At 39.3% G+C, this 144,179-nt stretch overlaps 6 protein-coding genes and 2 non-coding genes across 8 annotated transcripts; 1 reads left to right on the top strand and 7 right to left on the bottom strand.

Annotated features, from left to right (window-relative positions):
• Positions 1–18,695: 18,695 nt before the first annotated feature.
• LOC134671070 (uncharacterized) lies at positions 18,696–20,192 on the bottom strand. Its single transcript, XM_063528853.1, has 2 exons — positions 19,719–20,192; positions 18,696–19,191 (listed from the first exon to the last, which is right to left on the bottom strand). Exons 1-2 carry the CDS (start codon positions 20,151–20,153, stop codon positions 18,748–18,750), a joined length of 879 nt encoding a protein of 292 aa, XP_063384923.1. The 5' UTR covers positions 20,154–20,192; the 3' UTR covers positions 18,696–18,747.
• A 65,833-nt stretch (positions 20,193–86,025) lies between these two features.
• On the bottom strand, positions 86,026–86,097 carry Trnat-cgu (transfer RNA threonine (anticodon CGU)). The gene has a single exon. It is a non-coding gene; the product is annotated as a tRNA-Thr (tRNA).
• A 332-nt stretch (positions 86,098–86,429) lies between these two features.
• LOC134671527 (uncharacterized) lies at positions 86,430–89,117 on the bottom strand. Its single transcript, XM_063529385.1, has 3 exons — positions 88,587–89,117; positions 87,948–88,083; positions 86,430–86,455 (listed from the first exon to the last, which is right to left on the bottom strand). The coding sequence occupies exons 1-3, from the start codon at positions 89,115–89,117 to the stop codon at positions 86,430–86,432; spliced, it is 693 nt and encodes a 230-aa protein (XP_063385455.1).
• On the bottom strand, positions 86,546–86,618 carry Trnaf-gaa (transfer RNA phenylalanine (anticodon GAA)). Its single transcript has one exon. It is a non-coding gene; the product is annotated as a tRNA-Phe (tRNA).
• Positions 89,118–89,997: 880 nt separating the features above from the next.
• On the bottom strand, positions 89,998–93,181 carry LOC134671526 (uncharacterized). Its single transcript, XM_063529384.1, has 3 exons — positions 92,944–93,181; positions 91,526–92,023; positions 89,998–90,032 (listed from the first exon to the last, which is right to left on the bottom strand). The coding sequence occupies exons 1-3, from the start codon at positions 93,113–93,115 to the stop codon at positions 89,998–90,000; spliced, it is 705 nt and encodes a 234-aa protein (XP_063385454.1). The 5' UTR covers positions 93,116–93,181.
• A 2,063-nt stretch (positions 93,182–95,244) lies between these two features.
• On the bottom strand, positions 95,245–96,180 carry LOC134671069 (ribosome-recycling factor, mitochondrial). Its single transcript, XM_063528852.1, has one exon. The coding sequence runs from the start codon at positions 96,094–96,096 to the stop codon at positions 95,341–95,343; it is 756 nt and encodes a 251-aa protein (XP_063384922.1). The 5' UTR covers positions 96,097–96,180; the 3' UTR covers positions 95,245–95,340.
• A 457-nt stretch (positions 96,181–96,637) lies between these two features.
• Positions 96,638–101,924, top strand: LOC134671196 (poly(A) RNA polymerase, mitochondrial-like). The gene is made up of 8 exons (XM_063528985.1): positions 96,638–96,804; positions 96,875–97,050; positions 97,165–97,485; positions 98,090–98,218; positions 98,755–98,957; positions 99,831–100,051; positions 100,500–100,738; positions 101,503–101,924. Exons 1-8 carry the CDS (start codon positions 96,696–96,698, stop codon positions 101,896–101,898), a joined length of 1,794 nt encoding a protein of 597 aa, XP_063385055.1. The 5' UTR covers positions 96,638–96,695; the 3' UTR covers positions 101,899–101,924.
• A 2,546-nt stretch (positions 101,925–104,470) lies between these two features.
• On the bottom strand, positions 104,471–143,870 carry LOC134671568 (tRNA (32-2'-O)-methyltransferase regulator THADA). The gene is made up of 30 exons (XM_063529427.1): positions 143,689–143,870; positions 143,089–143,269; positions 141,798–142,067; positions 140,713–140,980; positions 139,792–139,952; positions 139,151–139,356; positions 138,557–138,738; positions 136,941–137,128; positions 135,283–135,433; positions 132,515–132,670; positions 127,366–127,574; positions 126,661–126,775; positions 126,224–126,363; positions 125,672–125,833; positions 123,703–123,849; positions 123,428–123,641; positions 123,105–123,379; positions 122,242–122,317; positions 121,753–121,934; positions 120,245–120,386; positions 119,497–119,727; positions 116,978–117,127; positions 116,428–116,544; positions 114,819–114,922; positions 109,256–109,340; positions 108,636–108,808; positions 106,876–107,573; positions 105,761–105,871; positions 105,296–105,444; positions 104,471–104,757 (listed from the first exon to the last, which is right to left on the bottom strand). The coding sequence occupies exons 1-30, from the start codon at positions 143,777–143,779 to the stop codon at positions 104,488–104,490; spliced, it is 5,604 nt and encodes a 1,867-aa protein (XP_063385497.1). The 5' UTR covers positions 143,780–143,870; the 3' UTR covers positions 104,471–104,487.
• Positions 143,871–144,179: the final 309 nt, after the last annotated feature.

The raw sequence follows: 144,179 nt of genomic DNA, 5'->3' as shown, positions 1-144,179 counted from the left end.
GTGACACTGCTTACCTCACTAAATGTAAATACATTGTACAATTGCCGATCAAATATCAGAAGTGCAACCTTAATCGGGATGATGGCAGTACAGGTTTGCGTATTTTGCAAGTCGCTAAACTTACGTTTTGTTACCTACATTGGAGCGATCCCCATGAAGCTCAAAAGTGGTAAAGTTTTTTCATTTGTAGTCTGTATGGTATTAGGAACCTTATGAATAGAATTTGAACTTAGTACATTAAAATAAATCTGTCTACATTTGAATTTGTAATCCAAGTAGGTACGAGAGTTGATTAACTTTCCTAAAATGAAATGTTCAATTTATTAGAAAACGCCTACGGTTTATTTATTTGTATAAAAAAACTGACTGGTGTCGCATTTATAGGCTTAAAAATTAAAAAAAGTTGTACAACTTTCAAAGGCTTCCCAAAAAAATAGCTATTGTGTTAGACAAAGTTTTAAAACAAAATTCAAGAACTCGGCACGTTTTTTCTTCAGCTTGGGCACCGATCAAAAATACCTATTTAAGTAGGAATACCAATGTCTAGGTTTTAGTGATGGAAAATAATTTACTTTGATAAGTACTTAAAAAAACCGGGCAAGTGCGAGTCGGACTCGCGCACGAAGGGTTCCGTACCACAATGCAAAAAAAAAACAAAAAAACAAAAAAAAATGGTCACCCATCCAAGTACTGACCACTCCCGACGTTGCTTAACTTTGGTCAAAAATCACGTTTGTTGTATGGGAGCCCCATTTAAATCTTTATTTTATTCTGTTTTTAGTATTTGTTGTTATAGCGGCAACAGAAATACATCATCTGTGAAAATTTCAACTGTCTAGCTATCACGGTTCGTGAGATACAGCCTGGTGACAGACGGACGGACGGACGGACGGACAGCGAAGTCTTAGTAATAGGGTCCCGTTTCACCCTTTGGGTACGGAACCCTAAAAACAACTTAAGAGAAAGAAAGGTAATTTAACATTTTAAACTTTTGCGATTGGAATACATAAAATCGCGAATTTATTTTGTCTAACTTACATTAGACATGTGTAAGTAATGCTCGTAATATCACAAATGAGATATCTCTCGAACGCGTAATATGGCATTACGTATCTCTCCGCGAAATCAACCAGTACTTCAAACATCACGCATCACGCGAGCCGCACGGAGCGCGCGAGCGCCAACGACCGGCCGAAGCGCGCGAAATGGATTCAATTCCAAATACATTGACTCGCCGATGTGACCGGTCAGTTCAAGTCTACGCACGGAGCGCGTAATGTGTAATGTCACTTGTGATAGTGTCATGTTTGTTCGCCATGCCATGCCATCATTGCTTTGTTATCTCCGCTCGCTCGCACTCGCACTCAGTGCTCGCTCGCTCTTGCTCTGCGATGCTTTCGGCTATCTTCGGAACCATTCGGATAGGTCCGCTCGGCCGATCGCCGCGGTTTAAGTTGTCACTCACTAATATTTTTACGAATATGATTTTCTGCAATAGATTTAAAACTCTAATGCGTCCGCGTAGAGCTTAAAATGTTTTCTTATAATACAAGAAGGACGCGGTCAAATGGAGTAATTTATTTGCGATTTTGAATTTGACGAAAACCGTTTATTATTATTGTTGTGAAATGTTTGATAGTTTGCTTGACTTTCGCGGTTCGCGGCAAACTAAGTACGAGTTAATACTTGTTTATCCTTTAATTTATTTGTAATTAGTGCATATTGAGACTGACTGTAGAAATTCGAGTTGTTTACATTATAAAGACTGATTGAACTTAATTGCAAATACGAGTATAGTTAAATTAAATTGTGTAAAGTGTAAATAATAGTTTCGTTATGGCAATATTCTGATAATGTATTAGTGCTGGTGAGTAATCGCTTTTTTACGGACTATTGGTGACTTTAACTTGATTGACCTATTTAAAAAAAATGGCTGTAAACGAACTACTTTACGGAGACAGAACCAAAGCGAGCAATATGTACGCATTGTTATAGAATACTCGCCATATCGGGAAGCTCCATAGGCAATTATCTACCTCCGAAACTTACATACATATTACATAATTATATACATTATTTTATAATTTATAAGAACTAACAAAAAATCTTTCACATAAAGGCGACAAAACGCAACGCGTAATAAATAGATCGATCGCCGATACGGATCCGAGACGCCCTAGAATCACTAGAGTGCTGTATGCGCTGTACGAGATAGCTGTAATGTGGCCGTCTCGCGCGCGCCCGAGCGCTGTTTCACGTTCGGGTCATGTTTCGAGTGATGAGTGATGTGATATCTCAGTGTACCATTACGTGTTCGGAAAAGTGATGTGATATAGCATCACTTTTCGAAGCACTGTTTCGCGCATGTCTAACTTACATTTCGACGCAGGTTACCGCCACCGGTTTTGTTCTCAGATAAAGTTAACTGATATTAATATCCCAGCAAATAGTCAAAACACAAATTTGTTTTGTGTAACTACAAGACGAAAATAAAATACGTCGGAATAAAGGTCAACAAAATAAATTCGCGATAGATCCACTAAAATTATTATTTAGATAGAAAATTATTCACACGCCGAAAAATCCACTGAAATAAGATTTACTCTAAAGGGGTCATCCATTAATTACGTCACACGAATGTCTAGGTTTTTTGACCCCTCCCCCCCTCCTTGTCACACTTGGTCACATTTGGCAAACCCCTCCCCCCGAGTGTGACGTCACATTTTTTCTACGAAATCGCCAAATCGTTTAAGTAAGTACCTAAGTATTATTAATATTTTCTCAAACATGCAATGAAATACTGATGTTATGTTCCTTATAATAGGCTGCGAAGTATGACGTTTCAGGTGCGGCTAGGACAAAAGGTCGTTAATGGAATTTCATACACATCTTGCAGGCCTAGGCCGGCAAAGTCCTCTTTTTTAATTTTCATTTCACAGATATTTGTGACACAGCATCGTGGCATTCATCCATTAAAAAAAACTAGAGGTAGTATTTGCTTTATGGTTCGTAATGACACTCTGCCACTACGCCTATAAAAAAAAACTAAAAACAATGTTTGCTATAATTTGCAGTTTTTTTTGTATAAAATCAACATGAACTTAATAAATAATACATTCTATAATTTTATAATTTTAAATTATAAATTTAACTAACTACACAAATTTCATTTAAACGTTAGCGGTAAAAAGGTCTACTCAAACACGCGTAGTTATATTTTTTTAATTGTTATGGAGGTAAAGTTGAAAAATATTCATTCTGTTTTATTGGATTTATGGTGCGTTGTTGATTTTTTGACTTTAATATGAGTTCCGACGAAATAATGAAATTAATATTAATTGTAATCGTAGGTAGTAGGTAGGAATTGGCAGCGGAAGCAGAATTGATTTTAAATAACTTGCTGCCTCTGCCGCCAAATCAAAGACGAAGTATGTATATGGTAGCTTATGGCAATTTTATTATTTGAGAAACTAAGAAAAATGGCTTACAGTTTATTAGAAACAGTATTGTGGCATATTTTAAATGAATGTAACTACAAATTCGTCAACACCGTGGAAATTATACTTATTTACTCCATGCATAAAGCGACGATGTATGTGAAACATGATATCAACATGAAAGACTATGTAAACTTATGTGACGAAAACGACAATCAGACGGATACAAGGCGAAAAAATCAAAGATACATGAAAATATACGGGTAGTAAAAATACACGACTCGTGAAAAACATACGCGTGATAATGATATAGGTACGTGTTGGTTATATTTTGGGTGTAAATAGTTTACTTTTAGTTTTTTCTATAAATAAAACTTGGGTTTCGTGGATTTTTTATTTTATTTATTTCATTGCATGTTTGAGAAAAGCACTATACATACCTCGGCGGGAAATGGGGTTGCCCGCGCTAAGACCTATCCGGCCTCGCTTCGCTCGGCCGTCTATATGTCTTCGGCCGGCAACCCCTTTCGTCCCGGCCTCTGTAGTAATGTACTATTTATCAAAATATTTTTGACGATATAAATATTAGTAATTTTATAACCCAAAACTGCTTAGGAAAGAAAATTAAACGATTAAAAACGATTATCGTTTTAAAAACTTGTTATTTAAATGTACAGTGAATAAAATAATTTAAATAAATTTTCGGTTATTGATGAAGTTAAAGTGACGTCACAAAGTTTGTGTCTCCCCCCTCCCCCATGTCACAATATGTCACATTTTCTTGACCCCCTCCCTCCCCCTAAACGTGTGATGTAATTAATGGATGACCCCAAAGACATATGCTGGCCTCTTACTCCTCTGAGGTACAAGATCCCCTCGTTTTTCATTTCCAAGCATTCATAAAGAACAATGGATGTTGAAACACTACGCAAGCTATTACCACCTCCGAATTAATGGGTTCCTCTAACACTAATGCCTTTTGGCACGAAGCCTCAAGCTGCTCAGCTCTTCCGTGCTTCGTGGCCATCAGCGAGCTTCCTGGGGAGTCGTTCTTGTCGCATGTTAAGCGCATAGCCTTAGAAGGACCAATATACGTTTAGACCAAGACTACTTAATTCCTTAGTTTAGTGATTTTTCCAATCATGAGATTTTATTTACTAATCTATGTAACAGACAGGAATTCTCTTGGTACTACGCAACTGCCACCTTACCTTTCAACTAATATAAGAAAGTATCTACTGAACGTAGGCCTTGTTAGGATTAACAAGGTTTCATCGCAGTGTTTTCATCACAGCAGTTAAGTACCTACGTATGACGCAAGTAATTGTCTAATTGATGTTGACCCACCTACCTGAAAGTCTGATGATAAATATAATTATACATCACATACAATCCAGAAACTCATTTCTTTTAGAAATTGAGCCACAAAGCTATAACAAAGATAGGTACCTACTTCTAGACTATGATTTGTAACTTTAACTACTATGTGAAACCGGTTGGCCTGAGGCCATATATTCGGTATGCAACGGGAATAGTCCAGGTTCGCATGTCCATGGGCGTTCCCAAGGGATTCAAGGATCATGCCATGAACTGAAGTTAGGTCGGCGCTGAAAGGACAGTGGAGACTTTATTGAACATTTGACATGCAAGTTTCAGGATTCGCTTTTAGGTAAAGTTGATTTATTTAGCTTAGAATAAAAAGTCACTGCCTCTGGATCGATACCCCAGCGCTCTGCCATCTGAGCCACCAAAACCTCATCCCATAGCCAGCAAAGCTTAATAGCATCGTTCGCAGACGTTTCTGCTAGTTAAAAATTAAAAGGTTGGTTTATATTTTGAAAAGTGAGCAATTTTTTTTATGATATAGGAGAATTAGGAGGCAAAAGAGCAGGCGAATCGGACTTTTCGATGATTTTATTAGTTATTTAAACCGAGAAAAGAGAGGTAACTAGGTAAATAGTTGTAATCTAAAGAGCATTTTTTGGATATTTTGTTACTTAAATTGAGAAAAGAGAGCTTACGAAAAATGTGACAGATTCACTAATTGACGGTAAACACGATCGTACCTAACTTTGAGACGCAAAAGCTATATTTTAAAGCCTCGTTGGTCAAGTATATAATTGAACAAGTATCTATGTATTAGCACTTTACTGTGGCTTCAGAGCTTGACATTTAGAAAAACACGTGCCCACATCTGATTTCAGTGACAAAGACCACACGTTTTCCCCTTTAACCTTTAAGTTAAATTAAAACCCAAAAATGTCAGGAAAGTTGAAGTTTGTGAAGAAAAGTCCCGTGCGAAGCGTGACAGCCGGCCACGTTTCAGCGTATCGCGTGGACCCTGAACACAGCTTACTGAAAGCAGCCCAGCCTTTGTTCCCATATAAGAACGGAAATATATGTTTTCCGTGGTATTTTTTTGAAAGTACATTTCCATTAAGCTAGGGCTGAGAGGAACCCGGCATAAATGTGTCAAAAACGCTGCTGGCGTTGCCTCGCTGTATGACAAGCGATATGTGCTACACTACATATACATACTCGTATACGCGGACCTATATGTGTTGTTTGGAGGAGGAAGAGAGATAGAGTTAGACCAAGGAAAGTCTGCAGCGATTTTGATATACAGATAGTTCACGAAGTGCGAGTCTCATTTTAAACGGCAAAGGCGTCAAACATCTATGAATCATCACGTATAAATAACACTTGCACTGCGTGGGCTATCAAAATCGCTGCAGACTTTTTTTGTCTAACGGTACTCTATATGCCGAAGTGTAGGGTACGGCAGTTTGATGGACTAAAAAAAACGTAATATATAGGTACCTATGTGTTCAGGGTTATAGTCACGGATAAGTGGCTATTCATAAATTACGTCATTTCAAATTAGAGGGAGGGGGGTCTGGACATCGGATGATGGTAGCATGACGTAGGAGGAAACGGGGTCATTCGAAACATGATTTTTGGATGATTTTAGGGGGGGGGGTCCAAAATCGTCAAAAAACGATGACGTAATTTATGGACAGCCCCTAAGTGGCAATTTATTTATTTATTTAAACTTTCTTGCACAATAAAAATATGTACAAATGGTATGGACTTAATGCCGGCATTCTCTACCATTCAACCATAATAATACAGTAAAATTATACATTTTGCATTTGCGTCAAATCCGGTAGTTCTGATGTTTTGCAGGCTTGTTTATGATGTTGGCCCAATGAATAATCCAAGTTTGTGACCTCGAGCGCCGAACGCAACTTTGTCAAAAAACCGGGCAAGTGCGAGTCGGACTCGCGCACGAAGGGTTCCGTACCATAATGCAAAAAAAAAAAACAAAAAAAAAGAAAGAAAAAAAAACGGTCACCCACACCCATCCAAGTACTGACCCCTCCCGACATTGCTTAACTTTGAACAAAAATCACGTTTGTTGTATGGGAGCCCCATTTAATTCTTTATTTTATTCTGTTTTTAGTATTTGTTGTTATAGCGGCAACAGAAATACATCATCTGTGAAAATTTCAACTGTCTAGCTATCACGGTTCGTGAGATACAGCCTGGTGACAGACGGACGGACGGACAGACGGACGGACAGCGAAGTCTTAGTAATAGGGTCCCGTTTTACCCTTTGGGTACGGAACCCTAAAAATCGAATAAACCGCAATTTTTTTAGATTTGGGCGATTATAACCCTAAAGTACTAGTTTTTGATAGTAACTTCCTAGGGCGTTTTTAAAGAAGACTAAATTTGCTACCATAAGACACTAGAATTGTCTCTATACATCTAATATTTTCCGAGATAAAGCCTTTCAAAATTTTATAATTTTACATTCCATATTTATATTCCATAAAAAAAATGTATGAGTGCCTATATTGAAATAGTACATTTCGATGCTAGTGCGGAAGGTATGTCATCACTTCACGAGTATCGAGATATCTTGCCACGAGCCGCAGGCGAGTGGCAAGACTCGGGACGAGTGAAGAATGACATATCCGCACGTGTATCGAACGACGTTTTTTAATACAGTTGCGAAAAAATAAGAAAAACATTGTTAATCGTACACTAAACAAAAGTGGTAACAGTGACAGCTCGGTTAGACGTCGTCTTTAAGTATATTATATCTATGGGCGTTTGGCAGCTATTCCGTTCCATTCAGTCAACTTATTAAGAACGGAATTTTCAATATTGAATATTAAAAAATAAACGTGTTATAATGATGAAGAGGTAAGTAATTAAATATGAAATATGTAATATATTTCGTATTCTTACATTAACGGTAGGTTTTTATGCTGATTACGACGTTTAAAGGAAGCTAATATTAACACTCATCAATAATTAGTCGTGAATTGGAACAAGTATAAATTTAAAAAAATTGGAAAAGTAAAAAGCACTAGTTCGAGATAACCAACTTTCCGCACGCTAAACAGCTACGTAAAGTAGCACTTTTTGAGCAACTGTATTAAAAAAAATTTTTTATTGAAAATAAATATTTTTTAATACAGTTGCTCAAAAAGTGCTACTTTACGTAGCTGTTTAGCGTGCGGAAAGTTGGTTATCTCGAACTAGTGCTTTTTACTTTTCCAATTTTTTTAAATTTATACTTGTTCCAATTCACGACTACTTATTGATGAGTGTTAATATTAGTTTCCTTTAAACGTCGTTGTCTACGTCACAAGGCGGTTAGCCCGGACTCCCGTGGTCGCGTTCCGATACTTCTCTTTCCTTTGGTGCTCGTTGCTGGTGAGGAGCGCCTCCACCGCTCCGGTGTGACGCCTCGCGTGGTCCGGTAGGAGCTAGGCCTTCCAAAGCCTGCTGTGATGCCGCTGAGGACCCTGGCCGCTCCGGCCTGGGTGGTTCGGGTAGGTGTGGCGATGAAAAGAAACTCAATGTTTCACATGCACGTATATTTTACGTTAATCTACACTTATTCGTTCGTACACTGACGCCTGATGCGTGACAATCGTGACACGACAACTACTATTCTTAGAAAATAACTATACTGAAAACACACGCGGCGTGGTCAATGGCTGCGGCCAAGTCTAGCTTCAAACCCGGCAGGAATGCAACCTACGTGCGTTCGCTACAACGCTCCGAATCGTCCTGGTGCGGAAATAGAATCCATCGATATGAAGTTTTACCATAATGAATGTAGTGACATACCATTTAAGTTACGCTTGAGCCTCTAGGAAATTGGCCTACGATTATTGCACACGGCACATGTGAAAGGTGCTTGCACTTGGCGTAAACATTCCTGCGGGGGGGAGGCCAGAGTTGAGCTGATACCTTGAAGCACAATGGATTAGCTAGTCTAACTTACAGCACTATCAAACATTGACCACAGCAAAGTGGTGACATGAAAGAACAAGTAACCAACTAAATACTTATAAAGAAACAGTACCTAGTACAGTTGCAATTAGAAATCAGTGAGTCATCTTGATATAAATAAATTCAATTTAAACAGTAGGTACCATAAGTTGTTAACATGTGACAATACCAAAACATAACTTATAAATTAATACAGTTAAGTACACTCTACTGGTAATTTACACAATTTGACAACGGGCCGGATTAAGTCGCCGCCCTGAGTTTTTAATTTAACTGATCGTACAATATCATCTGCACCTTTAAATAATTGAATCACTCTACCTCTACGCCAGTGGAGAGGGGGTGCAGTTTCATCCTTGATTAATACTAAATCATTTAAAGCCATGTTAGGAACATGATTGTACCATTTGAGTCTGGTTTGCAAATTATTAAGGTAAGTAATATGCCATTTAGCCCAAAAGTTTTGTGAAATCTTTTGTAAAGACTGGAAATGTGATAAACATGCTACATTAGTGTCTTTCCACGGGTACTCAGGTACCGATAGCAATGGTTGCCCTATAAGAAAGTGGCCCGGAGTGAGTACTTCCAAGTCACATGGGTCCTCGGATAAAGGAACCAGAGGCCGTGAGTTAAGCACCGACTCTACTTTGGTAAATACGGTTGAGAGACCCTCGAAGGTCAGTATGCGGTCCCCTAACTCACGCTTGAGTAGGTTCTTACTACTCTTGACTGCGGCTTCTACCAAGCCTGACATGTGAGGGGCACCAGGAGGATTGAACTCCCAGCGGACACCTTGGCGACGAAATTCCTCCTGGAGGACAATTTCGTTGTCAAGTAAGAACTGACTAACCTCCTTGAGGTATGAGCTAGCACCTTTGAAATTTGTACCTTGATCGCTCCTGACTAAGGCGGGCAGCCCTCGTCGACTGACAAACCGTGTGAACGCCGCAATGAAGGCCTCGGTGCTCAGCGACGAGACGAGTTCAAGATGTACGGCTTTCGTTCCTAAACATACGAAAACACACAGATAAGCTTTGAGTGATTTAGCATTTCTGAGGTGACTACTTTTGACCCAGTAGGGACCGGCAAAATCGGTTGCTACTCCTGAAAAGGCACGAGCCGCCGTGACTCGGTCCGCTGGCAAATCTGCCATAAACGGGGCCTGCGTTGAAGCGTTGAATCTGAAACACGACATACAGCTATTGATTACGCGGGATACCACACGTCGCGCCGACGGGATCCAGTAACGTTGCCGGAGTATATTGATGAGTGCGCTCGTTGAAGCGTGACAATAGGTACGGTGATAATGCTGCATCAACATTTGAGTCCATTTATGGTCTTTAGGTAGAAGGTATGGGTGCTTAGCATCGTAACGTAAGCATGAATGCCGCAGTCGCCCTCCGACGCGAATGAAGTGATTCTCATCTACGAAAACGCTGAGTTTTTGAAGTGACTTGCAAACAATCTTGCCTCCTTTCAATAACACGATTTCATCTCTGTAAGCATCCAGTTGAACGTACTTCATCCAGTGGTTCATTGCCTCACGATTTTCGTCGATCGTTAGCGTAGGGCGAACGTTCCGTTGCGCTTTCGGCAAACGAACGTTCTTACAAAATCGCAATACGTATGACGTCACATTGATAAGCTTGTTGAACGAACTGACTCGTGATAACAGAAACTCCTCCCATGACTTCTCGGCCGGCGTAATGTGATGTAACTGTTTGAATCCGGGTAAATCTGGTGACATGGTGACCGGCATCGTCGGCCACTGTGACTCATTCGTCATTAACCATTCTGGGTTCCACCAAAGATGAAACCCGATGAGGTCCTTCGCCGTAGCCCCCCGCGATGCGACATCGGCAGGGTTCGACTCCGATCTGACATACCTCCATGTCATAGGTCGGGTTGACTGTTGAATATCTTGAACACGGTTACCTTCAAAAGTCTGTAGCACATGAGGCTTTGTGTTCAACCAACATAGCACAATTCTGGAATCTGACCAAGCATTTATGCTGTCAATCTGAACTGATTCCTCGTATGCCGCTGCGACGTGGTTTAATAACTTATAAACCAGGTGAGCTGCATTTAACTCGCTCTTCGGAATGGTTTGTTTGACTCTCCTTGACGCTACGCGAGTCTTAGCTATCACTAACCGTACTAGTACATTCCCTGACGCGTCCTCAGTCCGGAGGTACACGCAGGCTCCGTAGCCGAGCTCCGACGCATCTCCAAAGCCGTGGAGGGAGTGTGACACCGCACCGGGCAGAGTGACGCACCGCGGAATCTGTAGCTGACTCAAGTGATGTAGATCTTGAATGAGTTCATTCCATTGAAGGTCTTGAGTATGGGACAGTGGCTCATCCCACTGTAATCCATCTGTGAACAGTGATTGTAAAAACAGTTTGAATCTAAATATGATTGGTGCGCAATAGCCACACGGGTCATACAGTCTAGCTATGGTACTCAATATGCTACGTTTCGTCGTTGGTTGGCCCAACGGTATGTTGAGTTGATACGACATGGAATCTGACATGGGGTTCCACTGTATCCCTAATACCTTTATGAAACTCTTGTCGTCAGTGTCAAACTGACGAGGCATCTCACAATGCTCCTGCGGAAGATCCTGTAATAATTCTCTGCGGTTAGACGACCATTTGCGTAACTCATATCCAGCGCTCCGCATGAGTTCTATGAGTTCTGATTTGAGTTCTTGGGCCTCGGTGAGTGAATCAGCCCCAGTGAGGATGTCGTCAACATATACATCTCTGCGCATGATATGAGCAGCCGGTGAGTCTGGATGCTGGGCTTCCCAGTCATCAGCTAATCGAAGTAAGGTCCTTATCGCGATGAAAGGACTGGAGCGTAGTCCGTATGTATTGGTATTTAACTCATATACCTGTACATCCTGCGACGGATCCTCGCGCCACAGAATCAGCTGATAGCGCCTATCGCTGGGGTGTATCCACGTTTGCCGGAACATCATTCTGATGTCGGTCGTGAAGACAACTTGATGACGTCTGAAATTTAACAATATTTGAGTGATATCATTTTGAAGCGGTTTGCCTGAGTGAAGGCATTGATTGAGCGATACTCCGGTGCTTGAGTTAGCTGCAGCGTTATATACGACGCGGATCTTTTCGGATCCCCTTTTGAAAATTCCGTGGTGGGGTATTACATAGTGTTCGCTCTCGAAATTAAAGTCTGATTTGGACATATGACCAAGTGCCTCATAGTCCCTCATGAATTCCTTATATTTTTCAGCAAATACTGGATTTTTGGCCAGCCTGGCCTCCAACGAAATCAGTCTACGCATGGCTAGAGCCCTAGACTCGCCCAGCTTGGGTCGGTCTGCCCGCAGCGGCAACCGCACCATGAATTGGCCATTATCTAAACGTTGAGTAGTGGAGGTATACAACCTTTCACATTCGAGGTGTTCTGGGTGTTGCGGCCGCTCCTCGGGGGGCTGCTCCACTCTCCAAAACCTTTCTAGGACGTCCTCGAGCCGAGTAGCATGGATGCCGTAGTCCTCTACTGATGTCCCGGCGGTCGGTGTTGTTAATGATGATGGGTAATTCCAAGTTGCCCCCATCAGCACGTGACCGAAGCAGGTGCCGTACGCCTCAACACCTGGAATGTTAGTGAGTATCTTTGAACCAGTGTATATATAATTGAGCACATCCGTTCCTAGAATGATGTCCACATCCTGCGATTTATCCAAGGCAGGGTCAGCTAATTCAAGTTTTGATGAATCCAAATGAGTCCTGATCTCAGTATCATAATAAGGTATGTTTCCCGTAACCCTGTACATGACTGTAGCTACTACACTGATGATAGGCACTGTTTTCCCGCGTGGTTTGAATACAAGCTTAGCAATCGTGCCTGGCACATTTACCTTTATGTCACCTACTCCAAAAATATTATTCCCAGTAAACTGTTGGTGTACTTTGAATCTTTCTACAAATGATTTCTTCACTACGGAGCACCCCGCTCCCGAGTCAAGCAAAGCCCTAGCTTTAACATAAGACCCATTGCCTGATCTGACCATGATCACAGCTGTAGGAGAGACACGAATTGGCGCCATTCGTAGTCTTTCCTCCGGTGCACCAACAGTGGCCTGATCTCATTGTTCAGGCTCAGGACTGCTCCGAGTCCCGAAGCGCAATGAGTGGAATGACTGCTGCGCCGCTTGAACACGCGCGCCTACCTTAGCCCTCGGTATATGACCGGTGGGAATCAGCTGAGCTGGCTGAAGCGCACTATGAGGTGACCCTGTCTCCCTCCTTTGGGGTTGGTCTGGTACTGACGGCTTGGGAGACTGCGGCTTCGCAGCCCTCGGCGGAGATGTAGTCGGTCGCTGGGGAGACGGCCACCGCTCCGGCAGCGTGACTGCTCTCGACGTGCTTGGCGTGGCAAGCGGCATGACCCTTACCCGATGGACAGCTGCTTCAACTGCCATGGGTGGGGCTCTCCCCGCTGCACCACCATCGCACAGCAGTGAGTTGTGTGCGGACGACTCACACTGTGCGCACCAGTTGCGCTGCATGCACTCGCGTGCATAGTGACTGCGCAGGCATCTGAAGCATGCGCCTGACTTCCTAGCCCAGGTCTTCCGCTCCGAAATCGCCAGGTTAAGGAACTTCGGGCATTTGTACAAGCTGTGCTGGTCCCTCGAGCAGTATGAGCAAAGAACAGGGGGTGAATTCACCTGATTGGTCTCTTGTTCGATGGCGAAGACCCTCGCTGGCGGTCCCGGTTTCCTGGTAGCTTGACCCGACGGCCCCGCTCTTCCTCGTGCAGGTGCGGAACCATGCTGCGCAGTTGGTTGCTCCACCGCTGCTGGCGAGACCGCTTGCTGAACCCGGCACTGCTCCTCCAACAGCGCCAGTAGCTGCGTGAGAGTGGGCAACACCTCCGGATTGCCACCGTACCTCTCCTCGTATAAGGTCTTGATTCTGTTCGGTAGTTTCTGCAAAATTATAAAAACCAATAAGTATGACCACTCCGTGATTGGCTGCTTGAGCTTCTCAAGCGCCTGGACTGACTCCCGGAGCGGGTCATAGAAAGCTGAGCGTGACCCTGCACTCCAGTGCGCCACTGAAGGCAGGTTCATGATTCGGCTAATGAATGTATCCAACAGCAGCCTGTTATTCTGATACCGAGCCCGCAATAACTGTAAAGCTACCGCGTAGTTGGGTCCGTCCATCGGAAGGTGCTGTATAATGGACAGCGCCTCCCCTTGCAACGACGACCGAAGATAGTAATGTTTCTCCGCGTCGGAGATGTCCCTACTATTGACTAACGACATAAAGAGATCATAGAAGGAGAGCCACTCTGGCAGGTTGCCACTGAAGGTGGGCAGCTGCACAGAGGGCAATTTGACTTTACCTGCCTGTCCACGGGGTGTGTGTGACTGGCCAGCCTCTCCAGCCGACGCCTCGTCTAGCTGGATCAGCAGCCGGTTAACCTCGCTGAAGCACTCCTGGTATTGAAGTCGTTCCTCCTCCTCGAGCTCACCTTCGTAGGCCAGCAGTGACTCGTGGGCCTTGACGTACTCAGTATAAATAAGATCAAAGTGCCGCTTCGCCACCGACGCGGCCATGCTGTCAGGTCGTGATGTGACCGTGCCAGCATAGTCGGTCAACATTTGGTACTTGGTGCGCAGCTGCACCTTGATTGACTTTAACGACATGACGTGAATTTACTTTACGATTAATGAAAGACACTAATTTGTGACACTATTCGACTAACAGTTTACAAGTTAGGTGGCTTTGGCTTTACCTTAAAGTTGGATTTTATATTGACGATAACCTAATTAATCTATTGGCGACACTTGACGTTGACAGATAATTCTAACCTAAATGTCCCAAACTGACGTTTGCCGCGAACCGGAAATGTCCTTATGCTAAAGATGGCCGCACTCCGCACTGTACGGTCCCCGTCCGTTGCCTACGCAAGAAAATGGCGGCCGACGCCTTCCCTTTTATTACGATTTGATTTGATTTTTTCGCACTATGCCCAACCGCACCGGGCTCCGTTTCCACTGAATTTAACGGCAAAAATGAATAATGCTGACACGATGAGTACTTGAAGCGATGATTACGCTACCAATGCGATGTACCGCTGCGGTGCTCGCGTTGATGACGATGGCTTTCAATAATATCGTGCTGTAATTCCTCCCCTCATGGGCCACCAAAAAATGTCTACGTCACAAGGCGGTTAGCCCGGACTCCCGTGGTCGCGTTCCGATACTTCTCTTTCCTTTGGTGCTCGTTGCTGGTGAGGAGCGCCTCCACCGCTCCGGTGTGACGCCTCGCGTGGTCCGGTAGGAGCTAGGCCTTCCAAAGCCTGCTGTGATGCCGCTGAGGACCCTGGCCGCTCCGGCCTGGGTGGTTCGGGTAGGTGTGGCGATGAAAAGAAACTCAATGTTTCACATGCACGTATATTTTACGTTAATCTACACTTATTCGTTCGTACACTGACGCCTGATGCGTGACAATCGTGACACGACAACTACTATTCTTAGAAAATAACTATACTGAAAACACACGCGGCGTGGTCAATGGCTGCGGCCAAGTCTAGCTTCAAACCCGGCAGGAATGCAACCTACGTGCGTTCGCTACAACGCTCCGAATCGTCCTGGTGCGGAAATAGAATCCATCGATATGAAGTTTTACCATAATGAATGTAGTGACATACCATTTAAGTTACGCTTGAGCCTCTAGGAAATTGGCCTACGATTATTGCACACGGCACATGTGAAAGGTGCTTGCACTTGGCGTAAACAGTCGTAATCAGCATAAAAACCTACCGTATAATGTAAGAATACGAAAAATATTACATATTTCATATTTAACTACTTACCTTTTCATCATTATAACACGTTTATTTTTTAATATTCAATATTGAAAATTCCGTTCTTAATAAGTTAACTGAATGGAACGGAATAGCTGCCAAACGCCCATAGATATAATATACTTAAAGACGACGTCTAACCGAGCTGTCACTGTTACCACTTTTGTTTAGTGTACGATTAACAATGTTTTTCTTATTTTTTCGCAACTGTATTAAAAAACGTCGTTCGATACACGTGCGGAAATGTCATTCTTCACTCGTCCCGAGTCTTGCCACTCGCCTGCGGCTCGTGGCAAGATATCTCGGAACTCGTGAAGTAATGACATACCTTCCGCACTAGCATCGAAATGTACTATTGTAGAACGTGGCGGTGAAGAATTCCATATAAATTACCTACCTAACCCTTATATTATAGCTAAGAACTGATGTAAATTATAAAATTTTGAAAGGCTTTATTTCGGAAAATATTAGATGTACAGAGACAATTCTAGTGTCTTATTGTAGCAAATTTAGTCTACTTTAAAAACGCCCTAGGAAGTTACTATCAAAAACTAGTACTTTAGGGTTATAATCGCCCAAATCTAAAAAAAATTGCGGTTTATTCGATTTTTTACAAAGTTGCGTTCGGCGCTCGAGGTCACAAACTTGGATTATTCATTGGGCCAACATCATAAATAAGCCTGCAAAAATCAGAACTACCGGATTTGACGCAAAATAGTCAGGTTACAAAATTCGACAAAGTTACTGGATTATAAAGCGAAACGGAGATTCTCGAACGTGGGTGCAGTAGGATACTTAATAACAGGATCGTCGATGCCCGCCGCGATTATAAGTAATTATTATAAAAGTTTATTTTAGTTTCCTTGTGAAGTGGCTTGTCTGTTATATAATCTGCGCCCTGAGGCCTTATCGGGCCGACCTTTGCGCGCCCTTTCGATGACACTGACCACGCATCCTTGACTGATGGCATTACATACGGACGCCACTGCCAGCTTGTATCTCTGCAACTGCATAGTTGTGCTATGAATTTACTTAAAACGAAGAGTGTGTGTGTGTGAATTTATTATCAATATTAAAATTTCAACAGCTGCTGAAAAAACAACAGTTTAATGACACGAATGAAATGTTATTTTCAAGACAATATATATACGGCACGGAAACATTTCGTGTTGCCAATAGTCGGATCCTTACCTTAGCTCATTATACAGAGGCGCCATTCCACATCCTTTCTTGACACAACTTTACATTGGAGATAATGAGATGTGGCAGTTCTTTCAACGGTAAAATAAAACAGGTCAAAATTAAATGGAGTCAAGACCATCATTTACTTAAACTTACCGTTATGGAAAACATATTTCAGTCGTTTTCAGAAACAAAGGAATGAGTTTTTATAAACAAATTGTTATCACTCGATCGATACCCACCGAACTGCCTGATTTCAGACGCTGCAGCTTCGGTTTGTAATAGATATGATGCACCGCCACTTATATAAATACCAACACAACAAATAGGTAATAAAACTCAGGTCACAAAAAGGCGTGGTTGTATTGTGCGATCTGCTCCGTTATACTTCGAAAGGTTGCCCCTGAACCAATGAAACACCATTAATGAGACCACACACTAGCGTCTCCCAAACGTCAGCGTCTAGTCAACTCGGCTATCGCTGCTGCTCGATACTCGACGCTATGTTAGCGCATCTACGCAGCAACACCATTTTCCACGGCGCTGTCTAGACGCTGACGCCGCTAGTATAGGGTCTCTCTTACACCACACCCTTCAAGCATAACACACACGATGACAACTGCGCACAAACATGTCACGAGTACCATTCATACTGGTCGAAATCCTCCTGACATTTCATGTCTCGATAGCGTGATAGAAACGCTTCAGACGGCGTAACTTTTAGAGCCATAATCGATCCCGTGCCACGATTGGGGTTACACTTAAAAATTAATTAATTTGAGCTATTGTAGGAAACAAGGCCAGGTTGTTGTCATGATTAACGAACTATCGGCTCTGACGAAGGGTTGTTTTTGTAAAAAAAATTCTGGTAAATTATTTAGTGCCGAATCGAATATCGTACAAATGAAACACTTGGCTACCAACGATTCGTAACTACGCATGAATCAAAGATCGTATTGATTTGACCGCCAAGGAGATAATACCCTTGACAAAAATTATCGAGGGGAATGTGGACGACGTGGAAGTCAATAGGAAATGGGGTAAATCTGAGAATACATTAGCAGGTTTTATGACATTGAAGAAAAAGATAGGTGCCGTCTTCGGGCATGAAGGAGTGGCTACAAGTAACTGGTTTTCAAGATGCAAATGCTCGGGAAGCAGTTGATAACAATAATAGGCAGACGTTTGCAGTCGCCCCTCATGACCCTCATTAGGGTAAAGAATACTTTCCAAGTTTTCGGATGAAAAGAGTAAAGCCGTATTCAAACGAGTACATTAAAAGAAAAAAATAATCTAATAAGTCCACTATTCGACCAAATGGTATTTTAGACTTGCGTTCCCCGAGTAACCCTGTTGCTTCTCCGACTTAGAGCCTAGAACACGCTTTCCTCTCCCATTTCACAACTGCGAGTAACTGGTGTATTTGGTTTCGCGATTGGATTCATCTTTTGTGACGCCATGAACGAACGTCATCTCTAGTGACGTAATTATGCTTACATTTCTACGGTTTCCCTTTGCACAAGTCCCGTCAAACCAGACACTTGTTTCCCGCATAAATTACCTATTGTTGTGTCCTCAATGTCCTCATAAGCTATGTTTAGGTAAGTGACCCACCGGCGAGTTGTTTACTTCGCATAATCCTTGTTACATAAAGGTCGTAAGTCAACATAATATTGTGTAGAGATACGACGTTTGGTCAATATTGTCTGATTACAATTAGTCAGGCGTGTCACTAACGTGACGCACTATATTTAACCGAGTTACAGAGTTACGTGGCAGGGTTGTTAGTTTGCTACGAATAGAAAAGTATAGTTCCTACATATTAATGATGGGAAATTAAACACAATGCGATGGTTTATTTATTTATTAATATTATTGTAGACATAGTTAGCTAATGACGTATTTACGTCAATATTTACTAGTTACGCCCAAAGTCAACATTAAGTCTTTTATTACGATAATTTTAATTCAGTCCAGGGAAGTGCTCGACCTTAACTAAAGAGTCATCATATAAATTAGTACTTGGTGGGTCCACGTGTGGTGGTCCAGTATCCTCGTTTTGAACATCATGATACGTAGCTTCAGGGAGTTCTGATGACGTCGATGGTGCAGGTGTCAGCCTTGACGAAAAATAAACGTTTTTATTGCATTGTTTATCGCAAATATCCGTTTCTTCGGTTAAACGATTCAATAGACCTTTTCGTAAAACGGATTGTATCAAGCTTTCGGCGTACAGTGCCTGTATGCTATTCATTTTTTCTAACTTTTTGGCAACTGATATACCAACGCCTTCGAACTCTGTAATTTCTTTCCTTTTCAATGCCTCTGTACACACTTTCATTAACTTTATTTGAGTATCGGTGACAGATGCATGCCTCTTTAATGCTTTTCGTGGTTGAATAGGTTCCTGAAACAAACACAATTTGATTATTTCTTACCTTGACACTTTTATCCCAACTCTAATACTTTTACGTAAAGGGGGGGAGGGGGGACAACTACGACGACACTAGTGTGCGTAAAATATCATACTCAAAGGTGTTATACTACATTCATTTAATGCTGGCTACAATTTGTCTTCCCCCATACATTAGAACATAACTTGACCGAATGAAATGGGAGAAACGCGATCATGCCAATTCAAAATGTCAATCAACCCATACAATGTATTTATCAGGCCCCTATTTCACCACAGTGACAGGTGTGACAATTTGTCGACATCACTGTTACTGACGTCACAGGCCTCCATAGGCTACGGTAACCGCTTACCATCGGACGGGCGGTGTGCTTGTTTGCCACCAACATTATAATTAAAAAAAAACTCCATTATATCGCCAATAAACAAGTTCATATTTGGCGAAGCTAATGACAACTTTATTGGTAACCGTGCCCGTGGTGATATAGGGCCAGGTGTAAAATATGAGTTTTATAACTTACATTGCTTTCCTCTGCAAACTGGTACTCGTGAATGGGCGACGAGGAGTTGTCAGCAGGAGATGGCGGTGATGCAATTCTCGGAGGCGGGTCAGTTTCCTCCTCTTTGCTATCATCCTCTTGGCCTTTAGTAAAATAAAGTAGGTCATAGTACCAAAGATTCGTTTTATATACTATGCTGCCTCCACTATTCCGCGCTTCTGTAACTTTTTTAAGCTCTTTCCGGAACGATCCTCTCAAGTTTTGAATCTTCTTCGTGACAAATTCCCGATTCGCCGATAAAAATCCTATTTTCTTGCAATAATCCACCAATTCATCATACGCCATGTTTCTGATAGTGCGATTGCCATATTCTTTGCATTTAACTTTCCATAGGCATGGATGTTGCCGGAATAAGCGGATGAATTCCGTAACGGCTTCTGTGCTCCAAACGGCCATGTTTTTAGTGGAGTGCGACGCGCGTGTCTAACTGACGGGTCGGCGTCGCAGACTGGACTGCCGATGCCGGCGCCAGCCAGCCGCGCCCCACGCCGCGTTTGTCTAGACGACGCTTCAGTGTGCGAGCGGAACAACGCTATATGTATACGTGCATAGTGCTATCTCGCTTACATTACCGGAGAATGCGTGCGGAGACGCGTTGTCTGTGTGATAACCACGTACAGGACAAAGGCACACACGGATAAGACGAAACATTTGGGGGACCTTATCACATTGTAATAATTTGTTCTATTCTTAAACTTTATTACTTATAAAGTTTAAGAATAGAACGTTTGTACCTACGGTTCGCAACAAGGGCAAGAACTCAAGAACAAGAAAGTTTGGGAGTTTTTCCCATTGACGTATATCTCAGGACGGGCCTTACAGGCACTAAAAATGGTACTAGTTCAGCGGTGTCACTCACGAATTCGAGCCAATAGTGCAGTCTATCTATTAAATACTATAGTTACTTAGGTATAATAAATATAATAATACCTCCGTGAATATTTTTAGATTTTCTATCAAGCATGTTATTTCAGCAACTTTGCGGTACTGTTTACAATACAGTTATTTGTGACGTTTTCTATGAAAAGGGACCTTATTGTCGATGGCGCTTACGCGAATATTAACGATGCTCCGATATAAATACAATGCCGTGCACCGCTGTGCGGCGTAAGCGCCATCCACAATAAGGTCCCTTTTCATAGATAATGCCCCATTTATGAACATTCACTATCTATTTCGTGCTTCCAGTTAGGTTTGCATTAGATACACCAACAGGCACAACGATAAAGCACGTGACAGTAGTAGAAATGATGTAATTACAGTGAGACAGTGACCACGTATCATGACGTATTGATCTGATGAAAGCGCATTTTACATTAGCATTCGATTAGTATTCCATAGTTCAGGTCTGCCAGTCACTTTCGTAAATAGTACATTACTACAGAGGCCGGGACGAAAGGGGTTGCCGGCCGAAGACATATAGACGGCCGAGCGAAGCGAGGCCGGATAGGTCTGAGCGCGGGCAACCCCATTTCCCGCCGAGGTATGTATAGTGCTTTTCTCAAACATGCAATGAAATAAATAAAATAAAAAATCCACGAAACCCAAGTTTTATTTATAGAAAAAACTAAAAGTAAACTACACCCAAAATATGTATAACCAACACGTACCTATATCATTATCATTATCACGCGTATGTTTTACACGAGTCGTGTATTTTTACTAGGTACCCGTATATTTTCATGTATCTTTGATTTTTTCGCCTTGTAGTATCCGTCTGACTATCGTTTTCGTCACATAAGTTTACATAGCCTTTCATGTTGATATCATGTTTCACATACATCGTTGCTTTATGCATGGAGTAAATAAGTATAATTTCCACAGTGTTGACGAATTTGTAGTTACATTCATTTAAAATATGCCACAAAACTGTTTCTAATAAACTGTAAGCCATTTTTCTTAGTTTCTCAAATAATAAAATTGCCATAAGCAACCATATACATACTTCGTCTTTGACTTGGCGGCAGAGGCAGCAAGTTATTTAAAATCAGTTCTGCTTACGCTGCCAATTCCAACACCTACGATTACAATTAATTTCATTATTTCGTCGGAACTCATATTAAAGTAAAAAAATCAACAACGCACCATAAATCCAATAAAACAGAATGAAAATTTTTCAACTTTACCTCCATAACAATTAAAAAAAATAACTACGCGTGTTTGAGTAGACCTTTTTACGGCTAACGTTTAGATGAAATATTTTAAATGTTTTTATTTGTGTAGTTAAATTTATAATTAAAAATTATAAAATTTGGTTAATAATGTATTATTTATTAAGTTCATGTTGATTTTATACAAATAAAACTGCAAATTATAACAAACATTGTTTTTTGTTTTTTTTTATAGGCGTAGTGGCAGTGTCATTACGAACCATAAAGCCAATACTGCCTCTAGTTTTTTTTAATGGATGAATGCCACGATGCTGTGTCACAAATATCTGTGAAATGAAAATTAAAAAAGAGGACTTTGCCGGCCTAGGCCTGCAAGTTTTGTATGAAATTCCATTAAATACCTTTTGTCCTAGCCTCACCTGAAACGTCATACTTCGCAGCCTATTATAAGGAACATATCATCAATATTTCATTGCATGTTTGAGAAAAAAATGTTTCAACGCAAGTTTTTTTTTAATTAAAATTAAAACTGGATTGTGATCGAGACGGAAACAAAAAGCTCTATGTAGTCTGTGATGTGATCAATTGATCATCTATTCAATAATAACTACCTATTTTAAGTTCCTTCAATACACATTCAGCAAAATTGTGCAGTAATAAGAATTTAAAGCCAGTTTTAATGTACCTAAGTATTTATACTCTAACCCGCCATGAAAACAGATTGCAACTAAAAACTTTTTGACAATTTGACATGGTGAGTCAATTTACCAGAAACCATTACGTATCTAAGATGGCATCGCCGACAACTAGCCCTGTCTCAAGCCTTCCTTAATCCGCTCCTAGTAATAGCTATGTCGCTTATCTTTTGGCATGTTGCCATTCCAAATCTACGTAAAGAGCTTGGTATTTATAATAAAATAGGATCGGGCCATCCATCTTCACTCAGTCCATGATCACAGATAACTAAATCGAGGATATTAGCGGTTTTTAAGGGACAACATAAAGTATGCGTTCATCAAAAAAGGGATCTTGGTGGAAGGGTCTACGAGTTTTTGAAGAGCAATGCTCAAGCTCTAAATTATTTTTAAATCATATACAGCAACTGTAATGCCATACGATAAATAAACAAGAAAGGCGTGTACAGGTTTTTAAATAAACTCTGCAAGAACCTACTTTAACTTACCATCGGTTCGGCACGCCCATTTGCAACCGATGTGGTCTTATTTATTGAACCTTTATTGCACAAAAGAAAAAACCTTACAGTACAAAAGATGAACTTAATGCCATTAAGGCAATAAACTAGAACACAGACAAAATCGTGCTAATTATCAAGTCTGCCAACGTCACACACTCGTAGTCGCGTGATTTCGTCGCGTGTCGCGGGACATTCTGTTCCCCTAATGGCTTCCGACATAAACACAATACGACGTAAGGTGGCAGACGGCCCTAGCCTATCGGTCCCGATAGGCGTGACTTCGGGTCACTGGGAATATTCCGCAGTTGACAATTGACAGGTGACGTTTACGGTATAATGACCTCTATTAGGTAACGGTACCGTCGGTACCCACTGCAGCGTACGATGCACAGGAATGGTAATCCGTTGTGTTTTGCCGGTGACTTTCCTCGCAGTTAATTTCTGAGAAAGTTTTCATTACATGGGAATCGAATTGGTAATATTATGTACTTAAGGTTCTCTGTCATTAACCTTCGTTAGCTCCGTAATGAAAGCTTCACCTTATACAAACAGTGCATACCTATGTTCGTTTTTTAGGGTTCCGTGCCCAAAGGGTAAAACGGGACCCTATTACTAAGACTTCGCTGTCCGTCCGTCCGTCCGTCCGTCCGTCCGTCCGTCCGTCTGTCACCAGGCTGTATCTCACGAACCGTGATAGCTAGACAGTTGAAATTTTCACAGATTATGTATTTCTGTTGCCGCTATAACAACAAATACTAAAAACAGAATAAAATAAAGATTTAAATGGGGCTCCCATACAACAAACGTGATTTTTGACCAAAGTTAAGCAACGTCGGGAGGGGTCAGTACTTGGATGGGTGACCGTTTATTTTTTCCTTTTTCTTTGTTTTTTTTTTTTGCATTGTGGTACGGAACCCTTCGTGCGCGAGTCCGACTCGCACTTGCCCGGTTTTTTAGCATTAGAAATAAGGACAAACAATCTTGATGTGTCTTTTAATTGAAAAACACATTTTAAAAGAAGTTACGGCAAATATGTAACAATAATGAATCTAATACGATCATTTATATTCTTCTGCTTTCATAATTAATAGTTTTTGATTTTTAAAAAGCGTTTTTCAATTAAAAGACATGTCAAGATCGCTTACCTTCTTGCAAGTTCTTTCTAATGCTAAAAAAATGAACTATATATGTGGAAAGAAATGCAGAAAACGTTTATAAACTAGCAGATTCAGATAGTTACATGTTACATGACATGTGGCGGTACTCCCAACTGTGTGGTTATAGTATACCTACTAGTAAACTATAGTTTAATCACAATCAGAGTTTGTTCAATACGGGTTAATGTAAGCACGAGTATATAGCTGTCCTTGACAGCAAGCCCTTCGAGGCATTGGCCGACCAGCCGTGCCCGTAGCCGACAGACAATGGAGTGACGAATGGCGTCCGGCACGAAAATAGTTCTCGGAGAACGCTCGGCTTACCGTGGACGACAATCCCACACTTAAGTCTTAAGTATAATATGCAAAACGTGAAAACATATTCGGGGTTGCAAAAGACGCGCCGGATAAGCGGTCACATTTACAGTAATCTTATAGAAGCCTGCTGTTATAGGTGTAATGAGATAGGCTAGTTTCCAAATCTATAAAACCTCCACAGATGATGATGCAATCGTGGGGTAGGTAGTTACATGTATATTCCAGAAATACAGACAGGGTTTGACTTCTTATAGGCATGTGGATGCCGACTCAGCATATTTTTTTAATTAGCTCGTTATAGTGTCCCACTTAAGACGCCTTCATCAGTAACTGGCCGGAAAAAGCACTACAACAGGAGTTGTGGAAATCAAGGAGAGAGGCCTAGCTTTGTCCAGCAGTGGGATTCAGCATTGCATTTAAAATATAATTATTTGACAGATTAAGCGTAAAAGATGTCTAGGTGCATAATTGTGAACTTAATATCCCTATCTACCTATATTTAACTGCCTATAGCTAACTGGACAAAATGCGCCTTTGGTAAAAGTGTATCTACTACTCTACTAGCTCTATCCTTACTTTAATCAAATTTTAGAATTTTAATTAAGTATAAATATGGTCTCACAAATGCTGATGCCCTGATTGACCTTACTTGCTAGATATTATATGGTTGTGTTTATAAATAGTCATAATATTCCACTATTTACGTAGTCCAGTATTTAATGACGGATACCAGTGGATTCAGGTTATCATTGACATTTGACGTCATCTCGTTATACAAGCCAATAAAATTATATCCCAGCCATTATGTTTATCTAATGTTTACGAGCCGTTATGATATTGCACAGATCGACGCATCAGACATTTATAGGTGATAATAATATGATAACATAAATCCAGCTATATTTGTCACGGTGCTCGGTTTATGTCCCTTGTATAAATTTCTAAACGCATTGCACACTACATATATTTCATATACATTTGGCTGTTCACAGCATCATCTATAAATATAGTGATAAAGTGACCAAATATGTCGCAACATAACTTTATTAAAGAAAGGTGTATTGCAATATTTGGCTACTTTGCATCCAACATCCTGCGTTGGAATTTTGAAGTTGTTTAAAAAGGTAAGATTAAATAAAACGTCACATGCTTTCAAAAGATGTGTTTAATTTTGAGCCAAGAACCGTTTAATTTTGATCCAAAATGCAAAATAACGTAACATAATATTTAATAACAAGTTATGTCATTAGTTTATTACTTTACGACAAGTTTGCTTCTCTACATACAAAAAGAATATCGCTATGCCGGCATTCAATTATTATTTTTTTCTATGCTTATAATAGTTCCGATATCAGTAACACATATAAGCCTAACAGGAAAACTGTTTATCATTATTTCAACATACCTACCTACTTGCCTAATATTATTCTATCTGCAAATCTATATTAAAATAATTGTAGGCACAATACCACGCACGAAATTACGCAGCTTTTGTAATAATCACTTTGAAATTGTGGAATTTAGGCATGAATGTACTTAAGTAGTGTACCGAAATAGAAATATTTGGGTTATGTGACCTCTCCAGTAAAAAGTAGGTACCTACTCGTACTTATCATATTTTATGATTTATCTGTACGTACCCAAGTTGCTTGTCATATTATTACATATTTAATTTACCTATACCTATCAAGTTACTAACTTATACGCAGTCAGATTATTAATTTTATCTTTATACCAGTAGAGCTTTTTAAACATAAAAGACACATTTTAATTACGCAACAGCTCAATGACACTAAAATTATCACATTAATAGTATTTAAATAACTGTATCGTGATAACTTCTGGTGAATTAAAGTTAGATAACAGAATCATTAAAGACGGCTACGTCATCAAATTAGCGCATATTTCAATAATGGCTATAGTCATTAAGTTGTGATCTAAAGAGGTCAATAGCTATCGTAGATTGACAAATATTGTCAGAACATTAATGACGATATTATGTTGTAAAACTTGTAAAGCCTGACCAATAATATATGATCACGCGCCATGTTGCGGAATTTCATTGGAACTATTTTTTTTCATACTACTGTCAGCCCATACATGAGAATAACGCCCTCTTGACAATGCTCATATATTACTGGTCAGGCTTTAACATGTTTTAGGTATATAACTATCTATTTATATAGAATACTTTACCTTGTGCGCACAGAATTATACACTACTCTTTATTGCATAACTCAAAACAGGTAATGTTAAAAATGTTAAGGGTTTCAAAGACAACATTTTCGTATCCGATTTCAAGCAAACATGATCATTTACAATATACCTAACTACTATGATAAAACAATTCCGGAATGTCGTCATGACTAAAAAACAAATATACATGGTAAATTAAATACAACTCCGAACTAATCATTTTGATTTCGGCGTTCAAGATTAAACTATTCGTCTTGGGCCATTGGACAAGCCGACTGATTTAAAAGATGTTGTTTACTCGTCAAAAATCTGCAGGGATTATAAATTAAATATTTCATTCCATTGCAACAAAGGCAGCCATAGACAAAAAAAAAACAAAATTTCAAATGTCAATCAACTGAAAAATTACTATGTACTCTAGTACATAGTAATAACAAGCAAGGCAAGGTTCTAACCTTGCCGACAAAAAACGAAACACAAAGTAAAGTAACCTGTACGGATATGATGGTCGTTCTTGTCTTACGTGATAGCGTGATAAAACGGTGTCCGTCAGTTTCTATCCTACGGTGTTAAAAAGTGACAGTTATTTTATCACGTGGATAAAGATGGATATAAAGCCATCCATAATACGCCGGCTGTACGGAGCACTAAAATCCAACGCAGGATATCGTAAAATTAGTCCATTCTATAAATATCGCAGGCTATCCAAGTATTACAAAGTCTGTCGCGAATTAAAGTAATTGGCCGCAGGTAATTACAGTGATTCGTGTTCCACCTGCCGTGCCGTCGTGAGTCATTGTGGATAAACATTGGAGTCGCAGTACATAAATTAGCTAAAACAGTACAACGAATACACAAGACGTTAAAGGATTTAAAAATACTTTTAAGTAGTAAATACATGTGCACTAATCATAGTTAATGTACTGATAGATAATTTGAAACTCATTTTCGTAATTAATACGTATATTTCAAAAGTCTTGAGTTCTTGTAGCCTAATAAGATTATGACTTCATCCTATTATTAATTTAGAATTTTAATTAATAATTCAATGCTTGAGTAACAGTTCATCGATGCTATCGAAGATTTCAAGGTGGGAACATATATTGCAAATATTAGGTTTATGTTGAACCAACAAATTTTAGACAGTGTACGGTAAATAAACGAATATAATATGTAGGTAAGTACTTCAAAACGAAAAATTATGGCATATAGAGTCCCAGCTAGAAAAGGTTAGAGGTAGAGAACACCAATACAATAATAAAAAAGAAGATATACATAATTAGCAAGTATGATAAAACTTGGACCCCGCCAAGGTGGCGGCGGGAGTTTCATTTTCATTTTAATCTGTAGGGCTATGATGGTCGACTGGATAAATGATATGGCTGTATAAATGATGATAAAACTGACATTTTATCCAGTTTTTATTGATTTGTCGTCTTTTCCACTTTTGACAGCGATAGTCGTTAAATGATTAACTGCATAACATGGTCGTTGGATAATATGTCATTTGTCTACATTTCCAACTTAAACTTAGTGGATAAGTTAAATGATATAAATGCCACTTGTCTAGATTTATACAGTTTTATAACATTCATACCGTTTTGTCCACTTAGACAACAATACACGGTAAATGGCTACGATTGTTGGATAATTAGACATATAGTCGATTTTTGACGGCTAGCCTTTGATTAATTTGTCGTAGTGCTCACTGGGTCACGATAAGCGCCGTTAAGAAGCTGTGATTAGTCTTAACTTAATTGATTCATTTGTGTTACGAAAATTAACTATGTAAATTGTATTGTTTGTATTTTATTGTACTTAAATCGTACACATATAAGTCTATAGCATTCGCTAACACACTTTCATGCATCTAACTTAATTAGAAATGGCTTAACTGTGGTAACACAATGGAATCAATTAACTTTGGACTAATTACAGGTGCTTAACTATGTACAAATTGTTTGCACTTCACTCATAAGTCATAAATGTTCTTGTGGTATATAAGTGGTAAAAAATGCAATTTCTTGAAGTTAAAATATCAGTAGGTAAGTATCTGTTTTTTTTTCTTAAATTTGAATTTACATATTAACATTATCAATACGTACATTATTTGTAGGGATGGCAAGATAATAATATCATTTCTTCTTGGCAGCTGCTGCTATCGAAGAAAAATAGCATAAATAGATAACTCCAACGACGGGCCATTAAGGACTACATGCAATCCATTTGATATGCCCAGCGAGGTGTTTCGGCACATATATAGAGTGCGCAAAGAATTGGCACTCTATTTGTGTGCCAAACTCGACGCTGACCTCAAGCACAGAATAAGTAATAGTATTATCATACAGAACGGACACAAACCGCCCCGCCCCGACTCGGATTACCTCGCCCCGCGACTGAGTTCTGACGGACTCCTGACATACGCTCAGTTCGGCTAGCGACGCCGCGACGCGATGACGCAACGTTCAAAATGCCGGTGTGTTGTGCGATGTAGGGGCACCTACTTATTGTAGAAATGAATAATAATATAGTTTTCCAAAGAGACGAAATATGTATCAGTAAATAAGGCTATACTTTTGCGTAAAAATAATAATATCATATGAATTAAAACCCGTTCGTTGAATTTGTGAATGTTAAGCCAACATTTAATATTTAAAGTACCTAAGGTAACTAGACCTTCTACACAGATATTCCTCGTAAATGTTTTATTTTTAGTTTAACACTCTTTTCACAAAAAAGAATTTGTTGGTCGCGGGACATTCGCGTTTGATTTTTAATTTAATTTTAAGAATTTAAGAATTAATTATGTATGTTATATAAAATAATCAATAGGCATCAACAATAAGGTACATTTAATAATGGCGTGTTGAAAGTCAAAGTACGTGCATGCAGGACTATAAACTGACAAAGCCAATTCAACAATTGGAGCGAAATAAAACATAAACCTTTATTTTGTTTTTTTACGTACTTCGGTCGAATTATGCAACGCAGCGGGCCGCTCGTCGTGTCCTTCGGCCGGCCTCGGCAAACCTCGGCTTCGCCTTCCCCGCGCGCCGCACGAGTCAGCCCTAAGCCACTTACTCACACAATAACGCGTGTACAGACGTGCCGTGCACACATATAAACGCAAATGATTTTCGATGTATGGCGTGTCCGCCCTGTGCCTCAAGCCTCAACATGGCGATGGATTGCCGGCACATTTTAAAGTAAAGATACTCGTATTATGTTGCACTATTCCTCAAATCATTCTTGTCACCTTATCTAATAACGACATACCAACTTACAACTCTTTGTTTTAGGTTCTAACATCACTATCACTGCATATACTGGCTGACGGTAGTTACTAAAGAGGAACTGGAAAAGACCATGGAGAAGAAGTAGGAATAGTTGAAGTTGAAGAAGTTAGAGAAGTTGAAGTTGAAGAAGTTGGAGAAGTCGAAGTTGAAAAACTTGAAGAAGTTGGAGAATTTGAAGTTGAAGAAGTTAAATAAGTTGGAGAATTTGAAGTTGAAGAAGTTAAATAAGTTGGAAAAGTTTAAGTTGAAGAAGTTGAAGTTCAACAAGATGAAGATGTTGGAGAAGTTGAAGAAGGTTAGGAAGATAAAGTTGGAGAAGTTAAAATTTGCTTTTTATTTATTCTCCATACAAACTCCCACCCCCATGTCATCTCTTTTTCACCCTTAGGTATGGCTAATAAAATTGGTCACAAATACATAAACATTCTTTATCTCTTACGAACTTTTAAATGATAAAAGGCAAGTCCCATTTCAAGAAATTATGGTAGAACGCTTGGAAGCACCCCATTCACGCAGCTCGGCCTTCAGCCTCGCGTTTTGAGAGTCGGGGTGGAAGCTCCGGGCCTTCGGCATTCCGCTGGGGTCGGCCTTCGGTCTCCCGGCCTGAAACTCGCCCTTCGGGTTCGCTTTACCTACTTGGAAATTCGTGTCCGCCGCCATTTTAGATTTTTTCAAAATTTTTTTTTGACATGGTAATCTTGGGCCTTTAGGCTCGCCGCATGCCAAATCTCAGTGCGCTCGGACTAACTTAAAAAATTAAAAAAAAAGTCGGCCATTTTGATTTTTTTTAATGTAGTTTGTTTTGTCTCGGGGCTCTCTATGATATTTGGTCGAGCACCCCCCACCTATCACGCGTCTTTTAAAAGTTGCCATACAAACAAACAACAAGAATATTGACCAATGTTCGAATCCCGGTTATGTATGATAGATTAAAAAAAAATTGAATGCCATTATTATTAAATCTAAAATCGAAGCCATGGTTCCTAAGAACAGATTTCGCTATCTCTCATAGTTTCTGACTTCCCCATACTGACCCATTTGGATTGATCACCCTGTATATCCTTCCCCGGGAGTCAAACTATCTCTATACCAAATTTACTAAATCGATTCAGCGGCTTAAGCGTGAAGAGGTAACAGACAGACTGACACACACACTTTCGCCTTTATAATACTAGCTTTTGCCCGCGACTTCGTCAGCGTGGAATTATTAATTTAGGTACGTAGCTATTAAATATTTTATTCAACCTGCGTTTTGTTGATTCCCCATACAAACATGAACCCCCCTTTTCACCCCCTTAAAGGGTGATTTCTTGAATGAAAACTACCCTTTGTCCTTCCCCGGGACTCAAACTATCTCCATACCAAATTTCGACTAAATTCTGCACCAGCGCCGGTCCTGCACCGCGCGGGCGGGACAGTTCCTATTGACAATGTTTGTTGTGCAGTTGTTGTTAAGTCCCCATACAAAATTCCACCCCTTTAAGGCATGAAATGGTAGGCCCGTATATTTACATGTTTATGCAAGTAACTGACGGTCTTTCCACCGCTATACATATACAACCGGCTGACCGTTTTTAGGGTTCCGTACCCAAAGGGTAAAACGGGACCCTATTACTAAGACTCTGCTGTCCGTCCGTCCGTCCGTCCGTCTGTCACCAGCCTGTTTCTCACGAACCGTGACAGCTAGACAGTTGAAATTTTCACAGATGATGTATTTCCGTTGCCGCTATAACAACAAATACTAATAAAAACAGAATAAAATAAAGATTTAAGTGGGGCTCCCATAAACGTGATTTTTGACCGAAGTTAAGCAACGTCGGGCGGGGTCAGTACTTGGATGGGTGACCGTTTTTTTTTGCATTATGGTACGGATCCCTTCGTGCGCGAGTCCGACTCGCACTTGCCCGGTTTTTTTTATTTATAATAGCATCTAAACTATTATCTGGCAAAGTATCAGGAGGCGATGATTGAAAAAAAAATTACAATTTCATGTGATCAACTGACGGTCTTTCCACAGCGATACAACCGGCTGACAATTTTTTAATTCACGATAACATCTAAGAAACTACCATCTCAGTCAAAGTATTAAGCGGGAGGCGATGACTGACGATATTTGCTTCTGACGCAACATATAGGGCTAGTATAAGGTGACGCTTACGGGAAAGGGGCTGTGACCCTCGCTCTGGTTCATTCCTTGTCCAACAAATATCACTGGCCATTTAGCGAGGTAATGCCGCCAGTATTTTTGGCACATTACGTCCGGGGTATAATCAGAGTGGGGGGTAATATTGTATTTGTTAAGTCATTTAGTTTTACTTATTACTAGAAGAGGTACAGTCATCAGCAATAGTATCTTACACAACTAGGGCCGCAAAAATATGTGACACGTTCTTATTTGGAGCGCAATAAGAGCGCGTCATATATTTTTGCGGCCCTAGTTGTGTAAGATACTATTGCTGATGACTGTACATATTATTCGCTGGGTCGGAGAACCACGAATCGATCACAACGCGCACCGTGGCCCAAAAAGAAACTTTCGGCAGACCAACTGTCACTTTTTACTAGCGAGGTTTACCTACGTATCTGTGTATTTAAAGTAATAATAATAAATAAAGCACCAGGACCAGCTTCCATTATTAACTTTAATGCTGACTCTCCCTTCAATTCCAACATGTAACGGCAAAGGATTACACCTAATTTTCTTTGCAGGTGCATACATTTCTTCGAATTATTTTCTTTGGCGAACTGTCTGGCACTAGGTCTGCCCAATTGCTGCTCTTTACTGGTTTTTGGGAAGTTTTCTTAGTAGTAGATGTAGTATATCAGAGCCGCGATATGTTTACTGCTAACGTACACACAATCACATTTTCCACTCGTAACATAACGACTAGAATCAATCTGTAAAAAATAAATTATTTCTTTACTTTCTATTACATTAATGGATCATAATATTATGTATGTACTACGTCAAAGATTGAAAAAACAGCTTACATTCAAAGACTTTTGTCACTGAAGTTTGACGAATTAGGTACAAGAGCTTCAATGGTGTGGCTCTTATGAATCTTATGATCTTCACATTTGATTTCTTTTAGGTACATCTTGCACATGTTAAGCCAAAACTTATTATTATCCTTTTGGAAAAACACGAAGTCTGCATTATTAACGACACTACAGTCATATCTAATACCTTTAAACGAGCAATTCTTGGATATGTATTTATTTATATGTAAGTATATATATTTCGGGGATCTCGGAAACGGCTCTAACGATTTCGATGAAATTTGTTATATGGGGGTTTTCGGGGGCGAAAAATTGATCTAGCTAGGTTTTTATATGTTTTCCGAGCATAGCTCGGTCTTCCAGATATTTAGTTACCTATATGAAATGCGTTATTCGATTTTTATTTCTTTACTTCTCGTAAAGTCGGCCATGAGGAAGTCCGTGTGAGTGTACTACCTGAAATTTATTGATTGTGCCATTTATGCCATTTTAGAGGGGAAATGTTAGATTTACCTGTTCGAATAGAATATATGTAAATTACAATATCTCATTGAAATTATTTATTCTCTTCGTTGACAGCCAGCCATGTGATATTTCAAAGTCCGCTGTCATATCGCACCCAGCGAATAGGTTATGTTTTATTTTCAAATTAAACGATTTCTTTTTCTAAACTGCAACATTTCTAACTGTAGGTACATCGGTAGACCTTATTTCAAAAGGCATAAAGTCCACCGATGTGCTGTTAACAGTATGGATGACAACAATACAACCTACAATTCGGCCGTGCTTATAATAAGAGCAGTAGAGTCAGACCAAGAAAAGTCTGCAGCGGATTTGATAGCCCACGCAGTGCAAGTGTTATTTTAAACGTCAAACTTCTATGAAATTATGATTATGACGTATAATTAACACTTGCACTGCGTGGGCTATCAAATCCGCTGCAGACTTTTCTTGGTCCGACTCTAACTCATTTTGAAGTGTCATTCAATTGGATACTTTGTACTTGTACAATATGTTCTACAACTGAAAGAGATTTCAAAATGAGTTACTGCTCTTTTAATAAGCACGGCAGAATTATTTATTTCATTTTGACAGATCACCGTATTTTAGGTTAATAAGGTCGACTACTGTCCTTAAAATTTTGTATGACATTACAAGCAAATAACAGCAATCGTGAATTAAGTATTGTAGCCGAGTCTACTTTAGTCCGATAATGTATAAGCTTATTTCAAAGACTGTGAATTCTAAGTACTAGAAATAAAGTAGATTTTGCGACATGATAAAGACGGTTAAATTTGAGGCGATGGAATAAAAGATTCACTTTAAAAAAAACCTTATATAAACTCAATTAGAATCTATATTTCAAAATCTTAAACCATCCAATAACTTTTAACTATCAATGCCACATGTGCATAAGTGGTGTGTGCGGCATGTCATTTAGCCAACTATTCATTAAAATACGCTTTAAGTAAACTTGTTTAGAATTGATTTTTCAAAAGCTCAAACTATAGATAAATTTAACCGTCAATGACATATCTAGATAAGCGGTAGAATGAGGTTTAACCACCTTTTCTTTAAAATACACCTTAAGTCATCGAGTATAAATATGATTTTTCAAAACCTCACAACATGTTACGCTATCATTAGTCACATATACGTTATCCTCGCGAACTATTAATTAAAATACGCTTTATGTAAACTTGTTCAGAATTGATTTTTCAAAAGCTCAAATCATGGATAAGTTTTAACTCTCAATGACATATGTGGATAAGTGGTAGAATGTGATTTAACCATCTTTTCTTTAATATACACCTTAAGTCATCGAGTTTAAAATTGATTTTTATAAACCTCAAAACATATCACGCTATCATTAGCCACTTATACGTTATCCTCGCGACTTTTTACCGAATTATATCATTTATCAGATAGTCGTCATATCATGCATTAAATGATTAATGATACGGTGACATAACCATCATAGCCCTCCTGTTGACTATTCAAATTACAAAGTTAACCTTGTTTTCGACGCGCCTCTAGTAGTATAGATACTACTAGTAGTATCAGTTACATAACAAGCCATAAACCCGCAGTTAGATAACTGGTTAAGCTAATATTGGTACATATATACTGTGTTTGGTCAGAGACGTCAGAGTCAAGGTGGCTGGCTACACGTGTACACTTTGTTTACCGCCGAATCGGAGGCAATTTGGCCGGTTCGATCAAATCACCTGCAACCTGGTTCAAACAAGTTCGTTAGGCGTGCAATCGCCGGTTTTGGAACTTGATGTTGCTTTTTGCTATGTCGTCTGCTTAAAAATTACCAAGAAATAAGTGACATTTACATATGTACAATGTACGTACATCATTCTTTACCTATTAACTGATTTAATTGCTATTCATAATATCACAATGATCGCAATGATCTTTAATTTCTAATTATGTAGATACTTACTAAAAGAGAGAAAAGTAATTTCATTAAACTTTTTACAAAGGGAATAAAACAAAGAAGCTACCCATCGGTATAACTGCGTCAGTAGAGTTGGAGACAAATAATCCGCAATTTACTTTATCTACTCCTATTTATTTCGTAAGTTTAACGATATAGGTAGACAGCACATAATCATCACAGAAATAAATACGAAACATTCGATTTCGAATTATCTACGATTTGTCGGTGGCACGCATCCAACTAGATAACTGATGGTTTCTCCAGTTGGCCAGCCTCTGAGGAAGCCCATTGAAGAACTGTTTGACGTCATTTCGCAGACCTAAAAATTTACAGTGAACTTCGAAAATGGAACGTATGTCTGGAGCAGAAAGGCTTAATTACTATAATATATTTATGTGACTTAGGCTAATATTATCTACATATACGTAATATTCACGTCAGTTTTATCGCGAAGTTTGAAATGTGTTATTTGTTTTTGTTACTACGTGTTATTATAACGCTGTGCAGAACTGACACGGCTCGTTTTTTAAGAGATACAGCTAGGTCCGTGTTGGATCAACGAATTTTTAATTCCATATTGCGATGCCTTGCGCAATAGAAGCATCATTGACATGATAAAATTATACAATAAACCTGATATTTTTTGCAATATCACTTCTGTAAAGTTGCTGCTAAATGTGGCAAGGATAGCGACCTGCTTCCTTGTGTTCTGCTTACTGTTTTTGGAAATACAACCACCTAGTTTTTCTTCTATTTATCAATTAAGATTAACTCTCATGTTTGTAGTACACAACCGGAGTTAAGTTTTACATTCTTATCAATTATGTGAAAAGAAATAATTTAACGTAACAAGATAGATAGAAGGAACAAAGAACCAGAACGAGACTTTCCCTAACTCACAAGGCTACAGGCACGGCCACTCGCAAAAAAGTCGTTCGCAGTTCCGAATATCTACCAAGCACGAGTTTTTAAACACGCATAATATGCGGTCCAATATCGGTTCAGATGTCCTTGAGCAGGAAATGAAAGGCTCCGGCTCCTGAGAGCAAAAACTAGTTCTAAAGGGGCTCGTAAAAAACTGGGGACAGGTTAGAGACGTGTTCTGTTGGTTTGGCAAGTCATGTTCGTTAGAAGGGGATTGAACGAGTTTATAGACAGACGATGGGTATGATCGTCTGGAAGTTGTTGGTGTCCGTTGGAAAACTTTGAAAACAAATACTATAAACTGTACCTAAACCACCAAGCACATTAAACATCCAAGCGGCGGCTGAATGAATGACGTCAGATCGCACAGGATAGGAACGAATGGCGAAATCTAGTGTCGGAGGCCAAGATCCACTTCGGGTCGCTGAGCCAGCGAAGTGTGAGTGTGTGTACCTAAACCTTGAGAAGGACCCGTTTAAGTTTAAATACAGAAACTTTGGAAAGGTTTACAGTTTAAAAGAAAGAAAATACATACTTACACACAACAGTATCTACATCAAAAACACATATAAAACAAAAACATTGGAATAAGCGCTAAAAAAGGATAATGTACCGTGGCCATAAGTTTCTTGTTAGGTCTGGTGGTAAATGTGATAATGCTAAGAAACCTTAACGTATGCTGCGTTATGCGTTGCCGACTCTTGAGAATTCTGAAGAGCTCCATGTTGTTGCACGCGTAAAGGAAATACATCTGAAAATATTTATACATTGAAACGGTAAATTCTACCTACGTTAAGTGTTTCTAATATCCGAAGGATGTTTAAAGATCTAACGTAGAAGCGGTAGAAGAAGCGAATACTAGTTTTCCGCAACTTGAAGTATTCTCAAGTTATAGAGATGGCGTCACTATGGCCTTATGTTGGATGACTAAACCGAGTGGAAATAATTGGCGTCTATTTTAATACTGTTCTGTGTTTTTTTAATATCATAAATGGCAGCACGAGGTCACGCTAGAAGTATGCTCCAAATGGGATTTAAAAACGGCAATTTGTTATTTTATTGCCGCTGTAGCTGATTTAGTTGAAGCCGTATTCAAATGTTTTTGACAGCTCATTTTTTATTTATTGATTTAATTTAACTATGATAGAACCATGATGTTATTAATGAGTCGGACCAAGCTAACTCTGCATGGCATTTGCAATGACAAAGTGAGAATCATCTTCATCATCATCTTATCTTTTGCGGCATCTTGAGGGCGTTCGCAGAGAGGTTTGACTGCCAGTACCTGAATCACTGTCATATGATTCACGTGCTGGTGTCCAAGCCTCTCTAAGGCTCTTATTGTTTGGTGTTTTAGTATAAGTTAGAATATAATGATTTAATTTAATTTATTTTTAATGTAAATAATTTATTTTAATTTTAATCTTAATTTTAATATAATAAGTCAATGTAATATGATCCTAAGTTGGTCGAAATAAACGATTTTATTATTATAATGCCACTGCCTCACTTTGTTATATTCCAGTCAATGCAAATCTAACCTAGACGGACTCTATCATGTCTATATTTTTTCATAATTTACACGTTGAACTTATTATGTACTTGTACATATACAACATAACATATATAACATATATTTTCCGTTGCCGGACGTCAGACCGTCAACAGCTCCTGAGGATGCCTCGTAGAAAGGCGAAACACGTGTCGAGTATTATTCTTTTGGTGGTGGTTTGTTATATTTATTTGCGTATTTATTTTTGCGGTGGGACGGTGGGAAAATTAATTGCATGCAAAAAATACGCAAGTAAGTATAACGGGTTAGCACTGATTCACTAGCACGTTATCTTTTTACGCGGATTAGCAAAGTAATATTTTGGTTTTAATATAAATATAATGCATTATTAGCAAAACTTCCCAATTCAAAATCGCACATTTTCTCAACACTATGGTCCGCAGCGTTTGTCATGAGTTAAACAGTCATGAAATATCAATAAGACACAAATACCACCTATATGTAGCTGATTTAAATATGTAAATCTTTAGTTTGTTTGATGTTGATTGATTCATCGAGGGAATTTTTCATTCAGCTATTTTTAATTGCCAAAATAATGTTGTTATTTAAAATTTAATAACAACATTATTTTGGTCGTGATAGTACCGATAATTGTAGGCGTTTAATCACTGACAAGGCTCAAGGGTCAAGAGGTCAATCAACAATTAGCATTTATTTAAATTTACACGCTTACAGTTACGATTCACACGTGAACAGAGCACGCGTGACACTGACCGGATATGGGAATTTCATTCATTAGGTACCTAGGAATCATCGTACAGTCACCTGCAATAATATGTTACACAACCAAGGCCGCAAAAATATCTGACACGATCTTATTTGTAGAGCCATAAGAGCGTGTCACATATTTTTGCGCCCTCCAAGAGTAACATATTATTGCAGGTGACTGTACGTTGCTATTAAAAAAAACGGGCAAGTGCGAGTCGGACTCGCGCACGAAGGGTTCCGTACCAAAAAGCAAAAAAAAAAAACAAAAAAAAACGGTCACCCATCCAAGTACTGACCCCGCCCGACGTTGCTTAACTTTGGTCAAAAATCACGTTTGTTGTATGGGAGCCCCATTTAAATCTTTATTTTATTCTGTTTTTAGTATTTGTTGTTATAGCGGCAACAGAAATACATCATCTGTGAACATTTCAACTGTCTAGCTATCACGGTTCGTGAGATACAGCCTGGTGACAGACGGACGGACGGACGGACGGACGGACGGACGGACGGACGGACGGACGGACGGACGGACGGACGGACGGACGGACGGACAGCGAAGTCTTAGTAATAGGGTCCCGTTTTACCCTATGGGTACGGAACCCTAAAAATACTCTTTAGTGTGGAACATTAATTTAGCCAAAATTACTCGGTTTCGCACACCGAAGGTTCCGTCCATGCCATCATACATATTTTTAGACCGTTTTAAGGAGTGTTAAATCAAGGTAATAAAAACCCAAAAATAAAATAACTTAATATATACTACGACCTTGAGGAGCTTATCAAAAATACTGTACAGTTTTAAGAAGAAACAACCGGTTCAATGTTTTTCCTGGTAACCTCAAAATTGCGAATTCGCCTTCCTTTCGACAAAGACAAAACACTAATAAAGACTATGAATGTATTCGACATCAGACAAAGCCTCTTTCCTCGTCAGTGTTGTACAGTCAGTACCTATCAAAAGAAGCGTATCTGAAAATGCGTCAAAACTATCTACCCTATCATTCTCTAACAGCTTAATAATAAGATATAAATATTTCATCCGCTACTAAAGTTTGTAATAATTGTAATTATGTGTTACTAAATCTCAAACATAAACAGAGGACGGATGTGGATGGGGTAAGTACTAAGTAATGAAGTACACAAATAGGAAGCTTATAACCTAGGTTTGTAATTAGGATACTTTTGGTCCCAAAAATCCTGTAAACACGGAGTAGAACAATATTTTCTGCTCTATTACACGGCGCGACCGAGGTTTGATCTATATCACACATACTTACTAAAGATTTAGGATATATTATAGTATGTATATGCATAGTTCTTAAGTAAATTAGACTTCAGTTCTATACCAATATAAAATTGACAACTTGCTAATATTTCCATCTATCTACGACATGGACGAGGTACTTTGTATACATATTATTATATAGTCTATTATATTATAGTCTTTGTTATTTGTGTGTCTCTCTCTACAACTATTAATAAATCACATAGATAAGCTGGTAGCAAACAAAACACCGGAAAGACTTTAGAGGTTATTTTGAATAAAAAAAAAGATAAAAGATAAAGATAAAAAATAGTTTATTCAAGTAGGCATATTACAATGCGCTTATGAACGTCAAATAAATTTACCGGCTCCAACCGTACACCTCTGCCCCGAGAAGATTTAAATCCCCCCTCAATTGGAGGAGGGTATCCCAATATGGCACCGGCAACAAACTCGGCGGGACACATCTTTTCAAAACATTATTACATCTTATAATTAACATGCATTACGAGTAATTAATACAATTTAAATTACTATAGAATTCATGCAATTATACTCAGTGAGTACATAACTTTATAGAATTTGATATAAAAAAATAAAAATATATGCACATGAAATCACAAATACGTAGCTCTTTCAGAAAACAAATCAAATCTTACAAAAGGAAAAGAAAATAAAATCAATAAAAGAAATGAGAATACATATTATATGAATCTAACTGATTGTTATGAGATGCTTTCATACAATTTGATGTGCTTTCTTACCTGAGCTGAGTCACCTTTAACTCTACACATAATACAATGTTTTTAATTGCTACTTGTCGTTATTACAGTTTCTGGTTTGGACCATGCATGTTTGTCTGTCAAGTAGTCCTCGACTCTGTAATAAGCCTTCAACATCAATGACTTTTTTAAGTAATTCTTAAAAGCTGGAAAGGGTAATCTTAAAGCATCCTCAGGTAACTTGTTATAAAAATGAATGCATTGCCCAACGAATGACTTCTGTACTTTACGAACACGAAACTTTCTGATAGCAAGCTTATTTTTATTTCTAGTATTATAGTTATGGACATCAGAATTCTTAGTGAAGGAGTCTAGATTCTTAACAACATAAATAATACTATCATATATGTATTGGGAAGCTACAGTTAAAATATTAATTTCTTTAAAAAGTTCTCTTAATGATTCACGCACCCTTAAATTATATATAGAACGAATGGCTCTCTTTTGTAAGACAAATATAGTCTGTATGTCAGCTGCTTTGCCCCAAACCAGAATACCATATGACATTACACTATGAAAATAACTATAATAAACAAGGCGAGCTGTCTCAACATTAGTCAATTGTCTAATTCTCCTCACAGCGTAAGCGGCCGAACTTAATTTGTTTGCTAGTGTTCTTATATGAGGACTCCATTGTAGATTTTTGTCCAATGTTAAACCAAGAAACAGTGCTTTATCTACCATTTCTAAGCATTCATTATTCAAAAGTATCTTAGTATCGACTGGTTTAACATTCGGCAAAGAAAATCGAATGCATTTAGTTTTCTTAGCATTAAGAAGCAAATTGTTCATAGTAAACCAGTTTAGTACATTAACGAGTGTGCTGTTAATTACACTGTAATCGGTAGATTTACGATCAACCTTAAAAAGTTATGATGTGTCATCAGCAAAAAGAACAATTTCACAAAGATTTTCTACTACACATGGCAAATCATTTATATAAACCAAAAACAGGAATGGACCCAAAATAGAACCTTGTGGCACTCCTAATTGGACTACAGTACCGCTAGACCGGGTTTTGTTTACAACAACTGTTTGTGTTCTGTTGCTAAGGTAAGAAGACATAAAGTTTAGGGCATTTACTGACAGACCATAGTGTTCTAATTTCAAAATGAGCGTTCCATGATCCACACAATCAAATGCTTTAGAAAGATCACAAAATATGCCAATTGCATCACAAGAATTTTCCCAAATATCATAAATATGTTTAATAAGTACCGAAGCAGCATCGGTCGTGGAACGGCCCTTTGTGAAACCAAACTGATTGCTTGTGAGTAAAGTATGTCTGTTGAAGTGACCCAGTAGATCATTTAACATTAACTTTTCAAAAACTTTACTTAGTACAGGAAGTATTGATATTGGACGGTAAATGTGAATGTTTGTTATATTGGCCTTTTAACTCGTATTGGTATTTCTAATGTTTATAATATTTATATTATAACACGTGTTTGCATATCAAGTTTGAAATACACTAATAACAAATAAAGCTATAATATTTTATGTATTAGGTAAGATATGCAAAATATGCTTAAGTAATAAATTATTATATGGACATGAGTTTAAACTAAATTTATTGAACTGTTTATGGCTGTGAGTGACACCTTGGAACTTTATCAGTATTAGAGGTGATTTAGAAGGCGCGTGAACTCACATGCGATTTTAGCTACATTGCGGACTGTTGGTTACGTGCAATTCAACCGACCGATCAAAACCCGCAATGTAATAAAAATCGCATTGCGAGTTCTCGCATCGTCTAAAATTCTAAATGATCCCTTAAAGTAGTAGGTACTCGTACGTAATCTAAACTCGGTCCAACTACGTATATGCCTATTTAGTACAGCTAAAACTGTTCATAAAAATACAAATCTAATATAGTTATATGCGCTCATCGTCGCTCATGGATAATATAATAAGCAACATCAAAATCATACCAGCCACTTTGTCGACACTTAAGAACCCTTAATATTCGCTTCCTGAAGTACCCCAACGTAAAGCAAAGTAACCTACCGTCAATTTGGCACTATTGTGATTAAAATAGAATACATATTACCATCATGACGTTCATGGACTGTTGATATAATCTTTCACGATGTTTCAATACAAGTGTGCCAGAAATAGCACGGGCGTCACACTGCCAAGGGCAGATCGATTCTTATCGCCACACCAGGGCGGGTACTGATAACCTAGACCGATATGATGCGATACGGGATCGTACAGTCGAGTTCACAAAGAGCTTTATAAGCCTTCGTCCCCAAAGTACATAGACACAGGGGATCGATGAGTCGACCGGGTGACCGGCGACTAACGGCCCGGCCAGGACATTGCGCGACCGGCGGCGGCGGCAACCATAGGTGGGAACGAAAGATCTGATCCCTGTGTCTCGCTCCAACTTATGGTTGCCGCCGCCGCCGCTGGTCGCACAATGTCGTGGCCGAGCCGTAAGAGACTGTGCTGTGCATAAACGCCTACACAAACCATAGAAAGTCACAGTCGCCGTCAACTAAGTCGCTAGTGCATACCGGCTCTAAGGAACTGACAATAAGATCGTGTAAATATATTTTTGGAACGTTGGCTTGTAAGGATGTTTGTGAACGCTACCGTAAGTACACACGGAGGGATCCATATTGGCTCATATACAATTCATTATTCGAATATTTCTAATAATACCGCTTTGTAGTCATAATCATCAGCATATGGTGGTGGGGTATGCAGATGACCTGGCTCTATTGGGTAGTTGTAGAGAAGGGGTCCAGGTGGCGACTAAGACCCTTGAGACTGAAGCTCTGAAAGTAGGCCTACGTATTAACCACGATAAAACTGAGTATCTCCACATGCGACGTTATAAAACCGGTCGAGGCAAACCTGCAGATCTACATGTCGGAGATACTGTGTTCAAAGGGGTGGCCAAATTCAAATACCTAGGTTGTACAATCAACGACAACAATACCCGTGACGAAGAAATCGACATTCGCATTCAGAATGCCTTGCGATGCGGCGCAGCTCTGCATAAAGTCTTGGTGTCCAGGCTTCTCAGCAGAAAAACTAAGATCCGAATTTACAAGACCGTGATACGACCTATTTTAACATACGGATGTGAAGCCTGGACACTAACTCTGAAGGAGGAAAATAAGCTGTTGGTGGCCGAAAGGAAGATTCTCCGCAAAATCCTCGGCCCAACGCAGAGACCCGATGGCAGCTGGAGAATCCGAAAGAACGCCGAAGTTGAAGAACTAGCTGCTGAACCAAACATCATTGGTGTGACAAAGGCGCAAAGGCTTCGGTGGCTCGGCCATCTTCAGCGAATGGAAGGTGATCGGGCGGTGAAAAGAGCGTTTGAGGGAAAACCGATAGGACGCCGCCCGGTTGGTCGACCTAGGTATCGATGGGCGGATGTGGTGGACGCTGATCTGCGCGAGCTCCGGGTTGAGAACTGGCGAGACACGGCACAGGACCGGGATCAGTGGCGAGCAGTCGTGTTGGAGGCCAAGACACACTTTGGGTCGCTGCGCCAGAGGAGTAAGTAAGTAAGTAAGTAAGTCATAATCATCGTTTCTCCGAAACTTGTTACTCATATATTTTTTTAATAGTTTTTTGTGCTACTACCTACATTATTCATAACGATACATAATCCGTTTTTTTTACTCATAATATTGTCACTGAGAATGTATCTGTGCCCATAACGTTATTTGTAAGAATTTCTCGAAGCGAGCATTTGCTCTCGCTACGCTCGCTCACTGTGAGGGTCACAGGATTTCGGTTCTGTGAGGTTCTTACCTAACCTAACCCACCATTCTGACAGCATTTCGGTTCTGTGAGGGTCGCAGTTCTAACCTAACCTAACCCACCTTTCCGGCAGCATTTCGGTTCTGTGAGGGTCGCAGTTCTAACCTAACCTAACCCACCATTCTGGCAGCATTTCGGTTCTGTGAGGGTCGCAGTTCTAACCTAACCTAACCCACCTTTCTGGCAGCATTTCGGTTCTGTGGGGGTCGCAGTTCTAACCTAACCTAACCCACCATTCTGGCAGCATTTCGATTCTGTGAGGGTCGCAGTTCTAACCTAACCCACCTGTCTGGCAGCATTTCGGTTCTGTGGGGGTCACAGTTCTAACCTAACCTAACCCACCTTTCTGGCAGCATTTCGGTTCTGTGAGGGTCGCAGTTCTAACCTAACCCACCTGTCTGGCAGCATTTCGGTTCTGTGAGGGTTACAGTTCTAACCTAACCTAACCCACCCTTCTGGCAGCATTTCGGTTCTGTGAGGGTCGCAGTTTTAACCTAACCTAACCCACCTTTCTGGCAGCATTTCGATTCTGTGAGGGTCGCAGTTCTAACCTAACCTAACCCACTTTTCTGGGAGCATTTCGGTTCTGTGAGGGTCGCAGTTCTAACCTAACCCACCTTTCTGGCAGGATTTTAACCTGACTTGACCTACAGGTGCATTCTGTTATAAATAAAATCAAATATGTCAAAATCGACATGTCGAGTAATAATATATGCATAAATTTTAGTAATAGAGATATTTATGTAGAATGACATTATGAATATAATAAATTCGAAGTTCCAATGAGTATTGTTTAAAATGAAAATGTACAATGATCATTAGGATGTAAAATTATATGAGATACATTTTCGGAGTTTCAATAATCGAATTTGCAATTTTATATGAACTTTGGCGCACCCCACACGGAGTGTTATCTAAATCAATTTTGCGAGGTGAGTGGTGAGTGTTCCATGCCATACAGCTGTGTCACAAATCATCACACACAGCACATCACACTGCCAAGGGCGGATCCTTATCGCAAGGGCACCAGGGTGGGTACAGATAACTTGTGACCTAGGTCATTCCGATGCGATACGGGGATAGTAAATTGCTACTGCCTCGACTAAAGGAAGGCCGGCTTAAGGCACCTGACTTACGTAGGTCTGACCCTAATGTGCCTTTAATCATCATACCCATTGGTTGTACAAATGTACAAGAGGCCAATTGGGCATTTCACGAACACTTTTTCCTCCCAGATATACATCTGATTTTACACATACAATTTCCAGCATAATCGGCCATTTTAAATTGGCTTCAGTATCTTCTTAAGCGGGTTTTACTGTACTTGCCTCCACCTTTGAAACTTTCTTATTGGTTCGAAAACACATTGACGTATAAGGTGTTTTATTACATGCGGGCTAATTAACATAATGAATTAGTGTGAACACATCAGGGGTTGTATCACTTAACGAAATTAGACTGGTGTTTAGGTTTAAGTAATTTACTAATGGTATTACAATGCTATTTATTATGTATAAGTTTGACCTTTGTTTGTCATTTGATTACGTTCATTACAATTGGATTAGCTTATATTCGTAAGTAATATAAGTGTTCCGTGAACTTGTGGCCCACGAATTTTTATCTTAATTTCTAAGGAGCTAATTTTAACTTGTATTTGTTGTCTGTTCTTTGCCAGTATGTATTTTTAGAGTTTTCTGAATACATGATCCGACCAACGTGGTTCAAGCATATACAATTATATGTATACACGACTCGTATATGAGCCGGAGCTGGCTATATGCGTATTCTGGATCCTTTAAAAGATTTTTAAACATAAAAAGCGAATTTAATCGATTTTCAAGACCGAAGTGATCCTGTAAGGGTTCCGTGGAAAAGTTTAGTCCGTCGCACTTAAAAACAGAAATACCTCAATTAGACGTAAGACAAAATATGACACAAGTCCACAACGACGCTTTCATGAATTAACCTGTGGCGTAAACTCAAGCCCCAAGGTATAAATATCCGGTATTATCGCACTCCGGAGCGTTCACTGGGCCTTGGCACTGGTCGGGGCCGTGTACGTCATGCGCACGCGCCTGTGTGAATGATCGTGTGGGTACCGTTCGGATTCCGACTGCACCAGCGTCACTGCTGTATTGCGGCGCGATGTTGCTGCCGCAAATGTCAAAAATCCGAGTATACACACTGATTTTCAGCAGGTCATGTCTATGGACACATTCAAATCAAATAATTTATTATCATAAAGGTTATATACATCAGCAGAGATATATCTATCAGACTCCAAACTAGGCTGAGAAGTATCTTGGAGGTCTATTACAAGAGCGATTGATCAACTATTTTTACCATTAGTAGATAAAGAACTACATTTAACTAAGTATATTAAATTTGACGTTTCTTGCAGTAATGCAACCGGCAGCATAACTGTTGTAGTATTGCGGAGCAGCTTCATACTGCATTGCTGCCGCAAATATCAAAATCAATGTTGACGTTGATGCCCGGATATTTGACATTTACTGCAGCAAGGACGCGCCGTAACAAATACTGCAGCAAATGCAGCAATATCGCTTGTGCAGTCTGAATTCGACTGGTACGTTATGGAAGCCGCTTTCAGACATACATGCGACGTTTTCGTGGCTTTTCTTTAAATATCTTTTAAATTTTACCGTCAATTGACTGTTGAAATACAACGTAATGTGATGAATAGTTTCCGGACAATAAAACGGCTGATAATTTGCCGTGAATGATCGTATGGGAGCCACATTCAGACATACTTGCGACGTTTTGTGTGGATTTATTAAAGATTTTACTGTTCAATTTACTGCTGAAATACAGCGTGATGATACAAATGATGAATAAATTCGGAACAATAAAATGACTGGATTGTACAATCCAGCTAAAACTCATTCATGTCATGCCTACTCATTGAACGTCCTATTAGATTTCGCATGATCCCAAAGAAACAACCTATCAATTTTTCAAAGTTACACAATAACTATAAATGAGAAAGAGATGGAAGAAATGTCACGTGACAAAATTGTGATTATAACTTGGCTGCCAATGTTTCTAGACATTTGGTTGTAAAACCAGACTTTCCAACAAAATGCTTTCTGTGTACCATGTTATTTACGACAGGGTAGTAACTGTCGTTGTGTATTGTTTTCTTGAAAGGAACTCTAATAAAAATAACGAAAGCGTGTCAATGCTAACAGTTACAGAATACGATCGTAAAACAAATCTGGATTGTGTCTTTCTTGGATCGTCCTTTCCCTTTTAAATCTCGCATAAAACAATGTTCAAGAGCAAAGGACAAGCGAAAGTTTCACGTTTTATGGCTTCTAGAAATAGGAGAAATGGTTACTACTGTTTTGTTCTATTATAACAATGAAACTTTAGAAAAAACAAAGGCTTTGTCAGTAGCGTCAATTGTAGCGGGTAACGTAAGTACAGTGGGAATTTAGGTAATGTACATATGTATTTAGAAAAAAAAATTACTGACCCACAAACAACATCATAAAAAAAAGTGATGAAAAGACATTCGTACACTTTTTTTAAATATGAGTATTAACAATGACATCAGTAACAGTACATTAGATAAACGCAACTTAACCGTTGAAGACGGCAGTAAGATGAATTCTGTGAGGGTTATGTAGGTATTTTTAATAGTTTTAACTGCGTTGCAGCGTCTTGTTATTTAGTCATTGCAGTAGCCAGTGGATACTCTTAAATATCTCATACATAGCCCTTTCACATGAGGCCACCAAGACATTCCGTTGAACCATACTGAATTAATCCATAAAATAAATATGAACAAGTAATACATTAAATTGTACATGGTTCTATTTCAAAGGACTGACTTATAAATTGGAATGTTTTATTTAGAGTATTTAGACCATGCCAATGTTAGATTAGTTTTAGTGGATTGTCTCGGTGATAGGCCTCGTTTAAACTGTGTATACATATGTAATTGCTTACTGAAGAGACCAGAATTATGGATTCCATACAAATTCAAATAAAAACTCTTCCGCTCCCAGGACTTGAGACTGCTTGAGACTTAGATCGCCAAACAATGATAACTTCTAATGGCTGCCGAAACCTTACATTCATCCCTCGTTTGACATTCCGAGTGAACCTCGCACGCCCGTACCATAACTCATTTAGCCGACAAAGTGACCCAAGGATAACGGTTAATAAACGGTTCAAATTTACATTTTACGATACCAACTTTTACTTTTAGTTAACTTTATTGTTCCTGGAATTCGGGCGGTGTTATGGCGGAAGAGTTATGGGTTATGGACTTCGATGGGGATGCAATGTTAGATTGTAGATTGTAAAATAAATGAGTTGAGTAACCGTTACAAGGGTATTTTTTTAGCTGCCAATATTCTTGTGACATCGACAGACTGCGATATATTGGAATTGAAATAACATGACGAATCTAATTTCGGGAAATCCGAATTAAACAATGATGAATCTGAATTAAATAAAGAAAACATATAACATTTGATTGAAAACGGCGAGGAATCCAATGATTAAGCTACCCTACATGCGTAGAACAAAGTAAACACCGCACCAGGCACTTGCGTTGACTCAAAACGTTGCATCAACTCAGTGTTTTCGTTTCAGAAGCGTTTCCAAACGGTCACTACTCACGGTGCTGAGTCACCTGCTCTACAATAAACTACTGTGGTGTGTTCTCTTGTTGACATAGCGGCATACAGACACGTAGTACAGCAGGCCGGCTCTTAAGATTGACTAGATTGATAGAGTTGACAAGGGCGAAAACACTTGGCTGTCTGCAGAATCACCTCTTCTGCAATAAACTACCTTTTGACAGTGGAATGGTTCGCCAACTACTGCTACAGTAGGTAGGTTTCAACGGAAGATATGTAACATGGGATTGACAGACAGATAATGACATAATTCAAATACAAGACAGGAGGCAGACTCTTTTGGCGATCATTAGTTAGAAAACATATAACCTAAAGTTTTTTATTTCTCTCTCTTTGAAACATTTTGTATAGCGAAAACGAAATATACTTACTAGACCCCAAGATAATTGACTTACTAATCCCTATAAGTATTGAAGATCTTGCTCAAATCATTTATCATGAGGCTCCAGCCACGCTACATTTTTTAAATTCTGTTTTGTTGTATGACTAATACATCAATTGTCGCTATGTAACGTGAACGTGGCACCCTGAGTAATCCCACTATACTTCTGTTTACTACAACATACTTAATTTCCATGTAAAAGGAAAGAGTGCACCTACTGTATAGTGGCAGATATGGAGGTACATTGCGTAAACCGCACCTGAGCCAACATCCTTGTTTGAGTTGTTTGCGCGAAACCGTGTCACGTGGTCGCCGGCCGTATGTCAGGCTAACGGCTCTGTACAGCCTATAGCTATACCATCAAACTATGTATGTACTTACAATGTTCGTATATGGACAATTAACATGGAAGGAGTTTATCTCGTACATGTCATACTGTCGCTATTTAGACGAACTAGAGAGGAAGGATCGAATTGTAATGATTGTAATGAATCCTTCAAAATACATTGAAATTACAAGAGAATCTGGAAGCCTCAGGCAACCATGACAGTTTCTGATCAGAAAATGATTAATTCGAAATTGGTGTAGATAATGAAAATATGCCACGTAACGTATATTTATATGATGAATATGATGATGAGTAAGCCGAAACATACAAAGAGTAGGTAAGCTTGGTTTAAGGTAAATTACCAAATCAAATGTAAGAATAACACGGACCGAAAACATCGAAAAGGAATGTATTATATTTTATAAACAAAACAAAGCAGAATGTTTACTAAGAATTTGTCGAGGTTTCCAAGAACTGATCGACGATTTCAAAGAAACGTTACGAAGATAACGTCAAGAATTGGTTACGCTTACACATGACTTCATAAGAATATTTAAAAACGTAAACAGACAATACAATAACAACATACTCTTTTCATCTTCTTTGGTTTACTACAAACATAGCTCTTATACATATTGTGTCTGTTTGAATTGCAATCAGAAGTCACCATAACCTTGATTGTTGATATTGATGTCGTTTTAAATGGCTGTCGTGCTCGTGATCGTGACTAAGTTGATGTCATCATGAGAGAGCATGCTGGGCTCTTCACGTCGAGGCTATCACACTATCGCTCACCTGTCAAATAAGCGTACGCACCTTCATTTGTCCACGAAAATATGCGCTTCATACGTATAGGCCAACGTACTGTAATCTTTAATGTATTGCTGTTGGAATGTAAATTTGTAAAGGTTTCATCACAGCCACATAGACAAGATATTATTTTATTGATTTTGTAATGTACAAAGTGCATATCTATTTTATGAATGCATTCCATATAATAGTATGTCTAATAGGCATGTTATTATTTATTATAAATGTTTCGGTTTCAATGGTATTTTGCCTTAGAACATCTGAACAAAGATACTGGAGTTAATTTAGGACCATAGTTGGGAGCTTTTGGGGGCACTGGCATGTTGACTGATGAATTTACAGAGGAATCATGCTAACTATAGTTCGTTTTTTTAGCATTAGAAAGAACTTCAAAGAAGGTATGCGATCTTGACACGTCTTTTAATTGAAAAACGCTTTTTAAAAATCAGTAACTATTACTTATGAAAGCAGAAGAATATAAAGGATCGTATTAGATTCATAATTGTTACATATTTGCCGTAACTTATTTTTAAAATGTGTTTTTCAATTAAAAGGCACATCAAGATTGTTTACCTTATTTCTAATGCTAAAAAAACGAACTATACGTTGTATGCCACTTTATTTTTGTTAACTTATCTGTCTACCTACGCATTTAAGTAAGTACTTTGTTAATGTAGCGTTCGTCGCTCCGTCAGGACAGCATTAATAATCACTGTCAAGATCCGATAACACCTCACCACTCACACGATGACACAGTGACATGTTACAAAACCTTATACTGATGTAATTAAGGCTCACTTTGTTGATTACGTTACGCTTACATCACTGCACGCGTCACAGATAAAATGCAAGATGCATAAACAATGTTTGCGTCAGGTGGAAATTATTTAGCATAGCAGCATACTCAGCATAGGTGTGAGAAAGCAGTGAATAAACAGTTTGTATTTTCACTAAAATACAGGTGGTCCAACGTAAGAATGTATCCCTATAAGCTCTATACTCGACGTAGCACTTGGCATGAAAACTCTACTGGTCCAACTCTATAATTATACTCAGTCACTCCTCAACAGGTACTCAGCAGTGGCATTTGATAGTCAAGTGTCAACTCATTATAATGCAGTTAAATAACGTTTAATTTAAAGTTCAATGACTAAACATGTATCTGAGAATCGATATGACAGAAATAAATTATATTTTACACGCAAAAACACTCCTTTTTGTCAAAACACTGTAGCTTATAACGGCATGAAGTCTCAGTTGTACTTCAATCAGTATAAAACGGGGCACAACGCAGAGAATTATTAATAAAAGGGTTATTAAGTCATACAGAAACCGTAAACTTTGAGTCAAAGGTTATAGGTATATTATTAATACTTACACCAAGGTTGATAGTAAGAGTCCCTTCTATTTGAGTAAGTATTTACATAGTTGAGGGCTTATGAAGGGCACGAAGTATCGTGATCTTCCTTTTGTGAGACCAAAAGAATAAATCAGACAAACAGAACAATTTTTAATTATACAATGTTATATTTAGCATCTTATAACACTTCAAATATAAAAGAACACTGACTGATAATTTAAAGATAATATGCCATTCGTGGGTACCTACTTAATAGGAATTAGAAATAGGTTATAAAATTTTAAGACCAACAATTTATCTTTCAAGGACAACAAGTTTAACAAGCCTCCTCTTACGACCCCTTCTGTTTTAAGCCCTTTCCGGTACAACCCCAAAGACTGTCATCTGCCGCCAGTTGTCCCCAAGGTCAGGAAGGCATTAGTGGGGTGGCATTGGCATTGTCAGGTAAATTTTTTGCTTACCGTGGGAATAGGGTCAATGTGGAAGATTTCACCTGCCTATATAACTGTTCTTTGTCAAGGGTTTTTTGTTAAACGTTTGGGGTTGGTTTTTATTGGAGTTTTAAATTTAATAACAACGTGATAGCAGCCTTTTTGTGTTGGTACCTATAGTAGATACACATACAACACGTAGAGACTGGCAGGCACGCACAAGCGAATGGGACATAGCGTAGCAGTAAGTATTTGAGAAATATGAGACCTTTGTTCCTAGTTTTTAAACGAGTTTAAATTTAATTATGAAATAAGCAAGTTAACGTTAACAAGTATCATGATACTCTCCAGTACGGCTACCATCAGTTTGGCATTGACATAAACGCTATCGTGAACGTAATTTACTTTCTATATATCTCTTTCGCACTAATAATATGTCAGTACGAGTGAGATGCATATAAAGTAAATTACGTTCACGACCCTGAGTAATTCTTAAGACAGTTTAACTGTTTTCAATAATTCCATTATCATTTCAATCTGAAAGCATTTCAGAGCCTGACAAAACTTAACTATTAAATGTGTCAACTTTTCAGATTAGCTTTTGTTTGTCTGCTGATAAACATTTGGCTGATAACCGAAATTGTGTTTATCAGATTTACGATATTAAGCAACGGTGTTGCCATGTAGCAATTATCCGTACGATTAGATAAGATGGTTAGAACTTTGCCGATAATTAAAGTGTTTTATTTTGTTTTGCGTCACATCACATGGTTTAATTAGCATATGTTACTGGCAGCGCTATCTTTCTGTTCTGCTGCGGGGCAATTCTCTATGACCGATGTAAGAAAATGTGAACGTTTTTATTTTCATGAGAATAAACCAGGTGCAGAAGTGCAATTATTCTTTATTAGGTTTAAAGCAGTTCATTTTAGAGCTCGCAAAAGTCACAAAGAGTTCAAAATTTAAAGATGCCGAAGACCATACTATAAGGCCTATAATATTTGAGACAACTGAAAAGGAGGGATATCTCTTGATGTGAGTCCTAGTCGATCATACCTAAGGTTGTTCCTGACTGACTGGTGGGTATTGGGTAATCGGTGCAGTATAGTGCGGTACACTGATACTGATGTTACACCGATTAACCGGTAAATCAGCTCTCCAAACAAAGCTTCCATAAGCATTCCATAACCGAAATCAAAAGTCACAAATCCTAATCAATTGTGAATCTCTCAAGTCCGGTAGGCCGTTGATCACCGCTCATCGGTATGCGGCGCACGGCGCGCACGTACGGCGCTCGGCGCTCATCAGTATGCGCCGTGCGCGCCGCTTGGCAGTCGCGAAACGTAGCAGCGCTACGTCATTGCTGTGCGGAGCGTGTCGGAGGCAGGAGCGGATTTGGACTGGTGGTGGCTTTAAGGCTCCTCTTCACGTTGGGCCAACGCCAACGCCAACGAGGGACGCAGCCATGCGGTAGAATGAGATAGCAATATCACTTGCTCCCTCTAACGCATAAATGCGTCCCTCGTTGGCATTGGCGTTGGCCCAACGTGAAGAGGAGCCTTTAGCTTTGGCATAACGATTAAAGAGGGAAAAGAGGAAGAGAAAGCAGCCAAGAAGACTTAAAAGAAAACGTGCCGTAGTCGTATCCGCAGCATAGAGATAAATGGAAATCGCAGCACTGACGAGAGCCTTGCTCTTAAAAACATGATAACGATAAAACTTTAAGCTGCAATGGCATTGAAATAACGCGATGTAGCGGCGACAAAGTTGTAAACATGAATTTGAAAGATCCTCAATCAACTGGCGTCAATTGGCAAAGACATCGAAACCAAGAACTTCTGGGCAAACCAACGTAGGTAGCGGAATGTTTTTAAGGGTTTTATTAATAACTCTACGCTACCGAAACATACACCTATAAATACCCAAGAAAAAACATAAATATCGTTTGCTATTTATTATATAAAACCTTTAAAGAAGATTCAGCAACGGGGTATATGTAATCGTAAAAGCACAAAAAAGGTTGTGAAAGCAAGTCAACACTATCGGTAGTAATTGACCAGTCATCACATTTCAGCAAAAACAAATTTGCATAAGATGTTCGGCTAGTTCGCGGCGACCCGCTAAAAAGTGGCAACGCGTAACAACTGACGCAAATCGTTTCTTGGCAACATTTGCTTTGCTAATATTATAAGTAGTAAACACGGTTGCAGGTCTATGCCTGAGCAAACTAGTGGCCAATTAACGTATGTGTTAAATGACAGCAGCCGATGACATGTGATTGAATGACGAATTTTCGATAGCGATTTTAATTAACATGTTTTTGATGGCAGAGGTGACATATCCGGACACTTATATGGTTCCAGGGAAAGTCCCGTTGAGCTGAATCAAGTCTAACTAGAATAGCAAGAATTTTGCGACTATTTGCAGGATTATTTTAAAATACAGGGCCTGTTGTAAGCGTGATATTATGGGATTGGGAACATATTCTGGATGTTGATTAATCCGCAGATCATATTTTATATGAAACGGATATTCTAAACATATTCAGCACAAACATTATTGTCTAATCATCAGTATAAGTAGCTCAAACGGAATATGTTGGATGGTGACGGGTATGAAAATATTAAAATGCGGCTACGAACCGTTAGAATATTCTTATCATTAAGACATTTCCGGATAAACAGATTGCCATTTCCATAGGAAAAGTTCATAATTCATTATTTAACTCGATCTCCGACCAAAAGATAAATCACAAAGTTTAAATACCTCCGTCGTTTAATGTGATATTCGCTTGTTTTCGTCTGGCACGCAATCTACGAATCCCGTGACATATTTTATGCGTCTATTTTTAAGTTCGGGTATAATAATAGTAACTGGCAAAAGATGAAAAAGAATTAAAAATAAATGCTATAATCGTTGCGAAATCGCCATGAAACATTTTTTAAAACTTTCTTAAGCATTAGCATTTAAGGTTGTCTCGTAGTTGGAACTAATATGTCTGAAATCTAAATCTCTCTCTTATCTGTTTGTAGGGTCGAGTATATAACCACAATTTTATTAATGGTTGATTATTCATTGCTATTATGATATTCAGGAATCTGTTTCGCAGTTATTACAAATTTATGGCATAAAATACACATATGGGTTGAATTTAATGTGTCTAATGCCGTTGATGTAACGACACCCAAATTACCCAAAAGGAATTTTGTTGCTGTAGGATTCAACGCCACAGTGACTATCGCAGCTCGTTTAATTGTAGATATACTTATCTACAATATAATTGCGATATATAGCTCGAAATATAAAGATGGCTTAGCAGTCTAGGTAATAGCTACGACTGTTCAGATGTTGCTAAGCTATAAATATCCTTAGATATGTGTCGTCGCAATACACTCTCGCTACCACGGTCTTCGTCTGTCGGAGTTTACCCGACATCTGAACACCACACCGCCGTGCTATTATCACCGGACGAACGTGGGCGCATTGTCGACGATACGGAAACCTGCGTACGCGCACAACGACGTAACCGACAAGAACAGTGAACAAAACTCAGTCATTTTGAATCGCGACGTCTACACGACTGTTGAATGGAGCTTTTATTGGATGTTTTATGAGCTAGAAGTTCATTAAGCGGGTTACGAGAACCACGTGATGTAGGTAACAAAATTTAATGAATTTAAACGCGTGATTTGTTCGCGGCTGTTTACAGTACAGAACGATACTTTTTACCATCCAGTATTCAATACGTGTACAGAATACAGATACGAGTAGGAAGGTAGGTACCTACATGTGTAGATTAGTTCTAGAAAATAAGGTCTTAGTTTCAATAAATAATTGATATTCTTCTAAACGGCTATCCAAATTTTTCATAAATGATAGCTCAGATAAAAATAACTCTACTTTATAAATCAAATCACCTTCAAAATGTCGGTTTATCTGATTTAAGTAGAGTAAAGGTTTCAATTGCTGGATTAATTGCACGCTTTTAACATTAAAATATTGTCGTCCTTGTCCTGGCTTTTTGCACAGTCATCACCAATATCACCATGAACACTTACCCTAAGGTAAGTAGCGCGATTACTCCACCACAAGAGCAATAATAATTGGATATTTTCTTTCAGTCCGTCCCTGTGGCCCTTGGTACCGGTATTCCAAGCGCGTCGCCCGAAGGCCGCGCGGGCAGATGCGCCGGGAACAAGCAGAGCCTTCACTTTAAACCACATGCAATATACATATATAGTCTGGCAAACCAATTCGGCCAGTAACACTAGAATAAAAATAAATTTAGCTTAACAATGTGAACCCCCTAAATTTCCTACTAAAATAAGAAAAAGTGTTGGTGTACTACGTCAATTAAATTCAATTAACCGATTTGCAAAACCGAAGAGATTCCATAAGTCCTCCGTGGCTCCGTGAACAAAAATTTGGGACCCAGAAAAGGGAAACTCCAATCATAATCAGCTATACCTGATTGATGACGAAAACTGCTAAATGTAATATTATAGTTGTCTTAGTTCAAAATAAAGAAATATGACAGTTACAGTCTTACTCAGCGCATTACAAACTTAATACTTCCCAGTTCCCATTAGTTCTAAACTACTTACATATTATTTTCCTCTGAACTTTGTTATCTTGAGCATACACTGCTCTACGAACTCATATCCACGCGTACAGTTAGTGCACTAGCTGTGATATTCTGTGGCACTAGTACCCCCCCCCCCCCCCCACATTCACACTCTTTTTCACATTGTTACTCTTAAGGAGAGCACTTACCGGGAGGAAATTATACCCCGCACTAGTTTCCCGAATTTGGGATGCCAGACATGCGGAATGGTGCGAACTTTGGTGCGGAGAAGGACTAGGGTTGCCAGATGGTCGGGATTTGGCGGATTTTTAGCACGTGTTCCCGATTCCCGACGAAGTGAAAATTGTCCCGAAAAACAGCTTCACGTTATAAAATAATAATTTCATGTTCCGAACTGTCGTCGAGCGAGCGAGCGACCGGCGTCGAGCGCGTAGCTAGCGTAGTGCCAATAATGTAAAATATCGTTGTTTTTAATAAAATTATTTTAATTTGAAAGTATTTTTTTCCCGACTCAAGTCCCAAAATCCCGAAAAATTGATATTTTTTCCCGATTATCGCGCCTTTCGATCTGGCAACCCAAAGAAGGACGGTAAATAATGTTTTTTACACCTACACTAAGGGAGGTGAAAAATAAACAGTCGTCGAGTAGCTCAGACTCGAGAAAACTGGAGGTTGTATGTTCGATTCATTGCGAAGTTTTTCAGAACATTTGAGTCTCTTCTTTATAAAAGCCCCGGAACTATAATTTTGGAAAACTACGTGACTAACGAGCTCGGGTCTTTTGACTGGCATTTCCTTCTAAAAATGTGGTACAATCCGTACAATAGAGAAATGAAACCTATTCATCTAACATTGTGGTTTAAGAGCCAATCGGTGACTAGCCGATCTGGGAACGAGGCAAAAACTCAATTCCTCGAGGCAAGGAAAGGCGCTATAAAGGCGTTTCCCCACGTCGCGCGCCAACGACTCTCGGTCAGTGGCGTGCGCGCGTCACGCTCCGTCCGAGCGACACGACGCGCTTTCTAGACACGCTCGACATACGCTCGTCTGCGCTACCCTTTACTAACAAAAGGTTTTAAAATGCTACTCACCAGATAAAGATAGGACCTTGTGTTTCTAAAAGGGTGTAACGCGCGATAATTGGTTATGTCAAGGAAACCATAGAATTGCATGTGAATTGTGTAACTATTGCTTTTTTGAGAATTGTTTTGCATGTTGCAGTGAGAAACGCTAAGTGTAGTTGATTTGCAAGTATTGATGCCTTTTGCGCGTAGCATATACATATACTTACTCCCGTGGCGCAGCGACCCGAAGTGGATCTTGGCCTCTGACACTAAGGACCATCATGCTTCTCTGTCTAGCGCCGTTTCTGTCACATAAATATAAACTTACTAATTAACGTTACATGGCGCCCGACCTGTCAGACAATCCATACAAGCGATTGTAATTAACCACACTTACGAATCTTATGATTACAGACGGTTTGGTTCCACTGCCACCAGCCCTGCCCTAAGGCGTATGTACCTCTAAGCTATTTTCAATTTGAATGTAGTTCATTGCCTTTATGTTTTGTATTATTATTCTCAGTCACCATGTGAAGTCTCAACACGGAATCAAAAGCAAAAACTGGCATGCTTGCAGTGTAACAAAACCAGGGTATCTAGGCTAATCTATCACTGTTAGGCATCACCAGTAGGTATATTTATCGTAGATCATAAGCAACGACGCAGCGGAACAAAGACGTTTCGAAAGACAAACGGACCGTGGGATATAATGTATTCCATTCCTTCACACGCGGGTCACGCTCGATACCCGCCGTAATTACGTCTAATTAGCAATTTCGTATTAGAACCTTTCGTTTCGTATTCCTTATGCTAATGCGTGCAAATCATAAGTGTGAAGTTGTGAATACAATCGGCGGCAGCGTGCAATATTGTTTAGTGATACTGATAACTTAAATTTATTTATCAGAAATAAAATCATTTTATTTTATAATTCACACGTTTCTTAATTTATTAAATAAGTAGATAATTCAATACGCTTTTCAACATAAACCTATTTCAGTTCAGTTGCAAGTTCAAATGAAAACCAAGATAAAAACAGAAAGCGTTGTACAATGTATCTACATTGTGCGAAACAATGCAAAAACCGAGCTTGCGGATTTAAAAAGCGAGATGTACGACCGTAATAACGCCGGCGTAAAAAATGACCAAGAAACGAATGGGAGTCATCGTGCCGGCGAGCGGCGGCGGCCGAGCATGACGCGCGCGTCATGGAACGTGACGCCCGCGATGCTCCGCCGCACTCGTGTGAACGGGCCTTTACATTTGCATAAGATGGATACGATAGGATAGGAATGTTTTCGTTGAAGTTATTACTTGATGATGATTAGATAACTGTAGAGCATCACATGTTACATTACAGTCATACATTATATTATCGAAAACACGAAATGGACTGTTCCCAGTTATTAGTAAACGGCCAATAAAAGTCAATTCATACCGATATGCGTGTAATCCAAACAAACAAGACACGTGGCCATGTTGTGCCTAGCATGTCTTACAGTTTGTCTATTTAGGTACGGTAGGCTACATACGAGAAAGTCATATAAAACCAAAAAATACATATTACATTACATTTACATTAACAAATTTACAACGATATAGGCTGGGTACTTTTTATTCCAAGTATCAACCCCTAAGGGATGTTATGAGGATAAAGTTATCTGGGAAGTATTAACACTATTAACAGAATGCGAAAAGGGGGTCAGATATCTTATTATTCGCTGCCAAGGTGCTCATGCACCAATATCTGAACACGGCTCTATTGTCAAAGCGCTAGAGTGCGTGTTCAGATATTTTTGAGCACATCGGCCGTTCCAACTTCCGACTCTGATGGCGACTGTACAACTATTTTTACACGGACGAAGTCGCGGGCAGAGTCTAGTTATTAATATAATAACCCAATGGTAATGAGTAAGACTTGATGTAGTCACCGGAATTTGCAAAATAAATATTGGTCTTCGTCAAACATTACTACTGCTGATAAAATATAATCAAGCGTTTTTATTCACACTTCACACTCAGTTGAATATCGCCGATTTAGTCCCTTTAAATACGGGTATTGATTATACTCAGAGTCACAATCACAATCTAGCCGCAGCCATACATTATGGTATGGTATAACTTTGGCTGTCCCTAGGGTTGCCATACGTCAGGAAAAAATCGCCCTGGAAACGACAAGATTTTCAGGCTGATGTCCGGATTGTCAGGATATTCCATTTTTAGGGTCTGTACCAAAAAGGTACAAAAAGAGATAATACTTTCCGATGGTGCGACTCTGTCTGTCGATCTTTCTGTCTGTCACATCGCTAAATATCTCGAGAATTACTAAATCTCGACTTGAAATCTGGAATAGTCATGATCGTGAGCAACGCTAACAACCACAGCATAGTTTATTTTGAACACTTCGGCCGCTCAGCTAGCTGAGCACTTGAGCCGCTTCTCTGTACAGATATTTATATTTGTCTTCTCGCGTGCATCGCGGCGCGTGGCGCTGGCGTCGCATCTGGGTCGATGAACGGTGCGCCTGACTTTCATCGCCCACCTTGTTGCCATTCAGGAGGTTTGACGTTTCAGACTTAGCCTTTTAAATTTTTCCTCTCAGACCAAAGCGTTTTAATGAATAGTCATGGTTATACCATTTATTAAATCAAAACTTATATAAACAGAGAAGTCACAAAAAATATTTCTATTAAAAAAGAACAATCCTGGCCGGTTCGGGTAGGTGGTGGTGGTCTTCTTTTGTCATTCCCGTGTTGGATAGCTATCCAAGTTATTCAACGTAGAGCGGGCGGGTCCATGTTCATTTTTCATTATAGATTGTCGTGTAATGATGATCCGCTGCTATAGGTGTTTTCTAATCGCTATGGTTTTCTGATTACTCCGAAGACAAAAGACCAATTGCACCAACCACAAGTGATGGACTGATCAACGCCACTCAGGAGTGAACTATCTCCACCTCTGTTTTAGCCAATGTTGTTTAAGCCAAGATAGGAAGATATAAGTACCTATGTACATTGCAAGTGCAGCTCACATTGCCAGGCCGAGTTCTACCCGGGTTCCACGGTAAGCGTTTTAAACACTGTGGTAGAAAATCCCATTAGCGCACTACTTATAGTAAAATCCTAACAACCGTTCAAGAAGTTTGAAAGGTAAGGTTCCAATAGGTACCTAACGTGAAACCTCACAATTACCTCGTCTCGATTCGTGAAACAGTTTGCCGTGAAATAGTTAGTCATTCCGTCTAAAGTTAGAACCCATTGAGACGGAACGGCGGCCTGGAACGCAGTTAAACCTAATTGAAAATGTTCCACTCGAAGCGGGTAAAAATAGGCGAGGTAACAGACAGTGAGAGCGGTTTGGGTGTATTGAAAATAAAAAATAAAACAGGAGCAGAAATAGATGGAACTCATCAGTGCTTTAGGCTCGAAGTCACATTACTGTAATTTCCTAGGTGACTCAGAGGAACGTAGTGGATAGTGGAGTAAGTGGAGAGATCCATTAAATTTTTTACAGAAATTAAAGTGGGTTTTAATCTGTTCAAAAGTCACGCAGGGGATCGTGCCAGAAGGCGGGACTATTACACAAGTAGTTTTTTTGGAACGAAGTTCCTTATCAGACGGTTGGCGATGGCGGATGAGGGTAAAATAGCTAAGACCACTCATGTCAAAATAAAACTAAGAATCACAAGACCCTGCCCCTTGCGAGAAGCAAGAACATGTAAAAGAACCTGCTCTTCAAGAGGTGTGTCAAGAGACATGTCACGACCCTCAGCATGAAGGGAACAACTAATGATGATGGCAGTGAAGAGTGACTAAGACCGCTCATGTCAGATAAAAACTAAGAATCGTGACGATGTCGCATGACGCGCGTGACGTGGCTCGGTCACGTACGCGTCCTCGTTTACTAATGCGATCTCCGTTTATAGAACACACTTTATATGTATAGGACTTAACAAGGAAAAGATAGACAAGATAAAGACTGTTCTTGTATGTACATCCAATTTAATTTAAGACTTGCTTTAAAATTCTTCGCTCTCAATAAAGAGAATAACGTCGAATCACGATTTGTCAACATTCTTATAGCTTCTATCTTCAAATCTGGCCCCTCAATTTATCGAACTTCTAATATCTTCTAGACCTTTAAATCTGTAACATAGAACCTTGTGCTTGCATAGAGAGTGAAGGAAAAACCCAAATCACCGGAACGTGTCAATTCAAACCAAATATTTATTCTTAGCCTAATGACGGTCGATTATTTTTATGCTAATATACTGGTCCTAGTTTTAAATTATATTTCCTTGAACAAATAAGACGCAATTTGCACGCTATTCCTGTAATTAATCTTCAGAAACAGAATTAATAAAAGGCTTTTAGTATTTATTACTTCAGAATCTATTTTGAATTACAGCAATGTCGATTTCTGGGTAACTTAGAAATTAGAAATAAATCATCACGCGATAGATAATAAACCACGAAATAGGTTGTAGATGTCTAAAAATAATACATTTCGTCAGAAACGTGACGAGCAAATACGATTTCATAGTTTTTAATGCGATAAGGGCGGGCGTAGCAACAACCAACAGCGACAGACGGACGGATTGAGCAATAATAGATAAGGTTAAAATTGTACCAAAACAAACAAGTCCATCCGGGAGCAACGGCCCGCTTCGGCTCAAGCCACCAGTATAAGTAAACACATGACTACATTCTTAATGCATTGGGAGAGGGTCGATAATAGTTTGGGAGGAATGCAGGTGCGGTGGACGGACAGTGCGGCCTTAACCAAAATGCCGCTGCGCTGACGTTGTCGTTAGAAAGTTGCTGCTTACGTCACGGCGCATCGGGTCGATGGCCTCGCGAGTAGGGTTGTCGCTTCAAAGATAAAGCGTCCAGCGATGACAGAAGGAGCTTGATCCGGAGCTTACACTGATGGCACGGATGTTAATTAAATTAACCTAATGGTGTCAGCAAACAAGCATGTTGGTAAAAGCCGGGAATAATCATTCATAAATGCATACTGAAAAAGTTATCCTAAAACGTTACATTACTGAAGACTTGCAGGGACCATCTGAAGAACATTACACAGGTTTGACAAAATAAATCATTTGTCAGAATCTCACATATTATGGGTGTTTTTACGTAACCTTTAACGGCAGGTTAGCAGTCGTCATAAATTGACGATTTATGACAATTAGACGTAGGTAACATAAATGAAAATGCCCACGATTGGCAGCCCTAACGCCGCGGCCCCGTTCTCGACACGTTCGCCGACGTAACCAGCTGTTTCACCTTACCTCATTGCCCGAAACAGGACGCATAATGCTTACGCTCACTTACAACGGCGACGCGAACCTTGCTGACACCTTTCTGTTTAAGGCAAGTTTAACCAGGTTGGAATAATTGAGATTAAACGCTGTGCTGTGCTGTACATATAGTGTTCTTAGAATAAAGTTCAACAATTTCAGGCAGGACAATGGCTTTCATGGAGAAAGAAATCATGGCCTATCATAGCTCCTTGAGGCAACCTGGGGTCGTTCTATAAAATCTACCTAGTCTGTAAAAACTCCATTAGTAAATCTTTACTATTTAGCATGCCATAATAGCTTAGTTCGTGTCTTGTATTAAAGACTGTCTTGTCTTATTCTTATTCTAGAACCGGTGAAAGTATTTTGTTTCGGCTGTAAGCTGTACTAACAGTGTCTCTCATCAAAGTCATCATAATTATAAATTATAATATTTAAAAATGTCAGTGTAGGTGGTCGTATTTTTGGGGTTAGTGCTATCATGTGGGTCTTTTTTGTAATTGCTGCCTGCTCCATATAAATAACCCCATAAATAAACAAGTCCACATAAAGAAAATTATTAAAGTTGTTAAGTTGTAGTGTCTCAATCTCAAAGCAGCACAGGATGATGCAACCCAGCGTGAACAGCTATAAGTGATGAATGTATTCATGGCACTTAGCCGCGTCACGAAAACAAAAGGATTCACGACAGCTTCTCGGAAACCGCTAAGTGCTAGACCAGACGGCACAGCTGAAACGCATTAGATGTCCATCTTATTTACTGGATGCAATATGAATCTTCAAACGGAGGCAGTAAAATCGGTATTTGAATGTTTTGAGTTCGGCCACCACAACTGTAGTTTCGAAAGACTGGTTAATAAAATTTGCATAAATGTGCATTCGCATAAATGGACAATATGGTTCTAACGGCGGAGTTGTCTGCTTTAGAACATTCAATTCAAGGCTCGATGGACTATCCCATTTGAATTTTAAAAGTTTACAACTTCTCGAATGGACACGGGATGTCGTACGCGATATGTAAGTGCTGATGGCACTTCCTTGTCAAAAGTTAAATTTACTCATGGACAGAAATCTTTATATACGCCTATTTATCTCAAAATTTTTAGATTTAGTTTAATCTCTTTAGACCGGACCGTTCATACGGTAAGTACTTTTAGGTCATTCACAGTCAAAACGAAATAGTACTTGTAATCTGATTATTTTATTTCGCCGTCCTAACTTAAAAGCCGGCTATTATTCCAAGTTTCCCTGTTTCATCTTCCTCCTTCGAGTGAACAAAAAACGAAACATAAACTGAAGTGCTATTTGCACAAATACGACCAAGTCAGTGACTGGCCTGAAATTGCCAATTTCCTTAACGGAACGGAACAGTCACCCATCGATGACGCCAAGCTCCTAATTAGTTTCCAAAACAAACGATACGATCAGCTCAACGTGTCCGACCGCTTTCCTTTCTCTTTTGCTGGTTCCTTTCACGGCACGCACTTTAAAAACACCAGTCACTCCTCGAGACCAAATTAATGAGACACGTACGGCGGTGTACGCTTAGGTGAAGTATGAGTGCTTGTGGAGTTATGTGGTGGTTTAGAGGTCTAGAGTGATTGGTGGGGCTGGCCCGGGCGGTCGTCGGCCGGCCTTAGCCCACTTGAGTGACATGACGTGAAGGGGCCCAGGCTCCCCTCTAAACACCGATCAACGCCCGACGCTAGTTCAATGAAATAAGGTCACTCGTATCGTACGCGGGAAACGAATGCGTTGAGTAATCGATGACACGGTAAATGATTATCCGTAGCTATTGATTGATGAGCTGTCACGAACTTCAGCGGGCCGTATATCATAGCATCATCAGTTGGTATTTTTATTTTATTTATTTAATGTGTATTGCATAAAAGAAAAACTTGTGAAGCATTCTCTACCAGTAAACCTTAGGGCAAAGCAGAAAATGTTGTTGTTGTAGGTATTGATAGACAAGAAAACCGTAATGGTCGATCAAGATCAAAATACATACATAGAGTGGATTTTTCTGTATAAAGAAAACCTCAGTACACAGTCGAATAATGCAAATTAGCTTTGAAATGTGTACACGTAGCCGCCATATGTTTAAAATAAAAATATAAAAACAACCTATTGGTATTCAGCGCAAGTTTCACTTGGCAATTACTGGTGCCTTACAGATAAAACAGCCTTCACAAATGGCTCTTTGTTTTATTTTCCTCCTGCTTACGATGTGTTCGCTCGCAAATTTACATACAGAGCGCTCAGTGTACTATTTACATCGTCAATGTTAATCTTCCAATAAATAGAGGTTGAATTCGCGTGTTTCTGGTTTTGCTGGTGGTATTGATAAATTTGCGGCGACTCTTGATATAAAAGTATGGGCCCATGAGTCACACCTGCGTGACCTTGGCCAAGACAAAGAGGCTAGCATTGTAAGACGAACAATACCGTGATGGTGATAAAAGCATAACTAAATAAGCCACGAGCATGCGTTGAGAATCACAAATAATAGTTAGAAAACACATGTGGAATGCTAATATAATGAGCGATAGCTGTTCGCCGAAAACGTGAAGCCACAGACAGGACATTGTTTATTCACGTCCTCAAAAGTTAGTGTGTATGTTAATTACATGAATTCCGATAAAAACTTATACGAAGCATTCTGTTCTGGTATCTACAGCATTAATCACAAAAAGCATTAAACTTGGCAGACATGATGTAACTTTCGAATAAGATAGAGATGAGTCATAAATTCATAATATGTTATTTTTACACACCTTAAGAAGCGAGTGTATACTACAACAATACACACACATACAAACACACATTGCAGACGATAATCGGAAACATGTAACATAACACATAACAAATCCATCCCACCAATCGGTGGGATCAATCGATTCATTAGTATGTGTTATTGCAATGGTTCTTAGCCTTGCACCAATTATTTGGAAGTTATATTATACCTACTTGTTGAATAAACTCAACAAAGGGTTGCTATGATTACAATTTCGCGGACCACTTCAAGTCCTTCCAGGGATCACTAGTGGTCCGGATTCAGAACTAATATGTTATGCAAAAGAAATTTCTAGCTCCGTCAAAGATACGCGTTTTAATGGCAGCTGGCACGTGGATACATGATCTATGATAACGTCGAATGGAATTTAGCTTTATAGACGGTAAAATAACACGTGGTTGTGGTGCAGCAAGTACGGAAGCACTTTATTTTCAGACCAGACGGGAACACTTGATGAAATCCACTTCATAATATTGTAAATGTTATGTAAGATTAAGATGATACCAATGTATTTTATAGTGTAGGAAATTATTCAAAAAGAAATTCTGTTAATTAAGTTACTGTATTATATCTCGGAAACAAAAGAGGTAACATGAGATGGGGAAAAAAGAACGTAAGTAGTTAATTTTGCTCGCTCGGTAACACCATGACGATATTCAGTGTTCTTCTTGCCTCGGTGTTCGTCTTACTCCATATCACCTTAAGTATATGTATGAAACCTTTTCCAGTGTGCAAATATCAACTTGAACACCCACGCACACGCAGCAATAGGTCACATTTCATATTTCTTAGAAGGGAAAGTACAAGCAAAGAATTTGGTTCTTTCTTTATCTAGTTATCTTGATGTATCCGGTTGTGAAATAGAAGGTTAAGGATAGTCAGGACAGAAAATCTCTAAGGTAAATGGGAGGTTTTGGGACTAAAATCATGGACTTATGTAATAGGTATCACAGAACTTACGATTTACGATGCGCATGAACGATTCGCACTTGACCGGTATCGTTATCTAAGTGACTAATAGCATGTTTCCGTCGAGCGAGTTATGTATGCAAATAAATTCTAACAACGTTTTACTTACCATTAAGTAATTCTACCTATTTATTTAGGTATGATTACATGAACTAGCTCAGTTTATTATTTAAAACAAGTTTCAAGGGGAAGAGACCACCAGCAAAATAGTTCATGGTATGGTAAGTCTTTAGGCATAGTTCAATCAACACAAAATCTAAAGATATAATTGTTGCACACCCTAAAGTTTTTCTTCCACTGAGGCACCAGCAAACGATAACGACAGTTTGCATAAACTTTTTGGTCTTCAAAATGAATCCCCTTATTAATAAAATTTTAAATACATCTGGTAAGTCTGGTTCTGATAGTTGAATTGGGTTGTAGCTCTTTAAAACTAAGACAAATATAAAAGTGAATAGTGTTTATTAGCATGGTGATAAGCGTATGTATGAATAACGGCTTAAGACATTCCAATAAAACACACAAATTAGTATAGGAAACCGCGTGTGGAGGAATAGGAAAATTACCGAGACCATTAGCGACGTAAACAAATAAAAGTGTTTGCAACAGTTGTTAAACGATAATGCATATTTTATTTATTTTTTGCTACGCAATAGGCATTGGCGTCGTAGTAAAGTCTTGTCGAGAGTTCTAGAATTTACGAAGTTAGAAATATTCCACTTGGTCATATAAGACCGATATAGATTTAGAGCAATATTTGAACTTTGTTTTCGAAATTTTCGAATGCCAGTAGTTGAGTTGAACTTGAGATTTCGTTAATCACAAGCTTTTATACGAAATAGCTAAAGTCATCCGTCAAGCTAAGACCTAACAAAAGTAAAAAATCTAGCAAGTTAGGTACGTCCATGCCTCTCCTGATGTCAATCGACAATCGGATGCCTTGCCGTTGAAGAAAGATATAGGTAGTAAAAGCTGGAATATGGAAGCTCCCATAAACCAATATTGTAGCAAGGCAGAATGATTAGACCAAATATTATTCTAGGCCACATGCAGGCCACAAGGGACCACCGCGAAAAACCTAAATTTCGCGAGAATTTTTTCTCTTTTATTCCAATGAAGGAGTAATTAGAGTGACAGAGAAAGATGCCCACCATTTGCTAACTTGGATTTTTGCGGATATATATAGATTCCCTGATTCTACCAAATAATGTAGAAGACATTAATTGACAATATTTGAATGAAAGAAGCAGACGTGTCCATATTTATACCGTATGTTTGTCTGCCTGAAATCTACCCATCGAACTTCACATTAGACTTTGAGTTTGTTATTCCACCTGTGTCATTGTCAAGGTCGGCGATAAGACGGTCGCGCAGAAATTGCATCGCATTCCAGCGATAAGGTTACATCACCATCGCCACGTGATTGCTTGGCTGTGATGAATGCTCAGTTTATGGCCTGGCTTGAACGAATGAGAGATCGAATGGTTTGCAGTTTTCCTTGTCTGAATCTCTTTAGAATGTATGTTATACACAGATTAAATACATAGGTATATCTAACCTACCGCAAAAATCGAACTTATCGCTCTCGCAAATTCGAATGATAGAGAGGCGATTTTCGATTTCGCGGAAGGGTCTCAGATATACTTCCGATGATGTCAAAGATCACTAAGATGTCTAAACAAATATATAATGCCTGTAAGACTAATAAGTACCTATAGGTGGTTGCTCTTTAAACATTCAGGAAAACCAATAGTGAAATAATAAAAATAATATAACTGATTTCTTTAACCGCAACCATGTCAAATTCTACCAGGAAACAGCTGCATAGAAACATCATGCCTATCGTTTTTATAGATTAATCGCATTAAATTTATTACTTTCCTATAAACAACACCTACCTAGAAACAGAAGGAAAGTCACCTTGGTATATTATGTGACACGTTCCGATTTGGTTGGCCGCTCCTTTCTTCGACTTGATATGAAAATGAAGTCATAACTAAATTTTATGGCTGCTATTTAACTGATCACCAGATTTAATAAAATTTAATACCAAAAAAATCTACTTTACCACCCTAAAATAATGAATGATCACCAAAATTATAACACCATTTTAATGTGAAATGATTACCAATTTTAATACATTTTACTATCCTATTAAAGGAAATGACACCAAATTAATCATTATTAACCCAAAAATTGTAAATAATTACCAAATTTCAAACCCCAATTTAATGTCAATTGATAACCAAATTTTTACATGGTGCTATCCTATTAAATAAAATGACACCAAAATAATCATTGTAAACCCAAAAATAGTAAATGACCACCAAAATTAGAACTCCATTTTAATGTAAAATTATAACCAAATTTTTAAATCTTGCTATCCTATTAAAGCAAAGCAAAATTTTCTAGTAGCATTTCGTTTCTGTATGGGTTGCAGTTCAAACCTAACCTAACCCACTTTTCTAGTAACATTTCGTTTCTGTAAGGTTCGCAGTTCAAACCTAACCTAACCCACTTTTCTAGTAACATTTCGTTTCTGTAAGGTTCGCAGTTCAAACCTAACCTAACCCACTTTTCTAGTAACATTTCGTTTCTGTAAGGTTCGCAGTTCAAACCTAACCTAACCCACTTTTCTAGTAGCATTTCTTATCTGGAAGGGTCGCAGTTCAAACCTAACCTAACCCACTTTTCTAGTAGAATTTCGTTTCTGTGTGGGTCGGAGTTCAAACCTAACCTAACCCACTTTTCTAGTAGCATTTCGTTTCTGTAAGGGTCACAGTTCAAACCTAACCTAACCCACTTTTCTAGTAGCATTTCGTTTCTGTAAGGGTCGCAGTTCAAACCTAACCTACCCCATTTTTCTAGTAGCATTTCTTTTCTGTAAGGGTCGCAGTTCAAACCTAACCTAACCCACTTTTCTAGTAGCAATTCGTTTCTGTAAGGGTCGCAGTGTTAACTTAGCCCACTTAACTGATAGCAGTACAAACCTAACCTAACATACTTTTCTAGTAGCATTTCAGTATGCCTACCTAAGTTATGCGGTGCGGGGTGCGGGGGTTGAGCGGGAGGGGCTAGTAATTTTGGCATCATTTTACTTTATTTGGTAATATGTATAAATTTTTTGGTATCATAGTGGTTTATTTAGGTGAAAATATCGCATTTATTTGGTCTTCAAGATTTGGTGATCATTAATGATTTTTGGTAATCATTCAATATATTTGGTATTCGAATACAATTTGAAGTGCAGTCATAATTAAAATGGTGGTACATTTGTAATTTTAGGCCTTATTTTTTTGGTGTTAAGTAATTTTTTTTGGTAAGCATGATTTTTTTATTTAGGGTACCAAAGAATTTTTTGGTGGTCATTATATTTGTAGCCAAATTTTATTACCTTTTCAGAACCTGCCTGTAAATGAGCAAAACATAGATTACATTTTAAAAGTGACAGTAATAAGGGGTCATCCATTAATTACGTCACACGTTTAGGGGGAGGGAGGGAGTCAAGAAAATGTGACATATTGTGACATGGGGGAGGGGGGAGACACAAACTTTGTGACGTCACTTTAACTTCATCAGTAACAGAAATTGTTTTTAAATTATTTTATTCGCTGTACAGTTAAATAACAAGTTTTTAAAACGATAATCGTTTTTATTCTTTTAATTTTCTTTCCTAAGCAGTTTTGGGTTATAAAATTACTAATATTTATATCGTCAAAAATATTTTGATAAAATATTAATAATACTTAGGTACTTACTTAATTCGATTTGGCGATTTCGTAGAAAAAAATGTGACGTCACACTAGGGGGGAGGGGTTTGCCAAATGTGACCAAATGTGACAAGGGGGGGGGGGGGTCAAAAAACCTAGAAATCCGTGTGACGTAATTAATGGATGACCCCTTAAAGTAATCTATTCCGAATATTCCGATTTACTTATTTCGTACTCACATTTCCTAAACGTATAAATTAAGGGTGCGGTGCGACCTAATAAATACATTATTTGTCCTCACTATGAAGGGCCCACTGATTACCAGTCCGCCGGACTATATCAGCCTGTCAATTAATCGCAAAATTTGACAGCTCCGAATAACTGACAGGCTGATATCGTCGGCGAACTGGTAATCTGAAACCCTTTAGAAACTTCTACAATAACATTCGAGATTATCTGACACAACACACTACCATCAACCAATATATTATTTAAATATTGGTACGACTACCAATATTTAATAGGACTACATTTCTATATTCTAATCCAGTGTCCACTCGCACTGTGGGCATTTCCAGAAGCAATTACGGATCCTCGGAAGTGTGTCCCACTCGTGCATAGCAATGGGCATCCTTTGCGTAACCTTCTGCGCCTGTGGCATCCTAATGTGGACATCGGACATGTAGATACCAGTGCAATCTAGCTAGGCATATACGTATGTATATGTGTGTGATAGACTTAATTGTTATAACCATTTAATGTTTAGGGATTACCAGCAAGGGACTATAGATTCCGATAAAACATGTTTTGACAACATAACGCTGCGAATTCGCTTTGGCTGGCCCTATGGCCCTTGTCAGCAGTGTTTTTGCCTATTATACAATTAAAGCGACAGCAATGGCAGATTGTCTTTATATGGCAATGCCACAACATATCGGTTTGATTTACTTTAAATAAGAGACTTGCAGTTTCGCTATGTTTGAGTGGTTTGAGTTATGAGTTGAAAAGACGTACCGTGTGCAAGGAAAGTTATGGGACTTTCACGAGACTGTAAACACTCGCAAGTTGTTGTCTTGTTGACGGATGCATTTAAACATCGCAAACTTTACGATGTGGAAACTTTATTTTATGAAGCAGCATAGAATACTCCGTAACAAACTTGAACGTGCAACATAACATAAGTTTGAAACGAATAAAACTGGTTTTACCATATTGAAAGTTAAAGAAATATATACAAAATACTTAGATAGCACATATAGCGGAAGCAGTTATAAAGTTGACCCAAAAATTTTTTATTAAGCTATGAGCTTCATCACATATGTTCCTTGAGTAATTCTAAGCATTTCAAGCCTGGGAGCCAATAAGAAATGTGTGTCTACTCGGATTTGTAATGGATTCAAACTTTCAACCCCTTTTTAACCCTGTTAGGGGATGAATTTTACAAAACGCTGAAATTACTTTTCCTGTCTTTTAATAATATCCCCAAATACAAAGATTCAAGTCCCGCGTTCGAAATTTTTTTTGATATCCATACAAACTTTCAACTCCTTTTTCACCACCTTAGGGGATGAATTTTCAAAAACGCTGAAATTAGTTTTCTTGTATTTTAATAATATATCGTTTTACGAAGTTTCAAATTCCTAGCTTAAAATAAAACTTGAACCCCATACAAACTTTCATCCCCTTTTTAACCCCCTTAGGGGTTGAATTTCTCAAAATCGCTTCTTATCTCTTGTACACTTTATAAATGTAATCTAGTGTGCAAATTTCAACTTTCTATCTTTTGTAGTTTCGGCTCCGCGTAGCAAAAATCTCCAACCAAATTTTTCACCTTTTTACGTTTTTCTTGTAAAATTACTATGAAATTGAAAAAACAAATATCAGCAATGAATTCTACGTCTTTGGTTTATACGAAAATGATACCAAACTTGCCCTAGTACCCACCAGGATCAGAGTAGATTTTTTTTAAAGATGACGGATGGCGGCCGTCTTTGTACCCCACCCTCCCCCCCACTTCACGCTAGAAATGCTTAGAATTACTCAAATATCAGATGTGATGAAGCTCATAGCTTAATAAAATTTTTTTGGGTCATGTATGGCAGCGTTACATAACTGACTCCAGTAATAGAATCAGAAATAGCGTAAAAACCCACGGTACTTACATTTGACTGCAGCAGTATTTAAAATGTACACTTAAAACACTTTAAGTATTCTCGACGGGTACGCATGCAGGCGACGGGACAATAGTGGCGAACCACACTATCCTATCCTTCAAGGACCGGCTTTTGGCAGCGGTGCCAAGTCCGGACCCAATGCAGATGCAGACAGGCGGAAAAAACATGCAAAAATTGCAAGAAATTTATATTATGGTGGAATAATGCTATTTTCCGGACAGACCAATTACGTAGGCAGCTTCGGAAGCTATCACATTAAGGAAATTGCAACAGTACGTGACAATACTTTCGATTGGTAGCTGTAGCTGCACATCCGCATTGAGCAATAGCAACCTTCTCTACCCTGTGTGTTATCGATAAATATTACCTACTTATATAGACGAGCGTTGGAGAAACAGTTAACAAGTGATCCCGAGATATATGACAACTACATGTTATGACAGCTTTCTTAAAATGGTTTGCCCGGGCGAACGACTCAGCTATTCTGAGTAGGTAAATTAGTAAAATACCCCAGCGGTCGTCCTCAGCCCTCATCGGCAGTCCAAAGACACCCAGCCTACGTGTCAACGGTACAAACTCTCCACTTCAGTGGCCATTGGTTGAACGTATTCCTTGAACGTATAAGACATAAGACCTTGTAGGAACTGCTGTAGAAGCGTCCATTGGTATTCCCCCAACTACACCAGATTGTCTGCAAGCATGACGCTTTCAGACTCATGATTGCGACTTCACCTCTAAAAGGACAATATATTATAATATCGTAGCTCAAAAAATATCGCAAAAACTGCGCAGAAATTCTACGTCGCATTAAATGTATAATGAAACGTTTTTCTCTTTCACTGTAAAATTAATGAACACTACGTTTTGAAAACAAAGTAAAAGGATTGCGTAACGACTTGTGATGCTCTATCATCGCTAATAACATTTCTTACTTCAAAAATGTCAATAGTAGGTACAAACAACTGACTGGCAGCAAATCAACTGTCTGAAAGTTGAAGAATTATTGTTATTTTTAGGTACTTTCATCTAGTACACTACGAACAACCCAACAAACATTCATTTTTGTATGAATGATAAATAAAGTAAGTATATCTATTGTATTATTTTATTGCCATCTTTAAAGATGATAATGACACGATTCCCCGATTATATCCTGATGGAACCGCTTCTGCAAACTTACTCTAATGACATTTATTGGCGTAGACAAAAGAAGAGGAGAAAACAAATTATTTGAGATATAACTAATAGCGTAATTTTCAATCCATTAAATTTTATGTCCTATTATTATTCATATATGGTACCTACTTTCCGTTAAAAACTATAAGAAGAAATTGAATGCCGGTCGATTAACAAAGATGAACTGGCAATTTCTATGCTATTGAGTTTCGATCGAGGAACAATGGTTGACATTGAACCTCCATGGGAAGTCATTGATCACGTTTTTACCGATAAGCCCGGAATGAGAGATTGGTCACAGCGCAGGTTTGCATGCAAGTAATGCCAAAGTCAAGGTCTGGCGGGCAATAATATGTACATAACGATACGCAATGCGCGCGTGTAAGTATGGTTTACTGAATCCGGTTATGTAATGATAATTTTCTAATGCTTATGAAGTTTGCTTACAATTGGAAAAATCTTATAAGTATCCCTTCTAATGAAAAAGTATAGGTTTCTAAAACAACTTCAGTCTTTTTATCCCTAAGTAGTTACTTTAGATAGTTGCGGTATTATAAATATAATCAATGTGACAGTTACAGTAGGTAGATCATTTTGCTTTATATTGCTGAAATTTCCATCTATAAGGAAAAGCATCTAATTATTGTGCTAGTTTCTAAAACAACTTTCCATTGAGAAGTCACCAAAAATTGATATTTATAGTAAGTAATAAAATTTAAGTTTCGACGTTTCTTAAAGATACTTTAGGGAGAAATAACAGTTCTAACTAGGGCATGCAGTACCGGTCCCGGTACCAAGAATTTCATTTCCCGGTTCTGGGCATGGCCGGAACCGGGATTCCCGGTTCTTCCCGGTTCTCAAGACATCTTTTGATTACTTTTAAGAAATTGTTTGTGTTAGCGTGCAGTCTTTATGAATGACTTATTTTCATATAAATAATTGCATAAGAATTAATAAATGACTTATTTTATTGTAAACAAACACTTGGCGTTCCAACCTGTTTTACCAATTTAACCGTCACACTGCCTCCGCCTGGGCCGAGCCACACGGCCCGGCCGTAGCGTAGTCGATGCACTCAGCACTATGACGGCACGGCCTGCCTGCACGAATGTCTACTTTACTAGGTTAGTTTGTCGGGTTATTTGAGTCCCCCATTTCATAGCACCATTATTAAATGTTATATAATGTCCCGAGCTAAAGTACTAAAACATAAATAGTCATATGATGAGAACCGGGAAGTACCGGTACCGGGTCTTCAGTACCGGTTCTTTTGACACTATAAATTTCCCGGGAATTCCCGGGAATATGAGAACCGGGAATTCCCGGGAGCATGCCCTAGTTCTAACTAATCCTGATTTACTATTGTAATAATCCACTTAAAGCGAACGTTTTCCCAAAACATACATAAACTTGTCGTAACCTAATTTAATCTATTGGCTATTTTCGTGGCCCTAGCGGAATAGTTTCAGTGTATATCTTCAAGATCTTGCCAGTCCCACATTTTCAATTACACTGGGTTGCCGGTGAAATAACTACAGTGTCTACAGTACGTGAGGTAGAAACTGCTTTGAGTTCAGATGTAAATATGATGTAAATCTTGGTGTATTTATCTTTAACTAACAGGGTTTTAACAAAAAAAATTGTTTGTTCCCTAGTTGTACAGAATTTGAGAGCGGAGTAGCAGACAATAATTTTTGACAAGTGTTAGGAATACTATTAGTTCAGTACTACTAGGTAATTACATCTAGATTTGATCTTTGAATCCAGAAAATATTATGTACCTACTTACAATCTTTGCTCTGTCAAACTTTGCATACTGTCTTTGTTAAATTTGTCACAACAGCAAAAACAGAAACTAGAAAGGCGCTACAGCGTATGTTACTTTTAAATTATAAGCTACTGGCCTGAAGATTATTGGCATCGCCAACGGTCAGTTCTGATAGGTTTTGTTTTGTGAAAACCTACGCATCGAATTTTAGAAAACGTTGGTAGCTAATAGCTACATATTTTGGCCTTTTACCGCAACACTCCAGGAATTATAATTGGCTTCATTTCGACGGAAATTGGCCACGTACCAAAAGCGCTATCGGTTAATTATTTCCATTGTTTACTAGTTCATTAATTAGTTCGATTTCATGTATTTCCTTCCCGTAGCACTAGTACGCCGGAAGTCGGCGAGACGGCAGCCTTGGCTTTGGCTCACATTTTAACACTTCAGACGAAAAAGGAGCTGTTCTTGTATAAAAATCGTTTGTACTTATTGCTTTTTGCTTTAAAGGCGTTTTGCTTTGATAACAATGACTGTAGCTGTAGGTGCCTCGTGTTTAAATTTGCGATAACATAACTTCCGTTAGAAACCTAAAAAAACCCGCGCGGTTTTTTTTAGAAATATAAATAGCCGGTAAAATTATCCCAGAGTTAGACCAAGATAATTCTGTAACGATTTTGATAGCATACGAAGTGCAACTGTTATTTATGTCATAATTTTAATATATTTTCTTTTACAATAACAAATACCAAAAAGTACTTACTACATATAAACCGATACCTGTTTTGTTACAAAAACAAGGCAAGTGAAAGGCAACATTCCTGGTCGTGACCTCCCCATTGTAGTTATCTAACCCGCCACGATTATGATTTACGATGCATTCGGTAATGACACTGTCACGGAGCAGGGCATTCCCACCGCTCAGCTTCTGGGCCAATATAAGTGTGACTTCGGGATTTAATTTTGTATAAAACAGAAAAATCTATAGACGAGACGGGGAAATAAAAAAAAACAGTCCCGGACAAGACCGAACGACTCCGATACCAGCCCGCCGCGCCGCCGCCAAATATGCTTCGGGATTAACTTTTGTGGGTAGCGGAGAACGAGAAAATACATAAAGATGGTACACAGGGTGGAATCGGCGATAGTGATTAACAGACACATGGTATTAGTTTCTAATTTCCTTCCCTACTGCAGGGGCATTCTACCAGAATCTCACTTAATAAAGCTTTTGATTTTTCTGAGAATGCTAGAAAGCAGGGTTTTGGTATAGATCATCATCATCGCCTATTATTTACTGTGTCCTGTTCACTTCCACTTTTACCTGTGTATTGTGTTCATAAAATTTCTGGCTATTGTGAAGCTCCTTGATACGTTTATGGCTTCATTCAGAGTACGAATCTAGAGCTCAAAATATAGTAGGGGTAGAGACGAGCCCGGAGAAGTAAAAAAGATACTGTGGATTGGGAATAGAAGAGATGGGCGAGGAACCGTGATGGGAACTCTGATGAAAAGATAAAGTTCAGATCAAGTCCGACAACGCATATCGCACAGATCTAATTTGATGTATTTTAGATTTGCTTCTGCATGAGTAATGGGTTCATAATATAACTGAATTGGCGGCGTGTGGAAAGCCTGGCTAAAGTCTCATAGGTTTAGAAAAATGTCAATATGCTTATGTGTTGGTATAACTCATTCATAAAAATTTGGAATTTCAATGTCCGCATTCTTAAACTCACAGTAATTATTTTATTTGCTAGGTGCACTCCCGAGAGTGGTTTTCTATACGAAATCAGTCCCGGTTTTGCGGTCCCAGTCACTGTTCCTGGAGCATTATAATTATGCTATTCGTATTACATGTAAAAGTTATAAAAAGTGTATAAAATAATAGATTTGAGTATACTATCGCAATTGGAGCTCTGTAAACGCGCCATTAACACATATTGCGTACATATACAAATGCAGTCACTTTAACTCAGTCCGATCACATCCAGCGAAAGAAATTAAGGGACTAATCAAACTTCGCCCATCTTCAGTCACCGCACGCCGCAGCCGTTCACCAATCTACATAATAAAGGCGTAACCACCAACAAACTGTAAACACATCCGACCTTTTTCTACTAAACACTGGTTTCCAGGGCAGTTTTCAGAGCACGTGGCCCTACGTGAGAGGACTTCTGGAAAGTTCGCCCGAATTGTGTTGCAGTCCAAGCCAAAAAAGTCTCATATCGCAATAAACTAGGGACTTTAAGGTCGTTTTGGCTCAAAGCAGCCACGGTACCATTCCCGAAGCTGCACCGTAAATAGAATTAGAATAACGTGACGGGATCCCGTATGGATCACTCGGATCAGGCTTTAAATAGCCATCGTTTAACCATCTTTTAAAAGTTGTTGGATTTTTCTTCGGGAGCGAAACAATTACGCGCTCTACTATTAGCTCTATAGTTCGTTTTTTTTAAGCATTAGAAATTAGGTAAACAATCTTGATGTGTCTTTTAATTGAAAAACACATTTTAAAAATAAGTTACGGCAAATATGTAACAATTATAAATCTAATATGATCATTTATATTCTTCTGCTTTCATAATAGTTTTTGAATTTTAAAAAGCGTTTTTCAATTAAAAGACATGTCAAGATCGCTTACCTTCTTGCAAGTTCTTTCTAATAATTCTAATGGTAAAAAAACGAACTATAATGTCTGTAAACACGTCCTGATATCGAAACTGCAAATGCGATGGATTCGTGGAATGCTGATCAAACTGTAACGGCAATCAAGTTACAGTCTAATTAGATTAGTTACTGGAGTGAAAGTTAGATATAACTAATCAGATTCGTACTGCTTTTTGTCATTAAGAATATTCATTAGGAAAATCAGTATCTGTGACGAATACTCTGTTAATTTTAGCTTTGGTAAATCTTCTTTTTCGATGTGTAACGTACAATACTGATTCAATAAGGGAACAATACCTTCTTCGCAAAGCATATTACATATATTCCAAGAAGTAGATTTTTAGACTGAAATCCCAGAAGGCCCTACAAGGTAGACACAACAAGAAAAAGCCCAGCCTCCAGAGGCCGGCGACCCGGTCAGTGACCGCGCCCTTCGCTATTGTTGCTCACGCGCACCCTGCTCCGCTGCGCCTGTATTCCCGAGATTACAGCGCATGCGCATGGGCGAATTCAAACCAGTGTAGTTTTTTATGATATAGAAGGCAATGAGCAGACGATTCGCCTAAAGCTAAACAATCACCGTGGCCCAAGGAACTGTAGATCCGATGTCACAAGCTTTTCAATAACCTGAAGACCTATTGGAGAATTATTTTCCAAAGCTTCAGTCGACATTGATCATTTCTATCTAGCGAGCGACATTATAATAAATTTTATTAAATACATAATTATACTGATTTGCCTTAACATGTGACTAGCCTGCTAGCTGTTGGAACACCACCATGACCGGTCCTGCGCACTATGCTTTATATTCCCATTACATAAGGAATATACCTAGGGTTGCCAGATGGTCGGGATTTGGCGGGATTCTCCCGATTTTTAGCACGTGTTCCCGATTCCCGACGAAGTGAAAATTGTCCCGAAAAATAGCTTCACGTTACAAAACAATAATTTCATGTTCCGAACTGTCGTCGATCGAGCGACCGGCGTCGAGCGCGTAGCTAACGTAGTGCCAATAATGTAAAATATCGTTGTTTTTAATACAATTACTTTAATTTTCCCGACACCAGTCCCAAAATCCCGAAAAATTTATATTTTTTCCCGATAATAGCGCCTTTCGATCTGGCAACCCTAAATATACCTAAGAACTGCCTAAGGCTAACTAAAAGTGATCTCTGATTCTACTAGTTTTTGCGGGTCTCCACGGCAAACCTATGTCAGTTAGCCTCAGACGATGCATCTCAATATTCTCGAAAGACGTAGTGAATAATCCCGCGTAATATGCTGTCGGAAACTGACTCCTGCGGTTGAAGAGAGCTTAAAAAACTAATCGAGATATGCATGTTAGGTATTACTTAGCCATTTGTCGTCTCATAACTATATATTTTGTAATAATATGTATGCTAGTTTTAAGGTATTTATCTATGGGCCAATAGTTGCCTGAAAATAAATGTTTTCATTTCATTTCATAACTATAAGACAGTGTCAGCCATCTGCAAGGATACTTAATACTTATATGAATATATGACGGCAAATAGCTAAATGACAGCAATTTATTCCACAATAATTCTTCCATAGTAGGCAAGGACCATTAACTCAGTGACGTTCAAGAGTACGTGAGCGCTTGTTCAAGTAATTAAGATTACACAGACTTAGACAGGTGGCCGGCGAAGAACCTGATTAACTGGTAACACTATGTTGTATATCTGGTTATAAAACGGATGCTGGTATTAAGACTGCATTTTATCCTGCTGGTACTAACAATGCAGTTTCGTTGAGAAACCTGAACAGTGAGGGGTTCATAGAACTTTATTACTACCACCAGCTTGCATGTTAAATGTAGTTGAGCGATCTTAACCCCTGCTGTAGAGAGTGCAAAAGATACATTTTAGATATTACGAGTATAAAGATTCGGAAACTCCAGTACTTTCGTCATGTATAAAGAAATGACAAATACCACCTTCTCCAACTGATATGTAAGTACAGGGGAAAATCCAAGGGAAACGAAAATGTGGAAGAAGACGTACCTCGTGGCTCAAAAACCTCAGGTTCTGGTACTCATACCAGATCGCTGTTTCCAGCTGCAGTGTCAAAAGTGAAAATAGCCAACCTCCGGCAGGAAACGGCACCATAAGAAGATCTTAAGTAAGTAAGTAAGTAAGTAAATACTCTTTATTGCACCACAAAGAAAAATAAAATAACAGATTTACAGTACCCCGGGTATTGTGGATACGAATAATACGAATTCACCGTGTGTTCGTCAAATCTGGAAGCACCTTAGGGTCGGTTACACAAGAACCAGACCGTCTGTCACCGTTAAAGCGTTCGCAAAATTTTATTGTATGGGAAAATATATAGGTAGTTCACTGCTGACGTGACGTATATCAGTCCGATAATTGCGGTAGGTGCAACTGGCCCTTAAAGCGGTGCACAATCAATGAACTGATCAACTTTAAATATGGCGGCGTTAATTGTCATTCCACAGAAAATTATCAGGCTTTTCATATACCCAAACAAATCGAAGGCGTAAAAAATTATTTGCTGCCGCCGGCCCAAGATATATAGATTCAAGCAAAAGCCTACTAATACCACAGAATAAATAATAGTACTATGTACAGAAGACTCACTCTCTAACAAAACGCCTCTGTTATGATCAGCACAGATATGGCCGCTAGGTGGCGACAGCGCCACGCGCGGCTTATGGCTTTCCCCAAAATTGGGGCGGAACGGATGTACTTTTAGCTACCTGTAGCAAAGCGACGAAATCGCGGAGTGAGCCACGCCTGCTAATACCTACTACAGGAGTTAGCGCTTTACTCTTTCTTTATTCAGTGTCCTGTCGATATTTAAGTATATATTTAGAAGGGATACTAATCAGCAGAACATATTTATCCACATTATATACTATACCGTCATACATAATTCATAGGTAAGCTGGATTGCCTCAGCCTTACCTAACACATCCAACATTACCTCCCATTCTATTTCACAAAAAGCTCATGTCCTGCAAAACTACCTATTTCTCAGGTCCTTTTAAAAACAAAAGACATAATAATGTGGCCATTTATGCTCATTTTCTATGACGTGGTAAGTGGTCTATTATGCGGTTATAAATAGACTGGTTTATATCGCGTAGGTATGAGAGATATAGAGGGTAAACGTTCATGAGATGTACATGGATGTGTCAATTCGTCATTAGCATTGCTTAACGAGTAAAATCCTAAGTACCCTAAGGCTTATGAATTGCGTACATGATATCTTTTTATATCCATTTGCTCAACGCATAAGTATTGCCATACAACGTGGCAATGCGGCCAGCCTTCTGGGCACACTGCCCATCGGCAGTGACTTGGGGGACGTTTTTTATTTATAGGCTTTTTATTTTAAGTTTATTTAGTTTAGAGATAGTTTGTATTATTATTTGTAAGCTAATTTAATGTTTTATATTTACTTAATTATTTGTGAATTAATATCTTTTTATATCAGGCCGGGGTAAGATGAAGCCACATTTTATTGCTAAGAGTTTATTTTTTTATTTAACTAAATTGCTGTGAGTTTAGGTGCTCTACCTAAAACTGCCGTTACATAAAGTATGGCAGAGTTTTACATATTTACTAACAGCTTCACAGCAGAAGACGCTGGATGCGGGTCGCTTCCAACCGGCACGTATGGAGGTCCAAGGGGGAGGCCTATGTTCAGCAGTGGACGTCTTATGGCTGAGATGATGACTAACAGCCTCTGCCCGCAAATTAGTCTGTGATGATGATAGTTAAAAACTCTTCTATGAACTTCCTCAAACTATCTGCATATCAAATGTTATCTAAATCAGTACATAGATTTAAGCGTGAAGAGGTAACAGACAGACACACTTTACCTGGGCTCTCAGGAACAAGTCGCGAGAGTGACTAAAAACAAGTGTCTAAACCGTAAAATTATTCAATGTTAGTACCTATGTCTCACAACAGTTTAAACTCGAATATGTTAGGAGGTTATATTTCTTTTGCATCTATGTGTTTAAAAAAGCCGAAATCAAAATATAAATAGGTAACAACAAAATATGTAACAGTAAACATATGTATGTAACTACCAAATACCGAAATAGGTTCCTCTTTTTATAATCTCAAGAATCTACGCCGCGAACATGGAGTCGTATTTCGAAAACAAAAATTCAATAATAACACTATTCGACATATTAGTGCATTGCGCTCCCACATATATGAAAGTGCTTTAGAGCAAGCGAGATCACGTGACCAATACAGATATCGTTTTGAGATGTACATTCGCAAATAGACCGACTGAGTAATCATCCAAATATATACCGGCATTTCCTCGCCAAATTCCCTCTCTCTCCAACATGAATACTAGACAGAGATAGAGCACAAATAGTTAATATTTACGCTCAGAATGACGTCAGTCTCATCAATGAATGTTCTAATATGGTAAGTAGTAAGAGTTGGCAATAGGACGCTAGTAAATGGCGCCAAGGGTCTACTACGCATACAGGGTATCATAAAAGAAGAATAGGGCCCGATTTTATAAAGCTACACGTTACAGAAAAACAGAAAACTGAAACATTTTCCCCTAAACAGTTTTCTGTACTGGAGAATTCGCGATAAAATTGTATTTATAACCCTATTAAACAAATAAAAATGTAAATTGTAACATGCAAAACGACTAAATAAAATGACAATGTGTTACGAAAAAAAACACTTGACAAATCGCCGTCATTGGCAAAAATCACGAGCACATGCCATGTGGCGTGTTGTAATTAAAGAAGTCGAATTTGGCAGGCTGGACGCGTGCCAGCGGGAAACGGAAATGACGCCAGACGCCATTAATCTCGCTACTGTTGTTTTGTGCAATCACAGTATAAGTATTTTAGCTAACAGTACAATAAGTTGATGCAAGGGGTGTTAGCTACGAACTCTGGATGTTAGGCCCTGAGTTGTCAGGTCAGGATATTCATTTTTTATGCCAAACCGCGGGGGCAGCTCCGGTTTAGCTTTCAACCTATAATAGTCAACGTTTCTATTAAGAGCTAATCAAACAAAAACGGCCGTTTTAACTTTGGACGCATAGATTGATGAACCCAGCAAGATAAAAACTAGTGTGATGTATTCAAAAGGTACTTAAATACAAAATAAGTACGTAGCGGCCTCCTTTTTTAAATACCTATCGTTAAATTTAAATAATCACGAGTATTAAGCAGTGGCGCTAGTGTGCATGTTGATGGGCTCTTAAAATAGTTTACCTACTACAATGCCTTAGTGTTTGATTGATTTAGCTCTGGTTTAGCTTTCAACGTCATTAAAATACTGCTGTTAACCTTTCTTCTATCTAAGCACTGATCAGTGCGCACGAATTAAAATCCTTTGTTTAATACAATAGGTTTAAATTCGTTCGCACTGATCAGTGCTTAGACAGACGAAGGGTTAATATTTATATTGTGTCAGCGCCGGTTTTGGCCCGACTCTGACCGCTGATGTGCTGTTGAGTTTAACTACTGCTTGGCCTAAGTGTTTGATTGATTTTAGCTCCGGTTTAGGTTTCAACATTTGTATTATAATACTGCTGTTAATATTTATATTGTATCAGTGCCGGTTTTGGCCCGACTCTAACCGTTGATGTGCTGTTGAGTTTAACTACTACAGTCAGTGGCGGATTTGCCCTAAGGCACAGTAGGCCCGGGCCTAGGGCGGCAAGATATTTAGAAGCGGCAAATTGTGACAAAAAATTCACTGATGGTAACAAGAAATAACTCAAAATGTAGTAGTCAATGTTATGGGTGCCTTGAAAGGGGTGGCTACAGGGTCTGGGGCCTAGGGCGGCAGAGACTGCAAATCCGCCACTGACTACAGTGCCTTGCACCAACCACAATTAGCGGACTGATCAACGTCACTCAGCGGAAAAGTATGTAATTTCCCATATGATAAAATTAAGCGAACGGTTTAACGGTGATAGACGATTTGGTGCAACTGGCCCTTAGCGTTTGATTGAATTAGCTCGGGTTTAGGGTTACTAGATGACAGGAATTTTCCTGACATGTCAGGAATTATGGCCTTTTGTCAGGAATGGGGACGGAACACGAAAATGTCAGGATTTTTTTGAATTGATAACTTTTTTATAAAGTACCATTTTATTTAGTTAAATTAATACAATTTTCATAATAAATTTAATAAAACTGAAATTAATAAAACGCGGCTAATATCGGCTCAATCGGGTGGGCATCGCTAACGGCTAGACGGGGGGGTCTCCCCATCGTCGTCAAAAATATGAATGTCAGGAAAAATATTCAGAAATCAGGAATTTTATCAGGAAATTCTAAATTTGTATCTGGTAACCCTATTCGGGTTTAGCTTTCAACAGTTTCAACGTTCTATCTACATACTTAAACGACAAATATCTAGAGATTTTAGATATTCTTCCACAGTCATTCAACATTTAAGAAATAATTTAAGCACTATATTGCTACACGCTACGCGTTCTCGGAATATCATATCACTTAATTGAAATAAACTTATTCCATTCCTAACTTTCAAAAAAAGCCTGCATGTTATACTCGCACAACGTAAAACCAACCGTTTGGGGTAATCGTCGAATAAATATGAGCGATAATTGTGGCTCCTGCCGAAACTAACGGTCGCGTTCAGGTAAAGTAACGGGAGTACCTGTACAGTGTACAGTTACCCTGTGGGGGCCGGTTTCAAAACGGGTAAACAACTAAACAGTGAGGTAATAAGTGTACAAGTTATAAAATAATTTAAAAAAAACCGGACAAGTGCGAGTCGGAATCTATTATAATCTATTTAAAATATTAATAATTTATTTTTATAATCAATGATTTATAACACCGACTCATTCAATAACGACATCAATTTTGGCGAAGTAAAACAAAATAAGTAATAACTTAAAAACATCAAATAAAGATCGTACAAGTGCCAATCGAACATAATTAAGAAAAGAAATAATCGGAATGTTATCAAAAAAGGTAATTGTTTGATACAGAATGCCTTCGCTACGCTTCAACCGTACTTAGATGATTTTTAAATACAATTTTTTATCCCTCTCATCATCATCATCATTTCAGCCTATATACGTCCCACTGCTGGGCACAGGCCTCCTCTCATGCGCGAGAGGGCTTGAGGGCTTGGGCTTTTATCCCTCTAATAACCAATAATTAATTCAAGCATCAAGTGCGTCTCATCTTAAAAAAATGGTAATACGGTACTAAAAATGTATAAAATTATAAATAAACTATAAGTATTTCAAATATTTCTAGCTTATTAGAACAAATAAAAAAAAGCAAAAAGAATAACTCGCGATGCCTCCTGTGAGGATTGAACTCACGACCCCTGGTTTACGAGACCAGTGCTCTACCACTGAGCTAAAGAGGCGATGATTAGCGCCGCCAAATACACGGTCCCATTCTATAAGCTCATCTGATAACGTAGAACGACAAACATTATGAAGTTTCACTAATATTTTGCGAAAAAAAAACAAAATAGTGAGTGAATTAATTTGAAAAAAAAACAAGAGTGAAAGAGCGCGCAATAGTGCGCCTTGTCAGTTGATATATACGTATAGAACATAAATATTATTTTTTATTAATTGAGCCTTTTGAGGGACGTCGAATAAGAAGTAGATTGGGCCCGCGAAAATCAAACTTTCACTTCGAGCGCAATTTGTTTGTTCCTGTAAACACTTCGCTCGTACGTGAGAAAAAAACTTACCTTAATGATGTAATTTCCTTTTCTGAAACAAAAAATTATAAATAAATATTACGGAAGAACTTATAATGTAGTTAACAAAACAAGAAAACTACAAAAATATGCAAAAAAAGATTGCCGAAACCCGGGATCGAACCAGGGACCTTTAGATCTTCAGTCTAACGCTCTCCCAACTGAGCTATTTCGGCCAGTTGATGGGAGGCCGGAAATTACGATCAGAATCCACAGCCCCACACTTACCAATACGGTTCTTTAGTTCTTTAATTAAACTAGATGTATTACAAGTTCTAACACCAACTAGAACTAGAATAAAGCATTCTTTAACAGATAACCTTAATATACGTAACAAAATCAGTGTTGTTCATCACTGACAAATTGACAATGATACTAGAGGCGCCATCTACCTGTTAGCAGTGGAACCGCCAGGACAAGAAGTGACCTAGTAACAATGGTTTCGAAAGATTTCTGTTTTTATATTAGACTGACGAGAAACTCAAGAAAGGGGTTATTTTTTTAATGAAAAATTTCTACAATGTATTTTAATTTAAATAACTTGATATACCTATACAGTTCATAACTATACAGTTTAATAATTGTTCACGTAAGCAAGTTTTTTGTTAAAAAAATCTATATTGGTATCTTATTCCTACATCTATTGTACTTGAAATCATGCAAAATAAAAACCTATCTGTATTTTTATTGCTGATGTTGACTGTTTTTTTTTTTCAACAGTCAACTAATATTCTTCAAACATTTCTAACAAACACAATAAGGTTGCATTGTTTTATCACAGAAATCCTGTGCCCTCCTCCAGTTTCATTGCATTTAACAATTAGTTATCAATATCAGAATAAAAGATACATATGTACCTACTTCTAGGAGGGCAACAACGCCCAATGTCGTAACATACATTACATGTTAATGAGTAGGAGCAAGTTTTTACCAGGGGGCCAAATCAAACATGAACATGGCCCCATGGGCACAATAGGGTAATATGGGGGATGTGCATGGAAACAAAACATATTCTCCTAGACCAGGGGTCACTAATAGTTTCTTCAGGGGTCTGGTTCTTAAAATAAAATGACCATCGCCGTCCGTTTGTACATGTGTTTATTAAAAAAGGAAAAAATATAATAGGTCGGTGGTCCGGATTCAGAACGCCGTCTGCCATTTGGTGACCCCTGTCCTAGACTGTAAACGTATATAGAAGCATATACCTCAGGACTCATGTACAGTAAAGAAAGTTAGCAACCTGAAAACAAAGCTAGGATTTGTGGAGGAGCGGGTGTGGTTATAGTAGCACTACCTCGTCTTTCAGATAAAATAGGCCTAATGGCTGTTGATTTCAGATTTTCAGATAACTAACTAGGGTAATGCTGAGCTCAGCAGAGCCAGAGGAGGCCTCGGACAAGATGGGAGGATGAATTGAAACTCACAGGGGGCCCGAACTGGAGAAGAGTGGCCCACAACAGACCCCAGAGCTTAATAGATAGAAATAGAACTAGCTAGGGATTTACCTGGTTCGGGGTCAGCCTGGACCGCCTTGTCATGAGCTATGTTCCCAACATCATCCAGCACCACACCGCAGCTCTTATAAAGGTGACTGCGTATCTTCAACAGCTTATCTGTCTCACGGAAAGCTTTTATTTCATCCTGCAAAGTAAAATTGTTGTATAAACTAAACTAAAGGTTTACTAGTGGGATGCTGATCTTTATAATTGGAAATAGAGATAAGATTATTAGGTAAAATTATAAATAACTAGTTAATTCATTGAACCTTTAGCTGGCATACAAAATTCTAAAGCTGTCCTCCTGTTTTGCAGGAGAACAAGGTCATTTGAGGAGAACAGTGTGGGAATGCCTCTGGGACAGTAACCTGCGACTCCTACAGGGAATTGGGCTGAATGAAGGCAATAACCAATTGACACTACATCAACATCTAGCTGGCATACATCATTTTGAGTTATTGGAATTTTAATATCAATTTGGCATTTCCCCTGCAGGAGTTTGAATATAGATTGGTTTAAATGTTTTTAATTATGCAGTTGCAAATAACACTGGAATATCTCTACTCATTACTAACACCAAAATAAAAGCAATTTGGTACCACATTTCAGTTTATAGAAGCCAGCATACACCCAATGACATATCCTCACCTTCAATTCCTTCAGCCTGGTATGAGACCTGCTACTATAGCATTGTCGAACGTGAGACTCTGACCACTGCTCTTCGCTATTACTCAACACCGTAGGCACCGAGCTACGAGCCCTAATATTACTAAAATTGCCACTTCCGCGCCCTCGAGACGGCCTCGACGGAGACTTAACTTTACCAGGGTCCAGAGACTTTAAAGTCCTTCTAGGCCTTACTAACGACCTTTTAACTACTTTTTCTACACACACTTCGGGCACATAGTCATTTAACACCGTCGGAAGTTCACTAAAAACACTAGAACTCACGGCCGAAACAGATGGTTTCGCGCCAACGCGCACTGATGACGGTACTTCGTGTCGTGTCACATTTGAACTGGATCTTAGACTAGCATGTGACCGGTTGAACACACGAGACATCACTCTGTCGTAGTTAGCTTTGGTTTTCTTATGAAAATCCATAAAAAGAGAGTCTAATGCCACTGGATTAAGGGATTTCAAAATAGAAGTTGTTGTGACAGCAGTGATTGTGGCCATAGATTGTGGAATAAGTTCTGTCAAGCGTGAAATACAGATAACAAAAAAAAGGTACAAAAAGCAGAAACTAAACGTTTTTATAAATTATAGCCTGACAAACAAGCCATTTCCGTCAGTAGAAAAAAAGCGCCAAATTTAAAAAATGTAATATAAGATGGTCAAGCTAATCTTGTCAGTAGAAAAAGGCGCGAAATTCAAATTTTCTATGAGACGTTATCCCTTCGCGCCTACATTTTTCAAATTTGCCGCCTTTTTCTACTGACAAGATCTGCTTGACCAAGTTATATCATATATTAATCGTCCCATAGAAAACATGAATTTCGCGTTTTTACTTCTGACAAAGTTGTTTGACCGGCTAACACAGGAGAATAAGTTATAACATTAAAAAATAAAATAATAGGTATAATTTATAATATAATCAATACAGTTATTCAAGTTTCTTTATTGGTTATCACATTTCCATAAAATGTATGTAAATATAAAATCAATTATCTGTAAAAATTTGTCGAGGTATGTAAATATTTCAGTTTCAGTCGCCATGGAAAAATTCCGTCTGTAAGTCCGAAATTCCGTTACAACCTGCCATTATTATTGACGATCTTGGGTGGACGATAGGGATAAAGCGTATTTCTATGAAATTATGACGTTTAAAATAACACTTGCACAGTCTCTGCTATCAAAATCGCTGCCGAATTAGCTTGGTCTGACTTTATAATAACAACAAAGTAACTTATTTTAAACTTGTGCTCATCTCATTAGCTTATTATTCGCTTACTCAGTACCTATGAATGCTTCATGAAAATTGCATTGAGAAAGTTTTCCTCCGATTCTGATTCATACAACTTAGCCGCCATCCTGAAGTGATTCTTTATATTCTTCCCTAGTTCAGGAAATACAAGAACAGAGCAATTTGAACTGTGATTAAAAACATCCTGCACGCATATAGACGTGTCTATATTAAGCGGCTCACACAATTTAAATCTCAGATTGCCTTCATATGTAGCAAAATGTTTCGGAATACTAGAAACTTTTCTAAAACGTTTCCGTGGAATAGAACACCCAACAAAAGGAGAAATTACGTTATCTTCAAAGTTGTAATAGCTGTAGAACTTAAAGAAGCCCCCCAATAAATGTTTGAGGGACGACTGATTGTTATTTGGGTATTTGAGCTCTTGAAACGCTACATTCCAGACCAAAGAATATAATACTCACTAGGAGAAGAACGGTAACTCCATACAAAAAAATGTCCCCAACCGTTTATACGTTTATACTACTGGCGCCCTCGATGTGTACCAATGGAACTAAAGTTAACAACCGGTTTAGCCTGGCGGGTATTGGTATTATAGGTATATATAGTTGGTCAAGCAGATCTTGTCAGTAGAAAAAGGCGGCAAATTTGAAAAATGTAGGCACGAAGGGATATCGTCTCATAGAAAATTTGAATTTCGCGCCTTTTTCTACTGACAAGATTTGCTTGACCAACTATAGTAATTATGTTGATAAACATATTTGTTATCTTCATATCACGAAATATATGAAAGATGCAAATATTACCCCTTGTTTGTGGTATTATCTATTGATTTAAATTAAAGGCATATTTATGTTTATAACATTGTATTATGTTTTACATATAGAAATATACACTGAAAATTAAACCATGACAACTTAATAAAAATAGACATTAATAAAGCGCATTCACAAAATTTTCAGTATTATACAAATAACATTAGGCATGCCTACCTATTACACTTTACACACAGATACACTACACTTTACACACGGCATTTTACACAGATTTCTAACTTGTATTCATACATTTCTTCACGGTTAATTAATACGCTTTCCAGATGCGTTATGACTCGGTTCCTTCTGAACCCACTTAAGCTGTATAAATTTCACTCTGGCTGCTTCAACAGCCGTTGCTCCGCATTTAGCACATTTTCTATGTGCATTGCTGTAATCTATGTAGGTACAGACTTACAGTCTTAAGTGGTTGTACCGCTACGTTGTATTTATTATTTAAAGATTTAATAAATAAAATGTTCGTTATGAACTTTAACCACAGCAGTTGGACAGAGTCATTGACAAATATATTTTTTAATTATGGAGGGTAGACGTACCTACCCTCCATATATTTTATGAACATTGATAAAGATAGTTGGAAGCAAATATTCATTATAAAACTTAATCGCGTTTAATTAAGTTTTAAGCGTTTTAAGTCCCGTTTTATGATTAATTATGTACAAAATTCGTGATAATTTAAATCAGAGTTGGGAGCAATGTTGCTGTAGAAAAATGTTTTTATTTTTATTACTCGCAACTTTTTCTCGGAGGCCAACGCACACATAGAAGCTTGAGGCGCATACATGCGCAATTATTTGGGGACATAACTTTCTTAGGAAGTGAACAGGCCTTGTTCCAGACTCGCCAGGAAACATAAGGAACATTTCTTTGCAGGGCATGTATGGTTGGTAAAATTCTTAATTGCTGGAGATACAAAACTACCATCAGTAGTAATGCATAAGTCCTCAGCATGTACGGCCCAATGAAGTTGTGAATTTTTGCCCAGTATTTAACAAGGATTGCTAGATCCATCGCTCTTTTGTCTAAATGGAATAAATACCACAATAATTTACTATTACTGACTCCAGGCGGGCAATCAAAGGTCAAATCACATTCTCTGCTGGTTGGCATATGGAAAAATTTCACAATAGGCACTGGTACATTTGTTGCGGCGGATAGTTGTGCAAATAAGTCAGAACGGCGGCTGAGAATATCCCTGGCTGTGAGCACGACTGTGTCTCCGGCGGTCTTGTGTAGGATCGGGATTTGGATGAAGCAGTCCACATCGCTGGTCTTAAATGCCGTGCCTTGGTATAGAGAGCCGTAGGGCACTAGCTCACATCCTGGAATGAATATGATAATATGGACTTAGAATAATATTCCAGAAATATCAGTAGGTACGTTTGTCAGAAGGATTGTATGTCATGACTGGCAAGTTTGAGGTCCCTACTAAGCTTGGTTAATATCGGCGTGTATAGTTAATGTTGCTGGGGATTTGATATAGGTACAAATACAAATTGCATTAGGTAATTGACAGTTTATTGGGTGGGTATAATATCTAACCTGCCCCCCATAACAACTTTAACAACCATTGAAAAACAGTACTTATAGCTGGTCAAGCAAATCTTGTCATGGCGCGAAATTCAAATTTTCTATGGGAAGATATCCCTTCGCACCTACATTTTTCAAATTTGCCGCCCATTTCTACTGACAGGATCTGCTTGAACAAGTATAGATGGTCAAGCAAACCTTGTCAGTAGAAAAAGGCGCGAATTTCAAATTTTCTATGAGACGCTATCCCCTCGCGCCTACATTTTTCAAATTTGCCGCCTTTTTCTACTGACAAGGTCTGCTTGACCAAGTATATAACTACCTATACTGAAACACCACCCAACATGTCAGTAGAAAAAGGCGCGAAATTCATATTTTCTATGGGAAGTCAACTTTTTGCATTTTTTTTTTAATTTGCCACCTTTTTTTACGGACAAGGAAAAGGTCACTGTGCCAGAGTCATCGATGGCCAGAGTACATTTAGAGCATTATAAGCTGGTCAAGCAAATCTTGTCGGTAAAAAAAGGCGCGAAATTCAAATTTTCTATGGGACGATATCCCTTCGCGCCTACATTTTTCAAATTTGCCGCCTTTTTCTACTGACAAGATCTGTTTGACCAAGTATATATCGTTTCGTTAGTTATATATATCTAAAGCCGCGGATTTATAATAGTTGCTACCTATATTGTGCTAAAAATTAAGTAAACATTACCTGGCCAATAGGTCCTTAACATGTTTTTCACATCCCTGAACAGCCAGATCAGGTCCTCCTCTACTTCATCCCTGGTCAATGTTACATGGTAGAACAACTTCACGACTTGCTCGTCAAATGTTCCCTCCAGTCGCATCCACGAAGGATCCAGTATGTCATGTGTTCTGCTCATTTTGTTAGAGTATTCTTCTGGTACAAAGGGTTATTGGAACTGGCAAGTAATTAAAAAAAAAAGTCAACTCGCTTGTCTTTATGAGGCCGGTGGAAGAATAAGACTGACACCTGACACAATTTGTAGCTTGATTGAAGTATTATCAGATGTCACTGATCCGCCTATAGAAATTCAGGGAATTCCCCACATTATCAGAACTACGAGTTGCAGTTTAACATTAATGTAATTATATTTTCTTATGATTCATTTCTGATTTTATTTATTTTGTGTGTGAATAAAAGTAGGTACCTATACTACCTATTATAGATTTGTCATTAATAGATAACATTTAAACTGTAGACTGATTTAAACTTTCACGATTATTTAACATTATGAAACTACACAACGGGACTTAATCGCATATTTCTTCTAAGCCATGCACAGACTGATATGTTTAACACGTGGCAAAATCTCTGGAATTCTTCCAGATTGGAGGTAGGAAAACATTATGGCCACATTCAACCCAATATTCCACGTAAACCATGGTTTTTCAGATTCCGAGTCTATCCTAAATGGGTCACGTCTACAATTTGTCGATTACGCTTAGGACCAGTTTGTACCCCTGTATTTCTTGCCAAGATACGGGTCCGGGATACGTCACTGTGCGAATGTGGGTTAGACGAAGGCACCGTAGATCACATTTTCTTCTCCTGTCCGAGATTCAGTTACTCTTTGTATGATGTGTTACCTTCAAATATTCCGCGACCCATTAACTTTTACTCACTTCTCACTCTAATGGACCCTCCCCTAACTTCTGTCATTAATGTCATTATTAAGTATGTACAAGAACATAATATAAAACTTTAATTATTACAGCTCTTCTATCTATCTATATTTAATTTTTACGTTTTTTTCCTACATTTCATCCGCTATGTTGCTTGCCTTAACAATCTGTCATCCGCTTTCCGCTCTTTCTCACTAATGTTGCTACTGTGTTAATTGTGTCATGTAATGTATTTGTCTGTGATGTCCACAATAATTTGTTTGTTTTAGGTTCCCGTCTATCCTTCCACAAAAATCAAAATTTAACCGAACATTCTCGTCTCACAAGTCAAAAGTCTATACCTCGACATTGGCAGAATCCACCTTGCTAAATTTAGCAAGGAGTAAAAGCCATTAAAAAAAAAAAAGTCCCGTTGTGTAGTTTCATAATTTAAACTCTACTTAAATAGGTATAAGTATATTTTTGTGTCGTACATGGTAACTCCGGATACACCGTAGCGGGAAATTCCCAGCATTTGTTGCTGACATTTTTTTAAATTGTGACAGCCATATGACGGGTTTTCCCAAGATATTTTTTTTAGTTTGATTTGGTTTGATCCTCATTTCAAGCGAATAAAATTATCACACTAAGCATATCTACTGACGTTGTCTTAGTGAACGGTTTTAAAGGATTACCAATCGGTCCTACTTTTAAATGTTGTTTGTGAACATATTTTGTTGGTGGCTTTCTATCCGTGGCTAACACATTTCGAAGAGTCGTAACAGTACTGGTGCGGTGAAAATATCTTTTTCTCGCTCCAACTTATAGCTGCGTTCTTAACGCACCTACGGGAACCACCTTACACACTGTCGATACGTGCGCCGCACCGCACCAAGGTCGCGGTGCGGTGCGGTAGTCTGTTACGGCTTTAACCTTTTCTTAGACCGATCTCAGAACTGTAAAGAAACTTATATGGAATATATTGATTTTAGACATAGACAAAGAGCATATAATCACTACGGACATAGAAATAAAATATTATGATAAATTAATATGTAGTGTTATATAATATATAGGGAAATAACATAATACCTATCTCTGTCCCTCTCAGCAGAAAGTGCCCGGCAACCAGATAGATGTAATAACCCTGAATAAGGGTTTGCAACTAATAAAATCTATTCAAATTCAACTAACAAATAACCATAGCGGTATGGCATTCTACAAATCAACAAATGATGAATATATGTAATTTTTATATAACAATCTTTAAGTAAAGTAATAAATAAATAAGTATATTTATTTAATTTATATAAAAAAAATTACTGTTTGCGAGGCTCAGGTATTGTTATTGTAAATGTGTATTGAAAACTAATAAAACAAATTTAAATTAACATAAATTTATTTATTTACAAGGACAAATGTTTCTCTTTAAATTATGAAATAGGTAGGTATATGCTGTACATATTTATTTGCACCATTTACTTCACTTTTCGCCAAGTAGCTCTTTTACCTTGACATCATAGATACCCTTAGCTTCAAGATGAAAAGTCTCACACAACGCCATTATCTGTTTAGTCACACTAAAAACTAGATCTTCAGAGACTCCGGTTTGCTTCTTGGCCTTTTTAATAAAGTCATTTTGAACATCTTTGATGGCATCTCTACATTCTATGAACAGAGCTTTGGCATTCTTCGCTAGCTGTTCCCGATGCTCTTTAGTCACCTTCGGCACTGGCACGAACAATGTTGTTCCATCTTGCTGAGGATTCAAATTCAAACCGGATGATTGTATGGCTTTCAAAGCATCTGGGATTGCTTGGGGAAACGAAGCAAAATTTATTACTATAGTTTTAGGATTTTTCCTCACTATCTGCGCTAATTCCTGAAGCTCATATTCTTTGCCATCGAACTTCACGGGTAGAGAATCTATGGAGCCAGTCGTTGAGCGTAGTGATAGGTTTTTCGTAAAGTCTTCTTTCATATTTTCAATAGCTGCTTTACATCTGTCTTTAAGCTTGTCCACTGCAACTAATTCTGACATCATAAGTGGGTTGATGTCCACTTTGCCTCCTTTACCTTTCTTATCCTTTCCTTTATCTTTTCCTTTGGCATAATTTCGAATTGCCGCAAAATTGTAAGTGTTAGCCGTGATAACCCTTTCATTTAGGTTAGGGAAATATCTAAATGAATTTACATAAACAGGTATGATCAATCGTTGTAAAATACGCGCGTTCATCATATATGCAATCTTCAGCACCTCCCGTTACTTATTTAATCAGTTTTTATTTTTATTTATATTAGAACTGACTAGTTAACCTCAAAATCGTATTTTGGAATAACAAACGAACAAAACGCCGTGACGTTTTGTAAAAATAATATTTTTGAAAAAATAAACTTACTTTTTCTGATGTGATACCCGTGATTAATAATGGATTATTCTATAAATTAAAGAGTTTTAATGAAGTAAAGCCCTTTATTTTAAAAACATTCATTAGTCAGTTATTTAACAAATTTTCTTTAAAAAAAATCTGAGGATTGATCAAACTGATTAACAAAACGCGTTTGACAGTAGCGCTCGGAAACCAAGTTCATTTAAATATTTTCTCTGCTTCAGATATTTTAAATGGATTGATTGTATTTTTATTAGAACAAGTCTACTTTTTAAAACAATGACATGTTAAATTAACCGTAATTGTTAGTTTTATCACGAGAACGTGGTAACAGTAACACTTTAAAGTTTAGTCTGAAAGTCGTGAAGTTTATCTGATTTGACATTTCGCCAACTAAGGTTCGGAACGATCTTAGTTCAAATGGCCAATTAGATTTTTTTTCCCAAAAATGTCTGTGTTATTTCAAACAGTTATAAATACAGGAAGACTGTGTTCATACAGAAATTTTAAAAAATCTGTGTCCTCGTGCAGATGTTTAGCCATAAGAAAACTCTCAGGTATCTCCTGCGACGGGAAGTGTAAATATTTTGTTATGAATGTTGCGTTAAGGTTATGTGTACTTTTTAGATGTTCCGCGAAAGTTTATTAACTTTGAGGAGGTCGTGGCGTCCCGGCGAGCAGAGGCACGGCGTAGTATAGTAGTGCAAGTCAACTCAGAGTCATCCTTTAGTGAACTACACACCTACTGTTCGAAATACGCAGATGTCAAGGGAATTCATCACTATCGGAACTCAAGTGGAGAGGTATTTAACCTAATTAACATCGTTTACTATCTGATATATGTTTTATTTCAGCTAGAGCTTTCATAAAATTTTAAAGGAATATACTCGTATGTTTTTAAATTGTTTTTGTTTCAGCACTTTATGCTTATTGAATTTAGCACAGAAGATAATCTCAAAGATGTATTACGGAGTTGTAGCTCACACCAAAAAGACATTGATGTCATGTCCCTTCGGTCCCCATTCCTCTGGTTCCGTGCTGCTCCCGGGAAAAGGGAGAAGACTGAGCCATGTCTTAGTTCTCTTAATACAAAGGATGGGAGCTCGGACCTTGGCGAAGACATTTTGTTTCAAGAGTTGATGAGTGCCCAAACAGTGTCTGATCAGATACAGCTTTTGTATGATAGGACTATTTTGAATGATCTTGGTGTTCGGTTACGATTTATAGTAGCCAGAGAGGTATGTATGTACTTGTTTACATAAATAAAGTTTTATAGTTTTTATTAGTTCTACAATTTCATTGTAAGAGTTCAGTTAACTGCACAAATCAATAAGTGAATATTTTCTTTTGGGATTTTATACAGTTTGGAATTACTGGTCCAGCTGTGGATGTATTTCAGCTGCTATGCTGATGAACATTATCTGTATATTTCATGCTTATATTATAAACAAAATTTTGTTTAAGGTTTCATTTCTGCATTCATATTTTTATTTCTATACAGGGTGTTATAGGTTGAATCATTTGCTATCTTCTCAGGCCTAGAAATTTTTAATTTGGTGCAAAATGTTTTTTTACTTCTATGACAGTTTTTTGTAAATTTCAAATTTTTACTTGCATAGTAGTAAAAAAAACTATTGCCAAATTTGTTTTTCTAGACATGAGAAGATAGCAAATGCCTCAAGCTATCTGCCGTTTTAATTTGGCAAACGATGTACCAAACAGCCTGTATAAGTACACAGAAATATAAATGGCAAAAATGTACAATCATTAATAAATACCTAATAATTTCTGTAACACCTTTTAAATTGAATTATTTCTAATATATAAATGTTGAATTTTCAGCTAGAAGTGATGTTAGAGAGCTTGTATGCGAATATTGAGGTTCATCCCTTTGGGTCTTCAGTGAATGGGTTCGGCCGGATGGGTTGTGACCTGGACCTAGTACTTACTAATACACTTACTAATGATATGGTAAGAAAAACAGTTAAAGCATTACAACCACATGTAGGAGTAGAGGAGTACCATCACCCACACTGTTATCTGTACATTGGTGGACCTTATGCCCTTTGTAATAAGCTCCACCAATGTACAGTTAGGAGTGTTGCTGTTTGTACTAGGAGTATAGTTTAGGTTTATAAATGTTATAATATCAGAGAATAATGATTGCAGTTACAATTTGTTGTGAAAATAATCTTTATACCATGTGTCCCAAAATTCAATGATGAAGATGGACCTGCTCATAACTACTTGAGGAAATAAAAGAAAAAAAATATCTCAATTTATTATGGAAATAAAAAAAAAATTAATATCGACACTCCTATGGTATTTTTAACGACCATGTCTACAATTTTTCAATTTTTTTATCAATTTCTTTTATTTTTTTCCCTTGTTTAGTCATGAGTAGGTCCCTCTTCTGGTGCCAGCTTATCGTTGAATTTTGGGACACGTTGTATATTATGGCTACAAACCTTTGCGTGAAATACCATGTTTGGTTTTACATATTCCAGATGGATCCATCGAAGCGTCTAGTATACCAAGAGAAGCGCAGCGAGTCCCGACCAGCACGGCAGCTGGAGTTGTTGGCAGAGTTGCTGGACATGCGCGCAGTCGGCGTGGCGCGCGTGCAGCGCATCCTGCACGCGCGCGTGCCCATCGTCAAGTTCGCGCACCACATCACCGACGTGGACTGCGACCTGTGCTACAGCAACATGTGAGTGTGCAGGGAGAGTCTCAGCTCCGCCAGTTGCTATTGTAGTGGCTTATAACCTACCGCAAACCACGTTCAACGTGTTGCCTCCGTCAGGCGTGGCTCGCTCCGCGATTTCGTCGCTTTGCTACAGGTAGCTAAAAGTACTTCCGTTCGACTCCAATTTTGGGGTTTGCCATAAGCCGCGCGTGGCGCTGTCGCCACATAGCGGTCATATCTGTGGTCATGATCGCGACAGACGCGTTTTGTTAGAGAGTGAGTCTTCTGTACCTAGTACTATTATTTATTCTGTGCCTCCGTGTCCTACTTGTAAATTCATACGTGTGACAGGTAGTGATCCAAAAGACTCGAGCCTTTTAGCCCTTTTTTTAGGGCTCGCCTCATCTCTTGACGCCTAAAAGGCTAAAAGCCTTTTCTATTTAATTTGTAAAATAGGCTCTTGGACCACTAGTGACTAAGGATCAGGGATGTTGCGGATGCAGATTTTTTGACATCCGCGGATGCGGATGCGGATGTCAAGATTTGGTACGTAAAAAACGTCAAATATTATATTTTTAGCATTTTTATTTAAACAAAACGTAACGTTTAGTATTTGAGCAAGAATATAGGTGCGTTTTATTTACGTTCCTGTTACCGACTTGGTCGACATCATATGCGAATGCGGATGTTGAAAATAATGCGGATGTTCCGCGGATGCGGATGCGAATATTCGCAACATCCCTGCTAAGGATCACTAGGGAGGCAATGGCAGGGCAACAAGTTTAAATGATAATAATAATAAGTAATAACCCCATGGTCCCGAGATATGGTAAGACATAGATTTTTTGATTTTTACAAAACAATTGTAAGTTATCTATGTATTTCTTATACCACCAGGTCCGGGGTATACATGTCTGAACTCCTGCACCTGCTCGGCTCCCTGGACCCCCGCGTGAGGCCGCTGACTCTAGCGGTCCGCCGCTGGGCCGCGGCAGCCCAGCTGACGGCGACAGCACCTGGGCGCTGGATCACCAACTTCCCGCTGACGCTGCTCGTGCTGCACTTCCTGCAGCAGGCCAAGGTGCTGCCGAGCGTCAAGCTCCTCGTCAGCAAGGCTGGTGAGTTGGAACTCCTTTCTAAACAGGGTCGAGGGTATACATATCCGAATCCCACCTTCTATGCTATTATGCTTGGTTTAAATTGACTGACAACAAACAACTGAGGTTCTTATAGAATTGTATTTTGATTATTTTTCCTGACCTGATATCGCGTTGGATAAAAAAAACGATAGGTTAGTAATTGAGAACTTTACCTATATCCGTTCTTTTAGGGTCCGTAAAAGGATAAAAACGGGACCCTATTACTAAGACTCCGCGTCTGTCTGTCACCAGGCTGTATCTTATGAACTTGACAATTGAAATTTTCACGGATGATGTCGCTATACAACAAATAATAAAAAGTGCGGAATCCTCGGTGGGAGAGTCCGACTCGCAATTGTCCGGTTTTTTTTAACCTATTAAAGCAATACGCAAGCCATGTTTCATACAATATTTTTTGCACTTTCAGAAAAAGAAGACATCCGAATAGCAGAAGACAACCTCAACTGCACGTTCCTCCGCGACGCGAACAAGCTGCCACCCACCAGCTACTCCCAAAACGACTCCTCGCTCGAGATACTCCTACTGCAGTTCTTCGAGTTCTACGCGCAGTTCGACTTTGCTGACAAAGCCATCTCGTTAAACGAGGGTGCTGCCGTGAGAAAACCAAATGCGCTGCCGCTGTACATCGTCAATCCTTTGGAACAGGTTGGTTCCTGTTGGCTTACAGTCAGGTGACTAAGCGGGCGAGTTTAAAATTATCTATACAAGCTCCCACCACTACTAGTTACTCACAAAACGACTCCTCGCTGGAGACGCTACTACTGCACTTCGAGTTCTACGCGCAGTTCGACTTTGCTGACATAGCTATTTCTTTAAACGAGGGTGCTGCCGTGAGGAAACCAAATGCGCTGCCGCTGTACATCGTCAATCCTTTGGAGCAGGTTGGTTTCTGTTGTCTAAAAGGGGCCCACAGATTACCAGTTCGCCGGACGATATCAGCCTGTCAGTTAATCGCAAAAGGTGACAGTTCCGAACAACTTACAGGCTGATATCGTCCGGCGAAATGGTAATCTGTGGGGCCCTTTACAGTCAGGTGACTAAGCGGGCGAGTTTAAAATTATCTATACACGTTCGACTTTGCTGACAAAGCTATTTCTTACATTTAGTTAGAATACGTGGAGATTGCTTCACCGACAAGAGCGCAGCTTTTAAATTTTTGATGATGATATGATAACGATCAGTGGCGGATTTGCAGTCTTTGCCGCCCTAGGCCCCAGGCCCTGTAGCCGCCCCTTTCAAGGCACCCATAATATTGACTACATTTTGAGCTATTTCTTGTTACCATTAGCGAATTTTTTGACACAATTTGCCGCCCTAGACCCGGGCCTACTGTGCCTTAGGGCAAATCCGCCACTGATAATGTTGACTTAAATTTTACGTTTATAAATTAAATTCTTATTTCGTTCCAGGCGTTGAACGTCAGCAGAAACGTTAGCTACGAGGAATGCGAACGTCTGAAAATGGAAGTCCGCAACGCCGCGTGGCAGCTCGAAGCAGGCCTCGAAGGGGACAAAACGGACGACTGGGGCCTACTAGGCCTCATCGAGAAGAAGTCCACTAGAGGCCTAAAGAAACTGCTCAGAGTTGGCAACTCTCAAAGACTGGTTTCCGTTAAAGATTTGTTCACTAGTGAAGAAGATAATCAGCCGGTTAATAATGATATTAAAGATAAGTTGGATAGACTGGCAAAGAAGGAGAGGAATGAGAGGAATTTAAGGAATGAGAAGGATAAAAGTAAAGTGAAGATTAAGAATAGTCAGGTCGCCAGCGAAGTGTATAGGATACGGCGGGACAAGTTGTTATGAGAGTTTGATGAGTAGTGTTATAGAGAAAAAAGTACATAGAGTGCCCACTCCATACATAATTTTTGGTACCAAAACGACTATTATTTTCGTAGTCGATATCTAGCATGGAGGAGCGGAATTATAAGTACTGCTACTTGACAATAGATGTTGCAGCGACCGAAAAGTCTAAAGGCCGAGCCACACCGGCTTGCGTGTGCGTGACGTGCGCGTGTGCGTGCGCTAAAATGTTGGAGCCGCACACGCACACGTCACGCAGTGTGCCGTCTCTCATAAGGATTTGTATACTACAACGTAGCACGCGCACGTGCACGTCACGCACATGCAGCCGATGTGCACAGGCCTTAATGCTCAACAATTTTTAGCTAATATTATAAATGGATTAACCGGAACTCTATTTTCAACTCCTGCTTCTAATATTAGTTGTTATAAATTGTTGTCCATTACAATTTTCGTGAGTCGCGAAAGCGTTACTGATAATTCCGCTACTCGATGCTAGATGTCGACTGCGAAAATAATAGTAGTTTCGGTAGCAAAACTGATGTATGGAGTGAGCACTCTATTCTTACTATATTTCTCTATGGTAGTGGATAGTTTTAATAAAGTATTGGCTTCGTATTGGCTTTAGAGAACGCCAAATCACGTTAAGGCCCCCCCCCCCCCACATCTAGCGTCTTTCGAGCGTCGGCGTCTACAAATGTATGGCCGCGCTCGACGCAACGTCGACGCAACTGCGCAGCGACGTCTTTTTCCATAGCGCTGACCAGACGCCGACAGACGCCGACGCTCGAAAGACGCTAGATGTGGGGGGGCCCTAAGGCGGTCATCACATTGCATGCAGACATCCACACCCCGCTCATGTGTACAGTCGAAATTAAATACATCGGAGTGGCCGAGATGCTCAAAAATATCTGAACACGCCTCTATAGGGGATATTACTGCAATGTTCTGCCGCTAGAGTGCAGCACTACCGACTCAGTAAATTCATAGACTAACTTATACATACTGTGCCTTAAACTGTTTTTTGACAAGTTTTCACAGACAATAAAATATGACATTGATGCATCAAGGCGGTTTGTTAACAAGGGCCTACCGGTAAACGCGAAAATCGAAATTTAGTTATCTGCCTCTTTATCGCTCGAATATGCAAGAGTGATGGAGAGATTACATGACGAAATTTCGATTTTCTTGTTTCGCGATAGGCCATGTGATTGACGTGACGTGTGATGTGTCAGTGTGGTTTGTTTACTGTATGTGCCACAAAGGTGCCACCTACGCAGAGCTTTGCCTAATATTCCCTATTGTCTAGTCGTTAGAGTGCGTGTTCAGATATTTGTGAGCACCTTGGCCTCTCCGATACATCTGATAGCTACTGTACAAGTGGAACATTGTTAAATGCTAACAGCCGGCCTAGCACAGGAGTGGCGTAACAGTATCTCGCCCACAAGATAGACAAGCCGTCTTTTTCTTAGCTGTGTTCACAGACAAAACATCCTCCAGACTGAGCATAGTCGCGCTACCCCCTCTGCCACGCATACGGTAATTTTACTCCATGTTCGAGTCGAAAGTGTCTTTGTGTGACGTCCGTGTCTTTGAACGGACCAATCACGGCACGGGACTTCGCTAACCTCGTCCCGCGCACCCCCGCATTTTTGGCATCATCGGTTGCATGAAATAATTGCTCTAAACTCTGTGTTAATGGGGTTGGCAACTGTCATAGGTTTACATAGATGGCGCCATCATAGCTTGCCCCGTTTTCTAAGAGATTTGGCAAAAAAAATTGATTGTCATTTGGCGTACGAAAGCTTAAAACAGAAGTCAACGCTTTTATAATGGACCTTCAAAGAGTGCAAAGTGTGATCGTTGAAATTATGTATTAACACAAATTGGTTAAAGTTAGTAGTTGTACCTTAATGAGTGGTAACATTTGATTTGAACCGTGTATGTGAGAAGTGTATTCAGATATTATAAATGGGGAGTGATACATAGTTCAAAGGAGTCATAGTTTATATCCTCTAGCCGCTCAGAGACCTATAAAAAGGTCTCCTGTTCCATTCTAATTTGAACTTTGTGTTGACAAAATAAAATTTTATTTTGCTTGGCAAGGTTTGAGGTATGGGCGGCTAGAGGATATGTATATCATGATTCAACTTATGTTTTGATTCAATAGAAATTGCGAAAAGTGTAAAGACATAATTTTACCTTTATTACTCACCCAGCTCTGGTGTGCGAGCGGGTCATTTCATTACTCCATACGTGCATAGCGCTGTCTCTCTCACACAACCGTGTGAACAATGTTTTCTTATAGATTCAAAATTGTATACTTCAAGAAGACATCAAGATTAAACTATGAGTTTGAATAGCAGAAATATTTAATTATACATAATATTTCAGTAAAAAAAAACTTAGTGAAAATATGACGTTACGTCTATAAGGGCTATAAATTATAGGCTGTCATATTTAGTTAACTTTTTGCCATTTCTACTGAATATCTTTACACTTTCAAGTTGAATCTTACAAAACTATAACTTTTGGTTAATTATTAATTGTCTTGACATGTAAATAAAACTGAATGTTACCGTTTCTTATATTTTATTCATATAAAATCTTTAGAAATAAGTTAATCTTAGGATTATTCGTCTTCATTCGACCCGTCAAAATATCAGCTACATTATCTATACAGAGTTTCCTTACAGTTTCCTTGTAGTCTGGATTTGTTAGAAGACCCTGTAGGTATTCTTCTATTGTGGCGTTGGTGTCTGTTTGTCTGTATATCCGCTTTAGCTCGTGAGCGCAGTCTCTGCTCCATACAAACTCCTCGAGATACACGTTGTGAGTTTCGTTTTGATCGAAGACCCGACACTGAAATTGCAGAAATCGTATACCTGATGCGGCGAATGATCCTCGTGACAGTTCATTTTTGTATGGAGTAACTGTCCATGTCAAATGTTTCTGGACTTTTGGTACTATAACACGTTTATTATTTAGAAATGAAACAATCAAGTAATAAAAATACGGTACCAAACCTATATCTTCAAATATTTTTTTAAATAAGTCTACCCAAAAACGACTTGGAGAAACTCCCATTGATGATCTCTATAGCATTCGCCACGTCAGGTATAGTGAGAAAATATTTATTTTTTATAAAAGGGGTTTTTACAATAGGGTTCTCTTTCTCGGTCTGCCTCTGCCTCGACTACCCTGGGGATGCCAGCTAGTGGCTATTTTGGCCCAGCTGTCATCATGCATGCAAGAGATGGCGGGACGACCTGGATGCTTTCCAGCGGGATTGGCGGGATCTTGCTCAGCACAGGGAGGATTGGAAAGGGAGAGGGGAGGCCTTTGCCCAGCAGTGGGACACACACATAGGCTAAAAGAAAATGCTAGGGTTATACTGTACCTCTTCCCCAAGTTCGTCTCCGGTGTCAACTTCAGCGCAGAAGTCCAGAGCGGCCAGCACCAGCAGCAACGCCGGTCCATCGCTTCTGACTGCCGCGGCACTGCGCCACTGTTGCGATGCTAATGTGGATATCGAGTGCTGGCATCCATCTGTGATAAAACGAAACCAACCTCTTTTTAACCTAAGCACAGAATAAATAACATTACTAGGACAGATATGACCGCTAGGTGGCGACAGCGCCACGCGCAAAATTGGTGTGGAACGGATGTACTTTTAGCTACTTACCTGTAGCAAAGCGACGAAATCGCGGAGTGAGCCGCGCGGACCTAAGTTAAAACCCACTTCGTACGTTCGTTAAATTACCGACCCGCTTACCGAAAGGCTTACCAATACAAATGTAAAAGCGAAATTTCGGAGTAGGCCTAAAAGGCCTATCAGGCCTAAGTTATGAATGACGCACAATACCTGTATTGTGTAGGGCTGTGAGTACGGCGTTGGCGGCGCGTTGCCGCACGGCAGGCGAATCATCTTCCAACAATATGGCCGCCGTGGCAAACAGCAGGCCGGACCACTCGACTGTGGGAATAATTCTTTCATTATGATATGATCAACATCTTCAAAAACGTTTCATTGGGGAGAAAATTATCGTTATTCGCTCTCTTTACCCACAGAGGGGTTCTTGCATAATAGGTAATCAAAGTAGAGGAAAACCTAAAATAAGTGTCTACCTAGGTATATAAATAATATTTTATAGATAAAAAATTTTTTTAACACTAATATGTGTAGAAAATAAAGAAAAACTTAGATTCACATTCATATGCCTATATATTAAATTGTAAGTACTTAAGTACACTAATGTCATACTTCAAAAAAAAAATTCCAAACTTAATTTGTAAAAATTGATGCAAGGAATAAAAGGCTTTTTTTTTATTCGCTCTCTATGCTTTAGTGGATCCTCCTCAACCAGAAGGAAAGATATACAGGGTAGCTAAAAATAACTGCATTCCCGTTGCCAGAGAGGTTTTGGGATTATACTGAGCAGCTTTTACTATGGGACCAACCCCGTGATCGCGAAAAAAAAATTGGCTGTTACGTTACATGGGTTGTCCATTTTCTATGGAGGGTAATGTTTTTTAGGGTTCCGTACCCAAAGGGTAAAACGGGACCCTATTACTAAGACTTCGCTGTCCGTCCGTCCGTCCGTCCGTCCGTCTGTCACCAGGCTGTATCTCACGAACCGTGATAGCTAGACAGATGAAATTTTCACAGATGATGTATTTCTGTTGCCGCTATAACAACAAATACTAAAAACAGAATAAAATAAAGATTTAAATGGGGCTCCCATACAACAAACGTGATTTTTGACCAAAGTTAAGCAACGTCGGGAGTGGTCAGTACTTGGATGGGTGACCGTTTTTTTTTTTGCTTTATTTTTGTTTTTTTTTTGCATTATGGTACGGAACCCTTCGTGCGCGAGTCCGACTCGCACTTGCCCGGTTTTTTGTTTTCCAATTTATACAATTAGGTTTCTTGACACAAACTTCATTTAAAATGCCTTAATGAAAAAAAACAGTACTTACATATCTTCGCTCTGTTCCCACTTGATACCTCCATTAGCGTTTTCAAATGCTTCTCCAAATACCCCACCACTATTTCTCTAGTGTTCTCCTCGTTCCCTGCCGAGCTACACTCATATAACACTCTCACTACCTCCAAAACCGGCTTTGATACGAAACTCAACAAACTGAGCAAGTAAATAGAGCTCAAACTCGCATGACCATTTCTAATGGAATCTATCAACTGCAATATCACAGTTTTATCAGTTAACTGTACGTTATTCCCTAGCTTTAGCTTTACTATTTCTCTTTGCGTGTCTTTAGTTAACGCTAGTACTCTTAACGCTTTCTGTTTACACTCTAAATATCCATTTTTCGTGACTTCACACAGAATTTTAACGTAATTTCTATCACACTTTAACTCCTTTAGAGTTCCTTTATTTAAAATGATAGATAAGTGGTCTAAAAATGGGCAGGAATCTTCTTTATAGCCATGTAGGGTGAGTAGGTAGTTGAGTGCGGCTAAGTTGACTTCGTAGTCGGTATGTTGGAGGCACCGTTTGGTCAGTGAGGCGGGTGTAGTGGTGATGATAAGGGACAGGTGTGTGGCGTTGGTAAGGAAGGCTTCTCGGCCGCTGGTGACGGTGGGTGTGGGGCTGAATATGATGGTTTCGAGAAGAGATGACATTGATGGGAGGTCGTCGTCTAGAAGGTTTGGGAACCTGCAAGAAAATGTATTCTGAAGTAAAATTTTTAAAGTAAATTAATGAATGACGGTGCTTTACACAAGTTAGAACCCAAAAAATACATTAGGTACGTTTTAACTGTTTTAAGAAAAGGGTCGGAACCGAAGTGTAATTATTTATGATACATTTGGTTGACTTTTGTTAACATTTGGTGAGCGAACCATCGCTGGTGTATCACTAACACTTTTTCTTTTAGTTATAGAAAATCGCAATTATGTAATTGCGGTTGTTCAAATACACAAGTAAATATGCAAAATTTATAACACGCCTCTTTTTGCGTCAGGGGTGCTTAATGGCGCCTGCGAATCTTCTTATCTTCGGGACTTCTTTCGTGTCTTCTGGCGGTAAACTGTTAAAATTTTTATTGAGAGACACATTGTATAAAGCCCCCTCCAGACTATGCGCGTGAATCGCGGAGGAGCCGCGAATGCGAGTGTGGAGTCGATTTCGCTGTCTGCGAAAATCGACTCCACACTCGCGTTCGCGGCTTCGCCCGCGATTCATGCGCATAGTCTGGAGGGGGCTTAAGAGCAGCTGTGCACCGTAGAGCGTTCTGAAACTCCGTATATACAAAACTATAATCAGACCGATCTTGATGTACGGATGAGAAGCCTGGACCCTAACACAAAGGGAGGAATACGCACTGCTGGTGGCTGAAAGGAGGATCTACCGGAAGATACTGGGGCCCACTCGCGGAGAAGATGGCTCGTGGAGGATACGCAGGAACCAGGAAATCGAAGATCTAGTGGCCGAGCCCAATATAGTAGGAGAAACGAAAGCCTCAAGACTCCGATGGCTCGGGCACGTGGTCCGTATGAGGAGAGCGTACTCGGGCCGTCCGGATGGTCGACGACCGGTTGGGCGTCCTAGGTATCGCTGGTGCGATGAGGTTGTGAAAGATCTGAACGAGCTCGGTGCCGTCGATTGGACAGAAACGGCGCTAGACAGAGAAGCATGGCGTTCCTTAGTGTCAGAGGCCAAGATCCACTTCGGGTCGCTGTGCCACGGCAGTAAGTAAGTACACATTGTATAAATTACCTTAGCAGGACCAAGTTGATAAACTTGAGCCATTCGTCAGCCACTAAAAAGCATGGCGCGTCGCCCGCCAAGTGTTTGGGAATCCAGAACGTTCCACGAATAGCTGTTAGGAGCGCGGGTCTGAAGTCTTCGTCGATCGTCACATCGGGTTTAAGCTCCATTAGGACAGTCAACTGAAACATATTAGGTAAATTTTTGATAGTTAAGACGCACACGGTTAGGTACAGTCATAGATGGTAGGATCGTATAGATGCGCTATACGTGCGTCCGTGAGGGACAAAACATACGCAATGCGACACTATGATTGGTCGAGTTTATTTGTTGCCCATCATAAACCATTGTAATAAATTTATTTATTTAATCTTTATTGCACAAAAGAAAAACATTATAGTACAAAAGACGGAAGGATTTACGGTGGTGAATAAAAAAAATGTGAGCCTGTGACAAGGATAAACAATAATTGTGCTTTCTCTGCTACTCCTACTGAAAGATACATAAGATTATATCCCGTTCGATCATTTCCCCCCATCCTTTGTCTGATCTAATTATACTAGATTCATGAGTATAGTATAATAATATATTGATCAGTTAAGCAGGTGTAATGAATAATAGATACATACCTGACAAAGAAGTCCGTGGCAGAGATTCCTTTTGATCTTCGGATCGGCGAGTGTCGCGAGCAATGACTGCATGTGAGCTACACATCTGTAATTAAATATTTTATTGTAACGTAACTGGTAATAGTCCGTTCTACCCTGGACACTCAAGCAGGGACCGTTACCGGTATTCTGACTACAGGTTATTATTGAGGTATAACCGGTGTAATTTGAATTTGGGTATTTATATCACTTAAGCTCCGAATAGAGGTATTCGAATACCGGTATTCAAAAGTGTTATCGGTTTAGCCAATTGACAACAAATACCACTATTTGATAGTTTACTCCTAAAGCTATTACCGGTAATAAGTAAGTGCCAATACCGGTTGTAGTAGTACCACGATTCGTTCCTTCGCTACTCGTCAAGGACATTGTCCGGCCCGCTTGTAAAGTTGTAAATACTTAAGATTCGGATCTTAGAATGCCCGTTTTCATGTTGCTGGTGAAATTAGCTGTTAGGTGATGATTTTGACGAATACATTTTTAATAGCGTTCATTTGATTCTTTTAATTGTTTTTTAATTGTATTTTATTATGTATGTAGTTTATAATCTCAAAGATATGAGCGCCGATTAGACGTGCGCGCCGCCGCCATAAGGAGTACGCGCGCCGCCGCCGCCGCCGGTAGTTTAAAATTCGCGCCGAATATTTTTTTATAAGACAGTATTATGCAGCGTTAAAATATGTAATAGGTTATAGTCCGATAAGAAATAGTTGAAAATTATTGCGGGCGCCACTTCCTATGTAACTCTCACATTTTTGACGTAAAATACTTACTTAAAAATGGCAATAATTACGTACTTACGGAATTTTTCTGGTTATATAATTGAATTTCTACTATTTTATGTCGCACCAACACCATACTAAGTCATTATTTGTCTTATTACAACGTAATGAACCAAATAGATAAAAAAATATTATTACGGATTTTTTTTCCTGTGCGTTCATCAAGACATCAAGAGACAGACCCGATTTCATTTAAGAAAGTTCTTACGAAAATATTGATAAAATTACATGCATTATTGTATACCATTGTTCAGATGTTGCTGCATCCTACGATACCCCGCTAAGTTTGATTTAATGTTAATAAAATGACGCCAATGACTGGTAAAATTTTACCACCTACGAGCTATAAACTTTTTGGAAAAATATAAAAATAGTAGGTTTTACTTTAGTTCATAACATAAGTTGACATTATCAGTAAGTGTATTTGTAATTAAAAGCAATTATTCTATATTAATTTAAAAAAAAACATGATATTGACAAAAAAAAAACCTTATGCATATAAAGTACTGTATATTCGGCAACGTCCAAAATACTAGACGTCTTTTCATTATGCAGCGTATCTTTTTATTTACACGGAACCTGGCAACATCCAACATATTTGTCATACCTATGTTTTTTTCGAAACTATTATAAATAGATTTGAGATGATTTTTCTACAATAAACAACCACATACCTAATAAGATAATAACATCGAAAAAATGATACTAACACAGTTTTTTAAGATTTTTTTCCCTTGTCGATTTAAGGGTTAAGCATGACTTTTCATTATACGTCTTAATATTGAAAAGTTGAAAAATTCCACGCCGCCGCCGTGGATTTTTTGGTGGCGCGCCGTTGCCCAATTATTTTCGACCGGCGCGCACGTCTAGCGCCGCCCGATAGGCATTTAGCCGGCGACGGTTCGCCGGTCAAAATTGGTTGGCGGTGGCGGCGAATCGGCGGCGTAGCCTTGAAAACTTGGTTTATGCGAAGAGAATTCAAACCTTTTAATTTCAAGGATTATTTATTGAATTATGGTAGGAAAAAAGTTTTTCATGCCATGAACTGTAGATAAGCAGCACAATGAACATCTTTATATTGTGAGGTTACTGTTAATTTAATTTATCACTAATTCACTACACCTTATAAAACAAAGTCTCCCGCCGCGTCTGTCTGTAACTATATGAATGTATGTTCACGATGAACTCAAAACCTACTCAACTGATTTTCATGCGGATTTCAGCTATCAATAGAAAGATTTTTGAGGAAGCTTTAGTTTAGGTGTACAATTTGTTAAGGTTTTGTGTTATCCGTGCGAAGTCAGTGCGGGTAGCTATAGTCAAATATAATCGTTATTATATGTACGTATCGCCAGGAGAGGTGAATGATTACACACACTGCTCGCACAGAGTACCTACTAATCGCAAAAATAGTATGAATGAATCAATGAGTGAATGCGACTTAAACGTACGATATTAAAAGCCTATAAAAAAAACCTTCAAGAAACTTTTTTACAGTTGATATCAACTTGATATTGGTACGAAATACGGAAGCCTAAAAAGAATATTAATTTCACTTATTTATTTTTTTTTTTTTTTTGGCACTTTTGGGCTGGGTGGGGGTCGGAATGGGGCTGATAGTGTAAGTAGGATAGTATATTAGTAATATGTTTAGATTTTAAGTTAGGAAATTGCATGTAAATTATTTAAGTAGATTTTAAGATTGACTTTGATTTGTATTTGATGAATTAATAAACTGAATTGTTACTTAGGTAGATTTTTTTTTTTTATTATGCATGGGTTTACTCATGGCCACAGACTAGCCGAGGCGTAGACGTGGCCTACGATGGAGCGAGCTCGCCCAGAAGGCCAGAAGGATATTATCTTATATTGGCACATTTTTAATAGAAGTTTAATACTTGTTTATAATGTTATTTTGTTCCTATAAATACATATTTGGATTTCAAAATCTCACTGTCATTACATGATTTTGTTGTTGTGTGCGTGACTTCAACTATCGTGCTCATACCTTTACATTCAATTGTTGAGGATATGTTCTGGAATAGACGTATTAGGTTAGACTCCATATCACCTATTTCTTATTCATTGACATTGCCTGGCCACCGAATCGCTAACTACTGCCACATGTTTAGCTTAAGCATAGACAAGAGAAAGCATGCAGTCTAATATATATTAGCCAAAAAAGTTATATATACGAACTTAATATAAGGTGCTAACAAATTAGCTACCAATATTTTTACAGCTGATAATACTCGACTCCTGGAGTATATTTAAGTATGAAACATTTAGGTTTTATGATGTTCTTTGAGAAAATTGGAAAACAAATTTGCTACGTAAAACACCCTGTTAATGAGATAATTAAATGAGACCTCTTTTTAACTGGCCACTTCACGTTGATAAATGAAATGACACGTTGATGATAATGACATTTAACACAAACAATTGTTGGCAAAACAGAAAGTGTTAAACATCTTGTCAGTTAAATCATAGACAAATATAGTAAGCATAGAGTGCTCACTCCATACATCAGTTTTGGTACCAAAAAGACTATTATTTTCGTAATTGACATTTAGCATCGAGTAGCGGAATTATCAGTACCGCTACTTGATACTAGATGTCTCAAATGTCGCGACTCACGAAAATTGTATTGAACAACTATTTACAACTAATATTAAAGCAGAAGGAGTTGAAAATAAGTTCCAGTTAATCCTTGTTTAATATTCGCTGAAAGTTGTTGAGCATTAGACTTTTCGGTCGGTGCAACATCTATTGTCAAGTAGCAGTACTGATAATTCCGTTACTCGATACTAATGTTGACTACGAAAAGAATAGTATTTTTGGTACCAAAACTGATGTATGGAGTGAGCATGAGCACTCTATGTATTTTTTCTTTATGTGGTTAAATGCACGTAATGATTATTTTTAATTAATTTTATTAATATAATTTTTATTTATTTTTTTGTTCGGTAAATAAAACAAAAATATGATATGAAAAGTTTTCTTGATTTCTATTTAAAGTTAACTGTTTTTATATAAAGTACCATCTCTTAAAATATCGATACCTACAGCTTGGCAAAAAAGAGTAGAAATTAAAAAGTGGCAACATTGTAGTGTCGTCCCATTCAAACCAATTTATATAAGAAAACGGGACGACACTACAGTGTTGCCACTTTTTAATTTCTACTCTTTTTTGCCAAGCTGTAATTTGTTAGCACCTTATATAAAAGCAATAAATTCCCGATCAAACTAATCTGCATAGCATTTGCAACGACAACGTGTGTAAATATCATCGTTAATGTCAAATTTCTATGAAAATATGACGTTTATATTATAATAACACTCCCTCACTTTGTTCTGTTCAAATCGGTGCAAAGTTAGCTTAGACAGACTCTAGTATCTAACAAGGTCACGCCGATGCCACGGCGATAGCGCAGTGTCGGCAGCGGCGACGCGAAAATTTTGGCGGCGGCGGCGGCGCGAAAATTTTGATGGCGGCGGCGGCGCGCCGGCGCGGCGCTCATATTTCATATGGAAATGTTTTCTGGGGTTAATTCTTTTCATTAATTCATTCATTAACCTCGTGCTTTGAAACGGTCGCAATTTCGAACCACTTGCTACGCTCGTGGTTAAATTATGAAATATTTCGCTTGTACTGCGATCAATATTAGCATGAGGACTTAACAACAACTTTAACCTCTTGTCGCAAAGTTTTTGGTTACTCTTTGATCAAGTGCAATGAATACCGGTATTAAATACGATAACCATTACCGGTATACTGAATACCTGTTATTATTGAGGTATTAATGAATACCGGTATTTCATTATGTCAATTAGTGTAGTTTAGCAATAAAGACAAAAACGGAATGACAGCAATACCTCTAATTCGAATATAGGTATAACATTTTAACCGGTATTCGTTTGACAGTTTATATACAGGTATTTAATAAAACCGGTTATACGGTCCCTGCACTCAAGTGCACGTCTCGCTTCAAGATGCCAAAAAATCCGGACAAGTGCGAGTCGAACTCGCCCACCGAAAGTTCCGTACGTTTTAGTATTTGTTGTTATAGCGGCAACAGAAATACATCATTTGTGAAAATTTCAACTGTAGCTATCACGGTTCGTGAGATACAGCCTGGTGACAGACAGACGGACGGACGGACGGACGGACAGCGGAGTCTTAGTAATAGGGTCCCGTTTTACTCTTTGGGTACGGAACCCTAAAAACAGGCGCAGATGGCGGGACACCGTCATAGGTTATCTATTCCACGGGGGATTTCACGACTCTCAGCAATGAGGAACACGACGCGAGAACTACATATCTATGAAGAAAAACAAAGGTGTATGTGAAGTCCTCAATCCGCATTGGGCTAGCGTGGGGACTATAGCCCAAGCTTTCTCGCGCATGAGTGGAGACCTGTGCCCTGTGCTGTTCTTTGGGACGTATGTATATAGGCTGAAATTATTATTAGTAATTATTTAATACGCTTCTATACTAAATTTTCTTTGACATTAGTTACATACACGAAAAGTGGAACGAGTAGTTTTGATGAACGGCAGCGGCATTGACGCGGTCGTTGTACACTATAGTATACACATATGGCGTTATTCATAATTCATAATGCGTTACTGGCCTAAATGAATCTGTCGTTTCGACTTTATGTAATTGTAAGAAAGGGATAAAACATCATTTAACTAAATGAGGCCCGTAAAGTATTCTGAATAAGGAGGATGGTACATACTTGTGTGGAGCCACGAGCGGCGCGGCTGCGCGCGCGGCGAGGCGGCGCGGGGCGGCGTCGCGCGCGCCGCCCAGCGCCACCAGGTGCGGGAGGAAGCGCTCCAGCTGCAATACCAGTACTATGTCACAATCTGCCCTACACGTATTACCTAGTATTAGTTTGTCAAAGTAATGTCTCATTTCAATCATAGACACAGAGAATCATACTATCTGTGTCTTACACTAGTACTAGCACCCTAAAGAAAAGGATGTGTATAGTTTTTCTGGTTCTTACTGACTGACAAATTGGTTTGACCAACTATAACTTGTCTAATGTCAACGATTATTTAAGGTGCTTAATCGCGTATTTAAGTTTTAAGATTTACCTCCGATGTTTCGAGGACGGCGTTGTCCCCGTGGGCTCGGAGGTAAATCTTTTTCACGCCACTGTTCGGAAATGTAGCAATAGATGGTCTAAAACCAAGCTGGAAAGTAGGCAATAGCTGTAGCACCTCAACCACCACTACTACAATGTTTCATTGTTATCATCATCTGTCATTGGTGACAGTTCGCTACAGCAATGAATATCATTTAAAACATAAAAAACAATAAAAGGTCTTTTTTTGCGCAACTTTTTCCTTCAAAAATAAAATTAGGTTATTTATAGAACCAATTTCTTGTTTAAAAAAAAAAGAAATGACAAAACCATTCACTTCATTTTTTTTTAACAATTATCCATTCAGTTCACGCTTAAGGCGTTTTTGACTTTTGTAGCTGTTTGTGGTTTTTTTTAGCAAAAACGCTTCTAATTTTAGAGTCGGTTTGAAGCAAATAACAGAAAAACGCCTCTTAAAAGTGGTAAAAAAAGTAAAAAAGGCGGGATCTGAAAATACTTACTGAATTGGATAGTGTATATTGTGTTTGACTAAAAAATATAAGAAACGCGTATCTCCGCTCGCTATAAAAATGAGTTCTTCTATTGAAGAAAATGATATTCTTAAGCTGACGCCTACCGAAATTCAAGAGACAGTACAGGCAGTGGCTAGTAATTTGCTACCAGAGAAATCGCGGGCTAGTACTTATAGTTATGTAAATGTTTTCTTATTTCCTCGCAGTAGTCGTGAAAAGCACTATGTAATGCCTCGGCCGGAAACGCTAAAGATGGACTCGTATTATTCGAGGGCCTCCACTAACGTGTCGGCCCTCGAACTCACTCGTCCATCTTTTAGCCGTTTTCCGTCCTCTCCTACAATGTACTAAAAACTTAAATACGTGATTAAGTCCCGTTGTGCAGTTTGATAATGTTTAATAATCGCGAAAATTTAAATCAGTATTTAAGGTGCGTTGGTATAAAATGAAATAGTTTTTCTGGTAAAATGAAGTGTTGCATTGGCACTACCATATCACAAAGGTAAAAATATACAATGCTACAAAAGCTAAAAATATGAAAATTACTCCTAAAATGCACAATTTTATTTTTGAGCGAGTTCAAGTTTTTTTCTTAACACTTTAAAAAAATTAAATTTAAAAATATGATACCCGTAATCTTCGACATACAGCCATCTCGCTTAGCTCAGGTCAGCGAAAATGAGAGAAGAATCTCCCACAGAGTTTTAATAAATAAAAATAACCTTCAAATTGGACACAGTTCCCTCGAGCGCGGAGGGATAGAGACGGGCCAGCAGTAATAACGTAGGGAACAAGGACGGCCGCAGTGTCGACTCCGGTGACACCGATTTTAATTGATCCTGAAACAGAAAAAATAAATATTTGAAGACTAACCCTTTGTTTCAACTGAAATCTTTAGATAAGTCTGTAGTCTGTATCTGTAATATATTTATTGTCATTTGTGCTAATAGGGTTCCGTACCCAAAGGGTAAAAACGTGACCCTATTACTAAGACTCCACTGTCTGACTGTCACCAGGCTGTAGGTATCTCAGGAACCGTGATAGTTAGACAGTTGAAATTTTTACAGATGATGTATTTCTGTTGCCGCTATAAAAACAAATACAAAAACCAGAATTAAATAAATATTTAAGTGAGGCCTGCGCGAGTCCGACTCGTACTTGGCCGGTTTATATATAGCCGAATAGCTTGTGCCTGTTGGAACGGGCTACAGGATTGACACTAATATGAACAATTTTGTCATAAATCATCATAGGATACTTTATTATTCTCACCAGTAGAAAGTCGTAGAGCTGCGGGTAACGCAGGAAGAAAATCCGGCCCGTCATAGTGTTACGCGCGGATAGCTTGTGCCCGCTCGAACGTGCTACGCCAAACACGCGGACTGTCAGTGCGCTGAACAGGAGAGTCGATGAGTTTCGCTCCTGAAAATAATAGTACATTACTACAGAGGCCGGGACAAAAGGGGTTGCCGGCCGAAGACATATAGACGGCCGAGCGAAGCGAGGCCGGATAGGTCTGAGCGCGGGCAACCCCATTTCCTGCCGAGGTATGTATAGTGCTTTTCTCAAACATGCAATGAAATAAATAAAATAAAAAATCCACGAAACCCAAGTCTTATTTATAGAAAAAACTAAAAGTAAACTACACCCAAAATATAACCAACACGTACCTATATCATTATCACGCGTATGTTTTACACGAGTCGTGTATTTTTACTACCCGTATATTTTCATGTATCCTTGATTTTTTCGCCTTGTATCCGTCTGACTGTCGTTTTCGTCACATAAGTTTACATAGTCTTTCATGTTGATATCATGTTTCACATACATCGTTGCTTTATGCATGAAGTAAATAAGTATAATTTCCACAGTGTTGACGAATTTGTAGTTACATTCATTTAAAATATGCCACAAAACTGTTTCTAATAAACTGTAAGCCATTTTTCTTAGTTTCTCAAATAATAAAATTGCCATAAGCAACCATATACATACTTCGTCTTTGACTTGGCGGCAGAGGCAGCAAGTTATTTAAAATCAATTCTGCTTACGCTGCCAATTCCAACACCTACGATTACAAATAATATTAATTTCATTATTTCGTCGGAACTCATAGTCAAAAAATCAACAACGCACCATAAATCCAATAAAACAGAATGAATATTTTTCAACTTTACCTCCATAACAATTTAAAAAATATAACTACGCGTGTTTGAGAAGACCTTTTTACCGCTAACGTTTAGATGAAAAATTTTAAATGTTTTTATTTGTGTAGTTAAATTTATAATTTAAAATTATAGAATTATATAATGTATTAAGTTCATGTTGATTTTATACAAATAAAACTGCAAATTATAGCAAACATTGTTTTTTGTTTTTTTTTTAGGGTTAGTGGCAGAGTGTCATTACGAACCATAAAGCAAATACTGCCTCTAGTTTTTTTTAATGGATGAATGCCACGATGCTGTGTCACAAATATCTGTGAAATGAAAATTAAAAAAGAGGACTTTGCCGGCCTAGGCCTGCAAGATGTGTATGAAATTCCATTAACGACCTTTTGTCCTAGCCGCACCTGAAACGTCATACTTCGCAGCCTATTATAAGGAACATAACATTAATATTTCATTGCATGTTTGAGAAAAGTAAATTACGTTAATAATTCTGTCAAATTTCTCATCTACTTACCTACAAGTCACTGGCCTAATATTCCGGGGTTCTATGTTTCAATTTTATGGAATTGAAATTTGAACATTGTCATAATGACATTAAGTTTAATTTTAATTATCTTGAAAATGTACATAGAACTTTGTAATATTGAGCCAGTAAAGTTTTAGAGCCAGTTGCACCAATCACATTTGACAGACTGATCAACGTCAGCCGATGAAATTTTCCATACATAAGAATTTAGCGAACTCTTTAACGATACGAACAGTTTGGTGCAACCGACCCTTAATCTTCTTTGGCGTCGTTAACTTTAGAGATGTCATATTTCATTTTCAGTTCATTCCGTCGGCAGAGTTTGCGAAAATAAATTATTACGAAACCCCAAAAAGCGCTACTATTTAAGCTCAAAGCTGTGTGAGAAAGCCACGCTTATCGTGTGATAAGTTTGACAACGGGCTGGGGCCGCGAGCGTCAGATGACAGCTTTGGAGGTCAAAGAAAAAAAGCGGCCAAGTGCGAGTCGGACTCGCCCATGAAGGGTTCCGTAGCAGCAAGTAACATAATAAAATTGCGGTTTACGGTTTAAGGGTTCCGTTTTTTGCCATTTGGCTACGGAACCCTAAAAATCGTGTAAACTCACTGACAGTTTGGAATGATCCACGGACGTTCGGTTAGTTTCACCCGGATATGAACCGTGATTACCGTCAGAATCAGAAACGTATTTACAGTACATATGGTCCTATTTTCCCGCACTAGTACGTAAAATAGCACTTTTCGTGCGATGTCAAAAGTTTAAAGGGCCATATGTACTGTAAAACGTTGTACGATACACGTGCGAATAGGTAATTCGCAACTCCTGTCGATTTAAAACACTCCCTTCGGTCGTGTTTTAATTTATCGCCACTCGTTTCGAATTTCCTCTTTTTCGCACTTGTATCGTAAATAACTATTGTATAACATAGGTAATAAATACAGGTGGTACTTTTTATACATTTCGATCACTATGGTTTGTATGGTTTTCGAGGTGCCGATATTTCGACGCGGTTACATGCATTTTGTTTACGGGTAACAAAAGCAACAATAAAAAGGTAATCGCGGTTCACATCCCGCTCGATATAAGTAGTCACTCACTGTCCACGTGTCGGCCTCGAACCCTCGCACCGCCACCATGATGGCGTCGGCCGTGTGTGCCGCCGGCGGTGTGGTGTGTCTGTATAGAGCCCGTAGTACTAGATGCGCGCGCGCCGCGTCGGCGGGGCCGGGAGGGTCGCGAGCCACGGCGAGGCAGAGGGCGAGGCAGCGATGAAGTAAGCGGCCGCGAGGTGCGGTGGACTCCGCTGCTAGCTCTGTTGTTACCAACGCCTGAATAATACAACACACGAGTATTGGAATGCCTCCAGATCTGACGACTATGCTCTTCTGCGCCTATATTCACGAATCACTCCCGCCCTGGACGTTGTTATTCAATAAGCGAGGCTTTTAAAAGCCTATTCACAATTGTGAATACTTGAATAGGCGCATTTCTGACACATCCGATATATATATGGATATACCTTTGCAGAAAATTCAAAAAAAAATAGCCTCTATACGTCCCACTACTGGGCCAGAAAACTAAAAACCATAAAAAAATTGCTTTTATTTCTGACCAAATTTTGTTAAATATGATATTTTTTTGTAAATTCAGAGATTTATTATTTAAAAACTCGATAAATGTAGTCAACTCTATAACGCAGCGCTTGATATTTTTAAATGGTCTAAGGGTTAAACTACTGATAGAAGTAGAATCATCAGCATAGAATACGAAGCAAGTGATGCAGGGCGCTCTTGCATTTACATCATAACTCATAATCTACACCTATAATATCTATCTCTTGGTGACCTGAATCATGAAGGGCAGACCGGCCCCGCGTCGGGTCGCGCAGTACTCGGTGGAACCGTCGGCGGGTATCACGAAGCCGCGCTCTATAGATGAGAACCACTGTAAAGGCAGCTGGTGCAGGGCGCTTTTGCATTTCCATAATCTGGAAATGTGATTAAAAAATAACTATGAGAACATGAAGGTTTTACCAGAAGCCTTATTAGACACTCTCGCCCAAAGAGTGCATGTTATTTATTGTAAAAAAAATTGCAATGCACTTTAACTCGTGGTTCGGCCTCTTACGGCCGGTCAGCAAAATATGCGTTTATTATTTTTTAGTTTGTATTCTTAATAATAATATAGTCTCTTCGCCCTTCATACAGAGGCGACACTAAACTGCCCAGTAGTAGCGTGTGAAGCCAACATAAGCCTATTCAAAGGTCCTGCGGTGTTTCACAGTAGATAGTAACATGAAGCGTAGGGGTGGACGTATGGCCACGCGTTTGTCGGACAGAATAACGTCAGAGACAAACGCCACATTGCAGGCTAGCATGCACTGGGCCCAAGACAGAGCGGCTTGGAGAGCGCTGGTGAAAAGTGTCCACATTCGTCACGTCCCTCATCCATGAGGATACGACAAAGAAGAAGAAGTAACATGATGAGATGCTTCCCGATGTCTTCAATCTGCTTAGCGACCAGCAACCACAAGGGTCTTCGCGCTCCATACAGGGGGAACACTAACCTGCCCAGGAGTAGTGTGAAGCCAACAAAAGCCTGTTCAAAAGCCCCGCAATGCTTCACCGTGGACAGAAGCATGATCAGATGTTCCCTGATGTCGTCAACCTGCTTAGCAACCAGCAATCACAAGGGGGCTTCGCCCTCCATACAGAGGCTACACTAACCTGCCCAGGAGTAGTGTGAAGTCAACATAAGCCTATTCAAAAGCCACGCGATGCTTCACCGTGGACAGAAGCATGATCAGATGTTCCCTGATGTCGTCAACCTGCTAAGCAACCAGCAATTACAAGGGGGCTTCGCCCTCCATACAGATACTAACCTGCCCAGGAGTAGTGTGAAGCCAACATAAGCCTGTTCAAAAACCCCGCAATGTTTCACCGTGGACAGAAGCATGATCAGATGTTCCCTGATGTCGTCAACCTGCTTAGCGACCAGCAATCACAAGGGGGCTTCGCCCTCCATACAGGGGATACTAACCTGCCCAGGAGTAGCGTGAAGCCAACGTAAGCCTGTTCAAAAGCCCCGCAAGCTTCACCGTGGACAGAAGCATGATCAGATTTTCCCTGATGTCGTCAACCTGCTTAGCGACCAGCAATCACAAGGGGGCTTGGCCCACCATACAGGGGATACTAACCTGCCCAGGAGTAGTGTGAGGCCAACATAAGCCTGTTCAAAAGCCCCGCAAGCTTCACCGTGGACAGAAGCATGATCAGATGTTCCCTGATGTCGTCAACCTGCTTAGCGACCAGCAATCACAAGGGGGCTTCGCTCTCCATACAGGGGATACTAACCTACCCAGGAGTAGTGTGAAGCCAACATAAGCCTGTTCAAAAGCCCCTCGGTGCTTCACCGTGGACAGAAGCATGATGAGATGTTCGCCGATATCTTCAACTTGCTTCGCGCTCAGCGTCCACGAGAGGGCTTCGCCCTCGAGACACAAGCGAGACACGATGGAGCCAAGGAGGAGAGACGTCTGTGAATACAGAGAAATCGTGAGCTTTCAAACGTGCACATTGACGTATAAAATTAGAAACATTTTTTTAAAATATCATTTGATATTTACCAGTTACTTTTCGGTGAAGGAAAACATCGTGAGGAAACCGGACTAATTCCAATAAGGCCTAGTTTCCCCACTGGGTTGGAAGGTCAGATGGCAGTCGCTTTCGTAAAAACTAGTGCCTACGTCAATTCCTGGGATTAGTTGTCAAGCGGCACCCCAGGCTCCCATGAGCCGTGGCAAAATGCCGGGATAACGCGAGGAAGAAGAAGATTAGTTCTACCTCTTTGACAGACCGCCAGGCGCACAGCAGCAGCATTTGCGCCGTCACCGCGCGCCCGTCTTCCAGCCGCGCGCCGCTGCCCATAAAAAAAAACATAAATTAGACAGGCTGATATAAAAAAATTGTTACAAAAATTGTGAGTTGACGTCGAACGTTAGGGTAGATATATAATGGAATACCATTCACATTTTGCTTAGTGATTAAAGGCCGAGCCACACCGGCTTGCACGCGCACGTGCACGTCACGCACACGCAGCCGGTGTGCACACTGCACAGGCCTTAAGGCTCGGTTGCACCAAACTGTTTGTATCGTTAAAGAGTTCGCAAAATTTTTATGTATGGAAAGTTTTATAGTAAAGCGCTGGGGCGCGCCGGCTGACGTTGATCAGTCTGTCAAATGTGGTTGGTGCAACTGGCCCTAAGAGAGTGAGACGCAATGCACATTGGACCAAAAAATTGGAAAGGTGCAATACCAACCTTAGGAGCGCGAGTCCTACTCAAACTTGACTGCTGGAGCTTTTATATTCTAATAATGGCAGATGTTTAATTTTCTGAAAAAAGGCCTGGTCAAGAGCACCTTAAACCGGCGAGCGTGTATGAGGAATGTTATAAGAGTGAAGGAAGCGAAAGAGGTATGTCAGGATCGTAGCAAGTGGAAATCCGTGGGCTCTGCCTACCCCTCCGGGAAATAGGCATGATTATATGTATGTACATATGTTTAATTTTGAAAAACAGCTCCTCTAAGTATATCTCACATGTGGTGACGATGTCTGCGACCAGGGCAGACCACCGGCCGTTGTTGGCTATGGCACTGGGAACGAATGTAGTTGTTGTAGCTCCTCTAAGTATATCTGTAAGGTGTACCCGCTGGTGTCGGAGCTGGTGTCTCCGGGCAACAGACCCTCGGGGCTGGCGGCCGTCACCACGCCCGACACGCGGCTGTCGACGCTCTCAAATGTGGTGACGATGTCTGCGACCAGGGCAGACCACCGGCCGTTGTTGGCTATGGCACTGGGAACGAATGTAGTTGTTGTAGCTCCTCTAAGTATATCTGTAAGGTGTACCCGCTGGTGTCGGAGCTGGTGTCTCCGGGCAACAGACCCTCGGGGCTGGCGGCCGTCACCACGCCCGACACGCGGCTGTCGACGCTCTCAAATGTGGTGACGATGTCTGCGACCAGGGCAGACCACCGGCCGTTGTTGGCTATGGCACTGGGAACGTAGTTGTTGTAGCTTCTCTAAGTATATCTGTAAGGTGTACCCGCTGGTATCGGAGCTGGTGTCTCCGGGCAGCAGACCCTCGGGGCTGGCGGCCGTCACCACGCCCGACACGCGGCTGTCGACGCTCTCACAAATGTGGTGACGATGTCTGCGATCAGGGCAGACCACCGGCCGTTGTTGGCTATGGCACTGGGAACGAATGTAGTTGTTGTAGCTTCTCTAAGTATATCTGTAAGGTGTACCCGCTGGTGTCGGAGCTCGTGTCTCCGGGCAGCAGACCCTCGGGGCTGGCGGCCGTCACCACGCCCGCCACGCGGCTGTTGACGCTCTCACATGTAGTGACGATGTCTGCGATCAGGGCAGACCACCAGCCGTTGTTGGCTATGGCACTGGGAACGAATGTAGTTGTTGAACATTTTTCTCATTACAACTATTCTTACGACTATTGTTTTAGACATTGCACAAGAGAAGTCGAATGTATGACGTATATTCAGCGTCATGTTGTAGCCTAGTAGGTAGCATCGAAAGTATTCAAATAGTTCGATATGCGGAAAAATTCCCGTTTTTTTCTAAAAGCCATGTTTTTTTTAATTTTTATTCGGGAAAAAACAATGTCGGTTACTTTATATGTTTTTCAGAAAAAGAAAGCGAAAATAAACGAAAAAAAAAGCGCACTTTGAAAAGAACTTGTGAATTTTTCGATTTATACATATTTAATTCATAGTTTAGGTAACTACAACAACTGCTTAGTCGTGTGTTCTGTTATCTAAATGCTGGCTGGCGATCGTTTGTGAAAATGTCTATTGACTTTGACGTTGTCTTTAGTTTAAAAAAGTTTCATTTCTTTCCCAAAAAACTGAAAAATACGGAAAAAAGCTAAAATTTCAAAACGATTTGATTTTTTCGAGAATTTTCAACCCTAATACGCGGGAAACGGGATGTCGACACGCGGGCCACAACTGGTTCCAGTATGCGTGTCCAGAAACGGGCAAACTAAATGCTGCAGTAGATAGATTTGGAACTAGGGATGGGTAAGTATAGTATTTCTCGCTCGCTACTATCACTACTTTCTCTCTCTCTCTCTCTCTCTCTCTCACACACACACACACACGCACACGCACGCGCACGCGCACGCACACGCACACGCACACACACACACACACACACACACACACACACACACACACACACACACACACACACACACACACACACACACACACACACACACACACACACACACACACACACACACACACACACACACACACACACACACACACACACACACACACACACACATAAGATGACACATAGTCAGCAAGCGTCTGCTACAGTTGCGAGCGGAACAACTGATATACGGGTAAAGATATAAAAGAGTGATACATATCCCTGTGATAGAAAGGTATATATCTCTCCTTTCTTTCTACTGACACATTTCGCCCATTGATTCGGTTAAATTATGTTCTAATGTATACTCACACTAGCGTCCCTCCCCCTCCCCCTGACGCAACCCCCCCTTTTAGCATGAAATATATCCCGGTTTACGGTTTTTTTTATTTTTGAGAAAAGTATTAGAGTTAGGAAAAAAGTGTCAAGGTAAGAAATAATCCTTCATAAATTTTAAACAAAAAAGGTTATAATATAACCTTGCGATATATCTGGCGACTGTACTACATACTATGTAGTACAGTCGCCAGATATATCGGAGCTGCCGAGGTGCTCAAAAATATGCGAACGCACTCTAACGCCTTGACAATAGAGGCGTGTTCAGATATTTGTGAGCACCTTGGTCGCTACGATATATCTGATGGCGGCTGTACTAACAATGATGTTTTGTAACAATGTTGTGTTGTGTTGTTGTTTACGTAAGTACCTACCTACTCAATAAAAATACAAGTGATACAAGTTGGTCTCAATGAACGAAATTAAAATTGGAAATGTATACGAATATTAATAGGAATGGCGCTGTCCTCAGTAAGGGGTCATCCATTAATTACATCACACGTTTAGGGGGAGGGAGGGGGTAAAAAAAAAGTGACATATTGTGACATGGGGGAGGGGGGAGACACAAACTTTGTGATGTCACTTTAACTTCATCAGTAACCGAAAATTTATTTAAATTATTTTATTCGCTGTACATTTAAATAATTAGTTTTTCAAAAAACACAATTTGACCGAATCACATCCCTATTTGGAACTATAGCTCACCTAGCGTCGAGGCCACCTATAAGCCTCGCGAGGCAGTGTACGAGCCCGTACATGGGCGCGTCGCGGGCCGCGCGGAGTATGTCCTTCGCTCTAGCACATTGCTCTCTCAACACGCTTAGAATCTTGTGCAGGAGGCCGAAACATGCCGGCGAGGGCACGTCACTGAAATCAAAACAATACAGCCATTTCTTTCTAAAATAAAATAAATAAATAAAATAGTTTTATTTGCCAAAAAAAGCTTTTCTTAATCTATGACTGCCACACTGGGCTACGCCTGTCTTGTGGAGTCAGATTGAAAACAATACTAAATTAAGTTACTTACATCCTACGCTCAAGTTTTAGTTTTCTAATAAGTACTAAATAATATGTATAATTATAAATAATAAAAGTGGTTGTTTATACGACAACGGTTTCACTCACTTGAATTAAAAAAAAAAAATCAAGTGAGTGAAACCGTTGTCGTATAAACAATTTAAAATATGTCTCACGAAAGTTTAATATCGAGTAAAAGTGGTATTAAGCCTGTGTAAAGTAACATAATGTAAGACTTACTGATCTTTGTAATAAGGTTGAAATTCCGCTGGCAAAGACAGCATTAGCAACAGTTTGTAAGAGGCGGCCACGCAGTCCGTCGGCCGCACCGATGAGGCTTGAGCTATCGCGTCCGCGACGTAGTCTGGTGACTGTACTGGCTGAAAACAGGTATTTGTCGAAAATAGGGAAAATATTAGTTAAATGACTAAGGTTGTTATTGTTAGGTGAGTTGAGAGTAATGTCCGTGATTGGTAAAATTGAGTTTTTTTTAAAGTGATGAGTGAAGTGTTCTAATAAGTGATAACTACTTGGATGTATTGATCAACCCTGTTCGAAAGCAATATTCAAAAATATCAGTTAATCTATTTAATATTACATACAGATAGACAGACAGACGCGGCGGGGACTTTGTTTTATAATATATAGTGATATATTAATCTTCAATGCAACATTACCTTTATCAACTCCGCTGGGCAATTCTTTAGCACCTCTAGGGCGAGAACTTTATTGTTCTCATAACTATCTTCGAGAAGATTGTACAATATTTCAGCTCGCTCCTCCGTCCACGTCCTAAAAGAAAAACAAAACCATCACACCTTTGACTCTAGAGTTTCCATTCAGTATTGACTTTTGTAACACTTACAGCCACTTGCACCATTCACTAACCCGGGGTTAACCGGTTAAACCTGGAATTACAATGGTTACCAGTACAATTTGACACTGGGTTAACGGTTTAACCGGTTAACCCCGAGTTAGTGGGATGATACAAGTGGCCCTTATTGGATCACTTTAGTAGACATTCGAGTCCTGTGAGGTAGCACTCTGTCTGTCAAAGGCAGTCAAGAATACACCATTTTTGTCTGTGGCTTAACATACTGCTCCTAGCCTTTCAATAGTAGATGTCCCAGCTAGCTAAGAATGGTACGAAGCTCGGAGCCACATACAAATTTCATGTAGTAGGCTATATTTATACTCTGCTGATTTCCTATGACCAATGTACCATATATACTTTTACCGTCTATGTCTAAAGCTCAAAGTCAGAATACTTTTAGTCTGTCTCGGAGTCCACATACAAAGTTTAAGTAGTAGACTATATTTATACTCTGCTGGTTTTCTATGACTAATATTTGTATACTTTTCCTGTCTGTGCCTAAACATACCTATCTTCTGCAAGATGTAGATGTCCCAGCCAGCTAAGTAGCTGGAGCGCGATATAACGCCGTCCGTAGCTAGCGCCACCTGTCGATAGACTGGCGAAGCATGAAGCTCGAAGTTCCGATATAAAATGTAGGTAGTAGGCTATTTCTTTTGAGTGTTCTTTCGGTTTTCTCTTTAGCACTTTGTAGCTGTCTTCGAGACGTTTTAATATCTGGAATTTGAATAAATAATGTCTAATACCTTTAAATTAGCAACACTAGATTCACATAGATTACTCTGGAGTAGGGAATGCAAACCGGTTATAACCGTAACCGAAATATTCGGTTATAACCGAATATTTTGACAACATTTCATAACCAAATATTGGAAACTCGAATAACCGGTTACGGTTACTTTCGGTTATTCATTTATGACTTAAATTGTATGTTTTTATCATCTAATGACTACAAAATCCTTCCTTTTTTGGCTGTGACGCCTGTGACTATAATTTTTGTCATTCCTGGACTTTAATAACTAAAATATACAAAATTTACTTCCCTTATTTATGAAATATTTTTATTGAATATTGTATCACGTCCAAGGTCATATTTTATAGTTATGAAGTTTGGGCGGTTATTGCATTCCCTACCCTGGAGTGTCTTGGTTTGGTGTATGTGTTTCATTTCAATAATTTGTATACCGTAATAACGTACTTTTTGTACATTGTTCACTTTGTTCAGCCCAGAACACATACTTATTATATTGTAGAATTTGTTGAGTCACACCAAGTCATAGAGAAATATGGTTATACAAGAGTGCCAACTCCATACATCAGTTATAGCACCGACCGGAAAGTCTTATGTTGTTGAGATTAGAGTTTCCGGTCGGTGCTACATCTATTGTCACTTGACAGAACTACTACTACTACTACTTAAAGTACTGATAATTCCGCTACTGGATGCTAGATGTAGACTATGAAAGTTGCTATGGAAATACTAATATTCCTGGGACCAAAACTGATGAGTGAGCACTCTTGTGTAACTATATTTCTCTATGACCAAGCTAAGTTGGCAGCGATAGCCCAGACTGTGTAAGTGTTAAAAGTAAACGCCGTAGAAGTTGACGTTTATAATAACACTTGCATAGTCTGCGCTGTCAATATCGCTGCCATCTTTGGTCTGACTTTATTATAGCCTTGCATTACCAATTTTCTAGTAGAAAAAGGCCAAAAACTCAAATTTCGTATTGGAGATCAAACCTTCGCGTTTTCATTTTAGAAATCGTTTGCCAGAATCCAGAATATAATTATTATTTCTAAACCAGGCTAACAGTTCAAAAATGACAACTAAATGCCAGTGTTATGCTCTAGTTTCCTAGAATAGCGGTGCCGTCATATAGCGGCCGTCTCCATACAAATACTACGACATCCATATTTAGCCGTATTATTTAGTATGGAGTCGGCCGCTATATGACGGCACCGCTATCCTAGGGAAACCGATCTTTACTCATCGAAAATAGAAACATGTATGAGGTGCCGTATGTGGGAAATATGTATCCCTTTAGCCTGGTAAAGGATTTAAAACATATTGAGCAGGGCTGCCAGTACATAAATCTTGATTATACGATCCAGTGCCCGCAATTATCCGAAATTCGATTGCATTATTATATACGAGTACAAAATTAAAAAAAAAACCGATTAATTTTATATTGATTTTTTTAAATCTGGCGAATTTCGGTTTTCGCGGTAAGCCCCAAATTGCGAGGATCTTCCCCTTTTACTCCAATGAAGGCGTAATAAGAGTGACAGAGAACGAAGCCCGCATTTTCCGAACTTAAAATTTCGCGGTTATAGCCCACGTTGACGTGTATTTAAGTAGTTGCCGTTCCATTAAATCGTTTAAACAGTATTGGCACACTGTTTTTTAAAGCATGTCAGTAGTTTGATACCGGTGTTTTTTTTTGTATCCAATTATACCAATTGACCAACTATACCTAATGGATACGATAAAAAATCGATTATACGAATTTCGTATCCAATTCTATGATCTGGCAGCCCTGATATTGGTAGTGAAGAGCAAAAATATGCACTCCACATTCAAAAATTAATATATAAATATATTTAACAACCACGACAATCAAACGAAAGCTACTTCAGTACACTGCGAGATCATACCGTTAGCTAGTTTGCGGTAAGCAGAGCGACATCTAGCGGGGCATTTGAGAAAGGTTAGGTACAGTCAGCAGCAGAAGTTGCTAAGCGGGCGAGGTGTTCAAAATGATTTTATCTACACACATATCATAAACTGTCTATGATGCCTTCAAAATTCGTAAATAATGGCCCACATTACGATAAACTGTTTTGTTACAGCAAATTTCTTATCTGTGAAAATATGGTAATAGCTTCATTACTATATCAAAATCGATTTGGTAATGCATTTCAAATTACGAACATCTCTGAAAAAAAAGCAATTTGATTTGACCCCTATTCTAATATCAGTTGAGATGACGTTTTATTCGAAATCAAATGACAATTGCATACAATATTGACAAATCTCGCATGTAAGTTGGTATCGGACGATATGGTAATCGACCCCGACTCTAGTTTGTATCTGAATTTAAAAAAAAAACTACGGATGCGTGACGTGCGTGAAAAAAGTTTTCATTTGCCGCCATTTGACGTACAGTTTATCTTTTAATTAGTTTATAAGTAAAAAATAATTTGTTTTGTTGTTTTTAAAGGAACTATAACAAAAGTTTCGTGTAAAATTTGCGATAAAGATATTTCGGAAACGCCATCTCATATCCGCGAGTTCCGCCAGAGAGCAAAGTCGGCTGTAATATGAAGTTAGTGAATATATCATAGAAAGTTTATAATATGTGTGTAGATAAAGCAGTGTATGTAACTGTACATAATTAGGCATTAAAACACTCGTGTGACACTATTATGAAACTCATTTCATTCGTTTCATAAACCCACACTCGTATTTTAATGCCTTTCATTATGTAGCAGTCACATAAACTACTATTATTGTTTACGTTGTTGCGTCTTTATTGTTTTTTTTTTTTTTTTTTTTTTTTCTTTTTCATTTATTTAGGTAAACAAACAACCACTACAAGTTATACTTATTTAACTATAATTGCTATAATATCTACAATATGTGTGGCCCACACCGCTTACCACTTATTACTATAGATAATGTAATGTTCATTCAGAGCCGAACTAATCACCGGACTCCCGGTGTCAACAACAACATAGAATGGTGAGGTAGTTATATAAATATACATTTATTATGAAATACAGTGTGAGAAACTAGAAGAACTACTTAGTCTGTAGGGCGTGTTAAAGTCTCAATAATATGTTTTTTATAAACACTTAAACTACAACCAAAAATATCTATGTGATTAAATTTTTTATTGTATGTACTGACAAGTCTGCGCAGAGGAGCGCGCTCACCAGCGTGCGTGCGGCAGCGGCCGGTTACAAACAGCTGGTGAGGGCGCGCCTCTCGCTGTCTACTGCGGCTGGGTACTCTATAGCAAAGTTTGTTATTGAGAGCAATACAGTCAAACTGATTATTACAGATGCCGTATAGTACTAATGCTTCAAGTAATGAGCGCCTAGAACTAAGATCTAACATACAATATTTGTTAAGTAACTCTGGATAAGATAATCTACTGCGATGACAACGATAGTACATAGTATTTAGAAATTTTTTTTGAACGGTCTCGAGGGCCTCATTATATTTATTGTAATAAGGGTTCCAAACAGATACATTGTGTTCTAGTTGAGAGCGAATTAGTGACTTGAATAGGTGCAAATATGTGTTCGGATGACGAAATTCGGTACTAGAGCGCATTACAAACCCGTACATTTTAAACGCTTTACTGATTACATTATTTACATGTTGATCAAGATGTAACTTTGAATCTAATGTAATTCCAAGATCTCTTATTGAATGGGCTATGGTTAGTTTGGTGTTACATAAGTAATATGAGTCATCTAAAGTTAGTCTTTTTTTTGTAAATTTGATAAGTTTACATTTATCCATATTGAGTCTAAGTTTATTGGCATGACAATAGTCCGAGAAGCGGTTTAAATCCTGCTGAAATTTCTCACAGTCGTTGTTAAGAGAATAAGAGCGTGCCAAGATAATGAACACCTCGCCCGCTTAGCAAATTCCGCTGCTGACTGTACATTGCATTCTTCGGTTATTTGTTAGTGACCCATTTAAATAAAAAAACAGGTGGTCAAATATGTGTGTAAGTATCCTTTTTTAAGATGACTGTATATTCTTTACATGTATGTATGTCCTTGCACTGAGTGAATGAACACCTTCTTCAAGTTCTTCATATTTGCTAGCACATACTATTTTCAAACTCGATGGGTCCTGTCAGTTAGAACAAAATTTTCACAGTCCGAAAAACTGACAGGCCGATACCGTCCGGCGGACAGTTAATCAGTGGGCCCCTTCGAGCAACACGGAAGGGAGGCGGCATTCGCACTATTTCCCCTCTGCCGAGGTACAAGATTAGCGCGTCAATTTAATCTAGCGCGGGTAATAAAACTAGTTGCACTTGGATTTTTCACTAGACCGAGTCCAGACGCGCGCGTGAACACTGCTGCACAAAAATGCCTGTTTGCTCGGTTTTTTGTTATAAAAAGAGGTCGGGGACATCAAATTTAAAAAAAGAAAGTGTTACATTTCACATGTAATATTTTTTTTACATATCATACGTTAAATTACATTTAAATACAATTATTATATTTTAGTCCCAAGTAATTGTTGGATTTATCGATTTTGCTCGCTCAGTACAAATTGCGGATCGGTCGAGCGACAAATCCGACTTCTCATCTCTCAGAATACAATGACATACTTCAACGAAAATGTGTTAGTGTGCGTGTTGTGACACTAGTCACTCGTCCGTACACAAAAAGAGATCGAGGTTTGCAAGATTTGTCTTTGATGTGTGTCATTTTCTATGTATTTGTGTCGTCATTACAGATTGGATTTTGTATGTAAGTGTGTGAGAAATGCGACTGTGTGCACCTTTCCCCCCGCGAAAAATGGCAGAAAGATTTGTACGGCGAGATATCGCTTGGGCCCCTCCCTTCCGACATGTCGGAAGCCGGTGTTGCTCGAAGGTGGGCCCCTTTAAGAATGAGATACCTACCTTCTTCATATTAGCCAGCACCAGTTGCCTGAAGCTCGGGGACTGCGCGTTGATATTGTACTGCAGGAAATGCAGTACGAAGGTTAGCTCGTCCTCCGTTAAAGGCTGTGTTGAGCGAGGACACTCCGACACTAGTGAGATACTTAACACACGGGTCTGTGGACAATCAAAATAAAATTTATGTCTAAAAAAATATATACAAGCTTTTATCGCTGACTGTACTTTCCTTTTAACAGGTAACAAATACTATAGGGTATTTGAATGTATTTAAAATAAATTATTTTACATCATGCATGAAAGTTTTTGAGATTTAATTCGAAAAGTGTGTAATACAATAAGTGTACTAATTTTATGATACTGACAACATATGTACCTATTAACAGTACATAATAATTATTAATAATAAGCCCGCAGGGCAGCTTGTGGCGAGCTGTTGGGGATTAACGACCCCACGGACCCGAGTGCTCCCGAGAGTCGGTCAGGGTCTCCGTCTCCGGCGTGTCTTCGTCGGTCGGAGTGGACCCCACGGAGACCCGCAGGACTCTCAGCTCTGGCTTGCCTTCATTGGCCGTCCAGAGAGGAGTCGCTAGAGCTATATGCTCCAGGGGTGGAAGTGAAAGATGCATAAGACGCGAGTTGGCACAGTGGCTGGTAACAGCCACTGGGTAGAAAGCGGCGCACACCTCTCGACACCCCTGAGCCGCTCACACCGATGTTGCCCCTGGTCGTCTTCGCGACGGCAGTTTCAGGGGCCCATCTAGTCAGCGGCAAGTCACCGCCTGCCTCGATAACTTGTGAAAACATTGTTATGGCAGGTGTCCGACTGTCCGTACGGTCTTTGTAATAACCCAGTCTCATAGTCCACCCAAACTTCAATCCATAGACCGGTAAAATGTTCTCTTTTTCTGCAATAGTCCCAATGCCTGCTGCGACCGGTTCATGGGTGTTTATTGTTGCACCTGTGAATGGGTTTCAGCAGGCGTTCTACATGACATAAAAGCTCTCCAAGGGGCCTCTACGTGTTGGATCTGTGTCCCCACGCAAGCCTATCAAAAAACCGGGATTATGGGCCCGTGATATCTAAGGAGATACAATTAATAATAATAATAATTACCCCCAGGGCAGCTTGTGGCGAGCTGAATGGGAAGTGACGTCCCTTGGGTCCCATACCCCCGAGAGTCGGTCAGTCCCCTCTCTCCGGCTTGCCTTCATTGGCCTGCTGGAGTGAACACTGAGCAGGGGTCGCAGGACTCTCACCTCTGGCTTGCCTTAACCGGCCGTCCAGAGTGGGGTGTCAGAGCTATATGCTCGCAGGGTGGAAGTGAAACATGCCTAAGACGCGAGTTGGCACAGTGGCTGCTTACAGCCACTGGGTAGAAAGCGGTGCACACCTCTCCACACCCTGAGCCGCTCACGCGATGTTGTCCCCTTGTCGCTCCGTGCGAGCGGCCGTTTTCGGGGACCCATATTGTGAGTTGGCGAGTCACCACCTGCCTATTTTTCGTGTTTTTATAACATATGATCAAGGCAGGTGCCATAGTTTCTTCCATAGTCAGTTACCAGTCCATTAGCATCTCAACCCAATAGCCCAGTTCTTTTTGTTCCTTTTTCTTGCAATAGTCCTACACTAACCGGGGCTTGTCCTTGGGTGCACTACTATAGCGCAAACAGGGGTAATCGTCGGTTAGTGTCACATCACACTTAGACTAAATTGTCAATTTACAAGGGGCCTCTACGTGTTGGCTTCGGCCACACGCACGCCTACCAAAAGTCCGGGACCCCATGGTCCCGAGATTATATAAATGACACACATAATAATTATTATTAATTATTATGTACCTATTAACAGTATAAGTGCCTTGGCTGGAGCTGTAAACTTGTACTTAGTGCTTACCTGAATAAAGAATAGAGAAACGTAGACAGCAGTTATTTATTTTTAGACAAAATTTATATTTTAAAACCCGTAAAAATTATAAAGAGTAAATAATATGATTGTGACGGCACATGCTAGTGTTTCATATAAATTCCATAGAAGCAAAATCGTTTTGACAGTTCGAAAAAAGACATTGATTTGACTAGTAGTCAAATACCCTATTCTAATAACCCCAAACACAATCACAGAGTTCCACCACTCCTGTGTCCATCATCAGATCAGCTCGATGGTGCCATAATAAAGCACCCAACTATGTCAAGTTTCAGCTCAATCGAATAATGGGGCCGTCCCCATCCTATTTCCTAATGTATCAATCTTCAAATCAAATCTTACAAGCTAAATAAGACCCCGTGGTCTAATTTAGCTTGTGAGATTTGACTCAATCATACATACATTAGAAATTAAATAAAAGCTTGTAATAACAGGGATGATGTAGGTATTGTGTATTGTAGGTAACAAATTTAATTTTATATGTTATGAGCCCTTTATGAAGGTATTAAGGGCAGAAAAACACTATTAGATAGAACTTAGATATATTTTAATTTTATCTTATTTTATTTAGTATTAGGTTTTAGTTTTAATTTAGTTTTATTTTATAGATAAGTTAGTTTATTTTCATTTTTAATATTTGTATCTACCTTATCAATAAACTTTTACTCCTATTTTATAACAATGGTATTATTTGTAATACTTATGCATTTATTACTAGGTTAAATTAATAATTATTCGATACTATCGTATATTTATATGAAAAATAAATTTTATGTCAAGTTAACATCAATTTGGTATCATTACAAAATGTACTTTATTAATATAGCAATAAGTCATACATTACCTCGTCATCAGCATCATAGGCGCAGTGTCTGAGGTCGTCGAACGTAACTCCCTTGTACGCGACACCGGATTTTCGAACTACGCCCAGTACTAATAAGATGCATTTTAGATCGGTGCCCTGGTATGAGCTTAGTGCGCGCTGCTCGGGCAAGCTGAAAAAAAAAGTTATTTTTTTATAAAATCACGAAAGACATTTCAAAATCGAAATAGGATAAAAAGGATTCCTAACAACAAGGACAAATATTACCGCTCATAGGGTTTCTGCTCGAGAATTCCCGAGGCGAGAAATCTCGAGAAATTTGTCCTAAGTCGAGACGGGAAAAAAATATTCAATGCCTCGAGAACTCGAGAATTAATCTCTTGTGATATTTAAGTAAAAAGAAAACGCGTGTAGCACATGATGTGTCTATAATGTATTTCTTTAGGTAGTTAAATAAATATGAAGAATGTTTTTTTTTACATTTTCAGGTAGGAACCTACTTAAAACATTTATTACCTACCAACCAAATAAAAAACGACCTTGATCCGTCCCCTATCGTTCTAGCTATAACATATCCTGTAGCTATAGATCTTACCTACGATTCCTACGAGTCTGATTTGTAAAAAAGCGAAAAAAATTAAATAACATGATGTTTTTTGGAGCTTTCAAAATTTCTCGAGATACTCGAGAAACTCGAGAAATCTTGGTCGAGAATTCCCGTGCCTCGAGAAATTAAAAAGGTCGAGAAACCAGAAACCCTAACCGCCCATCAGACAAACAAAGATTCCTTAGGAACTCCAGTTCCGTAAATAGCTACCTACTCAGTTCTATCATAATCATAACATATTTTTCTAGCGACCCGCCCCGCAAACCGCATGAAAATCCGTTTAGTACTTTTTGACTTTATCGCGAACATACTACACACAAATAGACAGACGCGGCGGAGGACTTTGTTGTATATATACCGGGTGTGGCCTGTAATATGAGCAAAAAATTTAACTGTAGGCTTTACTCCTCATACTGATCAACATTTGTTCAGCGACTTTTGAAAATAACTTGTAGTTTGATTTTTATTCAAAGACGCAATATATTGCGAATTTTGTTATGTTTAAGGCTTGACAAGCAACGTCAATCACAATGATATGGCGTGGCGATGGCGTCCATTGAATATAATATTTATTTTGTATGAAAAAGAGGGAGTCTAAATCCTTCATAATTTTTAGAAGTTGTTGAACAAAAGTGTCACCGTTTGAGGAGTACAATCTATGTTTTAATTATTTGCTCGTGTTACAGGCCACACCCGGTATATACATATAAGGTGTAGTGATACCAATCATCCTGCTTGTGTTCCTACAGTCGCCATCATTTATATCGGAACGGCCAAGGCGCTCACAAATATCTGAACACGCCTCTCTATTGTTAAGGCTTTATAGTCGTGTCCAGATATTTTCGAGCACCTCGGCTGCTCCGATATATCTTGATGGCGACTGTACCAGTTTTATAAAAGACAAATCGGTTTGACGATTAAGGCCCACTTGCACCATTCCACTGATCCAGGGTTAACCGGTTAAACCTGGAGTTACCATGGTTACCAGTACAATTTGACACTAGGTTAACGGTTTAACCGCTTAACCCCGGGTTAGCAGTATGGTGCAAGTGGGCCTAAGCCGCGGACTCACATATATCGTAGCACCCCGCTATCCCACTGCACCGCTTTAGTCAGGATTTTCTCCAGTATACCAAGCACCGCCGGGTCCGACTCGCACTTGACCGTTTCCAAGATCACGACGATCCACTGTCGGTAGATGGTCTCAGGGTCTGCTTGTTGCATGTGCTTCTTTAGAAGGGTTTCGAGGAATGTTGTGGCCTGAAAACATATATATAAAAAAATCATAAACTAAAACTAAAAAGAAAACGCTCTCCAAAAAGCAATATACACAATACAATGCTGTTGGAAACTACACACAGAACACTGACTAAACCAGACTGGATGCAGACAAGCCAAAGAAGCCATGCCTGGCATCAACGGTAAGCTCACAAGGACGCTCCTTCTACTAGGAAAGGTTCAACTGAGTATGGTAACCAGTGTCATAACAGGTCATGGACCTTTTAACAAACATCTTTTTATAACAGGTGTCACAGACAGTCCCCTATGCCGTGGATGCATGGAGAAGGAAGAAACAGCCTCTCACGTGGTGTTGGAATGCAGCGGAGTGGCCCCATACAGGGCAAAACATCTTGGATCTCCGAGAGACCTCCCCGAGGTCCTACTCAACATCAAAGGTTTGGGGGGATTCCTCGAGGAGCTGGGCTGGCAGGACTAGTCCACCCCCTATCACGCAAAATAGGCGCAAGACGTCGAGTTGCGGAAAATCGCCCGTACTACAATACAATACAAGTATATACAAGAAAATATTCTGATAGTGTTTTTCTGCCCTTAATACCTTCAAGTGAAGAATGAAGAGATACGGTATACGGTTGTTCCTCTAAACAGCCAATATCAATAAACAATAGTACCAATAAAAACTTCGTTAGCGCGATATAGAAATCGCCGCACTCGCTACACTATTTAGTGTGATATTGGGATAAGTTTTTTAATTTTTTTATATGAAGTTTTACTGTACGAAATATCGGTGAAGGAAAACATCGTGAGGAAACCGGACTAATCCCAATAAGGCCTAGTTTACCCTCTGGGTTGGAAGGTCAGATGGCAGATGGCAGTCGCTTTCGTAAAAACTAGTGCCTACGTCAAATCATGGGATTAGTTGTCAAGCGGACCACAGGCTCTCATGAGCCGTGGCGAAATGCCGGGATAACGCGAGGAAGAAGAGAGAAGTTTTACTGTAGGTACGGTCAGCCAAGAAAGTGGTCTACTGGTCTAGTGGTCTTTTCGACTCTGTTATCTGATTAATAGAGTCGAAAAGTGGTAGACCACTTTCTTGGCTGACTGTACATACTCAGAGTGCGAAGCCCGGTAATGGACAATTTGGCTTGAAGGCGTGCTCCGAACGTCCGCAGGGCCAATATTTAGCACTGGAGCGAGCAGCAATACGGTGGCACAGAATAAATAATAGTACTAGGTACAGAAGATTCACTCTTTAACAAAACACGTCTGTTACGACAGATACGACCGCTAGGTGGCGACAGCGCCACGCGCGGCTTATGGCTAGCCACCATAATTGGTGTGGGACGGATGTACTTGTACGGAGCTACCTGTTGCAAAGCGACGAAATCAAGGAGTGAGCCACGCCTGACGGGGGCCAGGTAAAGAGTTATAAGGTGGTCTAGTACTCACGCAAGCCTGCACCGCCTGAGTGTTCAGCGCGTGTATGACGTCACGGATGACGCCCGGCCGCCGGGCCAGCACCGCAGCCCCCAGGGCCTCCGTCAGCGCCGTTAGAACCACGTAGAAGGTTTTGCGGGAACTGTCCACTGTAGAGAGCGATGCGAAGAGGTGTTCTAGGGTTGAAGGATTGCCTGCAACGGAAAGTTATAACTTATTTTGCATCCCCTAGCGCCCCTTGCACTATCCCACTAACCCATTGTCAAATTGTACTGGTAACCATGGTAACTACAGGTTTAACCGGTTAACCCCGGGTTAGTGAATGGTGTAAGTGCAAGTGGCCCTTACGAGTTAACACATTCACTGCTTACATACTAATTGTGTTCCATTGGAATTGGAACGCTTGGCACTGAAAGTGTTAGGTGTGAAATATGGCAACGGAGGATTCAGACACTTTAAGGCCCAATTTTATTATCCGACTGCGTTCGTTTGCTTAAAATATTGTTTTTTAATGCCTCTGTGTGCGGTCACCAAACACACCGGAAGCGCCGCCAGCTCGGAGCTACTGAGACTGCTGCACCTAAGCTCACGAGTTTTGATTCTAACCTTCCTTCTGTAACTGTACAGCAGCGGCTACAACCCGCGCCGTGAGCTGCGCGGCCAGATGCCGCACGCTGTCCATGTGGTGCTCCGCGTGCGCCCAGCACCAGCGCGCCAGCAGCGCCGCCAGCGCCGCGCCCGCGTCTAGACTCCGGCCGATTGAGAGTAGGGTGCGCGCTACGGCTAGGGTGTGGCTGGGGTCAGATGAGTACCTGCGGAGTTTAACGTCAGACTTTGGTCCTATCTGATAGGCTTTAGAAATGGGAATAAGGGTAGGTACCTAAGTCATTATATTCCCCCCATCGTTAACGCACCCGGTAATACCGAACCTTTAAGAGCTACCTTTATAAAAAAACTGTGAATAAATAAACCCTGCAAAGCAATTTCATAAAACTGTTGCTTAAATGTATGCTAATACCTACTAATTACAACTACCCAGACTTCGCTCCAGGTAACAATGCAGATGGCCTAAGATCGAGAGGCCTGGAGAGAAGTGATAGGAAGAATACCCCATAAGAGTCACGTCCCTCAGACATGAGGACACGATCAAGAAGAAGAATTACAACTCTTGATTGCCATACATTTAGGTAATAATATCTTACCTCTTAGCTGATATTGTGTTATTTCGTTTTATATGTATGTATCACCTGTCTCCTAGGGTCAGGATCTTTTCAGTCAGATCTAGCACAGCTAGCTGACCTTTGACCTTTACGACGGCCAGCTCAGACGGAGGCACAACTGTTGCCACGGCGGAGTAGATTGATAGATTGACTGTACCGTTTTCTGCACTACGATCTTCCTCTAATTCCTGTGCAAAGGGAACTATAATTAAAACGAAATTGGACACAAATAAAGTCGAATATAAGTTGAGTACAGTCGCCATCAGATATATCGGAGCGGCCAAGGTGCTCACAAATATCTGAACACGCCTCTATTGTCAAGGCGTTAGGGTGCGTGTTCAGATATTGTGAACACCTTGGCCGGTCGGATATATCTGATGGCGACCTATTCAAATTGTAGACCTCAAGGTAAGTTAGGGCCCCCCCACATCTGGCCTCTTTCGAGCGTCGGCGTCTACAATTCTATGGCCGACGTCGACGCAGCGTCGACGCAACTGCGCAGCGACGTCATTTTCCATAGCGCTGGACCGACGCCGACAGACGCCGACGCTCGAAAGACGCCAGATGTGGGGGGGGCCTAAGTGGCTTGTAGGGGTATGATGGTTGCCCTTTCGTTATTGTCTTTCATTGGATGACAGACGACAAAAGACTTATGCAGGTGATATATTTGTAAGAAAATTGAAATAGGTAGAGACCTAACGAAATTCTACAAAAAAGTGTGCAAATTCTTCTTCTTCCTCGCGTTATCCCGGCATTTTGCCACGGCTCACATTGGAGCCTGGGGTTCGCTTGACAACTAATCCCATGATTTGACAAGTGTGCAAATTAATATGAAAAATATGAATATGAATATCGATTTTGGAATTCTTTTGAAAAGAGCTCCCGATTTATGTGTGAATGTGATGCATGGTTTATGTTCAATAATAAGAAGTACTTCATAGAACTTACCGTAATCCAAGAGCTAGATCCATTCTCAAATAAATGCAATGTCAAATATATTATCCCACTCACAGACTTCGTATCCATGGGCACTTCTTTGCCCAACATCAGTGCAAAAATAATGGTCCTTATCCTTTGGAACATAGAGCTCAGTTTGCTTCTGTTTTCGTCTGTCACTTTCTGTATCATGTACAGGAGAAGTCTTAAAGTTAGGTGGACTAGGTCATATATTTTGTTTATTTCTGTGGGAGCGAGAGGCTCCGATTTTACTTCGGCGCTGGAAAAATATGACTATAATAAAATCCTTTCAATACAAATGAATTTCATTAAGCAAAGAGCTCGAGCAGTTTTATTCATGTTACTTGTATTTATTTTCAGAAACAATAAAGTATTTAATCTGAGAGTTTAAATAGCAATTTCAATCATTAATTTAATTGTAACATTTTACAACATTCGCGTTTTGAATACATATTAACTCACATTTACAAACAGGTCTATCGCGAATTTATTTTATTACCTTTATTACAACCACAAATTTACTTTTTATTTTTCTTTCCTACCACGACCATACCTAAACCGGACTAGCACATGGTCGGTCCTATAGTATCTCGCCCGCAAGATAGACTACCAGTCTTTATTTAACTGTATTAATTAAAGCCCAACATATCTATTCTCAAACAATTAAAAATAGAAAACTCAACGTCTATCCACAACCTGCTTACAACGCATATTGCGGTATTTTGGCCATGTTGCACGCAGGGATACCAGCAATTTGGAAGGCCTTATCGTGACCGGTAAAATAGAGGGAAAAAGGCCTAGGGGTAGAAGTCCCAAACGATGGTCGGACCAAATAGCAGAGGAACTAAAAATACCTGTTAGCGACACACTCCACGAAGCTACAGAACGGGACCGATGGAGACAAGTAGTTGACGGAATCAGAGTCACAATCCTGAGAAATGAGGGACCGATCGAAGAGAGAGAGAGTATTAATTAAAGAGGGACAGGTCTATTTCATGGTTGAGATACTGTAGCACTAATCATGTGCTAGCCCGGCTGGTCTACACGAAAGTGTTTACAATATACGCTAAACTTACCCAACATTTTCTCCTGCAGTATTATTGTGTAACTTGAGTGTTTCCACACAGGTCTCCAAACACCTTACATAGTAAGCAGTAACAGCAATCTCTAATTGACTCACAGCTTCAGCACCAGGTTGAAACTTATCTACAGCGGCATCCAGCCGAGTTATGGTATCTATGTAACCCTCATATGGGAGGGTAGTTAAGTTGTCAGTCTCTGCGATAATTATTGAAGTTAAGGTTTCAGTGAACGGTTGGCGGAGTGTTCTGGAGTCAGTTATATGCCTGGAATAATCACACTCAAGTCAATGACCTCAACTTTTTGAAGTGAAAACTTCTTTAGCGGTGCTGAGCACTTTTTGAGGTGGGGAAAAAATTATAAACTCGAGACAGCGTAACACGTAACGCTGACGTCATGTGTAACCGACAATGTTATTCACCAAAGAACTTTAGTCATAATGTATCATAATCAGGTCAATTGTTTAAAACTGGACTTTTATATTAAGCAATAAAGCTTAATGTTCTAATCTTGTATGGGTTGAAATACGAGGATCTCACAGTTACATTCTAATTTTATATCACTCCAATATAATTCAACAAAGCTACATCTTGATGAAATCGCTAATAAAAGTGAACTCTAGTACTGGTGAATAAAACTCAAACTATCATGACCAAATATATTTAGATGCGAGGTCTGCAAGGTAACTTTACAATTTCTAATCGAATTTTAAACAATTAACGCTACAAATTTAAGCTCACTGGCCAGCAATTTCGGAACTAGTTTTTCAATAGAAAGGAGGATGGGTCAATTGTACATAGTGCTGCAGACATTTTGGACTAGTCATTGAGTTTTCACTTCTGTCGGCACTCCCGGAGTGCAACCCTTTGTTTTTTTTTTAAATCTAAAAATGTTTTGTCTAGCAGTGACAATTGCAGTGAGTTGGTGAGATCATTTATATTGTTTATCTTAGGCTATGTAGTTCCTATGTTGATTCAATATACTGGCTTCATCAAACAATGGCAAAACTTGGATGTTATTACAATCCTAGCTCTCGAATAAAAAAACTTAGTATGAGATTTAATTCAAAATTACTCTAGTTTCCAATATTGTTTTTGATTTAAAGTTTTTATTTGGTATCAGAGCTGTACATTACTGTAAACTTGGTCCCATTAATAAAGTAAGTTCGGATATGCCAACCATATCAGAGCTCACACTCGTGATTAGCTAGGGTTGCCATTGCCGATTAAGGCATGGATAGCTATATATTAATTGAATTTAGTTCCACCACAATGTTTTCATACTTACTTTTTTAAGAACCCCTTAACAGGATGTTTAGCATCTGCATGCCAGAAAAGCAAGACAAGAAATTTGACTGTTTCCTGGTCAAACTCATCTCCATGGCTGCTTAGATACTGCTTTAGTATCTTTAACTGGTTATCGGCACTGTTGCAATTTAAGAAGTTATTGAAAAATTCACTAGGAACACCTAAAACAACAATAGTAAGAAATTAAATGGTTTTAAATTTATTATAATTACAATATGTACTACCTAGTCTACCTATCTATATTTACAGCACACCACACAGGTGAAATACAGGCTAGGCTAGGCAAAAAAGGAAGGGGTAGCAGAAGGCGGTGTTATCGCTAAACTGATTTCTGCCAGACAACTTTTGGGTAGTTTTGTTATTGAACACTTAAGTTATGAAAAACATACATTTGTAAGTAGTAAGTACCAATCACTGAGTTGATTTAATACAGACAATTATATTAAAGTAAGAATAATCATACCTTTCCTTCAGATGTATTATGCATCTGAATTCATATTTAATTGCATTATTGAATAAAATATCACAAAATCAGAAAGTAATTACACTTTAAAACTAGAAGTATATAAACTTTACAAACCAGTGTTCCAATAAGGAATAGATAACGGCGCAGCGGGTTTTTTGACCTTTTCGCCTATCCCTCCGCTAACTCTCAAGTTTAGATCATTCATAATAAGTACAATTTCAGTTCATAAACTGTATATCTAAAGAGAAAACGTGAACGTTTCAACAATAACATAACCTCAATGTTAAGACAACAAAAGACCACAGACAATACCAGCGTTTTACCTACCAATAAAACGCTTATTAAACAACTTACTCATTCGAAGCCTATAATAAATGAGTAGCAACACTGATTTCCGAGACTATGTTGGTTGAAGTGCCGTTTTTCAGTACTGGTCACCCTACATTCCCGCCATTTGTTTCCGTTTAAACCCCACCATGGCAGCCATAATGGATTCTCGAATTCAAATCGAGCTTCATTGCGTCTTATTTACACCAGGCAGCGATAGAAATAGGCTTCGAATGAGTAAGTTGTTTAATAAGCGTTTTATTGGTAGGTAAAACGCT

This window comes from Cydia fagiglandana, chromosome 15, assembly GCF_963556715.1.
Source record: "Cydia fagiglandana chromosome 15, ilCydFagi1.1, whole genome shotgun sequence".
NCBI lineage: Eukaryota > Metazoa > Arthropoda > Insecta > Lepidoptera > Tortricidae > Cydia > Cydia fagiglandana.
The sequence above is the reverse complement of the archived record's forward strand: the minus strand, read 5'-3'. Positions and strand labels throughout refer to the sequence as shown.

Excerpts from the sequence above, each read along its gene's own strand:
- LOC134671070 (XM_063528853.1), bottom strand. The coding sequence starts at position 20,153 with ATGGCCGTTTGGAGCACAGAAGCCGTTACGGAATTCATCCGCTTATTC. Across the intron at positions 19,192-19,718 it reads AGTTTGCAGAGGAAAGCAAT|GAACCTATTCAACCACGAAA; the intron begins GTAAGTTATAAA and ends TGTTTGTTTCAG.
- LOC134671527 (XM_063529385.1), bottom strand. The coding sequence starts at position 89,117 with ATGGCCACAATCACTGCTGTCACAACAACTTCTATTTTGAAATCCCTT. Across the intron at positions 88,084-88,586 it reads CCAGGCTGAAGGAATTGAAG|GATGAAATAAAAGCTTTCCG; the intron begins GTGAGGATATGT and ends TTTACTTTGCAG. Across the intron at positions 86,456-87,947 it reads CCAGGCTGACCCCGAACCAG|AAAAGGAAATTACATCATTA; the intron begins GTAAATCCCTAG and ends TTTTTGTTTCAG.
- LOC134671526 (XM_063529384.1), bottom strand. The coding sequence starts at position 93,115 with ATGAGCAGAACACATGACATACTGGATCCTTCGTGGATGCGACTGGAG. Across the intron at positions 92,024-92,943 it reads GTTAAGGACCTATTGGCCAG|GATGTGAGCTAGTGCCCTAC; the intron begins GTAATGTTTACT and ends TATTCATTCCAG. Across the intron at positions 90,033-91,525 it reads GCGAGTCTGGAACAAGGCCT|TTCAAATTGCTCTGTTCTTG; the intron begins GTTCACTTCCTA and ends TTTTAATCACAG.
- LOC134671069 (XM_063528852.1), bottom strand. The coding sequence starts at position 96,096 with ATGATGAACGCGCGTATTTTACAACGATTGATCATACCTGTTTATGTA.
- LOC134671196 (XM_063528985.1), top strand. The coding sequence starts at position 96,696 with ATGTCTGTGTTATTTCAAACAGTTATAAATACAGGAAGACTGTGTTCA. Across the intron at positions 96,805-96,874 it reads AGCCATAAGAAAACTCTCAG|ATGTTCCGCGAAAGTTTATT; the intron begins GTATCTCCTGCG and ends TGTACTTTTTAG. Across the intron at positions 97,051-97,164 it reads ATCGGAACTCAAGTGGAGAG|CACTTTATGCTTATTGAATT; the intron begins GTATTTAACCTA and ends TTTTTGTTTCAG.
- LOC134671568 (XM_063529427.1), bottom strand. The coding sequence starts at position 143,779 with ATGAATGATCTAAACTTGAGAGTTAGCGGAGGGATAGGCGAAAAGGTC. Across the intron at positions 125,834-126,223 it reads CAACCTTATTACAAAGATCA|TGACGTGCCCTCGCCGGCAT; the intron begins GTAAGTCTTACA and ends TTTTGATTTCAG. Across the intron at positions 116,545-116,977 it reads AGCTCTACGACTTTCTACTG|GATCAATTAAAATCGGTGTC; the intron begins GTGAGAATAATA and ends TTTCTGTTTCAG.